Source organism: Asterias rubens, chromosome 10 (genome assembly GCF_902459465.1).
Source record: "Asterias rubens chromosome 10, eAstRub1.3, whole genome shotgun sequence".
NCBI classification, from domain to species: domain Eukaryota; kingdom Metazoa; phylum Echinodermata; class Asteroidea; order Forcipulatida; family Asteriidae; genus Asterias; species Asterias rubens.
In genome coordinates this window covers 18231954-18369805 of record NC_047071.1, presented here as the reverse complement: position 1 = coordinate 18369805, position 137852 = coordinate 18231954, and the positions used below count along the sequence as shown (strand labels likewise).

Here is a 137852-nt window from a genome sequence, read left to right as displayed (position 1 = left end):
CTCTACAGTACGATGTATTATCCTCCATGTGTCTCTAGACGCGACGATATCAATCCATTAGCTTATTACAAGCAACAAATCTACCGTCCATAGAATTGCAATTCAACTAATAGGAAATTGGAAAATGCGTTTCCGAATCAGAACTTGGTGTCGGGAGAAATCCAAATTGATTGTGCACAACAATTGATTTTTTTCTTCAAAACTTGACAATTTCCTCAAGACGATGATATAAGGTTTTTTTTCTTCTTCTATCTAAGGAATGCTGATTCAAAGAGTAAATTTATTCAATCATTTTGTCAGGTTTTTCCCCCACACATCGTAGCACTCAGCTTAAAAAAAATCATAAAAAAATCAATCATTTGTCATTTTTTTGTCCACACACATCGTAGCACTCAGCTTAAAATAAAATAATATAAAAAAATATAAAAAAATTATGAAATGAAGTGGACACTTTTACGGTTCCTGAACACTGCAAAAACTTGGGTGTTAGAACTTACACCTGTGTCATTGAAGATACCGACAAGAGGTTCAAAGATTACACCACTGGGTGTTAAAACAGCACCAGTTTTATGTACAGTCTGGCACAAGTATCCTGCTTACTTATGCTAAGTAAAACATTTTGATCACTTTTTTGCTGAAGTGGCTCTATATGCAATTGGGTTTTGGTAACTGCACCTCGGCGTTGGCCAGCTGTTTGGTGTTGTGTTATGTGTGCACAAGCAGGGAGCCAACGGTCGAGCAGCGTTTGTTATGTTTTGTTATAGTGGTTCAGTGTGTACTGATGTTCTTTACTGTGACACAAGTACATTTGGCATCATGCATTCATCAGGTTTTGTTCAAAATCGTATGTACTCGGTATGAGGATTATTTTCAATTATAATAAACCAATGAATAATAATTTTAAAGCAAAGATTATTTATGCTATCTATGTTTGTTTCAATCGTACTTAAGTTGCTCGGCTTTTTCGAGACGACAACAGAAAGTCGCATCAATGACCTAATTATTGAGTCGTGAACTAATAAGAAATGCACACAACTTCAAGTGCACGCATCAATATAAGCAGTGAACTGGAAATATATGAATAGAGAGATAGAAAGCACACAAAAACGGCAAGAGGTAAACAATGAACAGGGAGACCAAAAAAACTCTATTGAGACAGTGTATTTAACTTATCGGGTAGCTTTTATAATAGTTCTTCTGTCCTTTTGCTCACGTGACTTAAGAGTCCATATCCCTCCTCCCGGCTGGCATTTGGGGCATCCGCAGTCGTCAACAATTGGGTTGACGCAGAGATTGGTGTATTTACACGGCCTGTTGACAGCGCAAACAACGTGGCCGGTCCTACCGAAGAGAGACGCGTAGCATCGGCACTGTTTCTTGCAAGAGTTGATGTCTGGTACCACTTGATTGGAATCGTAAGTCTTCCCGTCGACAGTGCATGTATGCCCTGCAGAAGGAAGTAAATAACAAGAATATGACATCGATAGCCTTCTAGCGCCAATACATCTTATGAAGTGCTATACTTGTATTGATGTCGGCAGCACGTTGCATGGGCGTTCGGGGTGGGGGATCATCCCTACCAGGCCCGATACTTCAGGGAGGCAACGAAGGCGGTTGCCTCCGTGCCCCCTGGTCATTGCCTTGGTGCCCTTGAAATGCCCAGAATTGAAATTTACAGTTAATTCATGCAGGTTGCCCTTTATCAATGCGAACAAGCCTTTGAGCCCTTGCCCTTTCCAAAACGAAGCATCCGGGCCTGATGTAGCCTGACGAAGTCACCTGATCTTAGTCACCTGATCATAGTCACCTGACCTCACTACTCTCAGTCACCTGATCTCAATTCGTATGGCCAGTATCTGCATCTTTACAGTTTGATAACAAAGAGTGCAATATTTCGTCAAGTGTAGATTCGTATCAAATCGAGAGGTACATGAGTACTTTGTCCTCGGGGCCTATTGTTTTAGGTCAACCTCTTTCAGCAACACATGTTTATTTCGGAAGTGAAACAGCTCAAGTTGAAAACAGACTGAACAACAAAACTTTTTCAAATTAATGGTTATTAATGGAGAAAATGTCTGTCTGAAATTGGGAAAAGGATGGCAAAATGTTTTTGCAGTTTGCAAAATGCAATGGACATGGAGGAAAATACGACAGCATGCATTATTGAACTCTCGTGGTGATTTCTTAAAATGATATTACAAGTAGAGCCTTGTCACATGAGGCAACTTTTACTGTCAACTTGGGAGGTAATCAACTGCATACAGTGCACGCTACCGGATCCGTTCGGCAGCACATTAGTTTGTCAAACAGTGTGACTGTCTTAATGATCCCGCGTTTGCTTTATTGTTACAATCTAAACTTATTTCGGATTAAAGCAATCGAACGGTTCCCAAAAAACAAAATGTATTACGATCCATTTAATGAAACACACAATTTTGACATAATCAGTTTTTGAAGGTATAAACTGTCAACTTGGGAGGTAATCAACTGCATACAGTGCACGCTACCGGATCCGTTCGGCAGCACATTAGTTTGTCAAACAGTGTGACTGTCTTAATGATCCCGCGTTTGTTTTATTGTTACAATCTAAACTTATTTAGGATTAAAGCAATCGAACGGTTCCCAAAAAACAAAATGTATCACGATCCATTTAATGAAACACACAACTTTGACATAATCAGTTTTTGAAGGTATAAACCCTCCAGTTTAAACAGACATGTGATTGATTTTTCCAAGTGGTTGTACCTTCAAAATATCTTTTATATCAACAACTAGGCCTACACTATTATTACATTTGTTCTCAACGATTCGTGGTTGATGGTGAGACGACAAAGACAATGTTATTTGAGTTTGGCTATATTAGGATTACCATAAAAAACTAAAAAACAAAGAAACACGTTTTCTTTAAAGGCATCGGACACTTTTAGAAATTACTCAACATATTTGTCAGCATAAAAACTTACTTGGCATGAGCATTGGAGAGTTGTTGATAGTATAAAACATTGTGATAAACGGCTCCCTTTGAATTAACAAAGTTTTTGAGAAAGAGGTTGTTTCCCACACAATACTAAAATACTCGTGGCCTGGGGCCTTGTCAGGCATCTGAAAGCACACAACTTCGATGACCAATTGAGTCCAACTGTTCACACATTTGTTATTTTATACTATGTTGGGATACACCAAGATAGAACAACAGTGTCCAGTTCCTTTAACTCTCGTAGCAGGATCAGTGATGTATTCGTTACGCATCAATTGCTGTGTTATTAAACCCAAAGTATCTTTTCATCCGCAAGGAAGTAGCAACTTTATAATTGAAGATATTAATCTCGAACCAAAAGTCCGTGCTACTTCGAGGGGAGCAATAAATTAAGTTGTCAAGGCCCCAGTTCTCTGAAAGTGAATCAGAAGTGGTTTTGTGGAGGCGATTCTTCGGATAAAAGACAAGTAGCTCCCAATTAAATAAATCCATCCTTGTCAAGCGCTGCGAAACCTTATCTCAAAATGGTCTAGTCTTGTGTGATTGTAATCAGTTCAGATGGAATGTCTTTAGGTTTTGGTTTGCAAAACTCACTGGTGGCCTTGAAGGTGAGAATTCAGTCTGCTCATGTGAAAGCTAAAGTGGTAATAAAACACTGCTCTTTAATACAAATAATATTAATATTAATATTGTCTTCATACGGTTGAGAAGTAGAAAGATACAATTTCTGTAAACACTCAACGTTTTAAAATAAAAAATAATGAGAAGTAACTATATTGTTTAAATGATATTGACGCATAATCTTTTGCAAAGCGAAGTGTAGTGTTATTATTCCAAGTGCCAGTGTCCTAGAGAAATTTGTCTCGGAAATTCTGTCTCAAATATTATGGGGAAATAACATGGGCTGGAGGAGGCGGATTCAAAAGAGGGCGCTATCAGAAGAAGTTTTTAGTTCGTCATAATATCGGCAGAATCTCCTGACATAACATAGGTATGGTTCTTGAACTTAGTCCGGCCCATATATATAAAGCAGTATTTCAACATAAGGTTTGGCAACACTTTTTTTTTCTCACTTTGTGATACTCTTTTAGAAATTGTCTTTGATTTAAGGTGGTCCCCGTTTCTGGAAACGCTGATGATTATCGACAAAGTGATTAAAGGGGGAAAGCGCCCTCTTTGGTTTAACTGCAAGTTACCCTCATTAAAGAGGAAGGGAAATTACCACTGCAGCTTGTGATGTACTCATTTTTCAACAGTCCTCATGTTAGTGGGAAAAGAATTACCCAATATCTCAGAACGATGTCATCAGATGTTTCGGTTGTGAAGAATGATGCATTTCTACAATTTTATTATTACATATTGTTCACAGTGAGTAGTCATGGCCATAACAAAAAGGTATCAAAACCCAACACAGGATATGACGCTTCTTCCAAGAATCGATGGTGTAATGGAAATCATCCGATCGGTACACATCATGAATACTATGTATTTGATTCGGTTGATTGATTTAATGTGAGGCCTACATACTTCAGCATAATCAGCTCCATGGAAAATGATTTGTTTTCCCTTTTTTTCTTTTTCTTCATGACTCCTGTTTTTTAGGGGGGGGGGAGTAGCCTTGTCCAAGGCTCTTTTACGGCCCGCTCTGACTTCACGAAATGCATAGATACTATACCGCACGGCACCTAACAGTACTTGATACCGCGGGGTCGAAGCATGGCTTTTTGAGGTATCAACGAGGTTACAAAACGAGGCCGGATGTATTAAACCAAGGAAAGGGACAAACTTGCAAGGTAAATTAAATCTCTAGGATGTTTATAGAACGAACAGTCACATCGCTTGATTGTGACTGTAGAGTTTTCGAAGCTGCGACCTAGACTGCATGAGTCAACTGTACCTGTAAAGGATGATGTTTAATACTTTATATCGGTAGAGTTGGGGGCCTACCGGACAGCTTGTAACTAGAACGCAAATTATATTTCCTCCGAACTAGTTCCTGTTTTTAACGTTGTTTCATTAGGGGCGTGTGTGTGCCGTCATTCACTCGGCCCCTTTCAATAACACTAGCAGCAGTCTGCGAAACAAGCTACCTAAACACCGCATTGGCGGCACCCTATCTACTGCACAAATCTGCAAGATTTGGGGGGACGATACGAATGTGTTTGTCACCTAAGAAAAAAACACGAAAGAAAAAACTGGACCTTATAGGAAAGCTATACGTTTGGTGATCACTCTTAGAAACAGTTTAGATAAACATTGTGTTTCTAATATTCATGGATCCCATTAAGTTACGCGTTCTCCACAGGGGCCCCTGCATTTTGCTAAAGGTTTTCCCAAAAATTACATGATTTGAATTTATAAAATAAATCTAGAAACAGACAAAGACAAGAAATGCAAACCATTCCTAAAATGCATATCTGTAAAGCGTGCCTCGCGCCAAATTGTCTAGTCCCGAAGCTACATGCTTTTTGCTTTAATGCAAGCACCTCTTAACCCAAGTTCAATCATATTCTCTTGACTCTTGAGGGGAATAAAATAAATTAATACAAAACTATTTCTCTCGGTGAGCTAGGGGGAGATGTGTAAGTCAACATAATGTTACCAAAAAACAACAAGAACAAGATCACGTCTTTAAAGGAACACGTTGCCTTGGATCGGTCGAGTTGGTCTTTTAAAAGCGTTTGGAACCATTTGTTATGAAATGCGTATGGTTAGAAAGATATTTTAAAAGTAGAATATAATGATCCACACAAGTAGCACTCGAAATTGCGTGGTATTCCTTTTACCTCGTCGACTAACACGTCGGCCATTTATGGGAGTCAAATAAACGGCCGACCGTGTTATTTCGTAGGTAAAAGGAAAACCACGCTATTTTGAGGCAAATTTGTGTGTGGATTGTATTCTATTTTGAAAACCTCTGTCTATTAAACCATAACGCATTTTATAAGACCAACTCGACCGATCTAAGGCAACGTGTTCCTTTAAATTGTGAGCAGACGCTGTACGCATCATTGGTTGTCTACATTTATATGAGACGAGACAAGATCATGAAAGAGTGTTTGTTGATACGAGACTTCCGAGCTAGAACAATAACACTGAAGTCAAATTAAGGACATTGAATAAAGGTGAAGGCACAGTGACAAAATATTCTGTTTTTTTGTAAGATATTCATAGTTGTTGTTGTTGTTGATGTTTGTGTTGTGTTTGTTTGAGTAAGATTTGAAGCTTTGCATGGTGTGGAGTATAACCAAGCGAGGTTTGTGGTAACACCATGTGAATCTCTTTGTTAGACGTGTTCGATCGGGGTACATTACAGAAAAACAACAGGGAGATTAGCTTTGCTGGGAAATCCCAAAGAATTCCACAGTCACCGTTATGAAAGTTTTTTTTTCTCCATAATTAACCAGTTCAATCAAATTAAATTTAGTTTAGTTTGTTCTACCATGAAGGAAACTTTCCTTGCATGCATGCAATACACAAAACAATTACACACAAACAAAATTATATTGTAAATAGATTATCAGTTATATCAATCTAAGCAAGGTCACGTTTTTAGCATTGTTAAAAAAAAAGGGAAAAACACCTCTAAATGACTTCCCCAAATTACAGTAAATATCTTACCCTACCTTTAAAAGGTAATTACTAGCTAGGCATGTGTGTAATGCGATATAGCGGTTTGTATAAAATGAACAGACTACTTGGCTGTAATGCTACAGGGGGTAGTGAGTGCTTTGGATAAACTGACTGTAATATAGTTCACTTGAAAGAAAGTCTCACTTGAAAGTTCGTGAAAGAAAGTCTGACAAACTCAAAATTAAAGACAAACAGTAAAGATTTGCGGTAACACCATTTATTGTTAGTCTCTCAACGAGTTAGGGTGGTTCTGAAAGTATGAAAAACATACTTGAAGTTAATTAAATTAAAACGTTTTCAATCAAAATTGAGTTGACATGAGATTAAACAAATTTTTATTGTGTAAAATAACATTACCTTTTTCGGGTGCTTTTCAGAAATACTCGCAAAAAGCCATCTTACGCGATTATGATATTTTTAGCTCCGTTTTTGTTACCCGATAGGGCATGCATTTAAAGACACGGGACACTGTTGGTAATTGTCAAAGACCAGTCTTCTTATTGGTGGTCGAAGTTGCGAGATAATAATGGAAGAAAAGACACCATTGTCACACGAAGTTGTGCTATTTCAGACGCTTGATTTCGGGACCTCAAAATCTAATTCTGAGGTCTCGAAATCAAATTCAATTATTTTAGTAGAAAATTAGTTCTTTAACTGCGTTACTTCAGAGGGAGCCGTTTCTCACAATGTTTTATTCTATCATCAACTCTCCATTGCTTGTTACCAAGCATTAAATTTTTAGGCTAACAATTATTTTGAGTAATTACTAAGAGTGTCAAGTGCCTTTAAGTCATAAGGCGGTGAAAAGGGAGCGGCTCGTTATAATGTGTACAGTCCTATTACAGATTGAAATAGGTCACCAGCTGACGGCCCACTTCTATAACTGCATAAATGTCACGTTCGTCGGGAAATTAACACTTGTCAAATGGAATTCCATCTCTTGCTGTGTGAATTCACTAACGAGTATATAGACAAGTAGGCCTTTCATATTAATTTTAGTAATACAAAAAGACATTTTGTAAAACGCCTAATGCAAAAGCCTCTAGGCGCATGAGGGAACAATGAAATAATTCAATGAGAGAACATTTGAACGCAATTGGTCGTCGAAGTTGCGAGATGATAATGTAAGAACAAACACCCTTGTCACACGAAGTTATGTTGTTTCAGATGTTTGATTTCGTACCTCAAAGTCTAATTCTGAGGTCTTGAATTCAAATTCAAATATTTTAGTGGAAAATAACTTTTTTCTCGAAAACTACGTTACTTCAGAGGGAGCCGTTTCTCACACTGTTTTATACTATATCAACAACTCTTAATTGCTTGCTACCGAGTAAGTTATTATGCCTATGTGAACAGTTAGCTTGAGTATTTACCAATGGTGTCCAGGGGGTGGATTTCACAAAGAGATAGGACTAGTCTTATCTCGAGTTAGGACCAGTGACTCGTCCTATCTTAGGACTATCCATGCAATTTGTATATCTCCTGTAGGACTAGTCCTATACTCTTTGTGAAATTGACCCCTGAGTCGTTAATGTAAAAATGCTAACTAGGTTGTATCGCTATCTGACTCTTTTGCTTCGAACAGACATACGCGGTATGAATCCTGACAGACGTACAATCAGACAACAGCTTGACATGGAATTGATATCCGGGAAACTTTTCAGAGCAGAAAATGTTTCTGGTTTAGATTCAAGGATATTTTTTTTTTTTATTAAAGCAAAAACTCCACTGAATCGCAATATGGTATTTATTGAGGGATTGTTCTACACCAAAGTTGTACCATTGAATTTCACTTTAGAAAAAGGAAGCCTCTTCACTGAATGGATGGTTGATGTGTAAATACTATATCATTGGTTTAAAGTAGTTCCACTGAATCACAGACATATTCCATTGGGATTTAAGAGAAAGGTTATTCACTGTGACTATTTTTACGTCGATTTCTATAAATGATACCGCAAACTTCCTTGTTGTAGGCCTAAGCATCCCCCCGTGGTCACAAAGCCTAACCACCCACAAAATGAGAAAAGGAAAAAAAGAGGGAAAAAAGTGTAGCGGGAGGATTGGCTCAAATACATTTATTTACTTGATTTCCCAAACCACCCTATTATGTCCATTTTCCTGATTCTGAATGCAATTTTCCCGAAGGCTTTAAAACCCCTTTCAAAATGAGACCTTTAGTTACCGGTAATTCAACCCAGAGAAACTAATCAATTGTAAGAGCAGATACACACTTAAGACTTTACCAAATACAACTGAATCTTTTTATACGGTAGCTTTATGTAAATAAGCTAATAGAATGCATACAATTTACCTGAAATTTCACCTCTTCGGTGTCGGCTCATAGATGCAGTTCCCGTTACGCACTGGCTTGAGAAAACCAACACCATCACGACGAGATATACACAGCGATATACGAACTCAAATAACATTGTCTTTGCGGTGTCGTTTCAGCATCAACCACGAATCGTTCAGATACAAGAACAAAATAGCCAAGTATTTTTTGAAATTCAGTTGTTTTTATAGAAAACATGTTGAAGGTTAAACCACTTGGACATATCAATCACGTCCGGTGATTCTGAAGGGTTAATTTATAATACTTAATAATCTATGTCTGTTTTTTATATTAGGGAGCTGTTAAATCTTAATCTATGATAATTAAAGCTGTGTTAAATGAATTGTTTTTAATTAAACAGTCGGTACTCCGTCAATTGCTGTTGTTTCAAAAATCGAAGCAAATTCAAAGTTCCTGTAATACACCTAAAGCTATAGATGGCATGTACAGCTATAAGCTCAATGGTATGTCATTTGTCGTGTTACTAGCGCAATTTGTTTTTTATTTATCAAACAAAATCCATGACCAGCTCGCGTGGAATTTCCATTGTAGCCTACAGAAAGGATCGTGGCCTCTGTTGGTTGAATCGTGGAGGAACCATGAGGTTTCTTGAAGGCTTCGTCTTTATACTGGTACAATGGCTGAAAGCAGTGCCCTTGCTGTTTATTTGGGTATCTTGGTTGGGGGTGCATGGTGTTGCAAGTAAAAACCAGAGCATGGAGGTGCACCGGAGCTCACGCTAATTTATAAATGGATTGTGGAAAACTGTCATAATGTATAAGTATGTGCATTGGGTGTCAATTAAAGTTGCACCTACTATAGTGGGTTCATATACAATTTGTCTTTTGTTGTTGCTTTAATTACTTTTATTTAGGTCCCAAATGAGTCTATAGCTAATTATTTGGGCCACAAAATGTATATCACGCTAAATATCAACACTAACATCTGAAAGTGCACGATGTCCGAGTGTTAATATACTGCAATTATGTCAGGCAGGCAGGTGTCTTTCGTTCTGCATTCGTCGTCTGCAATTCTTTCTACAATCACATCTTTTCTCGTCTGGTTCGTGAGTAGGAATCGTGTCTCGACGGCAAGGTGACCCTAACGTGCCCATCACTTGGAACTTCAATTGGTCCGAAACCAGATGGACTACTAATCGAGGTGCACAAGTGCATTCCGTGCGCTCTACGCCTTTTTGCGTTGTGCCATATGCCCACTTGAAATCAGTCTGAATGGTGATAAAATGAGATTGGTGAAACACGTTATGCACACTTCAAAACAACCAACATTATTAATCTCATTTATCGTATAGGAATAACCTAGTTCAGTTGATGCTGTATTTGTCTCATGTTCTGTTTATTTGTCTATTGTCTGTTGGTGGCCATATGTATTGTTATGTTATTCAACATCCAACAGCGCAAGCGCCAATTACAGGACGGATAGCAATATATTTAAAAACAGTATAAAAACATTAAAAGTGTAACAATGAATTAAGGATGTAAACAAAACATAAAAACACACACATGGCAAGAGGGGAAAACCCCTAAAAGAACAGACAGAAAAAATGAGAATACAACTGATTGACAAAAATATTCACATTTAATTTAATGCTTTATTTAATACGTTTAATAATACCTTTTAAGTATAACAAGATAAGACCGAATATCGGTATAGTAGAATATATAGCAGGACAATTTCTCAAAAGAACACAATCTACCAAACCATATGCTACGCCTCAAATCTGGTTGCAGGATCGTGTCAGTTCTAGTTTCCAACAATATTTCCTTCAGCGTTGTTTGTTTGTTCATTTGTTTGGTATGTTTTATTCTATTTTTCGTATCTCGATTCTTTAACTTGGACTATCGAAATACGCATAATTTCGAGTGAGTAAAACGTTTTGCTTTTAACACTTCCCAGAAAAAAATTGCCGTTATATATCAAGAGAGTGGATTCCAATAATATGTTATACTAAAAAAATATCAACAAACCTTCCACTATAATTTCGCCCGGCCTATATATATTTTCTGTGGTGAACTAAAAACATGCGCTGGTACGTGGACAACAATTTCCCCCACTTATCCCTTGATACAAACTTGAAAATGCCCTTTTGAATAAAAGTAGTTCGCCCGAAATCCTTGCACTTCAAAGTGCAAATAATAATCTGAGCTTCTGCTGCGAATCGTGTCTCGCTTGCTCCTTCCGCATCACAACTTCAAATAATAGGTTTGTTGTTAAGTCTATCTAATTCGAAATAAAACAAAGTGCACTGCAAACAACAAGAGTGTTCCATCCCAGCTTGTTGCTTTTAAAATAGATCAAGAGTTGTTTATACCATCGACATTTCAATGGAACAGGTCTTTGTGGTACATGGAGAACTTAATGCCATATTTTCATGAGGTTTGAAGTGCTTATGTTTTTATATAACATGGAAACCTGCGGCTGTTTTGATTCTTATAAACAATCTTAAGGCAATGACACAAAGAAAAAGATTCTCCAGTGACATCCGAAATGGCAATCCATCACGGTGCCTCATTGTTAGCGTGGAGAGAAAAATCCTTGTTAGAAAGCAATTAACCGTTCCTGTGTTTTATTCAAAGAATAATGTGTAAGTAGGGCACACTCGTTGAAGTCACTGTGCTCTGGTTCTCCGTATCTTTACATCAAGGAATTTAACTATCTCTGTGCTTTTATTTTCGTCCTGGAAAGCAAACAAGCACTTAACACTGCCTGAATAAGTTCCGCACTTCGGTTATCTGGTTTTAAAGGCTGTGGACACTATTGGTAATTACTCAAAATAATTATTAGCACACAACCTTTCTTGGTGACGAGTAATGGGGAGAGGTTGATGGTATGAAACATTGTGAGAAACGGCTCCCTCTGAAGTGCCATAGTTTTCGAGAAAGAAGTAATTTTCCACGAATTTTATTTCGAGACCTTTGAGGTCTCGAAAACAACCATCTAAACGCACACAACTTCGTGTGACAAGAGTATTTTTTCTTTCATTATTATCTCGCATGTTCGATGACCGATTGAGCTCAAATTTTCACGGGTTTGTTATTTTATACATATGTTGAGATACACCAAGTGAGAAGACTGGTATTTGACAATTACCAATAGTTTCCACTGCCTTTAAAGGCAAATACACAACAACATGCAATGTAATCGGCAATCACTGTTCAACTAGTTTTCTTGAGATTAACTGATTTGTTTAATTGTTCTACCTCTAATATGTTTGGTATATGAACTTCAATGGTTCTTAAAAATATTTTTTTAAGATTTATCCAACAACGTACACCTTCTTTGTAATGGCAACTCGTTCGATCGTCAAAGGCAGTAAAAACAGTTCCTTATTATAAAAAACAATATCATAACTAGCACGATTTTTGTATTTCTCATGAAGCTTATTACATGTTAAAGAAACTCATCAGGGAAAAAACGGTGGTCGTCCCTTAAAGACACTGGACACTACTGGTAATTGTCAAAGACCAGTCTTCTCACCTGGTGTATCTCAAATATTATACATAAAATAGCAAATCTGTGGAAATTTGAGCTGGATTGATCATCGAATTGCGAGATAATAATGAAAGAAAAAACACCCGTGTCACATGTAGTTGTGTACATGCTTTCAGATGCTTGATTATGAGGTTTCGAAATCAAATTCGCGGAAAATTAGTTCTTTCTCGAAAACTACGCTACTTCTCATAATGTTTTATACTATCAACAGCTCTCCATTACTCGTTATCAAGTAAGGTTTTTACGCTAATAATTATTTTGAGTAATTACCATAGTGTCCAGGGCCTTTAAGTCCTCGAAGTAAAACTGCACGTACTATTGCCATATTATTATTAACTATTCCCGTATCATGGCCTGATATAGATTGAAATCAAGGTGTGCAGTAGCAATCTTTACGTCAATCAAGAAGCATTTATCGGCTCGTTTGCTGCTCGGGAAAAACAACCGATTTGGGCAAAATAAATTATCATGCATAATTCACTATCCCTCGTGGAGCTACAGCAGATTAACAGGTAGTGAGAACGGTATACATCGTCGGCGAGTAGGAAACAACAACATATAGTATTGTCTATTGAAGCAATTGGACCGTTTCGGTAAACATGATTGTCCAAAGGCCCACACTTCGTGTATCACAACTATGATACATAAAATAACAAACCTGTGAAAAATTTAGGCTCAATCGGTCATCGGAGTCGGGAGAAAATAACGGAAAAACCCACCCTTGTTTCCGCACGTTTCGCCGTGTCATGACATGTGTTTAAAATAAATCCGTAATTCTTGATATCGAGAATTGATAATTGTTTTAAAGTTTTCTCAAAAGTAAAGCATTTCATGGAATAATATTTCGAGGGAAGTCTTTCACCATTACTTTCTGTAAACCCTATAAGTAATTTTGTTCCGAAAGTGTCCAATGGCTTTAAAATTATTTTTATTATTACTGGGTTTTTGTAAAAACATCTGCTTGTCGCAGTCCAGAGACTGAATTAAAATACAGAGACTGAATTAAAAAGAAGAATATTTGTATAACGGCTTGTAAACTTAGATCTATGGAGAGAGTTTCAAATTCAGCAATCCACTTCGATCAATCACTTCGTTTTAATTTAAAAGATAAAGATTAGGAAACTACTTGCTCATCACCGGGTATGAAAAGATGCGCTTTTTCTTACACTCTATAATTGTACATGCGCTGTGATTGGTTGGTTCAAATGATATAACTGCTTAACACAAGCACTGGATGGGAGCTCTGTGATAAGCAACGCCATGAAACTGAGTTTTAGTTGTAAGAAATGCAAGCAAGTAAGATTGCATTTTGTTTCGCTTGCGGGTAAACTAGGTCGGTATAATAACCTCCCGTTTTGCTTGTAGTTAGAGATGATACCAATCTTGAGGTCAATAAATCGATCCAGAATACTATTACCACTGATTAATACCATTCCCTTTAAAGGCACTTGACACTTTTGTTAAATGTTAATATAAAAGCTTACTCGGTAACGAGCAATGGAAAGCTGGTGACAGAACAACACATTTTGAAAGAAGGCTCCCTCTGAATTAACGTAGTTTTTAAAAAAGAGGTAATTTCTTACTCAAATATTAGAAGACTTTTTAGGCATCTGAAAGCACACACAGTTGTGCAACAAGTGTGTTTTTTCCTTTCATAAATCTTTGATAACCAAATGTATTCAAATTTTCACAGATTTGCTATTCATGGCATTTGTTCGGATAGACCAAGTGAGAATACTGGTCCTTGAAAATTCACAAAGGTGTCCAGTGCCTTTAAGCCCAAACATCAAGATACGGAAGTCGAATTAGAACTGCGATAAATCCTTCAAGCGAAATGATTTCCATTCTACGCAATGCTCTGGTAATCTTATCACCACACGTTATATATTGTATGGATTTATTGTCAGTTCCCCTTTTACATATGTTTCCGTTTTACAAACTTGACCTACATGTGACTGTTTTTAACCATCTTTTAGGTCAGATATTGTGTAATTGCTTTTGGTGACGTCATTGTTAGATAAATGACGTGTTTGGATCAGTGAGCACAGACAATTTACACATTTACAGTAGCCAGGGTTATTATTAAAGTCGACTCATCATTTAGTTTTCTGTTATTTCCTGAGAGTAAACATATCTCCACAATCTGCAAAGGATTAAACTGTTCAACAATTCTGTTTGCTACTTTTTGATAAACGTTTTTCAGCTGTACTTCTATATTTTGATTCATCAATTTGTTTTATACATTGTTAATATTTGTCTCTCCTTAACCAATTATTTCTTAAATTTGTCATAGTGTGATTTTTTTTTCAAATTTTTAATCTCTGTGTATTTTCATATATTTTGACCTCCGGTCACCATGGGTATTTATTTTTGTAAAGAATAAACCAATAATGAATGAATAATGAACCAATATATTTGATGTGGGAAAAGCACCTCTACTGTGCTATTGTGTCAACACCTTTATTTAGGGTGCATACTTGACGCAGGCTCCTTATTTTTCTACTACAGGTGTACCCCCCCCCCCCCAATCATCTAACGAATTCCTGAGATTCCCCGAACACAATAAAGATCCGATAGATCAAATAAAGATACAAAGATACAATAAAGAAACAATATAAGGGGAAACGGTACACTATGCCAAGCCGAACATCAAGCACCAAAACGGTCTCAATCGTCAGACGGTTGTACTGACATTACCACCGCTGTATTTCATCATCACGCCAATAGAGACCAGTCTTCACCCGACTAAAGCACTAATCTCCTTCTAGTAGTGACAAGTTGATATCACTTAGTGCAGTACCATCATGTTGGCTGATGTAAGGTTTATACGATAGCAGATGACACCCGATCGGGAACAAATACAACAGTTTTCTCAGCATCAACGGATCACTTTACTTGTTGGATGGTATTAAGTGAGTTATTTGAGTCATCCGAAGTCCCATAAGTATCTAAAGTACGATTTGTAAGATCGAGTATAATTTAATTTGTAGTAGATATTGTATCCGATGGCTTGTAGTCTGAGCAGTTATAAGTACAAGTTAAGACTGTTTTCCTTGAAACGAGCAAGCAGATGATGTGATTTTTAGAGTTGTATTCCAATGTAGATATCAAAGGTATCTCAACATAATTTGAAAATAAGAAACCTGTGGAGTGTTTGACTCAAGAGAATAATGGAAGAAAAAACCCATTGTCGCACAAGTTGTGTGCATTCGTGACCTCAGCTGAGGTCTCTTATTAAAGTCAAACATTCTGGCGAGAAATTACTTCCTTCTCGAAAAAAACTACTTTACTTCAGAGGAAGCCGTTTCTCAAAATGTTTTATATTAACAATGTTTTATACTACAAACATAAGTTTGTATGCTAACAATTATTTTGAGTATTTACCAAAAAGTGTCCAGTGCCTTTAAAGCCCATGGCTGTATAACTAATTGTATTATTTGATAACGAGGCACTAGGTATGAGCAAGCTTGCTATAATGTCAATGTACTGGATATGTTTATTGAATCATGAACAATTAACATTTAAAAGCAGTGGACACTATTGGTAAATATTCAAAATAGTTATTAGCATAAAACCTTACTTGGTAACGAGGTTGGTAACACAAAATATTGTGAGAAACGGCTCCCTCTTAAGTGACGTAGTTTTCCGCGAATTTGATTCCGAAACCTCAGATTTAGAATTTGAGGTCTCGAAATCGAGCGCCTGAAATCATAGGGTCATATCTTTGGATTCCGTGACCATTTTTTTGCTACCTTTTTTTCTCGATGGATTTGACTTCAGGAACCATTTAAAAGGAAAATTAGCTCCTATGAACCTCTGAAATGTGATAGGAACTTTTTTTATTGCGCAATATTCAAAATGGCCGCCGACGCCATCTTGAAAAACATAAATTGTAATAGCTCTGGCACCAGATGACCTAGATGGACAAAGGAGATGTCCTTTTCCACTATATCTGACATGACAAATACACTGGAGTGGTAATTATAAGGTTTGGGGCCATCTTGACCTCTAAATCCAATATGGCCGCCGACGCCATCTTGAAAAACATAAATTGTAATAGCTCTGGCATCAGATGACATAGATGGACAAAGGAGATATCCTTTTCCACTATATCTGGCATGGCAAATACACTGGAGTGGTAATTATAAGGGACCATCTTGACCTCGAAATCCAATATGGCCGCCGAACGCCATCCTGAAAATTTGAAATGTGAAAGCTGTGGCACAAGAAGAGCTATTAGAACAAATAGTGTGTAATTTCCCACTATTTCTGGCATTACAAATTAATTTTAAAATGTTTTTTTTATAGTTCTGGAACCATCCTTACCTCTAAATTCAAGATTCACATCATAGCAGCTTCACTATCACAACCTATCTCACTTTTCACTGACGCTGCCGCTATCACTGTTGTCATGTGTCTGCGGGTTTGTTGGTAGGGACATGGATCAGGGAATGAGGGGCTTAGTATAACGGATTGGCAGACACAAGACATTTGCAAGATGCAACCCATGGCTTATTGGTGAGGGGGTGACTTCTTAACTTAGTTAATATGCACGCTCCAAGTGTGGACAGAGACTGTCCAAGTCAGGCACAAGCCAAATAGTGCTCTTTTTCCTGCACTCTTCACTTGGCAGCTCGGACTTCTCCCAGGGTCTTGCTTTTACAATCGCCATACACGTATGACAAATTGCTCCAAATTGCTGATAATCTCTTGTGTCACAGGGAGCTGTTTTATACTGCTAGCAGGTCTTGTGCCTCTTTGGACTTTTCAACCCAATTGATCCATAGAAACCAGAGTTATTGTCACACCCAAAGAACATAAAGTGGTATGATGGAAGTGGCCATTGCCACATCTCACTAACACCGGGCACCGATTAGCTGATGTTTGCGTTATACACACACATGAGCCCTGATGTATTCTGAGAAACATATGCCACTTGTACAAAGTTGTCAGTGTTCTCAGTATCAAAAATGACTGCTTCTGAGTAGCCTTCAGAACAAAGTACAATGTAGATGGTGAATATGGCAGTGTCTGCCTCTGCATGGGCACAATATTAAGCTCTGGCACCAGACTGCCTGCGAGATTCTTAGCAGTGCTGCCTACTACACGTAGAAGATCTCAATACTGGTTGACTCTGCTGTTTTTAGGAAAGCTTCTTGGAGGAAAACTTAAAGGCGGATCTTGCCTTGTTCTCAAGTGTGCTCAGGAGAGCATGGAAATTATCTGATTTCATAAAAACATCGCTGATTGGCAGTTTGTCTTCAGTGGTAGGAATGGTCAAGCGCCATATGAGGCCCATATCGATGATCTATGTGTATACATCAGGAGCTGGAATGGCAGTCGAAGTAAGATTTTTGCTGGAGCTTGCTTTTCTGTGTCTTACGCATGGTTCCATTGACGTTGAAGATTGCAAGGCACAACACGATGCTGCAGGATGTCTTCAAGATTGGGCACCACTCGTTTCGACCAGCCAGAGAACAGAGGACAAAGCTTTACACTCCATTTCCTCCATCCTTACTGCAATTCTCGAATTGAAAAGTTCTGATGCTTGCTATTTCGAGTGTCTGAAAGGAGTTGCTTTTCATTGTTTGGAATTGCCAGTCATCCAGGTTTCAGCTTAGAGCCCTTATTCATTTTTGGCTCTATCCAAATGTCATGGGCGACACATGAATATGGTTTTCCAATCATTGAGTGCGCAACATACCATATTCCTTGATTGCAGCCTGGTCTTCAGGAAGGGTATCAAGTACTGCCGTAAAATCGGGAGGATGCCGACCATACGTGTCATTGTCATAGATTCACATCCATGGAAGCATGAGGTTGAGTGAAGACTTGAACTCTGTCCAGTTGCTCGTTCTGATGACATGGGTACTTTGAGTCTGAATCTCCACCATTTCCATGAAGGAAATCCAGTATTCTGCTTGTTGGGAACCCTCAAAGTCCTTGAAGAGAGTGTCAACTACAATCATGTAGGTCAATCAGATCAGAATTGTAGGCCTACTTAAGTTCATCATGTGAATTTGAAAGTTCTTGAGCACTAATTGAAAGTCGGAGCTTGGCAAGTAAAGCCTCAATAGCAAATACGCTTCAAGTCATGTGTTTTTGTCCTGGCATGACGGAACAGTCTCGTAGTAGAGTTATACAGGCATCGAACCCGCTCTTTTCCCACGAAGGGCCGAATACAAAACCATCTGCAATGACACCCGCTGCAACCAAAACATCTAAGATGCCAGATCCCTTTAAACCTCTTGAATATAGCGTAGATGAGTGACATATTGATGTGGAAAGGTCCCGTGAAAGGTATGATTTTGTGGAAAGTTTACAGGATGGTCACCAACAATTATTGCGAAAAGCATTTTTATCTCTTTGATTGGCTTTACAAGTTTACACATCACATCAAATAAATCGTCTTATCAAGTGGGTTGGGGTATGTCGTATGAAATTGCTCGATTTTCTTCTGGTTTTGACATGTTGGCTGAAGCCCTGAAAACCCTGGCACAGTATGTTCTTCTGGTTTAGGTCTCACTTGGTCATCTTGACCCTGAGCCAATGCAAGGATTACACAGCGAGTTCTTTGCCCGTATGTATCGAGAGTGCTTGAATCAGTTAGAATCAGTTGTAATGCCAGAAATAGTTGAAAATTACACCATATTTGTTTGTACAGCTCTTCTTGTGCCTGAGCTATTACAATTCATAATTTGTAAGATGGCGACAGCGGCCATCTCGGATTTGGGGTTTAGGATGATCCCCACACTCTACAATAACCGTTCCAGTAGACTTGTAATGCCAAATTTAGTGGAAAATTACATATCTTTTGTCTGTCTATAGGTCATCTGGTGCGATAGAAACTTTACCCTTTCAGCGAATCAATCACCCTTTACATCTATAGGTACAGTTGCAAACAAGCACAATACACGAGTGCCCAATTTATGGCTATCTTTACCGTAAACAACCAGCGGAAGCAGGGAATCCTGTGCTCACTTCAACCATACATTTTTCACAAGTTATCTGAGAAATTTTGTATTGCGCACGCAGAATCATGTTACTAAGACATTCTAACAGCTAGCGTAGAAATTCAGCGCTTGCCCTGAGATGAATATGGTGATCGTAAGCGCAGATTTCGGCGGTAAGCAGAGCCATGGAAATGGGCACTGCAAGCAGACAATGTCATATTATGACAACATGTATAATGAATTAATAATAATGTAGTGGGTGAGTCGTCGTGTTTGTTGATCCGATTTATTGAAGGGTTCCTTGTCCTGTAGTAATGTCCTGAGAGCGGCTTCGTCTGGTAATGAAATCAGTAACGTACACCATCAGTAACTCGTAATTACTCACACTGTACGTGGATGTACTTGGTATCTAAGATCTGCATTACATGTTCCGTCTTCACAACGACGTCACAATCACTGTAATTCTCTCGTTTTGTTTCGTTTCGTAGATATTGCAAAGACGTCGGATTGAAGGCTTTGTTTTTTGTTTCGTTATCCAAAAAAGAGTCAACTTTATAAACAAGCAACATCGCAACGACATCTACGGTACGGTACGTTTGTATGGTTTTATTTCTACATAAAGGAAGTGGACACTATTGGTAATTGTCAAAGACTAGCCTCCACAGTTGGTGTATCTCAACATATGCATAAAATAACAAACCTGTGAAAATTTGCGCTCAATCGGTCATCAAAGTTGCGAGATAATAATGAAAGAAGAAAACGACCTAGTCACACGAAGTTGTGTGCGTTAAGATGGTTGATTTCGAGACCTCAAATTTTAAATCTGAGGTCTCGAAATCAAATTCGTTGAAAACTGCTTCATTCTCAAAAACTATGGCACTTCAGAGGGAGCCGTTTCTCACAATGTTGTATACCATCAACCTCTCCCCATTACTCGTCACCAATATAGGTTTTAAGCGAATAATTATTTTGAGTAATTACCAATAGTGTCCACTGCCTTTAATCTGAAATGGATATTTTATTACATTTTTCTTTATCCTATCAAGGGACGATTATGGTAAAAGATAATGTGTGCTCGAATTTATGGTTATTCAAAGCCCCATAGCCAAATCACACCACAAGTGGAGATTGTTTCCCAAAACCGTTTTTACCATTTCAACATATCCCGTTGTCGAGAAACTTAAATTGTTTTCCAGTATGGACATCCGTTAATTGTCTTTGTCTATAGCCAAGACAAGCCTCAAGTCTTAAGGGAAGAATTTTCACGCAAGGGGAAAAATCTTCTAGGTTTTTTGCTGGTCTACCATTGTTTTCAAAATGCAGTTTAAATCAACAACATCACCCATGGTCGGGAATTGCCAATTGAATTTCCGAGGGTGGAAAGTGTAGATTGAAATCTGTTGTTGAGTGTTTTTTTAATGAGACAATGTTTGTGTGTAAAGCGCATTGATCATCTTTTTGGAATTGCGCTATAAGAGCTGTTTTTTTATATTGTTTTTTAATTTGTATTATGCATAGTTATAATGTGTGATATAATGCACTGGAATACATTATAGCAACACCTCCACACAAGGGAGCTTATTAAGTTAACACATGTTTGCATATTTCATATCGTCATCATAATATCCACGTATGTCATCTTCAATTAACGTACATACTCGTTACGCGTCGTGTGCTGTGGCGACCTGCAATAATATGTGTGGCATACTAACAAGCTCACTGACAACAACGTCTGCTCTGCTACAGAAGTCGAACTTGCGCATGGGTAACATTTCTGGCTTGTCACATTGATCACGTGACGTCTCCACCTGGCTTAGCCAGAAAAACGGCACAATACAATCAGTAACACGTTTTCCTTATGCGGCATTCTACGTAAAATTGACTTTGACTGTGGACTTATAATGCAATAGTGGATAGGAGAGACTTCCATAATACGCAGTCAAGTGGTGTGTGTCCGAGATGGGGGAAGTCTAACCGGCGTCGCGTCTTTTATCACTTTACTCCATGGTAGAGCAACCGTGTATACGTGCTCGTGCTACTAGCAACAGCCACTGTAAAGGGTTGCTGGATCAATGTTGATTTCACAAAAAGTCTGGTCAACGATACTTTTCGTGCTTTGTGCTCCACATTCATCTTATGAACTTCAAACATACAGTCTCCACAATCAAACATGCTTTTGACTTTTAGGACATTTCTAGTGGTATACTTAAGGTAAGTTGGTTTTGTTTTTTCTTTGGTTAAGGGGTGGTCCATCTTCAATTGAATTAAAAACGGGTAGAAATACTTGCTACCTTGATTTGGTTTTAATCTGAAAAATAATTTAAATAGTTACTCGTGTCTAGGGGAAAGTTGTGTATGTGAGACTAACATCTTTTCGCCTAATGGGTCAGTTAAAAGGCCTCTGCATGGGTTGGACACGTTTTCTTGGTCGTAGAGCGAAGTTATCAGTGTTGTTATCAGTGTTTCTGTGGCGTTCGGGGTAAAACAAATTCATCAGAACATTTCTCTTTAATTTCACAAATCTTTCATTGTGGTCCAGCAGTTACTTCAAAATAAGTCTCGAAGAGAACGTCAAATTATCCAAGTGTATTATCTTTCTTCTTAAAGGAAGTTAAAATTTGCATCAATCGATATTAGACATTACTCCATAATTGACCCCATCCATCAAACTCGTAGACTTAGAAGTCGGACGGAAAGCGCATTGAACTTTCTTCTTTGTCTCCCCTTTCAGTCGTCTGTAGATTGCTTTACAAACAAACAAAAGCTACTAGACAAATCTTTACGAATACGTCAGAGAACTGCAAGGAACACCAAGCAATCAGACTGATATGCCCCAAGCGATGGAACCTCCATCGATAGTCAATGTCTATGTTTCTTGACGTTTGTGTCTGTTTTATCGTATTCGTTATATACCCAAGTTGGTTTAAAGTTTAGGAGAGTTTGTTCAACTCACACGTTATACTCTTGTGTAACAGACCTGGGCCAAATTTCATAAAGCTGTTAAATCGTAGAAAATACTGCCGAGCACAAAATGAATTGGGCACCAGTCGCAACAGTGCAAACTTTATGGAATATTGGCTGGTGACCTGTTTTTGCCAAGCACGATCTTCCTGTGCTTAGATGGTTTTTTTTGTGCTTACATGCTTTATGAAAATGAGACAAGCACATAGTCAGTCTCGCTGTGCAAGTTTGACTTTGCATGAAGTGATAAGTGACAAGATAAACAGGGGAAGGACATTTTGTGTAAATCTGGTTTGTGCTTGCCCCTATATACAACATCTATATTTTCTATCTGTACCAATATTATGCACACATGCTGACCAACAGAGAGGCATAGACATGAATTCCTGAAAAATATGAGCATGATTAGAAGTAAAAACGAAGACTTTGATTAAATAAAAACGGCGCCATGCGGATAGAGTTTTGACTGAAAAACAAGAAAACAATTCGATTCTGGGTCTTACTGAAAGCAGAGCTCATCCACTGATCATGCCGTAATTGGATCACTAGTCTTGGTGCAAGACGCTCTCTTGTTGAGTTGGTCAGCCTCTATTTTGGTAATACCAAGGGCCCCATACACTCAGTGTCTTGCACTAAGACTATTGGATCAACTGACGAATCAATATTTTCAATCAGCCATTTCTAAAACACAATGCTGTTTTGTCAGCTTCAATTATGCGTGAGAGTCCACCAACCTGAGCTTGTAAATGTAATCTACATGCACTTTATAATTAAATGAGAGAAGTGCGTTTGGAAATCACTCTTAAAATGAATGGCAAGCAATGGAAACCTTTGGTCAGAAGCCCACAAGAAGGTGTAAAAGCTTTTGTTTTTACAGAATGTCAGTGTGTAAACTAATTATTTGCCCGCAGTCAACTTAGAACAACAAGAACTGCGCATAACAAATAGCGCATCTGCCTCCCGGGACCTCCATAATTGCATCAGAGAATTCATATTTGACGCATAAAGCATCAAGTCCAAATGTGTTTTTCCCGCCCAGGAACACCGAAACGAATTTGTCAAAATCTAATCATGTCTCGTGGCAGATGGAATTAGAGATTTAAATAGGGAGGTACGTCAGACGTTTTTTAACGACGTCCCTGGTTTTCAGATACGCGGACACGTTGCCTTGAATCGGTCGAGTTGGTCTTTGTAAAGCGTTTGTTAACGTTTTTAATAAAATGCATGGGTGGAAAGATGTTGTAAAAGTAGAATACAATGATCCACACAAACATGCCTCGAAATTGCACGGTTTTCCCTTTTACCTCGTCGACTAACACGGTCGGCCATTTATGGGAGTCAAGTTTTTCACTCCCATAAATGGCCGACCGTGTTAGTTCGCAAAGTAAAAGGAAAACCACGCAATGTTGAGGCAAATTTGTGTGAATCATTGTATTCTACTTTTACAACATCTTTCAAACCATGTATTTTATTAAAAACGGTTATTAACGCTTTTTATAGACCAACTCGTCCGATCCAAGGCAACGTGTTCCTTTAATTCAAAGAGCTTTGATGCTTGAGAAAGCCGACACTGGTTGCTCTCTCGGGTCCACTTTTTGTAACGGCTTGTCAGCCTTTAATTATTACCAAGATTCGATTTTTTTATGACGCATGTTTCCTTTGCCGCATCGTTACACAGGCATTTCATGCAAAACAATGGGTCAACCTCGGACAAATTGCAACAGAAAGTCTGTAAACTGTTTCATACCCAGAATCTTTTCCTCTCTAAAATATCAAAACTCTTAAGCAATCCGAGTGGGGGAAAGTGTATGGCGGCCATTTTGAAAAATGGCCGCCGTTAGCCCGATAATTCCCAATATATCCGCTTCTAAATGACTTAGAGCTTAAATGTTCAGTGCTAAACATACATTTTCACTGACAAGGAATCAAATGAAACGCATTTCGTAACACTAAACCTGGCCAAAAAGCAAAATATGAACGCCAATTTCTCAAAATGGCCGCCATTTTCCAAAATGGGAGCCATAAAACAGACGAGTTTGTTACAGATGCAAAGTATACGTTTGGCTGTTAAATTCTTGGGACTGTTTCATTCCTAAGTGCAGTGTAAGTTAGAATATGTAAAATAAAAGTTACTTTTGAAAACTTCATTTTAAAAGGTGGATGTTGTTTTGAGATGTCGTTGAAAAATGTGGAGCGGTGTGAGGTCAATGCAGGAAGAATAATCTGTCATTGGGAAACATTACCTGAGAAACTTTTTATCCAGAAACGTTTCTCAGGTTAAGGAGAAACTATACATAAATAGTAAAACTGCGGGTACAACCATGTGTAAATCTCTTAGGGTGAATGTTGGCTCTGAAAAGAGCCGGTTGGGTCTCGATGTTTCGAACAGTATACTCTGTTCGTCTGTAGGTTTCTCGGGTTGACAAGTGTTATGAATCACTCTCTCTTAAGCCACATTCCTATGGAGGGAATTCTTTCTCAAAATGTTTATGTTAAACGCCGCATCAGTGCTTCTCACTCAGAAAGTTTTGATGACCATTTATTTTTGGAGTAATTACCAAAGGCATATCCCCCTTTAAGGTATGGTGTGAAATACCCCAACTTTGTTTCTAACACAATTGATGTGTAATCTTCAGTTCTGATTTAAAGAGATGTCACTTGGAGATTATTATGTTATTAGTTTGCCCCGGTGTTTCCTAATCAAATAAATCGACGAGTTTGAGGAACTTCCAAAGACAGCTAATTTGATCATAGTTCGGACACTTACTCTTTAAGTCAATCGACAGTGTCAATTTAGTTCCGGAAACCAGTTTAAGTCGATGACATTGGCATAAGCATATAGTTAAACTTCTTCGGGGGCAAAAGGGGCTCACTTATTTTTTTAGATGGTATATCTGGCAAAGTTTCCGTTTGCCTTTTTCTTAAAAATACTTATCAGCGCTTTTTTTTTTCACGTAATTTACTATTTCTTATTGAATTATCAGGCATGAGGTGTAATCCAAATAGGCCTTACATTGCCTGTGTGTAATGGAGACATCACAATTATCTTATTCAAACTCTTGACATTTCCAAATCAAAAAGTCCCTTTTTTAAGGGGGGGGTGGCGCCGGAGGAGGGGCATTATGTGGTTCAGGTTAGGGGGTTATGTATTGTCTATAGTGGGTTTGGGGATTATGTATAGTGGGTTAGGGGATAATGTATATCAATGGCAGATTTAGGGAATTTGTGCAGTTAGCGAGCGCAAACTTTAAGCTTGCTTTCTTCACATTCACTTTATATAAAGATCACCAGATACATTCTAGATTATGATCGAGTTCACTAGCCTAGGCGAATCAGATTATCTTTCTTGCATTGTACAGCACGGAGGAACAATTCAACTATAGGTCTCCAATCACAGAACAATTCCTGACAAAACACTTAACCTCACTCACATTCTTAGAAACGTGCTCGTCGTCTACAACATCTTTTAGATAAGAGGCCCCTATAAACCATTTTAATTATTATATGCGGTATTAATTGGATTCTGACTGAAACTTCTCTTTGAGAACTCACTGGTGCACTTTATGTAATTTCGTGTTGTATTGGTCAGGCAACTAAAAACCAGTTCTGGCTTGCTTCTGTTAAAGGAACACGTTGCCTTAATGGATCGGTCGAGTTGGTCTTTGAAAAGCGTTAGAAACCGTTTGTTATAAAGTGCATTTGTTTAAAAAGTTATTTTAAAAGTGGAATATAATGACCCACACAAGTATCACTCTAAAACACGGTCGGCCATTTATGGGAGTCAACATAAATGGCCGACCGTTCGCAAAGTAAAAGGAAAACCATAAATTTCGAGGCAAATTTGTGTGGATCATTGTGTTCTACTTTTAAATTATCTGTCTAACCATAGTATGCAGTTTATAACAAAGGGTTACAAACGCTTTTCAAAGACCAACTCGACCGATCCAAGGCAACGTGTCCCTTTAATGTTTCCCATATTGTATTGCTCTGTATCCATTACGTTATAATATTTTCATTTCATTTTGATTTTTGTTTTACCAGTTCTTGACTTGTTTGTTTTTTAGGCTTTAGTACTATATGGTATACAACTGAGATATCCTAGATTTTGTGTAAATCACCTTTTACAATATCTTGACCTTACCTGTGCAAGGGTATGTACACGTTTGGTAGTTACTCAAAACAGACATTAACGTAAAAACTGACTGCGTAACGAGCGTTGGAGAGCTGTTGATATTATAAAACATTGTGGGAAACGACTCTCTCTGAAGCAACATAGTTTTTGAGAAAGGGATTATTCCTATCTGAAAGCACACCAATTCGCCCAAAAAGGGTGTTTTTCTTTAATCATTTTCTCGCAACTTCGGTGACCAATTGAGCCAAAATTTTCACAGGCTTGTTACGGTATTGTTATGATGGGATACACGAAGTGAGAACACTGGTCATTTACAATATGCCAAACGTGTACGGTGCTTTTAAAGATAACATTGTCAACAACTCCTCAAACGGCATTCGATTTGACAAATTTATTCATTAAAATGGGATCCCTGAAAAGGGTAAGTGAAACTTCAAGCAATGGAACTTGGCAAACAACAATCGATGAATTAATTAGAACTTCTCGAGGAAGTTTTAGTACCTAGTCAAAGAAGGGGTTGAGCCCAGCCATAGTTGTTTGCCGATTCTGTTTAACCCTCACGAAATGTTAAAAAAAATTGCTCCTAACTAATAAACATTTATGTTGTGAAACTGAAGATAGTTTTTAAAAGCTCGTTTGGCATGATCAAGATCTCTAGTGATAACAATCTAATATTAATATTATTTTTTTTCTTCAATAAATTGAACCCTTTTAAAACATTTCAATATCACCTCATACAAACCCACTCTGGTCAAAGCATTAGACTGGGCTCTAGGAAATTGTTGGTCGTGCCTTTTGAAAAACTTGGATTTATAAGCATTTTATCAGATCCAATGTCAGACACCTATTCATCAACATTGTGACAAAGGTGCTCGCCTACTTATAAACAATCAACCCATGACGCGATTTCTAAAGTGAGTTTCAATAAGGCATAGATTCAATCTATATGAAATTTCCAATTCAATATGATTCAAACATGATAAATCACTTCCTATTTGAGTGCAAGGTTGCGAAGAAAAGCAAAAAGATGTCCACGCAGGCGGCAACACCAAAGGCAATACCGTTCATGATAATTTACAACTGAATCAATTCAAACTTGAACTATGTACTCGAATTCTTCTGATTCTACATTTTCTAAACTACGTTGTCGCACTGAAGTATTTTTTGTTTCCTCTTTTTTTTTTTATATCCACGGAAGAGGAGTTAAGTTTGCTATCTAAAAAAAATTGCTTGAAGTTGAGACATTGAAAGTAATAAATGTAGCACTCAATGGTCGGACTTTCAATTAAAGCTACACAGGTTGCATTCCACAGTTGCCGGTTATTGTAAGGTAATTGTAAGCCATGAGAGCAACACCAAGCCATGAGCAGGTCATCTATTATTCACAAGGGGCAATATTTCTCATTGGTTGTGTATTCCGACTGGGCAGTTTGTCTGTGTTTAGAAATAAACTATAAAATAAATAGTAAACTTGCGGGTACTACCATTGTGTGAAGTTCTTAAGAAGTGTCGGATCTGAACAGCTTTCGTCTGTTAGCGAGACTAACGAGCTCAACCCCTTTATAACTGTTGGTCAATTAAATAAAATTGTGACTGCTCTTCTTCAGCAATCGATTGCTGCATCCAAAAATGTCCAATCGGAAATGATAATCAGATTGGGGGAATAACTTGTTTGGTCAACAGTCGTTAGAATACTATCGTTTTAAAGGCATTGTACACCTATGGTATTGTTCACCGTTAATCTCACCAGGGGTATCCCAACATTTACATCCATAACAAAACTGTGAAATTTTGGGTTAAGTTGGTCACCGAATTCGCAAGAGAATTTTGAAAGAGAACACACCATTGTTGCCTAATTCAGGTGCGTATTATAACAAAAAGGCTTCAGTTGAAGTCTTTTATTATTTGAGTGAGAAATTACCTCTTTCTCAAAATTCAGAGGGAGCCATTTCTCACAGTGTTTTATCAACAGCTCTCCGTTACTTGCTATAACAATTCTTCTGAGTACTTACCAATAGTGTCCAGTGCATTTACAGGGACAAACAAGTTGATTAACGCTTACTATTTTTATGTCACTATTTTCATTTATTTGTTTTTAAGTCTTTGATTCGGACTAGAGTTTGCGTCAATGCATATCAAATCCTGAGGGTCACTTTGTTTGTTCTTCAAACAGAAAGTGTCAATAACCAGGTACATAGCATCTTGTGGAGCTTCAAACGAGTCACAAAACGGACAACCCCTTGAGAGTAAACGACGCGAGATCAAAAGAAAATTGACTTTAGGATTTTAGGATTTCTACTCGAGTGTACGTAAACACTGTATTGAAATTCAATGGCTTTGTACCAAGCGTGACTTGTAACTGTTGTACATGGTGGTTAATTACATCGCTTCTGTGCAACGAGTCGGAAGACGATGACCTAAAGGTAATGTTATAAAACATATCACCCTTTATACGTGCTTGAACCCATTGTTTTAAGGTCTGATTTGTTTGTGTACACGTGGGGTGTTCGTTTGTGTTTTGTTTGTTGTTGTTTTAAGTATTACCTTTATTTTTACAGACTATTTATAATACTGTTTTAAAACGCAGTTTGAGCACAACAACAGCTGTGACCAGTTACGAGTATCATGATTTCGGAAAAGACTAACATGTCTATGTTAGGGCGGGTTTTTTTCATGTATTGTCATTTTTGATGGAAATATTCTTTATTTTATAACAATTATACTGGAGTATAGACATAATATGTTTCAAAATGTACCAACCATTGCTATCAAACAAAATGCATTACTTTTTTCCCGGTATTGTACAAGTCAATGTCGTGGGGTTTTTTTTATTTATTTTTTTATTCATGCAATATCCTCAATTAGAAGTATGTCCAGCCTACCTCTGGATGAACTGTGTTGGTATACGAACTTCGGGACGTTGATGCTGCGGTTGTTGTTGGTGTTGCTGTTTTTGTTTTGGGGTTTGTGGCTTTTGTTGTTGTTTTGGGGTTGCTCTTGCTGATGCTGTGACAAAGAATGTAGTCATTTTTGTTCTGTTATTTTTTTTTCGATGACATGTTATTGTCTTTAACTTATCGAAATTTCAGATAGCTAACATTTGTGAATCCATGAGAATATTCATCTTTGACATTTCGATATTTGTTTTCATTATCTCACGGCAGTAATAAGGATTGTCCTTAGAAACGATCTACTGGGTGTCGTTACACATGCATATTGTACTTACATAATTACATTTCCAGTCACGCTTCAGCGAGTAGACAATTTGGAAAGTAGTTTCCAAAACATCTGATGCGGAATAAGTTTGTTTTTTCCAGACTCTACTGCAGACTTTACATGAGGAATCGATTTGACCATAGTTGGCGATCAAAGACATGTTCCCTCAGTGGAAGGGTTGCTACTAATAACACATAATTTCAATACAAATACAGACTAATATCTTTCACATGTTGCATGGATTCAATCAGTTATGCCATGTTTTGTAGTGACGATAACAACTGGTTTGTGAAATTATCAAACTGGACGAGCCCAACGCCAACTGAACGACCCACAAAATGTAATCGTTATTTATGTTGCTTAACTGTTTTTCTTTTCTCTTTTTTTGGTCGAGATGTAGAAAACACTGTTTATATATCGTAAAGAGTCGATAGTGCAAGACTTTTATTTAAAACACTTACAAGTTTTATAATCGACTGGGTTTTGGGGGGTTTTTTTTGTGTGTGTTTTTTTGATGAACGGATTTTCGTGTGTATTTTTTTGTTTATTGTGAATATTTTTCAATCGACAGGGTTTATCACTAAACGTTTCTTGCCACAAATAACTTGTCCGTCCGTCTGTGTCTTAGCGCATTTTATTTCATCTGTTATGCATCTTCTGTTGAATGAGAAACTAATAAATTCCATTAAACCTATCTGATACAACAGGTGTTCCTTGTGTTATAGTACTCTTTTAAAGCTGTGTTTAAATGCGTACAATTCTTGGCCCGCACAAGACGTCCTCTCTAAGAAATTGATTTTTTTTTTCAAGCTGAATAATAACATGCCCTCGACCCTTTCTAATCTTTATTAATAAGTGTTCTTACTATACAATGTGGGAAACTGTACTATAGCAGATGATTATTCACCAGGATTTCACCTAATGCTGTTAGTGTACTTCCAACCCCCACTTTCCGGGGCATTAGCATTGAAACTTTAGACCGGTCGTAAACAAAAAACAACATGCTATGAACAACCCGCCCCACTTCTAGTATTATTCATTTCTTGAATTACGTTTCAATCTTCTGTTCATAATATTACCGGTTGCCCGAGCTGTGTTTGATTGTTTTACTTAAATGAAAATCCCACGTGGGAAAAAAGGGAGAGCCGTATAAAAGCCTTTTCCTATTCCCTTCGAGAACGCTTTCGATTTGATCAGTACGACCGCCCACTTCAGCAAGCGAAGACTTCTGGGAGGAAAATGGCAAGCTGACGTTATAGTAGCCACTCTTAAAATCGAATGGCAATACAAACTTACTTGGTTGAAGTACACCAACTTTCGATCGCGTAAAAAGCATTTTTGTGAATCATTTTACTTTTGAGGCAATGTGGTCATAAAACAAAATAGCAGTTTCTATGCCTATAATTATGTCCTCACGGATTGTGAAGGGTGTACCCGGTTTAAGCCCCCGGAGTAGGTGGCAACATACGCGTGGTAGGCCTATACCACTTGTTATTCAGTTGTAGCCCTGACACTGAACTGGACGTTCGGCCTTGTGAATTTTATTCAATGTTATAACAGTTACTCTTTGATCCTAAATATTGTGCTCTATTTTCAAGTTTATTTTCCTCGAGTGGTTTTCTTCTTCTTTTAACGCAATTTTCCGCATGACTTCCCCGAACCGTTCAAAACACTTCCTCTGTTGTTGCGGGCGCTAAATATTTCAGCATTTGGGGCAATATCATGACTCATGTTTCCCATAATACGGGTCAAAACCCCTTAGGGTAATTGACCGAGACAATACACTCAGTACTTGAAACAATCGTTTGAGTTGAGGCTGATAGATTCATGATTGAGGTGACTTTTAATTGTGGTTTGCACGATCTATATCATACAATTACACAAAGCCTGTAAGCACAAACAAATTGCTTGGCATGGAATTTCTTCCTTGATAAAAACAGGACTGCCAATCAAATTTTGAATTGTTGCATATTGCTTGCTTCTGGCATTCAGCTGATGTTGTTTGCTTGTCCTAAAACGTGGAAATTTTGTTGTAATTATGTTGTTAGTAAGGAAGAAATTTCATGCTAAGCAAATTTGTGTGCTTACAGGCTTTTTAAAATTGGGCCCAGGTGGGTGTAGTATAAAGGCTACATACATGTCGGTCGAAAATTTCAGGTATGAAATAATTTTCAGTGTTGTGACCGAATTGTATCTAAATTACCAACACAGATGAACTTTCACGATAACATGTACATGTAATGTGATTGTTCCATGAGTAAAGATCATAATGCCCACTACTGTCTTTGTTGAGTTTAACTGGATAATTGTGGCTTGATTAAACCCTTGTTATAATGCTGTGCCTAAAGACCTGTTCACACAGTATGTTTTATCCTTGTGGAACAGCCCCGGGGAGGGCACAGGGACTTTGTTTTACTCCAAGGATACCCCCGGTACACTTTAGCACTGCGTCCCTATTCCGAGGGGTTCCGGTTGCATGCTCAAAAATGTCCCGGGTTTGTATTGCTTACCCCTACACTCTAGAGCAGGGGTGGTTGTTCCCCGGGTTATGACAATTTGCAGACCGGTGGGTAAAGCGATCATAGTATTGTAAAAGGCCGGCAAATAATCCCCTGGGGGCAACCCCGGGAATAGAGTAGTGGGTTGGTTGCAAAACAGGATATGACACAATTTCATAACCAAATACTTATACTTCGCAACATTCGCCGTGTTTTCGTAAGCGTGTCTTCGAAGACGGTCATTCGCCTCGACATTCGTTAGCATTGGTAAGCCATTGTTAACGTCTGTAAAGCATGCGTAAGTTGTGGCGACGTTCGTAAAGGCACTCGTAAGGCGTTTGTAACCTTCGCCGGTTCCCTTTCTTACAAAATGTGGTGTTGCTATTTCAAACGAACAAGTGACCAGAGCGAGATTCGCCCGGTATTAATAGCAATCGCGGAAATTAGTCAGAAAATGGCAAGACATTGGCAGCGATGGTAAGACATTCGTAACGTTCCGAAGTGCATTATTAACGTTTGTAAGCCCTTCCGTAAGCATTCGGAAGCATTCGTAACATTCGCTAGCAATCGCTTCATTTGTTTGAAACTGTTGGTAAGCTCAGTCGCGACGTGCGCAACGTTCGTTGCCTATTTGTAAGGCATTGGCTAGCATGGTCAAGCGCTGGTAATCATTCGTCATATATTGTTAAGGAGAGGTCGAGGGACGACCGAGGGGTGACCAAGATGAAAATTAATATTCATATAACATCCAAGCATTTGCATTTTTCTGTGATATTCACCATCCAATCGCAATTGTTTGGCGAATTCACCGCGAATGTTAACGCTTTTATTCGCAAGAATTTGATCATAATCGCAAGAATATTCGCCACATTTTGATTGAGTGATCTTCGAAAAGAGGTGGAGAATGACTAGTGAACGTTCCGAAATTGTCACCAACGCTTACGAAACAATGCGAATGTTGCGAAGTTTGAGCGACTGTCAAATAATTCCATTCGTAAGCCCATTCGCTAGCATAATTTCCTTAGTGTGAGAGTAGCATCAAGAAGTAGATTATGCAGGTGGTTTAAAATTACACTCTAATTAACTCCCGGGTCAAAATGTTGACCCTGATTCTGGGTACCTGTGGGCCTGACCCATTTCTTGGTCAGTTTGAACCTGTTTCGGGTCAGGCTGACCTGAATGTTTGCTTTATTTTAAGCATTTTAGTTGGGATTCTACGGGGTTTTGATATCCTTGGGGTTTTGGGGAACAACGATTCCGTTATTTTGACCCAGAAATAGTTCAGGCCCACGGGACCTTGATCCGGGTCAATTCTGAAATGTAAACGGGCCCTCTCTCCCGTTACGTAGGGAGCCAGAGAGTATGTGTGTTCCCGCAACATTTTTAAAACTTAATCACCCGTAGTCTTTTCTGCTATTGTGAATTTATAAACCAGGTTTGATAGATTACAACATTTTGTAGAATACGATGCGTATTGGGAAAACGGGAAATGGATAACAGGTGAACAATTAACTGGAACGTGAGCAGTGCAGAATGTTTTTAATTCATTTTCTGGTAATGTGTCTTGAATTTGTGGCGGAAATTTTGAGCATCGGAAACGAGAATACCGGTGGAGTCCGTGCCGTTTCGAATAATATTAAGCTGGATTTCAGAGATAGCGGCTGAGAGAAGCGTGTCCTTAAAGGCACTGAACACACGTTTACATAAATTTTAATTTGTAACGAACAATGGGGGGCCGGTGACATTGTAAACATTATGAGAAACATAGTTTTTTGAGAAAGAGGTAATTTCTCATTTAAACATTCAAAGACGAGTAGCCCGTCTCGAGTAGTCCTCGAGATAAAACTAGTCTGAACTCTTTGTAAAGGCCACCACTGGGCATTCAAATTAACGTTTTATAACACTTTAAATTATGAAAAAAAATGTTGAACATTTTGGACGCCGGCCTCCTTCAACGAGCTCTTCCAAAGGGTGATATTTCCACTTCCGACAACAGATTCATTGTATTTAAAAACAAATTTGACATTCAAATCGTATGTTTGAGTACATGAATGAGTGCATTGGTATTTCGTGTATAGCCCTTGAAGTGTTTTCGTTTTGCATTACACTGCCAATCGGAAACTGAAGAGTAAGACTTGATTTTATTATAGCCTTACTGTCACAAAAACGATAAGTGCAATTTGTACTGAGTGTTTCGCATCAATGACGTTTCAAAAAGGGTTTTTGTTTCTTTCTTTCTTTCTTTTTGTTTGAAATTCATAGTTGGATCTGAACAAAATTTAAGTTAGGTCAAAACCTCCTTTTTACAAGATGACATTATGCTCTTCATCAGCTTAAAGGCACTAGACTCTATTGGTTATTACTCAAAGTAAATGTTAGGATAAATACGCACTTGGTAACGAGTATTGGAGAGCTGCTGGTAGTATAAAACATTGTGAGAAAAGGCTCCCTCTGAAGTAACGTAGTTTTCGAGAAAGTAATTTTCCACGAATTTGATTTCGAGACCTCAGAATTAGATTGTGAGGTCTCAAAATCAAATATCTGAAAGCACACATTTTTTTTTTTTTTTTTTCATTATTATCTCGCAACTTTGACGACCAATATTGAGCTCACATTTTCACAGGTTTGTTATTTTATGCGTTTGTTGAGGTACACCAAGTGAGAAGACTGGTCTTTGCATTTACCAATAGTGTTCAGTGTGTTTAAGTGCTTCGTGCATTTCCCGAAAACACCATAATTTAATTTATATGCAGTCACATATTCTGCTTGCACTGCCTGTTCACAATTCGGTGTCATGTGCCTAAATGAAATACAGTTTCATCGTGATCGTTTTTAAATGAATTTACTCCTTGAATCAATTTGCCAAAGTGATCTGACTGATCTATTTCGGGTTAAACAAATTATGCATAATGTTAAGATACACCAACTGTGAAGACTAGTCTTTGACAATTACCAATAGTGTCCAGTGTCTTTAAAGCCATTATACACTTTCGGTAAACAGTAGTGTCCAAGTCCCACACTTCGTGTATCACAACTATGATACATAAAATAACAAACCTGTGAAAAATTTAGGCTCAATCGGTCATCGGAGTCGGGTGAAAATAACGGAAAAACCCACCCTTGTTTCCGCACGTTTCGCCGTGTCATGACATGTGTTTAAAATAAATCCGTAATTCTTGATATCGAGAATTGATAATTGTTTTACTGTTTTCTCAAAAAGTAAAGCATTTCATGGAGTAATATTTCAAGAGAAGTCTTTCACCGTTACCTTCTGTAAACCCTGTAAATTATTTGTAAATCTGTGATTTTTTTTTTCTGTACCGAAAGGGTCCAATGGCTTTAATGAGAAACACATGTTGTTTGGTAATTGTCAAAGACTAGTCTTCACAGTTGGTGTATCTCAACTTATGCATAAAATAACAAACCTGTGAAAATTTGAGCTCAATCGGTCGTCGAAGTTGCGAGATAATAATGAAAGAAACAACACCCTTGTCGCACGAAGTTGTGAGCTTTCAGATGCTTGATTCGAAACCTCACATTCTAAATCTGAGGTCTCGAAATCAAATTCGTGGAAAATCAAGAAATCTTTGAAATGCGGTTCTGTAACCTTCTTGTTACACTCATTCCCGATCCTCGGGACTGCGTGTCAAATCATTTTTTTAAACAAGAAACTTCCACAATGTTTCAAAATAGATAGAGAAAAAAAACGTCTTCAAGTGGACGTCTTCCACTGGCACGCCATCGTATCGCTATACTTTGGACTCATTAACCGCCCCCCCCCCCCACATTTTGTTATGATTTATTTGTTTGCTAAAAGATCTGTGCATGAAATGTGTATGATTTAAAATCCAACTCTTAAACCTCTGGAAGACAGCAGTTTAATACGAGTTGGGGAGGCAGTTTTTGTTCACTACTACGAAAATTGCCACCGTTTTAGTGCTTTCCAAAAGGGAAATTTGTTTTGAGGATGCAGTTCTGCAGTGCAGGGGAAAAACATGCGTTGGGGTGGGGGTAACTTTGTTCACATCCTTTGAAATAAATTGTCTCCGTTTCTTAATAAAATAAACTGTCTTTGCTTCTTTCAGGACTTGCGTTGGCTAGAGGTTAAAGATCAGTGATCATGAAGTTACTTCTCATAACGGTTCTGCTTTTGCTTCTCAAGAAGTCAATTGGGATAGATTACTGCTACAACGCACTACGTAAAGTATATCCTTGATTTGAAAATAGTTGCCTAAATGACTCACGGGTCAGAATTGGGCCGGTGTGACAGGAGATTCTGCCCCGCAAATTCTATCCCGTCATACGGCGAACTGTGTACAAACGTATTTCGATAGCGCCCTCTTTTGGACCATTCTCCTTCAGCTCATGTTAATATGAGGACAGATTTCCATAGGACACCAGTTCAGCCGTTGATCAGCCGTTGATTTCACCAAGCTCTTCCTAACTTAGGATTAATCTAAGGACTCAGGACGAGTTCAGTTCCGTATTCGAAAACTTAAGGACGTATTGAACCCATCCAAAGTAAGGACGGGTTACTCGTCCTATTGAACTCGAGATCGGCTGCTGACCCAGTTTCTGTGTCAGCGTGACTTGGAATCTGTTACCCATGAAGGGGGTCAGACTGACGCAGAATCTGAGCTGAGGTCCCATTTTGAAACCAGTTTCCCGGGGTCATAGGTCAGGCCCCCAAGACCCGGGATTTTAGTCAGATCTGAGCAGAGAATTTGTAGAGTTTTAATAATATCTCTGGTTATTACTTCATTATGAACGCATACTGGTTACTTTACTTTCCATAATTTCATCATTATTCGCCCAGTACAGTCTCTTTCCTAAAATAATTTATATTGATATCAAGTACGATCTTTTAAGATCTTACTGGACTACTTAAAAGTAGTCAAATTATAAAGTGTTCTACAAACAATACGTCCGGCCCATTATTTAGGATTATTGTTTGTAACAGTTGTTAATTTTGCTGTTTATACCAATAACGTCTCAGACTCAATCTTTATTGAAAACGACCTTTTATTTAGCTGTGTTTCTTAGAAAATACATTTAATAAGTTGATATTTTACCAGCCTGATGAACTTCTTTCATGACCTTTTTATAATTTCCCTTTTTTCAGCCGAAATGGAATATCGTGTCATGTTTCACACACATCAAGTCAACGAGAGCTGGTGGGCGCTTAGCGGTAATCTAACGTGGAATTTTCACACGTCAGGTAACAAGAATGAACAACAGATAAATTGGATGCGAGGCGTTGCATTGTGAGATGATATCAGGAAATATTACGTTAGAAGTCCCCTCGACACTTTGTCCCATTGGACACTTTCGGTAAACAGTATTGTCCAAAGGCCCACACTTTCATGTATCACAACTTAATATAAAATAACAAACCTGTGAAAATTTAGGCTCAATCAGTCATCGGAGTCAGGAGAAAAGAACGGGAAAACCCACCCTTGCTTTCCGCACGTTACGCCGTGTCATGACGTGTGTTTAAAATAAATCCGTAAATCTCGAAATCGAGAATTGATCATTGTTTTAATGTTTTCTCAAAAATTAAAGCATTTCATGGAATAATATTTCAAGAGAAGTGGGTCACCATTACCTTCTGTAAACCCTATAAGTAATTTTTTTTCTCCTCTGAAAGTGTATAATGGCTTTAAGTGAAGTAGTCCCGACCAATATCCAATCTTCCACACCGTTCGTTAAAAAGCAAAAAGCAAGACAGTTCTTTGCAGAACTGAGATTTCTCCCGAATTCCAAAAGAATATCTCTGTGGTAGTACAATACAAAGCAAGACAAGTTCTGAAAAGAACGAAACCTAGTAGTCCCACCCACACAGCCGGTGTTACATCGATTCAAAGCAAAACATGAAGATAACGCTCACTGAGTGATAAATTAGGGTTTTTTTCCCATCAGAGTGATATTTCAGACGGAAACATTTCAATAGATGTTCCCTACTATCATCATCATAAGACCGTGTAAGTTTTATGTAAATCTGTGATCTTAGACGAGTTTTTTTTCTTCTAACCAATTCTGTAATGTTTCTTTAAGGAATTGACGGGTATACAGTGAGGTTATTCAGAAGGGAGAATGTAGATATACAGCCAGAAGCTCTTCCTATTACCAAATGCTCTTTGTCTGGACTGCACACCACGGTATTTATATCGAAATTTATATTTATTTCTCGGTTTGACAAAATAGTACAATAATGCACATTAATTATGTATAAACATTAAAAATACAGCAATGAACAGTTGAAATGCAGAGGAAGGAAAAAGAAACAGCTGGAGCCAGAATAATTTCTAACAGAAACACAGTCCCTGTCTAGAAGCTCTCCTCTCAATCTCAGCTTAAAGAAAAACAACAATAAATTGAACTAAAAGTATACATATAAATATAGAAACAACACTGTTATTATCACAATAACAAAACAAAAACTTGTTGTTCTATCACTTGTGCAACATTCAATCGCATGATGTGTTTTGTTTTGAATAGAGCTCCGGTGTAGTATTCTCCTTGCAATGCCAACAAGGGGGTGTTAAAGTTGCCATCATGATTTACCTCTTACCTATCCCGTCGTCTTCTGACTGTGGGGGCACCCCTTGGATGAAGACCTGTCAGTCAGTTTCCTCCATCCTTTTCGAGCCTCAGACTTTCTCAAGGAGCCATTCAGCGTCAGGCCCGTCCACTCCATGATGTTGTCCTCCCACCTTTTTTCTCTGCCTGCCTCTCTTTCTTCCTCCTGGTACAGTGTCTTGCAGGATCGTCTTAGCAAGTCCTGATGATCTTTAAATACCACCTTGAGTGTTATCACATTCATGTCGAATCCAAATTTACACCATAGTTTTGAAATAGCACTTATTTTGTTACCAACACAACTACATTGGTGTTATTTTAACACTATATAATATAACGATATACTTTTTATTCTCTTTTATCTATAAAATTGACAACATATTGTTACAATTGCAGCGTACTAAACATGGAACGGGAAATTTGTTTTGCCAATTCATCTATACGTTTAAGAAAAAGGTTAAGAAATAATTTTAATAACATACTCTTAGTTCACAAATAATGTGTTCACCTTTTGACGTCTTTTCTTTTTACAGTTGAGACCATTTTATGACTTCGAAAGTCTTCAGTATGGATACAAATACGTGTTTGGAGTAAGTTGGACCTTGAGACAACAATATCGTATGGAACGAGGATTTGAGCAAAAACTTATAAACCTTTGCCAAAGCTCTTTGTCATAAAAGAACTTGCTAAACTAACACAATCCGCCATTTTGTTGAATCATTTTGTTGACTCCATGCAATTTTGAGGCAGAAAATCTTGTGTGGAATATTATTCACTTTTAAAACATCTTCCAACCTCATTCATTTCAGAACGATGCTTTTTTATAGCCAAAAGCTCCCAAATCTCTTTAAAATGCTATATAGCGATGTGCCGTTAGCGATATATCGCGTCCCGTTATCGTATTAAATTTGTTTTGCACGTTTATTTTAGTTTAGTTTTCAACATATTTGGTTGGGTTATGTTAAAAACAAAGCTCCTACAGTGTGCTGACCCCAAAGCTAAGAGAAAAACTGTTTGGTATTACCATCTTAGAAAAGGTGCTTATTATTCAGTGGAATACATAATTACTTGGGCTAATCAAATTACTCTGTTTAGATTTCGACCTTCAATCGGACAACTAACAAGCGACTCACGAGTGAGAAAATGAAAGAATTCACGACGCCTGGTAAGTTCTTCTTTCTCTTGTTTTGTAAGGTGGTGTTGCTATAATAATTATATTCATTTATTTCCCTCGAGGACCTTCATACTTTTAGAAAGCTTGAATTTTCTGATTTTTAAATTTGACGTAACTTAACACTACAGGTTGCCAGTTGTTATAGTTTACTGACGCAGTGTCTTTTGAATACAAATGTTCCAGTATTAATTGTTTCGCCTTAATTATTTACTGTCACTGCTGTTGTTTTGTTGGAGCATTTTTTAAGATATTTCTTTCTAAGTCACCAAAGGGACAAAATGCCTTGGATTTGGCATAGGAAATTTGCAGGAAAGATTTTACTTCGTGAAATAACACGGTTCTACATTTTTGACAACGTAACATGGCGAGTCGAGTTAGTTCAAGAAGTAAAATAATAAAAACAATCGATGCTTATTTGTGTGGATCGTTATACTCGACTTTGAAAGCATCTAAACTGACCTAAAGTCAACTAGTCTTTAATGTGGAATTCATCTCTCTTTTATGAATATTTTGTTTCAGACTGTTATCTCGAAACTGGTGACGAAGAATTCTGCAGAACACAAAGTAAATGCGTAACGTTCTCTATAACATTTATTATTCAAACATCGGAGGTCATAGAGTAAAATACCGCGACCTTTTCATTGTCAACATTAATTCGATCAATATAAAGTTTCATGATTGTTTGTTTTGTTGATGTTGTGGGTTGTTTTGGGTGTTTTAGTCTTATTATTTTTTGCAGGGATTGGTGAATGTCTATTTAAATGTTTCTCGTAATTTTTTTATTTTCATCCTCTTCTTTTTTCACTTTGAACTTTGAACTTTGAACTTTTATTTTGATCAGGTTTCGGCATTACAGGCGTTCCGGTAGACTTTCACCTCGACTGTGCAGTGACGGTAGATGGCAGTGAGAATCAGTCAATGACGTATTCAGTGGTCTTGTCCTGGACTCCACCTGTACAAGTTCGTTGGGGTGTCATCGGCTATGACCTCAAATACGGCTTTGCGCATTTGGACCCGACTACCTTTAAGTCGTTGGAACGAACAGTGGCTGATAATGTAGGTGTAAAAGAAAGATTTAATTGATTATTTAAAGGCACTGGACACTACTCAAAGTATAAGTATAAAAACGTTCTTGATAAAAAACAAAACAATGGAGAGCTGTTATGGTAGTGTAAAACATTGTGAGAAACGGCTCCCTCTGAAGGAGCGTATAGTTTTTGAGAAAGAGGTAACTTCTCACTCAATTATTAAAAGACTTCAGGCGTGAAACTTTTTGTATCATCTGAAATCGCACAAATGTGTGCAACAATGGTGCCTTTTATCTACATTATATCCTCTTGCAACTTCGATCTCCAATTGAGTCCAAAGTTTTACAGGTTTGTTATTTTATGCATATGTTGAGATACACCATGTTAGATTACTGGTTTTTGACATTTAACAAAGGTGTCCAGTGCCTTTAAGATTCTAAGATGTGCTAAGTATAGATACAGTGAATAAAGCTACTTCAGCAATTGATATGTTGTACCGATTATAGCCGTTAGCTGTATACAAAGCTGCCAAGTCAAACAAGGCCCACAAGTTAGTAGCAAATGACATTTTCAATGTCAAAAATACTTTGTGTCAAGAAGAATTAACTTCAATAGAGTTTGTATTAATCTCGATTTTCTGAAATCTAAAATTCAGTCTGCTGCTTTTCCCATGAATTAATTAAATTGTTATTTGGCGGTTCGAATGTCATGGGCTCACTGCAATGCATTATTCGCAGATAGCGTGAAGACCCCCAATGAATCCGCTCATAAAGTGAATTACATCGGGGCAAAAAACATCCACACTCCACAGTGAGCTGACAAGATAACAAGGTCACAATATTATTCATAAATCAATTCTGGCGGTATTCGACAGATTCATTATTAAAACGAAACTGAGCTGAGATGTAACAGAATTAATTAAGAGGAGAAAACCTGGCATAAATGCAGTGAGAGAAACCCCTCCTCGCACGTCTCGCTCTAGAAAAATAACCAGGGTACTCTTGCTATGATTGAAGACAAAAAATGAAATACCAAAGGGTAGAACTTCATTTGAAGGTTTCATGTGTTTAGATATTCAGAAGTGGGAGTATATTTTAAAGTGTCTGTAGCCCCCTCAACAACTCTCTTGCAACTTCGATGTGCAACTGAGTCATCATTTTCACCGATTTGTTATTTTATGTATTACGATGGGACACACTACGGAGTGCGAATACTGGTCTTTGACAATTACCGAAGGTGTCCAGCCGTCGATTTCACCAAACTCTTTCCAACTTAGGATTATTCTTAGGAATTGGGACTAGTTAAGTTCCGTATCCTTATATACGTTTGGTCACATTAAACCCATCCTAAGTTCCTAACTCGAGACACGATTCATCCTATAACTTTAGGCGAAATCGTCTGCAGTGCGTTTAAAAATATCATTAGCATATTTTGCTTAATGTTCGGTAGATGAATTACCCCAAAGCACTTCATTTGTGTTTAACTTTATCGACCTTTTGTTCATTCCTTCTCTTCTCTACCTCGTTCCCCCTTTAGGAAACAGTGGTTTATACAACACAGATATATGATTTGCAGACGAATAACAATTACACCGCGTTGGTAAGTGTATTAACGAAAGTGTTACAAATATTAAACATACTTAAGCCCTGTTCATACTTCCTTCGAATCCGAAGCAAATTTGTACGTCAAAGTTCTATTTTCGACCGTTCCGCAGGTTAATGAGCAAGACATTTTTTTCAGAACTGTCAATTCCCACGACTTACAAATATCTGCTCAGCGGTAGTAGAAAATAAAGCACTCTCTATATGCAAAGGAGTGACAAAGCACTCTTTGAAGAGCCATATGAGGGACAACTCTTTTTCGAGTTTTATATTGAATATTGCATCTTTTTGAGTGATCTTTCACTCTGTCCTGGAGTGAAACCCCTCTAAAAGAGTGAACTAACCACCACTCTTGTTAAAGAGCCATACGAGGGCAACTCGAAATGTAAACAGTATACAATTGTTGCACGCTGTGACGGGGTCCATGGCGTTTTGTACACCCGAGGGGGAAATGGAACCCGAGGCGAAGCCGAGGGTGCCATTTTCCGTCGAGGGTGTACAAAACCCATGGACCCCAGTCACAACGTGCAACAATTGTTTTGTTATACCTTTGTATAATTGTTATTCCTCTTCTCGGAGTTCTGTTGTCATCTTCAAACATAATTACGGCGGACTATTCATTGTTTAATAAGCAGACGAACGAGAAACAACTTCCTCGAACCCGCGGTTGTTTCGTACACAGCGCGAAATCAACCAACGCTGGGAACGATCAAGGTGATGTACACCCGGTGTACATCACTTTTCATGTTACCCGGCGCGTCGCGAGCCATGTAACATGCGTTTTTGTTGCGCGTCACATGATTGGTTCTCGACCAATCAAACTTCACAATTTGCACAGAGGTATAACAATGGTGTTTTTCAATCTTCTACAAGCAAGAGCAGACAGTTTCTCAAACTAACACACAATACACCCACCAAGATACACACATGGTGCTCCGCAAACCAATTGATACCTCACTATGCAATGCCTCAAATCCCAAATATTGACAACCGGATTCATGTTTCATTTTATTTTTTAGCTGAAAGCATTTACTGATGGAGGAACCCACAGTGCATTCACGTCATTAAACTTCAGCACATCCAGCGAGGTTACAAACTTTACCCTCCCGAGTAAGTTTATATTTTGTTCGTTGTAACTGGACAATTAGACACAGTGTCTTACCACATTAAAGACAGTGGACACTATTGGTAACTACTCAAAATAATGATTAGCATCAAACCTTACTTGGTAACGAGTAATGGAGGGCTGTTGGTAGTATAAAACCTTGTTACAAACGGCTCCCTCTGAAGTGATGTAGTTTTCGAGAATGAAGTAATTTTCCACGAATTTGATTTCGAGACCTCAATAATTGAGAGTTTGAGGTCTCGAAATAAAACATCTGAAAGCACACAACTTTGTGTTACAAGGGTGTTTTTTTCTTTCATTATTATCTCGCAACTTTGACGACCAAAATTAAAATAGATGTTAAATTTGTATCGGGGATAAAGAATATTAATTTTGGTTTTTACCCACACACCGATGTGTGTCAGCACTGTATACTCAACACTTTTTTTTCACAGGACTCGGGAAAGTGCCGAGTATACAGTAGTGCTGACACACATCGGTGTATGGGTAAAAACCAAAATTAAGACCAAAAATAAGCTCAAATTTTAAAAGGTTTGTTATTTTATGCATATGTTGAGATACACCAAGTGAGAAGACTCGTCTTCGACAATTACCAATAGTGTCCACTGTCTTTAATCACGCATGCCATCATTTCGCAGATCCCAAATGTGTGAAGTTGCTACCACCGCCCTATGACATGACAACCGACCGGACGCCGCGAATGAAACCAACATCTAAGACGGCTGCATTTGTCATCGGGTTGCTCCTTCCAGCAGCTACCGTTTTCATTGTCGTTCTGGTCGTATACTACATCAAGAAACGAAGGGGATTGGCCGACTCGAAGGAGGCCATATTCGTCCGGTATCCGGGGAACAGCAGTTGCAGAAAAAGCTCATATTTAAGTAAAGGTTTGTTTGTTCTTTTGGCCGTTTGTCTTGTCCTTTTGCAGTTGGTGGCGTTTTCTTTATTTGTATCCTGTTTTTGGTGGGTTTGGGGTTTTTGTGATAACTTTTTGTCTTCCTGTTCTCTTTTTCTATTTTCTTTCCTGGTTGGAGGGAAAGTGCTCCTGTATATGGAGCCATTCATTTGGGTATTTGGGACGAGGACAACAAAGCTCATTTTGTAGTATTTAACAAATGTAACAAGTAGAATAATTCACATCCGGGTACTTGTAATTTATTGATACTCACCTTTTCAAATTCACCGGTTAGCGCGCCCTCATCGACGTCAGAGGGTCACTCTTTCCTTTGACGTCGAAGACATAACATCATTTCTATTTCTCCGTCTTTAAACACAGGTAATTACCATTCTATCTCCCATTTATTCTCCCCTAGATTTCACGTTAATTCCTCATGTATAAATTACTTGTTGAGTTTAGATTGCTGTTCTCATATGATCAAGCTAACAAAACTTCACAACACGCAAAAGCCAAACAGAAACGAATCTACGACAAGAAAACCCAAGAAGCACCACTCCGAGCAGGTGATCGAGTCCTCGTACAGGTTAAACACTTCGAAGGAACACACAAATTAGCAGACAGATGGGAACCAAACCCCTACACTGTAGTCACAAAACATTAAAACATCCCCGTCTACAAGGTACGCTCACTAGGTGATGGAAAGGAGAGAACCGTACACAGAAATCTCCTAACCCCGTGTATGTTCTCTTCCCCATGTCTCCGTCAGACAACTCTCCTTCAGATAAATCTCCGTCAGATAACTCTCCTTCAGATAAATCTCCGTCAGACAACTCCCCTTCAGATGAATCTCCTTCAGACAACTCTCCTTCAGATAAATCTCCGTCAGACAACTCTCCTTCAGATAAATCTCCGTCAGAAACGTCTCCTTCAACATACACGTACGAAGAGAAACTGGAGAGAGGGAGGCAGTTGTTGGCAGCATGGAAGAGTCACCAGATGACTAGAACAAAGTAGACAATTTGCCAGAAATTGTAACCTGTATATTTCCCCCGAGTACTTAACAAGTTTTGTGTGTATTTCTAATTTCAGCCATAGTTCACCAGATAGTCATTTTTTACCCGTTAGTTTACATCAGATGACTATTGGTAATGATGGTATAGATTGATTTTGCATTGTTTTATGTTCACCAAGGACAAAGGTAACAGTGATGCTCTCTAAAAGTAAATGAGGATTTGTAGAGTAAGAAACAATTTGCCTACTTTTCCCCCATTTGATGTGTATAAATATCAAATAAATGTATTTGCAAGCTTTAGTAGAGTTACTAGACTATTGCGAGTGTATAAATTGTTGTCACTGCATAATTAATTTGTAAGTCACTATGTCGAGGACGACATTTTTTAAAGAACGGGAGGATGTGACAAGTAGAATAATTCACATCCGGGTACTTGGAATTTATTCATACTCACCTTTTCAAATACACCGGTTAGCGCGCCCTCATCGGCCGCAAGACGTCAGAGGGTCACTCTTTCCTTTGACGTCGAAGACATAACATCAATTATATTTCTCCGTCTTTAAACACAGGTAATTACTATTCTATTTCCCATTTATTCTCCCCTAGATTTCACATTAATTCCTCTTGTATAAATTACTTGTTGAGTTTAGTTTACTTTATGATATGTTTCTTTTTGACAAGAGAACGGTTTTCTATAGTTAATTTACTTAGTTTTGAGTCGGGAAAGGAAACTCCCGTTATAGATATATTTATTTTTGATTTGAATTCTCTCAAGTCTCCTCTCTTAGATTTTGTTTCTAGTTTTGCATTACTAGATTTCTAAAGTAATGCCGTACTTGTTTTATGAATTAATGTTGTAAATATTGCTGATTTTGCGGAGTTATCCTCTAATTGTATATACCAAGATTGGCACAATACCAAAATGGCGGACGCCATTAAACTTTTGGCGGGAACTTTAATTAGATCATTTAGTTTGGTTTTTATTATGCTTTTCTGTTTGCCATCCATTTCCAATCTTTGGCAAATCGTTTATTATAGATAGTTCACGGATTATTTAATTGATGGGTTTATTCTAAAATACTTAATTTCTAGGCTGTATTTGTGACTCTGTATTTGTTTATTTAACTACAATTACACTATTTCCTTTGACGTCGAAGATATAACATCATTTATAATTCTCCGTCTTTAAACACAGATGTCAATAAAAGTATGCAGTTACAACAGAAGTAAACAGTGAAAATTGTGTCCCGCAGGGTCCTTTATTAAAGCCGGTCACACAAACATTGAGAAATTTTCTCCAGTAATGTCGGGTTTTTGTTTACGTCGTGTGAAAAGGTCAAAATAGATTTTATTCTTTTGATTTGTTTTGTTTGGTTTTAAATAGATTGTTGATATGCTATTTGTCTCATAAACGTGCATTGTTATCATTGTAAACTGTTTGCTATAATTGTTGGTTTACTACCGATGTTTTTGACTCATTTAAACATTGTAAAGCGTTCAGTGACTGGTTCATTGATGGGCGCAGTATTATTAATATTATAATTAATATAATTATTAATATTTAATACTCTTGATTTATCCACTATATCACCCTAGATCCGTCTGATGAGCCATTAGACGATTTCACTGAGCCAGACGCGGATTTCCAGTGGAAGGAAATAGATCGCTCCCTGCTGAAGATCAATGAGAAACTCGGCAACGGGCAGTTTGGTATCGTTTATCAAGGGACTCTATCTCCGAAGGATTGCCAGCTGAAGAAGTTTGCTCCAAAACAAGTTGCAGTTAAGAGCCTTAAATGTAAGTCAACATTTTGGTCAGATGGGCACTCTCACCTCTCTGTTGAATTTGGTTATGTCGTTTGAGAAAACTTGCTAGCTTCAGCGTCGCGCTGATCTAGCCGTAGCTGTAGCCGAATTTGCCGTTTCGGGCTAGCTATTAAGTACCTTCTTTGATTCAATGAATTGTGTTGATATTCAATCAAAACGGCGTTGTTGGTGAGCTTTTTATTGGCCCAAAACTCCTCTTTGGAATTTACATACCAATTAATTTCTTCTTGATGTCCGTTGACGACTATTTTAATTTCGCATCAAAAATAACATAGAATCTATGGAGAAGTATTCTTAGTCAGTCGAGTAATTTAATTACGAAATGTAAAAGTTGGGTTGACTGATGCATAGTGTATAATCTGATTGACTTGATAACTTTTAAATGTGTTATGCCTTATTATTATTATTATTATTAATTATTATTATTATTATTATTATTATTATTATTATTGTTGTTGTTGTTGTTGTTGTTGCTGTCGCTGTCGCTGTCGCTGTCGCTGTCGCTGTCGCTGTCGCTGTCCCTGTCCCTGTCCCTGTCCCTGTCCCTGTCGCTGTCGCTGTCGCTGTCGCTGTCGCTGTCGCTGTCGCTGTTGCTGTTGTTGTTTAACCTCAACAAATTCAAGTATGCCTGCATCAAAAAGCACAGCAAAAGTGAAACGATAACACAACGAACCAATCAAGCCTCTTCAATATTCTTCTATTCACCATCATATTTATCTTTTTTTAATTTCAAAGTATATGTTTTTATGTTTATTGCTATTTCTTCTTTGTTCCTGTTTTAATTGTAGACCATGAGTAATTCAGCTTTTGGCTGTGATTCCTGTTTTTTTATTTTACCATTTTGAAATGAAATGAAATAAAATAACCTCCTTGTTTTGGTATCCACAGTAAACGCTACACGTGCGATGAAAGAGGACTTTCTGGATGAAATCAAGCTTATTATAGACATCGGAACCCACCCTAATATCTTATGTGTCCTTGGCTGCTGTACGGTGGACGAGCCGTTCTACCTCATCACAGAGTTCATGAAGTATGGCGATCTCCTACATTTCCTATGGAAATGCAGAGACGTAAGTTTTGTATAAACCTAAACCGAAGTTCTTTTGCATACTGTTTGTATAAAAAGGGAAATCCAGTTTCCTCACTTGTTGTATCCCAATATTTGTATGAAGTAACAAACCTGTGTAAATGTTGGCTCAATTTTCCCTCGAAGTTGAATAACCAAAGGAAATCACCCTTGTTGCACAAAGGGCTTTAGGTCTGAAGTATTTTATCAGACTTAAATATTTGAGTGAGAAATTTCCTCTTTCCAAAAAACTACGTTTCTTCAGATGGAGATTTTAGAAACGGGTCCGTCTGAAGTAGCCTGAAGTCCTTTTTAGGCATCTGAACGCACACAAATTTGTGCAAATTTGTTCAAGAATGGTGCTTCCCTTTCATTATTCTCTTGCAACTTCGATGACCAATTCGGGATAAAATTTCACATGTTAGGTTTCACCAAGTGACAATACTACTATCTGACAATTACCGAATAAGTCCAGTGATCCAGCCTGCAGCCATCAGAACTTGAGTATTTAGAGAACACTGCTGGTACTGTTCAAAGAATACCGATGACCATGTCCAAACTGATCGCAGCAATTTCAGACTGGCTTCTTACAAGGGAATGTGAACAATCAATTAATTCTTCCTAACTTTTGAGTACAGCATAAGTGCTCTGTCTCTCAGTGAATCTCCAAATTCTCCCAGGCTTGCCTAAAATAGTTACAATCAATTGCCTTTTAATTTAGTTGTTGTTTTGTATTCCTTCTGTTGTGTTGTCACATTGTACATTTTCCCATGGTATGCCTTTTGTGAGAAAAGCTTTTCGGAAGGAAACAGTTGTCTGTCTGACAACTGCATTTCACGGAGGATTATATATGGTTGCATTCTGTCAAAGATCATTTTACATAACTTAGTTTAAGTCGAGCTTTCTGGAAAGTCATTTTGTCCATGCACTATACCGCATATGTAAACCAGTAAATTTTAAGAAGTAAGGGGCCATTCAAAATTTTCAATGTTTTATAATTTCGATTTCTTTTCGAATTAGTGGTTGGGTGAGTCAAAAGCCTTTTTTTTCAAAAAGTTATAAATCGAAATCCACTTTTCATAAAAAAAAAAATAAAAAAATAAAATCTGCACAGTTTGGTATTTAGCCTATTTTTTTTTCTTTCCCGGAGCAAGTTTTTTTACGGCAAGAATTCCTCTAATTTCGGAGTAAAACAAAAAGTTTGTTAGGGGGTTGAAACGGATAGCTGACCTCTGAACTTGGCACCGATCTTCACGAGTTTTGGTAACAACAAAAAACACGATGAAAGTTTTAGCCCGTGGCTAAAATAACTGGGCCTGCGGTCCGCTGCATAACAAATCAATGTTTTTATAATCGAAATTAGGGGTGGTCGGATGGGTCCTAAATAAGCATCACAGTTAGATAAAGTAATTGTTTACATTCGTATAATACTTTTGTATGAGTCCGAGGGTTTAAATAATTACAAAATTCACCCTGCTGACAATATTTTTATAAAAAAGGGACATAAACATAAATCCCAGCAATACATGTTCATAGAGTGTTAGGCTTACTATTGTTTATTTGAACTTTATTAAACATAATCATAGATATCGACGTAGTGAAACAAAGCTGGCTTTTATTAATAATCAATCACTCAATCACTTAAACATTGGCTGAAAATACATTTTTGAAGCTGATGTCAATAATAACTCCATTTTTTGTTTTTAGGAGAAGTACCAAGCCGAAGACAGCACCCACTGCCTGACGGAGACCGGTCAGCTGCAGATAGCTCGGCAGATTGCTCGTGGTATGGTGAGTACTAGTTAAGTGGCTTTGAAAATACTGCCCATTGCTCGTACTTACTGAGGCTTGACAACACCAGCCATGTTAGTACTCTTGTTCTGACTGGAAATGTTATATAGGCTGGGTCTTAATTAGCATATAAAGCTACGGCTACGGCTAGACCAAATATTATAGAGCCCCAAAGGCACAAGATGCGGAATCGGCTGAAATGTGAAATCCAACTGGACGCCATTTCGGCAAGTAACTATTTTAATACAACAGTACATCAGGTAAGGGCCCAATTTCATAGAGCTGCTAAGCACAACAATTTGCTGAGCATGACATTTTTGCTTTGATAATCCTCTCACCAAATTTCCACATGATTTTCAGGGTAAGCAAACAACAGCTCAGTACAAGTAACAAGCAATATGCAACAAATGGAAAATTTCATTGGTAATCCCTTTTTATTAAGGAAGAAATTTCATGCGAAGCAACATTTTTTGCTCAGCAGCTCTAAGAAATTGGGCCCTGATCAGTTTAGACAATGACCATTCCTATCAATTGGAAACAAAACATTAACTTGCTGAAATGGCGCTCATGCGTATTTCAAGTTTCAACAATAGATATTAAAAGCTTCAGTTCGGCATCTTGCGCCTTCGGCGCACTATAATCTTTGGGCTGGACTTCCGCGACATCGTGTGTTGAAATGAAACTTCAAACCGTCGTCTTGTTATTCAGAAATTGTCTCTGGAAGTCATGTTTTCGTTTCAAACAGAGGAAAAGTGTCCATTGGATAACTTAATAATATATTATGCAATTTCCCGTGAAAACAAATGTCTAATATACCTACTCGAAGTTACATTCTGTTATTCTACTTTTTCCGGATATAGGAATACCTTTCCAATACTCGATATTACCACGGTGACCTAGCAGCCAGGAATATTCTCATTGGTGAAGGTCTAGTGGTCAAGATATCCGACTTCGGCATGGCGGCTGATATCTACCAGAGGGGGTATCAACGGCTCGGTCAGGACAAAAAGAGACCTTTAAAATGGGTCAGTTTGGAAACCAACATCAAAGGCACATGCTCCATCAAAAGCGATGTGTGAGTATTGAGTTAAGGGGGTTGAAGTTAGGACTAAGTTGTCCCTGTTTTTAGTGTGTGTTTCAATGTGTTACTGTAGGCGAACATTTGAATTTACCCTTTTGGGATCTAACAAAAAGGTTGGTTGAATTAAGTTTAATCGAATTGAATTAAATTGAAGTTGCTCCTTTTTTTTTAATCGGTCCACCGGGGAATCTGTGCTCCATAAGAGGAAATAACATGGGCTGGATGAGGAGGATTCAAAAGAGGGCGCTATCGGAAGAATATTGCATACACAGTTCGCCGTGTGGGGGGGGGGGGGCAGAATCCTCTGCGACACGCAAAGTTACTGCACAGTTTGGCCGTACATTGCGCTGTTCCGTTCGGAAAAAGGTGAACAAACGACTTGGTCGATCTAGTCCCTGAAGTTAAAAAATGAATACAATATTATTTGGAACTACTAGAAGATATATTGGTTAAGCGAAACGCACTCAACCTCTGGTGTGATACCTTAAGGGGATACCAGGGCAACAGAACTTCAACCACAAAACTGTGCCAAAAAATGTCCTCCTGAAAAACTTATTCCGATATTATATTTGTTTCGCTTTTCCACCAGGTGGTCGTTTGGCATCGTATTGTACGAGATTTATACCCTTGGCGGCGTGCCATACCCTGGTTTGGATGGTTTTGAAGTCGTCCGTAAGCTGGAAGACGGGTATCGAATGGAGCAGCCTGACGAATGCCCAGACGGAATGTAAGTATTTGTTAGCTTTCTAGGCCTGTGCAGTATGAAGTCTGTATTGTTGCAAGAGAGTAGTTTGGGAGAAATAAGCAACAACAGAGGGCGCACTATACACCACTGAATACAATGGGTGCGTTCGGTTAGCTTCCCTGGGTCGACCCCGGTGTGTGGCGGGGTTTTTTGTCCAGGACAAACGTGGGTAATTATCTGTACACGTTCGTCCTGGGAAAAAAACACATCACACAACGGGGATGACCCAGGGAAGCTAAACGAACGCACCCAATGATTCTAACATAGGGTGCGTTCGTTTAGCTCCCCTGGGTCGACCCCGGTGTGTGACGTGGTTTTTTTGCAGGACAAACGTGTGCAGATAATTACCCACGTTCGTCCTAGAAATAACGCCACACACCGGGGTTGACCCAGGGAAGCTAAACGAACGCACCCTAATATTTTTATCTTGGCGCCCTCTTACAAAATAAAACGATTAATGACCATCGCTATGAAAACAAGATACTTATATAAAAACATGTTACTTATGTGTTTTCTTGAAGATACCCCGTCATGCTGGAATGCTGGCACGAGAAGCCTGATCTTCGGCCCACCTTCACTGATCTCTTCAACAAACTAGACAACATGCTGGGCGAGATGAGTTCGGATTACTTCAATGAGCTTGACTTCGACCCCGACCCCGACAACGTCTCCCACACTACGGATACCACTACGACCTACGCTTACGAGAACCAAAACTTGGATACCAGACCTCTACCGTGCAGCGCTGGGGACGAGGATGCTCCGTATGATTCACTACAGATTCATGGATGGAAACAAGTGCCTCGTGTGACGGTGGAGTGTGTAGATAGCGGTCAGGTAACACGATGAGTACGTATAGCAAGTTAAACAATAAGCATAGTTTTGATCGAAGTTGTTGCATTCCATTGAAGTGTTGGTGACCTTTTTTTTCCTAGAAAAATCTGTCCTCAAGAGACTCTGTCGCTAGACTGTACCCAAAGACAGGTCCCTGCCGCTAGATCCAGTGATTCCATTGGATACAATAATATGATAAACGTGCAGTGACATAGTTGCCCAGAATTTGACTGCGTATCTCTATGTGAAATGACTGAGGTCAAAGGTGAATCTGCACGCCGGTTTTTGGAAGCAGATCTCTGACGTTATTCTAGACTTGTGGACAAGTCGTTAAATCGGCCCACGCGCTGAGATAGTGCTCTCGCGAGGAGTCGAAATCGGGGAGCCATCAGTTCGCGCGAGAGCAGTGATCTCGCGCCAGCACTATCTCAGCGCGTGGGGCCGATTTAACGAAGAATGACGTCAGACGGTGAGGCTACTCTGTCCCCTATTGAGGGAAATTAACAAGGGCTGGAGGTAGAGGGCGCTATCCGAAAAGAATTGTACACTGTGCTGGTGTGTACCGGTGTGGCAGATTATTGTCCCTGGTAGATTCTGTGTCACCTCAAACGGCGAACTGTATCCAGCCCTTTTTTTAATCCTCCTCGCCCAGCCTATGTTAATTTTCGTATGTTAATTATAAGGGGGACAGAATCTGTTTATGCTTCTTCCTTTGACGCCAGTGAGGGCTCTGATTTGGTCTGTGATATTTGTATTGGGGTCTATTAAATCATGGTTTCCTAAACACATGCAAGTATTGTCAATTTCTAACACTCATGCTAGCCAGCTTTTACGGAATCCAGCAATAAGTAATGTATTATAAGCCAAAAACATAACACTTGTGAATTACTTCATCTCTTTGCAGATTGGCTCATTGGCATCAAAGGACTATGTGGAGTAGCAGTTAGACTGTCAGTTCGGATTGGTGCTCCTTTCATGTATATATTGGGCTACCATTTGAGGTATCCTTCTTTTAAAGTACTTCAAGTGCACTTCTTTGTTGTATCGGAATGATACGATTCTTTACATCGAGAGAATGTCAACATGCTGCTAGACGGTTTACTTAGGAAGTTATTTGAGCTACCGTGGTTTGAGGAATACATTTAATGAGCACCAATCATTTACTGTGCTAGTCACAGACGGAGTTGGGTGTCAAAACCTTCATGGGTGATATTGAGCCGTAAGGCGGGTGAGCCACTGGACGGATGATCTTGATGAACAAACTGTTGATGGCCGAGCCGAATCAACTAAACTGTCCATGTTTTAAATTTTGTAAAGATCGTGTAGTAAGCTTTTCCACAGAACTTGCTTCGCAGTTCCTTATATTGAGACATGTAGTGCGTTCTACTCAACCAGCCAGGCTCCTAGTGGACGATACCTTTGCCTGCATCATTACGGACTGTGAAGGGGGAAAACCCTGCTGCAGCCCCAGGAGTAGGTGGCAACTTGTCCCTGGTGGGAGTTGATTTGAGTCGCTAGCCCAAATCAGTTAAATGTAGCTTTCACCGTGGGGTGGCCGTCCCCCTTGTGATGTTCGAAGATTTCTCACACATAAAGTATTTAAAATGCCAACGAAAGCTAACACTTAACTGGCTATATTCATTTGTCCAGTATAATACGATGTTATAATGTTCTACTTACTTAAGTCGATCCATATGTTATGTGTACATAATCTGAAAGTGTATTGGAATGGTGATTTTAAAAGCTGTCAAAGTGGTAAACTATTTCATGGGAGATACAGAAGGATCTTCTTCTTTTTATATTGAAAACTACATAAATGCATGTATTAAGTGCAACTCTATCAGTTCACGTATTAACTTTGTAAAAGTGGAAACTTAAATGGGGCCTTTTAAATGCACACAGCTTGTACAGATCATAACACGTTTGACTGTGTGAACCCCGCCGCATGCAGTAGCCGTACCAAGGACGCGCTTGACCTAAACATCTGACGTCACACTTCGAGGCTCGTGACTAACGCCAGAGAGTGCCTACTAGGGTAGGGAAATCCCCGCCCATCTTCACCTTTAACCTAGATCCAAATCCAGACGACCGCCAAGTGCAACTTCTCCTTGGACCAATAAAAACACAGATATCAATAAGCTTACGTCACTGCACGTTTATCCAATGAAATGATTGTAGCCACTGAAATCACTGGTTCTGAGAAGCAAGTAACTGTCTTTTTCCTTGCGTATAAACAGGGGACCAGTCTAGAACGCGCACAGCCGGCCGGGACACGGACTCCTTCACATTTATTTGAAGGACCGTCACTGCATTCAACCAATGCCGTGACAGCACGTCCTTGTTTGATTGAATCTCTGATTGAGAGAAACTGAATAGCAGACTTGAACAAACCTTCATCACTCGATGCATTGCCTTGTTTTATACACAGTGACTAAGAGCAGGACAGTTCTTTTCAGAACTAAACATTCTCCCGAATTGTGAAAATTACTTAGCGGTAGTAAAATAATAATCGTTGATTGCTATATAGCGCGCATAATCCGTCACTCAGTGACGCCCAAGGCGCTTTGACATGCATTCTCATGAAAGGTAAGTGGGACTAGATTTGAAGTATGAGACCTACTCGTTTGACATAGCACCATGTAATGGTCTACAAGGTTCTGTGGCGCACTATGCTACCTCTCAAACCAGGAACACCGGGGCTAACCCCGCCTCTTTCCTAAGTGCACTGGGTTATTTTAAGCGCGTTACGCAACACACGGGACCTACGGCTTTACGTCCCATCCGAATGGCAAAGCAATGACTGTTTTGCTTAAGGGTGTCGCGACTTGGACTCAAACCCACACTCTGCTGATCGGAAGCACAGTTCGGTGCTCTTAACCGCTTGACCATGACACTTCAACGATAATAGCAAGACAAGTTCTCAAAGAACAAAATCTACACAGCAAAGTACGTAGATATTATATAATATGGTGTTTCGCAAACTGAAAATTGATACCTCACCATGCAATGCCTCAAAGACCACGTCTGTCACTTGGTTTGCACTTGATGTTACGGTATTACTCGAACAGGGAATTGTAAAGTTTAGGTCAATAAGAGCAAAAATTTTGCCGAAGAATGTTAGGTAAATTTTTATAAATAAATAAGACGTATTTTTGCTGCATTCCTTACAACTTGAATATACGTTTGTTAACATTTTTAGAGTTGCAGCTGTGTACATTTATATGTATGAATATTTTGTGTTGAAACTGTTGCTTAGCTTATCCTACTGCATAACGGTATTACTCATGAATATATTGATATAACGTTACAGGGTATTCGCACATACATAAAGCATTTGTGTAACTCTATAGAAACTGCCTCAAACTTTTCATGGAAAATGTGATTAACCTTCTTGTAAATCTTATAATTCTCATGTTCTCTTCCGTAGGCATATACTATGTATTTTCTTCATACAAGTATGGAATCTCTACGTGGTTAAAAATTCCGGCATCCTTTGTATAATATTTATGAAGCACTGTGCTTGACGAAGATATTCAACAATTGTAAAACTAATGTCAAACTTGTTACCACCATAGACATGTTACATGTATTCAATTATCCCCGATGCAAATTTAACATATCTTATTTTTGTTACACGTCATTTTCCATTTTTGCTCAGGTTGGTTTAAGTTTTGTATCTAAAAAACGAGTGAGACTTCAGTTCTTTGATGATGTTATAAAGTAAAGGAATAACATTTAAAAACTTAGGCGGTATGCGAATTGGCGGTACGGCTACGACTGTTGCAAAGGGTTTTGCAAAGGACGTCCCATTACTTCATTGCATGATGAGGCAGCGATCAAGGCGAAGCCGCCTGTTCACACACGGCCTTATTTGATTAAGTTTGTAACTACTAAGTTTGTTAAGTTTGTAATGATCAATTAATGTAACCTTTGGTGTGGTTTATTTCAGTGACGAGATGAAACAATTTTACACCACTTGGATTGAAAGAGAGATTTGTATACGCAATAGCGATAGTTTAATTCCTTCTTAAAGCTATTATAAAATAAAACAACAAAACACCTGTCGTTCGTATTTTTGCGAACGTATTAAGATATTGCAACACCAATTTAATGTAGGTCTCGCAGGCGATATTGTAATAACTTTAGCCCCTTTCTCACGAAAACAAATTTATCAAGGGTCCCTTGCTGATTTGTAGAATGGTTGTAAAATTTGTGAAGGTCTTGACTTAGAAAATATACTAACGGAAAGCTAACAATGAGAGCAAAATTCACATGTTGAATTTTTCCTGTACATTTGTAACATAAGTATCAAATCAATGCATTTTCGGTATTCATAAAGTCTGTGTGTTATCGTCTGTGCATATAATATTATTATCATTCTTAAACATATTCTTAAACATGTTTCTAAAATAATTGCAAATTATACATGTAGCTTTTTATATCGAGTCACAGTGATAATTAAATACTAAAAACCTTAATCGATTCGAGTGCATTAATTGCATGGCTCCCTGTGATATTGTACTGTCGAAATGTACACGAAAAACGTTTCAATCAGTTTATGCAACTGATCTAAACATTGAGTCGATAACCACCGATTCTTTTTAGAACCAACACTACTCAAAAGAGATATCCACATGGTGTTACCACAAACTCTATTATTCTTCCACCATGCTCAGTTTCAAATCCTACCTAAAAAAAAATGTAACGGTATTCTCGTAAAAGACGCAAACCAAAAATTGTTTGATGAGGTGGAAGCGGGTATCTCCAGGAACCAAAGTATGACCCTAGCTAAAACCGACGGCCCCGCACCTAATGACCTCGCAGACGCCCCACCCTAATCCATCTTCCTCGTCCATAGCAACGACTGACTTGTGGATGGCATCATTTTCAAGAAACTGCCTCAAGCTTTTCATGAAAATGTGAATAATCTTGTAATTCTCATGTTCACTTCCGTAGGCCTACAATTATTTACTTTCTTTATCCAAGTCTGTAATCTCTACGTGGTTTTAAATGTCAGTATCATTCGTCTTATATTTATGAAGCACTGTGATTTTGGAAAGAAAGTTAACAATCGTAAAACTAAATGTCAAAATGTTATCACTATAGTGACATTTCACTCCGTTCGACACCCTTGTGAAGTATAAGGCATGAAACTTCGGTTCTCTGGATGAAGTATGACCCTACCTATAGCCGGAGGCCCCCCCCCCCCTAATGACCTCTCAGAAGCTCCACCCTCATCCATCTTCTTCTTCCATAGCAACACTTGACTTGTGGATGAAATCTTTTTAATTCATAAACGGAAGGTCACTATAGGCCATTATCTTCGTATGATTTGTACTGAGTGTTTCGATCTATTAAGAGCCACATACGGGCGAATGATTTTGACCTATTTAGAGCAAACACACATTAGCACTGTAGCGAAGTAATGAGGTTTCAATGCCATTGGAAACATCACATACATATCTGTCTGGGACTAGACCGAGTTAAAATATGGCATCTCATTTAACTCAAAGAACATTGTTCTTATGACACTAGCATAAAATACAAAATGGGGACTGTTTACAATAACGTAATTTTGCAGCTGATGTATATACTATTTAAATTGACCCTACTCCTGGAGGTTCTTCCACATACTTTACCTTGAAAAAAAATTGAAAATGCTGTTACCATGCAGGGTAATACATTTGTTCATTACTAAGAAGTAACTTCGGGTTTTGTTGAGAATATTGAAGTTGAAGACCTGTACCATCGTGCTCACTTGTTTTGATTGCTGCAAAAAAAGGGGGATGCAAAACAGGGCAATCTAAAAATTGACACTAAAGGTTGGTTGCAACGGATGTGTTTGCTAACAATTTGAGGATAACCTAAATGTACCCTAACGTTGACGTTGATAATGTATATCTGAAATTTACATCATTTTCATTTGTTTGCTACGAGTTTTGAATGTGAGGAAAATGCTTTACATTTTCGTTTCTTTTTTTTTTTCCTTTTTTTTTTTTTTTTTTTTTTTGCACTTAGTTTGAATACACAAAGGGATCTATCATCAAGAAAACTGGGAGCAAATACTCCATTGAAGGTCGAGATGGCTTGATAGATTAAACTCTTGAACAACCCGTGGGTAGAGTGGATAATTGTTCTAATGGATTGCGTGAAACCGCTGAACATCCAAAAATAAAAAACCCAAGGTAAATGTTATTACAAACTCTTAAGGACATCAACAACGGACGATATCCAGTTGATTAGACTCGACTTGGCTGTCTCTGTAGCCAGTAATCTACTCCTGCTGCTAAGGTCTATGGACAATCACATAATGTCGTATGATGTAGTAGACTTGTGGAAAAGTCGTTAATGGTCTGCCGCGGTGAGATAGTCGAGTTGTGACGGTGGTCCCGCGATAGCACTGCTCTCGAGCGAACTGCTGGTTGCCGACGTTAAATGGGACCGCAGTCGTGAGAGCAGTAGTCTCGCGGGGCCAGCAGTCTCGCGAGAATACCGCGGGAATCGTGGGGAGATTCGGCATCAAGCAGGAACACTGTCACCGCGACAGACATTTAACGACTTGTTCACAAGTCTAATGATGTAGCCATATCAAGGTGCACCGCCAGTACGTGCAGCACTCATCTGTCGTTTATCCAAAGCCTATTATTGAATGAAGCCCATGATCTAAATGTACCTTCAACCTCGTACCTATGCTTAACTCAACTGAGGGACCTGTGCCCAGCTTTGCGGAGCTGCATAATCAGACAAAGATGCCTTAGGTCGCCACATCTTGAAGCATTGCAGGTATTATTGGGGCCATAAATACCTTTTAGGTAGACAATGATTGGGGCTACATTTACATTGGCTTATGCTAGCTTGAGATAATTCATTCACAAGGTCTCCCTTTATGTTTAATAAGAGCAACATATAGGAGAGCAACCACATTAAGAATAGGTGCATTTAATTATATGCTCATTGCCATACACAAACCAATGAAAAAGACAATCATAAAGCGACTGAGACTCTCCGGGAAACATATATCTCTTTAGTCTTTCTTGAGTGGGAAAGATATTTGCCGGGAGTCAGAGTCAAACAGCTAGACAATCGACAAACAAACAGAATATATTATTTACGGACTACTGGATCCATAGTGCAACCAGTGGAGGAATATTCCGAACCGTCAGCTTAAGTCTTACCAGAGATCAAGACAAAAGTTCCTTTCCATCATGTTTCAGGAAGGACTGTAATTGTACCCCAGAAAGGCAATCAATGGAGCCGTTTTATCCGCTACGGTATACAGACATTGGGTTAACTTGATACATAGTATACAAGACGTGACTGGCTTCTTGTAAACCATCCCGTCGATATCTTGGAATGAAGTATTAAAGGGGTATTTCTTCTCTTCTTAAAGACACTGGACACTATTAGTAATTGTCAAAGACCAGTCTTCTCACTTGCTGTATCTCATCGTATGCATGAAATAACAAACCTGTGACAATTTGAGCTCAATCGGTCATCGAAATTGCGATATAATAATAACAGAAATAAATACCCTTATCACACGAAGTTGTGTGCTTTCAGATGCTTGATTTTGAGACCTCAATTTCTAAATCTGAGGTCTCGAAATCAATGTCGTGGAAAATTACTTCTTTCTCGAAAACCAAACTTACATTACTTCAGAGGGAGCCGTTTCTCACAATGTTTTATACTAACAACGGCTCTCCATTACTTTTTACCAAGTAATTGCTTGTGATTTTCGTGAGTTTGGCTTTTCTGTTGGGGCGTATCAGTCTGTGCGATTTAAATTTAAATTTCGTAAAATTATCCCATACATAACTATAAGTTGGAAGGACAAAATTGAATTGAAATACAAATAAATGTGTTTGAAGACAATAGCAGAAGCTAATGGACATAATAAGAGAGAAAAACTTCCCAAAATCTGATTTGATTTTAGAGGACACATTCTCCATTTGTTTATCAGGCTGCGGGTAATTAGCCATACTCCATTAAAGCGCAATCAATACTTTCTGATATGTATGATCGAAGCGCCAGGAATATGGGACAGTCGATTAGAGACAAAACCAGTGGATCATAGGTCTGAACCGTAACCAAGGAGGGAGCACTCAGAGTAATTTCAAACTGTCTCAAGTTACCCAGGAGAAGAAATTGTTGAGTAGGGGGTGAGGTTATTCAAAATGTATCATAACGAAAATACTGCGTACATAATTATAGTTTCGCTATGAGCATTTGTCATGCGTGGGGCAGCATGCTTCCGAGCAACAGTAATTTGGTTTACTTTTGTTACCCCTGACCCGCATGATTTGTCTTTGTTTTTTATCCCCTCTGGTTGTCGTTCCCATTTGGTTCTGTTTTCCTCCTGCATGCTCCGCCCTCAGCCGCCCTCTTATTGTGTTTGTTTTTTATTTTTCAAATAATTTATTTAAGTTAATTTAATTTAACCTTCCTTATTCCTTTATTTAATTCTGTATTTATTTTCCTTACTTCTTGCTTTTTTATAATTGTTTTTTTTTTCCCCGTTAATGTTCTGTCTTGTGCTATTGTAACTTGTTTGTTGTACCTGTATTGGTCAAATAAATAATAATAAAAATAATAATAATTTTTCCACGATAGTCTGCGTGATAAAGTAATTATGAATTAACTGAATTTTCTCAAATATGAAATATTTTTAAAATGGTCCGTTGTTGTTATTGGTTTTCAGCCACCTGACACTATTGGTAATTGTTAAAGGCCACTCTTCTCACTTGGTGTATCTCAACATATGATTAAAATAACAAACCTGTGAACATTTGAGCTCAATCGGTCGTCGAAGTTGCGAGATATTATTGAAAGAAAAAAGACCCTTGTCGCACCATGGTCACACGAAGTTGTGTGCTTTCAGATGCTTGATTTCAAGACCTCAAATTCTTAATCTGAAGTCTTGAAATCAAATACGTAGAAAATTACTTCTTTCTCGAAAACTACGTCACTTCAGAGGGAGCTGTTTCTCACAATTTTGTGTATCAACCCCCATTACTCGTAATCAAGGTTTCATGATAATAATTGTTTTGAGTAATTACCAATAGTGTTCACTGCCATTAAAGATTTAAACGAAAACATATTTTTCTAGAGCAACAATACAATCAAAGCATAGTAAAGAAGTTTACACTCTGGGTTTAAAGATGCTATGTCAGTTTTTTGGCCGATTTGACCCACAAATTTTGATTTAAAATTCAATAGGTATTTTGATGGGGGTCGAGAAAGTTACAAGCTTTCATTTGAGCCATTGCTCGAAAAAGTCCGCCAATTATTAGTAGCAGTGAAATAAAATGCTCAAAATTACTTTTTGTCGGGATCCCGACAATATATCACGTGACTAATTCTTATGTGTTTTAATGTTTGGGGCCAAAAATCTGATATAGCATCTTTATCGGTTGACAGGCCTTTTTAATGAGTTGAACAAACTGATGGACAATAAAGGAAAACCGCCAGCATAGATAGCTCAGTTGGTAGAGCACCGGCACTTTTCTACGGAGGTTGCAGGTTCCCATCACGGTTTTTTTTCTCTTTTTTTTCTTTCTTTTTTTTCTTTTTTTTTCAACCAAAGAAAAAGCAAATTAAGCCAGAGCTGTTTTTCGGATATTGTTTGTCTTTTCAATCTGCGTAACTGTAATAATTTTTATTAGTTAATTCGAAACTGATAATGTTCAGTTACTTTCATATACAATTTTAAGGTAAAACTAATTTTAGTAAAAGCATAGGTTTCGTCTGCTTTAGACTGATTTGGCACAAATACATTTAGCTGTTAGTGGAACGGGGGAAAACAATACCTCGATATGATACAACACTGATTGTATTCTGGCCATTACAATATTTTTCATGAAGCGTTGAGATCAGGTTTCTCCCAATACATCAAAGTCTGGGTAAACGGACACTTGTTAATTTCTCCAAGGGAATTCTGTAAGGAAGGGTGCTAAACGTTCAAACTATCTGCTGTTTTTACTTGTTGCTGTTTTCTTGTTTTACTTCCCTTGCGGTTTGACATTTTGTTCGCATAAATCTTACACACTGTTCAGCGTCATGATATGAAAGCATTTTCGGCGCTAAAACTGCTCAATCATCCAAGCCTCTACTCCAAAATATTCATACTGGTGCCCCCCCCCCCCTCCCCCAGCACCACCCATCCCACCCCCACATACAAAATCAGCTCGCCTACAATTTTGAGAATATCGCACGAAGCACGGTGATTGGACGACCACGTTTTCCCTCATTTGCATTAATGACGCGCCTCTGGCTGTGTGATAGACACAAACCAGGGAGCGCCAGCACAATCGGGTAATACATCGTGATTTCCACAGCTTTCAGAGCTTGAACTTCTCCAAATAATTCGTAAGGAATGTTGCTGTCTTAAAGGAATCAGCTGTGGGAGATGTGACTGGAATAAAGTTAACAAACTAACCCTTTGTCACGCCATGCGTCGACTGCACAGGTGGTATGTGGCGTTGGCGACAATCTTCACCATTTTCAGATATGTTGAATGTGGCACTCCAAACTGCTACGGCCTACGTAAGTAAAATCTTTCCTCTTCATTTTAGTGTATAATGTTAGTTTAAGAGTTTTTAAGAAAAGACTCACTGGATAGAACAGTTCTTACTAAAGGGTGTGGTGGGGGTGTGGTGGGGCTTCCCGACTGGTCATCATTTTTAGGAAATGGTTTATTCGTTTATTTTGCGGGTGTTTTAATTTTGCGAAAGACTGAAACATGAGACCTGACACAGAAACAAAATCTAAAACATCTCCATTAGCAGCAATCATCTATTGTACAGGTTGAATTAACTGAAACACAACTAAACAATGTTGTTGTTTTAAAAGAAATCTCCAAGACCAATATGATTGTCTTAAAATGTTTATGAATAGCGGACAATCTCACAGTGGGTTCCTTTTCTGTATATTATGTGTACGTGTTTGTCCGTCACTGCGTCAATCTATTTGTATGCCCTTGTTACGCTCTTCGGTTTGTTGATCTAACAATGCGCATGTACATCTGCCGATCAATATGTGAACTAGTTGACGTTGGACTGTTTGCCTATAATAGCTTCTTCTGAAATACCCAAGTTCTTATATGGAGATAAAATAAATAATCATCGAACTGAAACTCGCCTAAAATGCACTCAAAGCGCTTATAGTTATTTTAACCCAATGTCTGGGGTAATGGTGTATGATATTTTCCCCGTGGTTGTCTGTTATACTGTCTGTTTTATTTGCTTTTTTTTAATAAGTTTCTAAACTCCAATTTATTATTCAATTAAAGCCATTGGACCATTTCGGTACAGGAAAAAAAAAATTCACAGATTTACAAATAACTTACAGGGTTTACAGAAGCTAATGGTGAAATACTTCTCTTGAAATATTATTCCATGAAATGCTTTACTTTTTGAGAAAACAGTAAAACAATATCAAGTCTCGTTAACGAGAATTACGGATTTATTTTAAACACATGTCATGACACGGCGAAACGCGCGGATACAAGAGTGGGTTTTCCCGTTATTTTCTCCCGACTCCGATGACCGATTAAGCCCAAATTTTCACAGGTTTGTTATTTGATATAGAAGTTGTGATACACGAAGTGTGGGCCTTGGACAATACTGTATACCGAAAGGGTCCAATGGCTTTAATAACCTGTTACCAATGACATAATATGTATCATTACCCCAAATACGAAATAAATGTTGCAAATGGAACATACTTCAACCCTTGCTCGAGCTTCTAGACTAGCAACTTAAGGATTGTTTAGTAGCAGTTTGATACTGGAAGTAACACATGTTTATAGCTTGCATGTCAACCACACCTGATCCTGAAGACAATCAGAGCATACTGAGCGAAACGTTGAGTTATACCGCAAGCTTTGTCAAGTTGTTGTTTTAAATCTACCGGGCAATCTCGGTTGTCTAATAATAATAAATAATAACATGCATTTATATAACGCTTAATACAAGGTTTCTAAACGCTGAACAGGAAGTGAAAGATAACAAAAATTACAATCAAAAGTGGGATGAAATAGCAGAAACTGAATAGACGAGGTGGATTTAAATAAGTGTGTTTTACAGCGGTTTTAAATGAGTCCAGTGTAGTGGAGGCACGGATGTGAACGGGAAGATTGTTCCAAAGAGTGGGAGTGGCGATTGAGAAGGAGCTTTTTCCATAGCGAGTGCGGGGGATAGGACCAGAGTTGAATTCCAGGTGGGCGGTAGAAGATGATCGGAGAACACGAGTTGTAGGTTGCTTTTCGGGAACAAGTAATTCAGAGATATATTTAGGGGCTAGTTATTAAGACAATGCTCTGGAATCGCAAAGGCCGTGGGTTCGAATCCCAACCGTGCAGTATGCCCGTGGTGTTCACGGATCTCGGGAAAGCACACGGTGAGTATACAGTGCTAACACCTATCGGTGCGTTTTGGTAAAACCAAAATTAATATTCTTTATCCCCAGTGCAAATTTGCATCGTTTAAATTGTTGTTGTTTTTTATTCAGAGAGAGAAATAGCCTTGGGTGGTTTTTACTATTTTTCACTTTCTAGAACCACCAACAGATATCCATCTGACCTTTGACACCCGGATCGAAGACGACGCCAGTGACCAAGGAGCGAAGTGGACGCTTATTGCTGTAGGTTCGTGGCAAAGACCCGCGGGTAAGAGGCTACCGTCAATAGGAGACTTTCCAACGCTAGGTGGCAGCAGACATACCGGGTAAATGTCCATTGTTTACGTAGTTCTGAACATGCGCATAATTCTGAGAACAATGGATTTACCCGGTAAGTCTGCTGCCCTCTATCGTCCCAGAAAGTCTCCCATTCAGGCAAAGTGTACCTTTTATTTATTTATTTCTAAAGAGACATTAAAGATAGCACTTAAAAGCTCACTTAATAGTAGACAAATGCGAATCTTCGACAACCAAATGAGTTCAATTTTTCACAGGTTTGTTATTTTGTGCATATGTTGAGATACTCCAAGTGAAAAGACTGGTCTTTGACAGCTACAAATAGTGTCCAGTGTCCTTAAACACACAATAAAAAACTAACATCGGAACATTTCATTTCAAATGGTGGTCGCGTTTTTGTGAAATTTTGCAGAGAAACCGGAGTGAATGTCAATATGCAGGAAGAATGATACACAATCTCTGCGTAACGTTTCTCAGATTCAAGTTTTGGGGCATAACATCTTTTTATATTTTTTACATAACCACACTACTGTTAAAGTGAAATGTTTCTCGTAAATGCTTTATACTATCAACCGTTCTTTAGGCTTCCTGCTGAAGGTTTTTTTATCGCCATAATTTTTGAGAGTGATACGTATTACGTTTTATCCAACATGAATGTATACCGGATGTCTTTAACAAACAGTATCTTCCCAACCAATGTCCCATAAGAGTAAAAACGTCTTTAACTTATATCCCCTCTGATTTTGAGGTGATACAGTTTGATCATTGTGTTTTTAGATCAATTTAACTTTATTCTAACTCGCAGTTGACAGTTTTCAAGGGAGTATACTACTCGAGCCGTCTAAAACACTGAATGCGTAATGAAAGATGAATGCAATGTAACAATTATCTTGTAAAACATTGATACCAGTTAGTAGTTAACTTTATTTGATTGAATGTTCTGACTTCGTGATTGACAAATGGATGTAATGAAAACCACTTGTATTTTTCCAGAAATATGAGTGAATTAATCAATGTTATAAATTGCAAAGGATGTAGTAATATGAGGACAAGTTCGTTTTGAATGACAATCTTAATGATTACTCACTGACTGCTAATGTCACCATAAATCGACGGCAGTTGTATGGTGCCTCCAACAGAAACATATCCCATCAATCGTGGAAAAGGCTTCTTCGCTCCACTCATGAAACAGTCGAAGCCTTTCCAGATCATGTACTTTGATTGAGTGAAATAATGCAACCCAATAAAGAAGATCCTCCCTGAAAGGAGGAAGATTTCCGGTACAAAGTTGCTTCCGTTTTGGTATCAGCTTAAGGAGTCGATAAACTAGATGATTTTATTGGCCAGGTTTCTAAATAAAATGTTTTAAAATACTTTAAAATGTTCCGTATTTTAACAATGTATTAATCAACATCCAATATCAATGTACACAGTAATACCTATGTGACGAGGCTCCGACTTTATTTAAGTCGCTCTGTGTCAGTCTTTATCCGGATTCTGGTCCCCTGGGGTCTGACCCGTTCCAGGGTCAGACCCAAACCCCAAAAGTTACTAACATCCTAGTTCCCGGGTCAACCTGACCCAAAATGGATCAGAACCCGGGTCTGACCCGGGAATTTAAGTGATTTGACTACATCTAGGTACCGCAAACTGGTGTTGTTAATCATAAATCGATAGTTTCACGTGTGTCACTTATTTCCTACAGGGGGTGGTGACTTCACAGGATATGGGGTCAAACTACAGAAATCACCACATAGTGATGGACAGTCAACAGGGGGACAATTACTTAACTGTCTTGTAGATGTTTCTTATACAGTCACGGTAAGTAAAATGCATGTTTATGGACAACCTATAATTTCCGCGTGTATTTCTGTTACACTCCTTTTCGCTGTGTGGTCCATCTTGTTCCGTGCAAGTAATGAAATTTATTTTCAAATAATAATTGTTTGTACTTAAAATTGGTGTATTCTTTTGTCGTGACTAACTTAAAGTTACAGGGTGGGAATTACAACAGCTGTGGGCAGTCTACTTTGAGAAAGATTGACAGCAACGTTTCTCTAAGAATAAAAATTAGAAGAGCTTTAAAAATTAAAATGTTCTTTGACTAGTTTTATTGTATATCTACATATATTAAGAATTGGAACTAACAGTGATTTCCTCCTATACCAAACGTATCCAATCTCTTTTACTTACATTTCGCTGTTAAAAAATATTTCTGTAGCACCGATTTTGTTTTCTTCTTCTTTTTCTTCAAAGGGCGTTTCCTTATTCATCTCGTTTTTACACGTTCCACTTTGGTAGCCATAACATTAACAATAAGAAAAATGTTTGGACGAAATTATTGTTTTCTTATAGTTCGGCCTCATCCCAATCCTCGGTCTTTCTTTCATATAATAACCACCCGCTACTGCTGACATTAAGTATTTCCAACTACCTTCTTAATTACTCGACGATCCTTAATTCTTCCACTTATCTGTAAGATTGTTATTCTAAAGATTATACTCCCATCAACTAAATTGGTTCAGACGTTTAACCAAAACCTTCGCTAATGCAAGCAGCCACTTGGTCAGAGTTTACTGAATTTGTCTTCATCCCTGACCGTGGATAATCGATAGTCAGCAGCGGGGAAAAACAGACACAAGGTCCCGGGTGATTCGCTTAGATTGACTGCCTCCCTCTTCCCGGGGTCTCGTGGGGAGGGGATAAGGGCCCATATTCCCCCTTGAAAGCCCCTGAAACTGCTACTCTGTGCAGCTAGCAACTTGAATTACACCGAAATGTCACTGATGAAAAGAGGGCAGATGATCTATGGGGAGTTTGGTGGTTAAGGTGTGATTGTCTCATATAACACACGTATTTGTCTTACCTTTGATATTGTGTATTCATTTAATGGGATTTGTGAATATTAATGGTTAACGGTGACCTTTTGGTGCACTTGAGAAAGTGCAAGAAATTCGACGGTACAGGTTCTAAGAAATCTAAGATTATTTCATACAAAACACTGTAAATTGCAGTACACTATCTGAATAAAACAGTTTACATTCAAAGTATAAGGGACACAAAGACATTTGTTTAAAGAAAACAATTGAAGAATGCATCTGACAAAGAGGTATTCATAAATACCTCAGACAGTTTCGCTATTCCTGTTAGGTGGAAAGCGCGTCACGTGGGTGTGTATAAACCTTTGTTTATGACCAGTAAAAAGTGTTTGTGGGCGTGGCACGCGACCTTGCACCTGTTCTTTTAAGACAGTTTCTTCATTCATATTGGTCGAGAGCAACGGCTGAAACAGTTGTGCCACATCATGCGATACGCGCGACGCGCACAGCATTCCCTTATAAGGAGTTGTTTACCCGAGGGCGGCGGAAGAGGGCTTTACCATTTCATAGCTGGAGGGGTGTTGTGTTGAAAGAAATCATTGAACAATTTTTATTATAATTTTTGCATTTATTTTACTTTTTTACTAAAAAGTGTTGATGTTTTTGACCGAAAAGGTATCTATGAATGGGATCAAAGTGTGTTGAATCGGTTTTCATTTAGTGGTCTAAACCCGCCGAGGCCTGGCTCTTGATAATTACCTCGACTTCGTCTCGGTAAAATTATCAAGAACCAGGCCTCGTTGGGATTAAACCATTATCTCTTCACCACACATTGATTCCCTCATTTAAAACATACAATGCATAACAAATGTTACAGCGTAATAAAGCAAACTCATTTGGGGAACTGAGAACTGATTATATTTAGAGCAGTTTTACATGAAACTTCATAAAATATGTTTTTATTAATTTAAGATTCATAAATGAAACCCTTTTCGATTTGTCAAACCATTTGTCACATTTATTTGAGTTCCAGACTTGTATGCAAAAAAACATTACAAAGGCGTGATTCCTCTTACATACAAAGGTTTCAGACCCAAGGTAGGAAGTGCTTGGTCTTGGTGAATACAGGCCTATCCGTTCCTGCGAGCCGTTTTTCTTTGTGGATTTTATTTGGTTGAAAAAAATGAGATACAAACGAATGTCACAAAGGAGCTACATATTCTACAGTGGTTCTGATTAAAACCTCTATTCACACATTCGCTATTAAAGGCAGTGGACACTATTGGTAATTACTCAAAATAATTATCAGCATAAAACCTCACTTTGTAACGAGTAATGGGGATAGGTTGATGGTATAAAACATTGTGAGAAACGGCTCTCTCTGAAGTGACGTAGTTTTCGAGAAAGAAGTCATTTTCTACGAATTTGATTTCGAGACCTCAAGTTTAGAATTTGAGGTCTCGAAATCAACCATCTGAAAGCACACAACTTTGTGTGACAAGGGTGTTTTTTTTCTTTCATAGTTATCTCGCAACTCCGACGACCAATCGAGCTCAAATTTTCACAGGTTTGTTATTTTATGCATATGTTGAGATACACCAAGTGAGAAGACTGGTCTTAGACAATTACCAATAGTGTCCAATGTCTTTAAGTCCATCATTACTAAGTCAGACCACTCTACCTCAACATATAAAGTTTCAGATTGGCTTTATTAACTATGTCTATGTGCATATCCCATTTCAAATTAAGCTGGAAGACGATACCGTTTAATTTAACACTGTGAACCTGTTGAAATTGGACAAAATAGTATAGCAAACTTAGCAACAGGGGGAGGGGGGCTAGGGGGCGCCCTCCTCCAAATGGTTTCGATGTTATTCAAGATCACTCTTACACAGATGATTCAAAAAATATACGCGGTACTTTGCGGAGAAACATAATTGTGTTTATTTGTTATCCCCCATGCAAAATTAGACATCTATGAAGTATAAATCATGAACGTAAAGAAATCAAATTCGACTCTCCCCGGTGATAACTATTTCAAAATATTTCTCCATGTCGTCCCCTCACTTCTATTCCTTGTCTTTCCTAATGTATCTTCCCTAGTTTGCATATAATGTATGAAAACAATGTGTTATACGTACAAATACGAAGTAGATCCGTGGTAAAACAAAATCTCTGTTTGAGTGCCTGCATTCAGTGATTCATATTGCATTTTTACCTAGTCGCCTCCCTATATAGTGTCTTTGAGGGGACTGCTGACTATTTGTGTGGCCAGCTGTCTGTGGTCCGTCTGGGGGTGTTAAGGGTACTCCAGAGGTCCCGTAGCATTCGATCGCTTCAAGAGCACCGGTATCCATCTGGCCACTTAAGAACTTAAGAACAAGTCTCGAATAACGCGGTAGTAAATTGCGTTTGGGAACACCTTGCTCCGGCTCTGTGGGAAGAGGGAGCGATTAATGTTGGAAACTTAAAAGTGGTTGTTAAAGGGGAAGGTCCAATAACAACCAAAAGTCCTAAGCTGATAATGTTCTCATTGCTACGAATATAATAAGAAAGGGTGACTTTAAGCCTCTATTCATTCACCAAACCCATGCGTTAGGGGAGAAACGTAGTCAATTGAAAGACAATGATTTCAGTGGAATCACAGTCGTACTCATACACGTCTCAATCCTCATGCGTAAAAAAAAAATAGCACCAAATGCATCGGAACAATGTTACCGAAAAGTTTTGTTTCTTGTTGTAATTCTACCAAAACAGTTATGTTAGTATGCATGAAACAGAACAGGCCTGAAATTACATATCTTTCTTTACATACGGACAGACAAAGTCACATTTTCAAAACATATTTTTTCCGTATTTATTTGCAAATCTTTTCTAGATTTAGTTAAACCAATTATTGTATACGATTTCTTTTTTTGATTTGCAGTTCCATGTCGGCCATGTATTATGACGTGCCTTTTCCCCGTCGATTTTTTTACCGAAAATAATCATAACAGCATTATCATTGATTCCACGTTGGGTAATTACATGCCACTCCAAATACCATCCGAAGGTTGTATCGAATACGAGAGAACATGATGGAGCCGGCGGGGTAATCGCTCCCGTGTCTACGGGGGGATTGTGGACACGCGCTCGGGAGAACCATGGACCGCGGGGCACGCTAAACAAACAATTCATTCTCGGTCAACAATTTGATTTCTCGTGAGCAGAAACTCGGTTCGTCGGAAGGATTACAGATTGCCTTTTCAAAAATATTGTTCTGTGACACAAACTTCTTTATTAAAGTGACATTAATTTATAATTATCATTTACACCAAACATAATGTGACAGCAATAAGTTGCAGTAAATTGCTTAAATATTAATTTGTAGCGTAGCGTGTGTTTAATGCACTCGCGATTGTTTAAAAGATGCAGTTTTCATTGCATTTAAAGTAGAGGTAGACTTAATGGCTCAAAACACGCTTTTAAATACATCGGTTTTATATAATATAACAGAACGCAAACCAACACAAAGAAAGAGGCATTGTGAGGTAAAATATTCTGAATTCTAGGGAAAAATTTTGTAATTGATGCTCAATGATTTCAATCTGGTATTTCTCCCATAGTCTGAGAATACAATGACCTTTTCTGACGTCGAGTACGGGTTCCACTACCGGTTGACCGTAAGTTATCTTTATTTCATTCTTTAATATTCTGCGTCTATTCACATAACCAATACTTCGCTTGCCATTGGTTAACTTCAAAATCACAGAAATTGAGCTATACTATGTGATAGTGCACTTATTGGATTAAATCGATTCCGATTGAAAGCATCGGTATGCCAATTATCGAACCATCACTTTATCGTTGAACATTTTGAAGTATCAAACCCGCCTAGGCCTTCCATAATACTTGGAAAACTAAGGCTGGCGTCGATTGTATTATTGGACAATGAAATGTTTTGAGGGTGACTTTTCTATATTCTTGTGTTCCGACAACCCTGTGTTCCGATATAGACCCTCGTGATTTACACGATAGGTTTAGATTATGATTGTGTTAGGGCTAGGAAACTGTTAATCGATACACTTGGAGTATCGGAACAAGGGTGTGTCAAAACATAAGGGTCCTAACTATTATTTTTTCAATTGTATGCAGGTCCGCACCATTGACGGAACTATGATGCAGATCAATTCAGGATTTTCCTCTGTAGACGAATTCTCACCAGGTAAGAAACGTTTACTGAAACGAATATTATGTTTAACATTGCGTCAGTGTCGACATCGAGGCACGACGAGAGCCAAGAACAATTCTAAAAACCAAAATTAATTTTCATTATCCCCGATACATCTCTTATAATCGTTGCGGTACCCGCTGCCAAAACATAGCATTCGAACTGCCTCTAGCTACCGGGCAGTTTCGGTAGTCTAGTTGGTAAGACACTGCTCTAGAATTGCAAGGGTCGAGGGTTCGAATCCCACCCGAGTTACATGCCTGTGATATTTGTTTCACAGGACTCGGGAAAGTACTGAGTATACAGTGCTAACACACATCGGTGTATGGATATAAACCAAAACTAATATTTCTAATTATTTTTTAGCGTTCATTCTGTTCAGTCACCTATACGTGTAAACACCAAATAAAACTAATGATTGCATTGATTTATATTCTGTAGATTGTTACGAAGAGACGGGCAGCGTGGAGTTTTGCAGCAGTCGGGGTAATGAAACAATCATTTTAAATTCACTTTACTGTACTCCTAAACAAAACGTCTTTTTGATTTGGAGGCTCTGTTCCTAACGTTCATATGGTCTTGTTAGTCATTATATGGCGGTAAACTCATATACAAAGCGATGTTAAGAAATAAGAAATAAGGAGCATTGGGGCCTTTTTTTTTTTTTTTTTTTTCATGAAACAAAGGTGTTCTGTTCGGGGGTTTTTTTTTCTTCTTTTTTTTTATACATGAATACGTCAGTTACAGACCGTTGAGTCTGGCAAGAATTGTGTTCTACGATTGCGCTTAACTAACCAACCATCCAATTATAAAGTTCGACCGATTGACCTAACACGAAACATTTTAGCATTCGATCTGTAGACATGACAAGAGGTCTGTTTTTTTTTTTTGTTTTTTTTTTGTCTTTTTTTTTTTACTTTTCATTTCAATTCAATTCAATAACACGTCTATTCCATACTCTGGAAAAAGAGTACAATATGAGAATTGAACAAAATCAAAAGCGCATATTAAAGTTTTCAAAATTAATACAATGTTAAAGCAAATAAAAAATGTAGAACTAACTATGTACAAGAGAGGAGCGAGCATGAGACCGTTACAGTACATTCATTATTGCGAAAACTATTTGTTACAGAGGTGGAGACATCTGGCAAACCGGTCAATCTAAGCATCTTCGAGATGAAGGAGCAAGCCACTGGTCTAGTTGATGTTACAGTGTCCTGGAACAGACCTATAACGTCCACAGGCACAGTTGTGGTGATGTATAGGGCAATGTGGGGTCGACCAGACGAAACAGGTGGTAACCAGGGGGGCGAGGGTGTCATCCCTGCCACTAAGGTATATTGAAAAGTCACTAATATGTGTGTTTGTTTTATCATTGGAATTTTTGCCAAAGTTTCAATAAATGTTTAGATTTTTTAAGAAAAGCTCAAAGGCACTGGACACGTTTAGTAATTGTCAAAGACCTGTATTCTCACTTGGCCAACAGAATGCTTACAAAAACAAATCTGTTTAAAATTTTGACTCAATGGTCCTCGAAGTTGCAAGAGAATAACGAAAGAAAAAACTGCTTTGTTGCACGTACCCTGTGTGTGTTTTCAGATGTTTAAAAAAGGCTTCAGGCTTGAAGTCTTTTGTATAGTGAGAAATTACCTCTTTCTCAAAAGCTAATTTACTTCAGAGGGAGCCGTTTCTCCCAAGTTTGTGTACTATCGACAAGTCTCCATTACTCGTTATCAAGTATGTTTTTATGCTATCGATTATTTTGAATAATTGGCAATAGTGTTTGGTGCCTTTAAATAAAGTTTCCAAGAACATTTCGATATTTAAAGATGATACCAAAAGCTTGAACAAAGAATTGGTAAAGCATTGACTTTCATAGGTAAACGCTATTCAATAGAAAAGCAATAATGAAGTAGACCTTCTCGGATTGACTCCAATCTATATCAACTGTTTGAGAATAAAGGAAACAATGTTGGGATTATTAAATGTTGATGTGTTTCCCTTGTCTTGTTTTGCAGGAGAATGACACTCTGAATTCTGCTTACGAGTTTAGCGTCGAAGGTCTAGACGATCAAAAGGAATATCAGTTTAACGTAGGTACTCTCCATGGACTTTCTTGTTATAAGGGCCTCATAAGTGGTCGTTTTCATTTAAAATATTTTCAAAGGTGTATTTGTATAACTAAGACATGCCATTTTGTAATTACTTTAGGTGACTCCAATGGTGTTAACCTCGAGTCGTCCGGAACTGCAACCTGGTTACAAAGCATCACTTACTTTTATTGCAACAGCACCAGCCCCTGCTGTAGGAAGTTTATCCGGTAATGATTAATGAAGTCAATTCAGAAATTACACATTAACGTGTTTTAACAAGTTCAGTTTATAAGGGCCACTAGAATGGAATATAAATGCATTAAAATCAGTTCTTCATATCTGCTCATGCACATCTAAGCAATAGCCATAGCCATTCTCCGAAGTAAATCTACTTAGCCCTTTAAAGTAGACTTGACGTTATGGCAAACCCTGAAACTGTGCATGGGGGTTTTATTAATAAATGGACATAACTATGATGAGTTGAGGAACATGTTATTTTTTCCTATACCAAAAACAGTACCGCAAATGGCTGACTCGGAGGTTATCCCGAGGAATGTAGACACATTTCCACGACGTAAGCCTGAAACTACTTTTGAACCAACAACTGCGCAGGCAACCCAAGCGTCGTTCACTGGAGATCCGATTACCCCTAGCCCGCCCTCCAGCGACAATCTGCTGCTCACAGCGTCTGTGGCAGTAGGCGTGGCTTTGGTGTTTGTGATCGCAATGTCGATCACTACTTGGTGTTGCTTCAAGAGAAAGAAGAAAGAGGATGAATTGAAGAAAGCTGTGTTTATCAGAACCAGAGAGGAAGAGATTAGTATGTATCATCATAAAGGAAGTATACAGAAGAACGGTACGTACCACACACTTATTGGAGACTTTTGAACGCTAGGTGGCAGCAGACTTACCAGAGAAAATTCCCATTGTTTACGTAGTTCTGAGCATGCGCACATTACCGAGAACAATGGATTTGACCTGGTAAGTCTGCTGCCACCTATCGTCCCAGAAAGTCTCCTATTGGTTTTGCTGTTGCTTAAAAATGCTTGATGATACCATCGTACGGTTTTGAACAGTCTGTTTGTAAAGCGTACTCGACAAAATAAAATCGGTCAAAAAGAAAATAAATAAAAAACATAAAAGTTCGCTTTCGAGACCCTGCAAAATAGCATGGAAACTGTCAAATTACCCCTGAGTGTTCCTTCGCATTAACAAAACATCAACCATTGACCGCCCCTGCATTAGTAATGTAAACGAACGTTGTATCATTGTGCTAATATTATTCACTACTGGCTGAATTCACTCATATCTTTGACAAAATGACTTTCCCATGGTTTGAAGGGTTGAAATTAATTTTATTTGGTGGGTTCAATCACTTTAATCAGATTTTTACACTATCAAACAATGACACCCTATTATCAAACTTACTGTTAGAAACCACTACGATGGAGTGAGCATATGCAAAATTTATTCCCGATGGTAACGCCCACGGTTGTTATGTTTTGCTATAAGGAGTAATTACCACAAAAATTAGTGTGCATTTAGACAAATAAGAATTAACACAGTTTTGAGGTGATACTTTGCAATTGCAATTTTTGTTCTCAAATACCCACGTTTTTGAACGGATGTTTTTTTTTCTAAAATGAGTCACGTCAGTATACGGATAAATTTGTTTGAAATTTTCAATTTATTATTTTGGTACTTTTTATTATAAAAATATTACTTTGTCAACACTTTTTAGAGACAGAATGCAGGGAGTGCCTTCCTGAGTTTGAAGTCAAGGAACTAGACCGCACCTTGCTGAAGTTGGAGAAGGAGTTAGGGAGTGGCCAGTTCGGAGTGGTATACAAAGGCTACGTGCTTGGTGTATACAGCAAGGAAGAATACTCCCCGGTTGCTGTCAAGAGTTTGAAGTGTAACTAAACTATGTCTTGAGATTTTGATATTATAATTATGTTTAATGCAAGAATTGCAAAGGGTCGTGGGTTCGAATCCCACCCGAGTAACATGCCTGTGATATTTTTTTCATTGGACTCGGGAAAGTACTGAGTATACAGTGCTCACACACATCGGTGTATGGGTACAAACCAAGATTAATATATGTTTATTGTTTAGGGAATTTAGTGAGGAAGTTGCTTATCCTCTAGCTACCGGGCAGTCTCGGTGGACAAGTTGGTAAGACACTGCTCTAGAATTACAACGGTCTTAGGTTCGAATCCCAGCCGAGTGGTATTTTATGCACAAAATAAGCTCGGGAAAGTACTACAGTGCTTACACACATATTGGTGTATATGGGTAAGACTAAAATTAACGTAACAAAAATCGTTTTGTTTTTGATGTAACAAAGTGGGTTTTTTTCTACGTTAAACCTTGAAGAAACAAAATAGTAAGTTGACCACATACAAACATTCATTGATTACTTTTTCAGGACCATCAGTTTGTCTTTAGAGAGTTGTTGTCTAAATACCCTAAACAAACGAAAGGGAACCTATGTGAATCCTGTTTAAAAACAGCGGTGTTTTAGAGTTGCTCTCAGGCTGACACATACGTCTGTTGTGCTCACACGCAAGATCAAAACTGAAATCCATGGAACCTTAAAACTTCACCTCAATGTGCGTAAAATTTCCAGTCCTCTGCGATCCATTCTGAATACGAGCAATGTTTTTTTTTCATAATTCTCTGCATCTAGGTAACGCCAGTCAGTCCATGAAGGAGGACTTTCTTGATGAGATCAAACTGATCATCGAGATCGGGACCCATCCAAATATCCTACCCGTCCTGGGTTGCTGTACGGTGGACGAGCCGTACTATCTCATCACAGAGTACATGAAGTATGGCGATCTCCTTCACTTCTTGTGGAAATGTAGAGAGGTAAGAGTAATTTGTGTTCGTGCAAAGGTACCACGGAGCTGAATGCCTGTGTGTAGAAACTGCTTCAGAAATAGATTTTCGGCAAAGTCCATCTGATGTAGGCCTACTCTGGTATCCTGCTATCTCTTGTTAAAGGCAGTGGACACTATTGGTAATTACTCAAAATAATTATTGGCATAAAACCTTTCTTGGTGACGAGTAATGGGGAGAGGTTGATGGTATAAATAATTGTGAGAAACGGCTCCCTCTGAAGTAATTTTCCACGAAGTTGATTTCGAGACCTCTGGTTTAGAACTTGAGGTCTCGAAATCAACCATCTAAACGTACACAACTTCGTGTGACAAGGGTTATTTTTCTTTCATTATTATCTCGCAACTTCGATGGCCGATTGAGCTAAACTATTCACAGGTTTATTATTTTATGCATATGTTGAGATACACCAAGTGTGAAGGCTAGTCTTTGACAATTACCAATAGTGTCCACTGTCTTTAACCAAATTATTGTGTAAAGCGAGAATTACCGCTCGTCAAACGACACAAAAACTGAACTCCTGCTATTTCGAATGTATCATGGACAAATAATTATGTAACCCCAACATGTGACTTTTTCTCCTCGGTTCTTTCCATTGATAAAATTATGTCTATAACTCTCGTATTCTCAGTCCTGATATTAGTAAAACGACTAATGCATACAACTAAATACTTTATTATGTAGAAGCGTCAGCCACGAAGATATAAAAGTGCAGGCAAGAATCGTGTATCTACCATTAACAACCACGAAGATGATAACTATTGCATCGTCATAATAGTAGGAAGGTTGACTAGCTGTGTTCTTTGTAGAATGATTTATTCCTACATGGTTTACGAAGACAGCGTGGCAAAAAACAACATCATTCGAAACCACAGTAAATTGTACAGAATGATCACCATGTAGGAGAATATCAACAGCAGGAGTTAATGTGGTTCAAATTAAACTAAACAGCTTCACAATGTACTTCTCGCTTGCAGACTAAACACAACGTTTGCTAATTGAGGGGACTTTGTATGCGACCGATGGTGGCAGTGACGCATACGCGTATGTGCGTCTACCTAGTGCATAATGAAGTCAGCCAATTAAATGGACGCATTGGTGAATTTGGTTAGCATATCAAAGGCTACTTGTTTGAGTAAAATTGTTTTATAATGTACAACTTATGTCTACACAGGAAAACCGGCCAGATGATGATCACGTTTACATCATGACGGAGACGAACAAGATCCAGATAGCTCGACAGATTGCAAGAGGAATGGTGAGTGAGTCCTTTTGTAAATTTTTGGGGAAACAATGTTGTTTTGGAACAAGTTTCACGTAGAACCCTCGAGTTTATCAAACGCATGGAAATCGAGCATTGCCGCTACCTAAAAATGTATTTTAACGAAAACAAAGGCTTATCTGCGAGAGTCTGACTCGTTGCATCTGCGGGACAGGTGTCGCATGCAATTATGTCCTCTATGCAAAACTATCCGGAGGACATTGTTGCATATGCAATAATGTTCGCCGGACGGTTTTGCATATGCAATAGTGTCCACCCGGACGCTGTTGCATAATGCAATTGTGTCCACCCGGACACATTTGCATATGCAGTTGTGTGCAAAACCGTCCTTGCAGTAAATTTAACGCCCTTGGTCGACGGAACACGTTCGCCATTTTTTGTTTACAAGCTAAGTGCATGTCATGCCATGAATGACATGGGAAATGTTCGGCCGTTGGGTATTCGCTGCAATCATAAAATACGTGAATATTCATGCTGCATATACGTAGGTTAAGTGCACATACATGTACAGTCATGTACATGTCCAACGGAGGGTTTTTGAATAGCCCCGGACATGATTGCATATACAAAAGTGTCCGGAGCGGACAGTATTGCATGGCGGACACAATTGCATCTGACAGGTTCTTATTAGCAGTTAGCTTACACGAACAATCGTAACGTCATTTTACATGTTTCGGCAATTTCTAACATAAACTTTTCTGTCAGTTACAAAAAAAAATTCTATAACCATTTTTATACTCCAAATGTAATCTCTGGTGAAGCTACTAGTGTAAAGTAATTTACTATTTTATTCACCATAAAGGAATATCTGTCCAACACTCGCTACTACCACGGAGATCTGGCCGCACGTAACGTCCTAGTGGGTGAAGACCTAGTGGTGAAGATATCTGACTTTGGTTTGGCAGATGATATCTACCAGAATGGATACAAACGTTTGGCGCCACACAGAAAGCGTCCCGTGAAATGGGTCAGTCTGGAGACCAACCTGGAAGGAAAATGTACCATACAGAGCGATGTGTAAGTATGATGTGTATTAGACTGGTCCCCTGTCTTTATCCGCAAAGATACAGACAGGTACTTGCTTTTCAGAACTAGTGATTTCATTCGATACAATGATGTCATTGGATAACGTGAGTGACGTAAGCTTTTCATGTCTGTGTTGTGATGGTCCGAGGTCCGTGACGTTTGGCAGCTGAACTTTCTCTATGTAAAATGAATGAAGGTGAAAGGTGATTGTGCACGGGGATCGACCTAGGCTCGAGGCCACTCTCTGATTGCGTAATTCAAGATCCTCGAAGTGTGACGTCAGCTTTTCCGGCTAGACGTGTACTGACCACAACTGAGTGACAACATACTGCCACTGGGTGGCGCTGTGTACGGTCACTGTCTCCTGAGTGACGTTGTCACAAGCCTTCTCGCAAAAATTAGTCTGTATGAAAATCATCAACGAGCTTGTTCTCATAGTTATGACTTGCATTTTGTAAAGATTGCATCCAAACTTGGAAATGGAAAGATTTTATATTTTATATTTTTGTTGGTTGTTTTATATGTTTTAGTTTCTTTATCATTTGCTTGACAGGTGGTCATTCGGCATCGTGTTGTATGAGATCTACACTCTTGGCAGTATGCCATACCCTGGTCTCGATGGCAGGGAGGTGGTACGCCGACTGCAGACTAGCTACCGCATGGATAAACCGGACAACTGCCCTGATGAAATGTGAGTTAAAAATATTATAAGCTTTCGTGTGTGGTGGGCAATTGTGTCCCCCAGAGATTCTGTTCTCCGTGCCCCCTCCCCTAATGGTGAAACCCATATGACGAACTGTGTACAAACGTCTTCTGAAAATGACCTCTTTTTTAATCATCCTCCTTCAGTGCATGTTGATTTCCCATTATGGGGGGACAGAATCTCCGATGAAGAGATTTCTCTATGACACCTCGTTGCGTCGAAGAATCAGAACTGACATATCAGTACTGATACTAAACTTCAATTTTCAGAATGTCTATGACTTTGTTTGCAAATCATTCAAAACTCGGATTAGTTATCAGCAGGTGCCCAAAGAGATACATGGTAGGCATACGCATCCTTCGTTGTGTATATCCAAATGATATCAAAATAAACTGTCGAACTCGAAGAAAAAAAAACTTAATGGTGAATGTTACATTTCTATGATATTATTTCTGTTTTATAAATATAACAATCAAATAAGCATGATGCATTATTCATTGTACAGCAATGACATCATGAGGCAGTGTTGGCGGGAGAAACCAACCGAGCGACCTACATTCACCAGTCTCTTCAACACCTTCGACAGGATGTTGGTGGAACAGAGTGACTACATGCTGCCTCTTGATGGCGCTGTTTATGATCACTGTCTCCTGGGTGGTGGTGGCAGCGGCGGACAGGCAGCGAAGACCGGAAGCGACGAAGAAGTTGCGAGTACTTCCTTGGTTGCGAAACTGATGCTGGAGGATCTACCGAAGAGTGAGACTGAGCAGAGTGATACCGTCAGGCTCTTTCCCAAGGAATAATTTAATAAATGGTTATGGTTGGCAAATTGCTGGTTATAATGAGCGCTCGGGTCGATTTCACAATGAGCTTGGGACTAGTCCTATATAACTTAAAGGAATATTACAGAATTGGTTTTGCTAGCAAAAAAGTTGCTGGCAGTGTAAGCACTTTATGTAATCCACCATTTACATAAACTGATGACACACATGTAGAAGTTCGAGATCGATCGGCCATCTGGGTCACGAGAGAATAGTGAAAAACCGATTACAATTTTTGCATTGCATCGATGCCAAACAAAAATGAATAAAACGCTCACTGAGCGATAAACTCAAAACGCGAAATTATTTTCTTTATTTCTCATCAAATGAAATTTCAGACAGAAATATTTAAAGGGATGTTTTCTACTATCATCGCCATTAGACCGTGTAAGTTTTATGTTAATCTGTGATCTTCACGATTTGTGTTTCTTACCAATTCTGTAACCTTCCTTTAAGACTCCTACACTAGTCCCTAAAGTGGACGATTATAACTCGTCCTAACTAGAGATAAGACTAGCCTTAACTTTTTGTGATATCCATCCCAAGACGGTCATTCTTTTGGGAAAGAAAGTAGAGATTAATGTAATGATGACGTCAAGCGTTCGGTTGACGTGTCTGGACTAGTTTTCACTTGCGTGCAAACCCAGTTGTTTAGCTGTACATAAGCCAGTAAAGAGACATAAAGATGGATTGCGCATGACGTCGTTGACCGCCATCTTTGATGTGGAACAATTGAAAAGTGCCCGAGTGAACGCACTGTAGACAGCCTCGCCAAATAACAGCCTTTAACGCGTGCACGTTTCATCAAAGATGGCGACACAGGACCAAACATTGCCCTCGCATGGGGAACACGAGAAAGTTATTTGACTAAGAATAAAGAATAGTATTTGACTTTTAAAGTAAATTATAATCATCTCTTACAAATTAAAAGTATATTTGTGAATATAAATTACTCCAGGTTGTGATTTATGGACAGGTGAAAATATACAAATAAAATCTCACTTGTTGAAAGCGCTGAATTGTAAAAAAAGAAATGTTAATTTTCAGCATAAACAAAACTGTGGAAATAAAATTATTTGGTGTGTAAATATCGCTTCATACCCACGAAGAAAAACGATAATCAGTACCATAATATTGTGATTAATCATCAATAGAGGCTCTACAATATCATTCTAAGGGTGGAATTTAAGGCATCTCTAGTTTCTCTGAGTGTGTATTTAGGAGTAGGCCTAATGCTTTACTCTAAACAAAATCTTAACTTTTAATCAACGTGATTTTTAACGTATCAATTAGTCCAAAGGAAAGTAGGTGTTTTGAATTGATGATGTTTGTAAATAGCTATTAATAACTATGTAAAGTAAGTGTAATTACTTTTGATTAGATGTTTACCCTTGCAAATGGCTAGACTCGAGGCGTTGCTCCAATACACTCTTGATAAAATTACCGCTTGTTGAGAACCGACGATTGTGTGTTGTTTTTAGATAAACCTCATAAATTCGAGAGATATAGGTAGCTCAAAAAATGAAGTATCTGTAGCACTCATATTATATATAAGTGCAAACTGTCTTAATTGCATCGAGTTTCTACTATTATAGAAATAAACTTAGGATATACAAGACGTTTAAAAGGAATTTCGAGATAGAGCATACCTAAGTTAATTGTACAATCACGAGAGTTGGTGAAAAGTTGGGAACCACTGGCTTCCACTGTATCTTCATGCACTGGATTTACTCGCGCCACACGGTGATGTGCAAATATTCATGTATAGTTTACATGATTAAATTTAATATAGGCCTAACTTAAAGACCCTGGACACTATTGGTAATTGTCAAAGACCAGTCTTCTCACTTGGTGTAACTCAATATTTGCATAAAATAACAAAACTGTGAAAATTTGAGCTCAATCGGTCATGGAAGTTGCGAGAAAAAGATGAAAGAAAAAACCCCTTCTTGGACGAATGTGTGTGCTTTCAGATAGGAATAAAAGACTATTATTTTAGTGAGAAATTGCCTATTTCTCAAAAACTACGTTACTTCAGAGGGAGTCGTTTCCTACAATGTTTTATACAATCAAATTTTAACAGGTTTTGTTATTTTGAGCATAATTTATGTTGAGATACAGCAAGTGAGAAGACTGGTCGTGGACAATTACCAATAGTGGCCAGTGTCTTTAAGTCATCTTGGGGGTTTTCGGACAAGGATTCTCGAAGAATAGGGGTGTCGAAATATAGAGCGGTCACTCAATGTACCTCATTGTAAAGAATAGTACAATTATATTGAAGTAAATAAATGCTTTCGTACACGTACGTGCTTGTACATAACGAACTTGTAATCTGATTTGTGTGTCCATGCATACCGCAAATTCCCTGCATTCTTAAAACCAACACCACCAAACTGTTACAAATCCCTTTGTTATGCGAATACAAATGAGTCCGCTTTTCATTCATCTGAATGCAATGCTCTTTATAAGACGAAAGTGGTCGAAATACCTGCTTTGGTTTACAAGGTGGACATTGCTTTACACTTGCTCGTCTAAAAACAACAACATTCAAGCAACTTAGACACCTATGAAAACGTCAACACTGTTACATCAATATCAGTGATTTGAGGCTGTTGTTTAGTAGAAGTGATTCCAGTTTTAGTGAGAATTGCTTCGTGATTTCTACATGGAGTTAGGAATTGTACTGCCGATATTGATGTTGAGCTCGAGAGCAGAGGCCTAGCTTTTTCTGCACGACGCGGCTGCAAAAAATACCTCCACACTGGGCTTATTTTTCTGTTGAGCTTTTCAGGTTTTTTTTAGTACTGTTCAATGGGCCATATTTTTGACCGCGTGAGGGCGCTCTCAATCACTTCCGGGGGTATATTCATTCATACGCAAAACAGTTTTTAAAGATTGGAACACATTATAACCACAGACATCTAATCCATCACAGACAATAAGACTTTAAAAGGAGCCGTTATAATCCACCTCTAAAGCAAATTGAAACTACGGCGCAACAAAAGTGACAGAACGCCTATTAATTTGTGCAGGGCGAATCGCGTGTACCCCCGGAAGTGATCAAAATACTATTTATAGCGCCCCCGCGCGGTCAAAAATAAGGGGCATTAGAGTAGGCTCCACGAAAAATGATTGGCGAAGACGGTACGGGACATTGCGGGACCAGAGCCGCGAAACACGGCCAAGCAAGGATGTCCACTAACGCTTGGTGTCAATTAAGTCCACGAGCATTAAAGGTAAACTTATTTTTATTTATTTTGTGCAAACTCTGTGGTCATAATTTAATTGTTTATTTTTTTATAAGCCAGCGAGAAACAAACTAGGGTAACAGTTCATGATTTGTTGTGTGTGATGGGAAACAAACATTACTGGTTTTTGATGCGAAAACTTCGAAGTTGATACCTAATAAATTATATTACTAGAGAAACCAATGGCTGCGGTATCGTTATCGTTTTTGAAATATCAATTCTTGGAATGAACTTGGTATTCATGTAGAATGGAATACTATGGAAAATTAACAATAATAAACAATTCTCTCCTCTGATCACAAACCAAATCACAAACATTGCTTTAAATCAAATGAACAGTTCTAGCCCTTTAAGTGAATCATTTCCTATACAAGATACATGCATGTTAACCAATCTCCCCTCCTGTTTCATCACATGTAACATGTATTGTATTCATCTCAAACATCCAGAGTCTCCCACCGATTACACTCATGTGTTCCCTGCTCATGTTTCTAAAGTCTCGTGCCAACTGCAGAGATTGTTAGTGGATGACTTAATCTGCTTACTAAATGAGTTTGACAGTTCTAAGAAGTGCATTCTTTTTAGTACAAGAAGCTGCAGAAGTGCCGCATTCAGTAGCCATGTTTATTTTTAGTGGTATCGGAAGTACGTGGTTTTAACATAAGGAATCAGATTTCTAAAGGAAGACCCCGATCAAACGTGAACCTTTTGAGTTCTCTATTTCATCTGTTTATGTCAAATATTATGTCCACTTGAAAACGCATATCATAATATGATAATCTCATATTTTTCAAAAATGACCGATAGAGCCTTCCGGATGCAATAGGTCAATAACTAGAAGTTGTAGAACGAAGTGGTATCAGTGAGGATTGCTGCTGTATTTTATAGCAGGAGGGCCTGCGAGCGAACTTGATATTTTGGGGGAATGCTAATTAACTGGGAACCAAAGAAAAAGACAATAATTGTCAACTAAAACTTAACTTTACTTTGAACAAAAATAATAAGTTTAAATAATGATTGGGTAAACATCATGTGTTAGTAACGGTTTGGAAGATATTATAACTCGTTTATTGTAGTTGTTTAGGTCTACCCTTTCAAATTTAAGAGTAAATTTGGGCTACTTTTACGTGCAAAGAACCTCATTCATGTATTATCATTAATGTGTCATCTTTTAATGACCCATGGTACAGTGATCCTTTCATACAGATGTGAACATCATCAAGTAAAAAGCATGCTGTGCGTCATGCCTGGTGCGACGGTTGTTTCGGAGTCAGCTGTTTTATAGAATGATAGCCCACCGGGACCATCGCTGCGCTAGACGGCGTAGTCTGGCTGAGAAGAAGCGATACCACATTGTTTCTTTTACAATACGGTAGTGGTCTCAGAAATTTCAATAAATTGCCCTGAGATGATTTTGCAATGAAAATGTTTCTTAAAATGCTTCACTGACAGTCAACTTTTTTGTTTGATCTTCTGTCCATGATGAATAAAATCATAAATTTTCCACATTTGTAAATGATGACATAAATCTTCAATGTAATTTGGGTCGAACTTATTGGAATAATGAGGAACATCTAAATTAATACAACTTCAGACATAGCGGCATTGTTGTATTTTGGAAAGACCGATAACGTTCCCCCTTCTGCAATCCGGCTTCGTTCCAATCATGACGGTTGCTTGAAGTAGTAGTGCGCCCTCTGTCGGTAACCATGCCACAAATGATACTTAGGCCAAGAGCCGTTTCTGTTATCAACATTAGGCCTTTTTAAAAAAAAATCATAGTTTTAGTAAAAAAAAATTCTGTATTAATGTACACTAATTACCATTGTCTTAGTTGTTTTAGAATTAAACCCTAGGGCAGTAGCTAGACACTAAAAAATGTTAATTTGATTGTTGGGGATAATCACGGTTTGTTTTAAAGCGGTTGCAATGTCTGTGCAGGATTATGCACAAAGGCACTGTGTACACTGTTTAAATCAAATGGACCAATAATTTCTAAAATGATACATTTTTATATAATACAATTAATCTTTACGTAAAAAAATACCACAATATTTTACAGAGTGAAAGTTGACTTTTCAGTCTTCCTGTCCTCTTGACAAACCAATTCATAATGGCGTATTGCTGCTCTCCTCTCAATAAAAAATCACACAGAAATGTGACCCAAACCGGAGGTGACGTCACACAAGCAGAGCGTAAACCGGAACCCGGACACACATCCGCAGCCAGCGAGCGAGCCAGCTGCCTTCTTCGCGACCACACAGCCTGAAATAGTTCGCATTCAAGACGCTGTATTACCCACTGACCGCCAGCCATAACTCCAATCACTGCTGGATGCCACGCATTTTTCCATAATCACCCACGGGCAATATTTATGTCGTTCAACCAATAAAAAAATAGAGAGAAAAAATGGGTGAGGAAGGGACCCTGTAAGTTGTCAATCGAAATACCATAAAAATGGTATCGACAATATAATTGAAAATACGAACTATTGTGCAAACATAATACAAGCCTCTAGCGTATTATAACCTGTAATAGACAGTGCCAGTACACAGAGTATAGCGGGCATAATAAAACTACATGCTTAACATTTCGTATTATCTGATGTGAGATCATTGTACAAATGAATTGGTTCATGAGTTTGCCGAGTTAAGTAACTATTCAGACATGTTATAGACTAGCATGTAATGTTACATTTATATTAACCCACAAAGCTTAAATGAAATGTGCGATGGAAAACTAATCCCGAATCTAATCACTGAGTGAGACGCCGCTCGAAATTTAAAGATAGAATAAAAGCTGCTCTTCGGCAGGTGCAAGCATTGGCTGCTTGTGCCCAGGGCTTCATAGGACAAGACGAAATAAGGGAGTTTCGTACTGCCGATGGACACTAAGAACAATATTGCAGAGAGTGAATAGAAGGGCTTGGACATTGAAAACAGCATTAATTACAACTGGAAAGTATTGTTGAATTTGTGTCATGGTTATGTTAATCTAACTTGCATGCCATGTTTTAATTTCCCTTTCACAAACAATGTTTTTGTCCGGGCGAGTATGGCGAGAAATTTTCAGGGGAAGGGGTTAACCCTGAAAATTTCAAGCTTTTGGAAATTTCAAACAGCAACAAGGAACAGCATGTTAATTTTACAACTTTATTTGTTTCGAAGGCTCTACTGTATCAAGGAGTATGTGTTTTTAAATACAGGTGTATGTAAGCAGTGTCTGTATACTAAGTACTTTCCCGAGTTCCGTTAAAAAATCACAGGCGTTTTATTCGGTGGGATTCGAACCCACGACCCTTGTCATTCCCCAGAATAATGTATTACCAAAGACCACCGAGACTTCCCGGTATCAAGGGCAGATCAAATCATAAGTACTGAGCAAAACAGTGCTTCCACAGATCGGTGATAAAGGTAAGACCAAATAATAATCTTAAAAAACCCCGATGCAAATTTAACATCTATTAGCTACGTGTTCAATGTAGGATATCATCTTGTTCCCCTCCACACCAATTTACTCAAGGTTCACCCAGCCCGGCTACACACACGAAGCTTATAGTATCTACAAACCGACTTGCTGGAAACTTAATTAATTGATTAGGTTTGTAATTATACACGGATATGAACTGAAGACGCTAATTGGAAATGATGAAGCTTAATTGGGAGTTCCAATCAGAGAGTGGACAGAAGATTATCTCAGTGGTATTTACAAGTGACACAAACGTGTCGTGTTCAGATATAACACAAAATAATACAATTCGCAAAGAATACACGCTTACTTTCCCCGAGTTATGTGAAGAAAATCACAGGCATTTTACTTGGGAGGGACCTATGACCATTCTCTAGAATGATGTCTTACCGACTAGACCACTGAGACTGTTCGAATCCTATATTTAAAAAAATATATATATATAACTCACAAAGTAAATACGTGGAAAATGTCTATAATTTATACATTGTATGTTTGTTTTTGCCTTTTTTCTTTGACGATTAAATGCCTTTCAATTTTCAAGATCAAAGCAAATGATATCCAATTGTTTATAACATCGTCAATGTTTTCAAGGTTATGTTAATGAGGCAATTGAATATTCAGATAAGTCCATCTCCTTGTGTCATGAACCCCCTTCACTGTTTATACAGCCTCGCCTCACCCGAACTCACAGCCTTTGATTTTTCGCTCGCTGGAAGCCTCAAGTTCAAGGTTTATTCAAATGGATTTTTTCCCTCGTTCGACGTCATAGGGTTCTATATATAGCATCGTCGATGTATAATTGCCGGGGATATTTTCGTAATAGGAAGCATAACACACATTCTTAAACTCGTAATCTCTGGTGAATTGAATTATTTAAGATTGTTTGATTTGCTCAAAGCAGTTCTCCCGGAGATTTCATTTCCTACTGAAAGATAACGAGATTTACAAAGGGGTGTTCCAGATAGAAAGAATATTCTTCTCGTTTTAGGAGGTTGTATATTCTAGCCCAATAAACTAGGTATGCCTACTCAATATGAAGTTGTTTCATGTTTTTATCATCCGAGTTTAAATAATGGTGGCCTCATTAAGGCACCCGATGACGAGCTGTAGCAATAATGGAGAATAATCTGATAATATTGTGGGGTGAAAATGTGAGTCTCAAAAATGTCTCATGTTTTGATCGTTCCTCACGAGAAACGCGGCGAGTTTCCTTTAGTTGCTTGATGTTGAAGCATAGAAAACCATTAGCATTGTACTCCCAGACCAGTAGCTGTTTCAAGATGATTCGGAGGGCGAGTAATCGTTAATTGGAGGATCTAAAATGAATCTTTGCTTTATGGGAAACCAGAGTTTACGCTGAGTTTTGCCCAGTGGAAGAGTTTGTTCCTCGTTGTACCAGTTTTGGTCTTTGGCTTTTGTGACACTACTCATGTCTCTGAAAGACGTACATGCTTGAATCAGCTTGGTTTGAAGCACCTGCGTTATTTATTACTTTTTGGGGGCCTAAGTTTGTTTCATTATATAATTTTGAATCAAAAGGGAGTTTGATTTGACTTAGTGACACAGGAAATAATTAACAGTTAACAAATTGCACATTTAATTAAAAAACTACAGTCCGGCATCCCTTCACATTTGGTCACCTGTACCTATATGTGGGGACTTCCAACCCTTTAGCTATAATAAAGTCTCATGCTATACTTTCTTGGCTAGACTCTAGACAATCGCAAATTGGAAAATTTGCAATTGATGATGAAACTTGAGTCTCTGGTCATGCTCTGTCCTAGTGCGGGGGAATGGCTCTAGCTTGAATGGGGGAGCATGCTTAAAGCAACTGTTGGGTGTAAAGTTACAGGCCCGGTGGGTGCCCTGACAGAAAGTCTCATGCGGTTAGAGCCTTGGTTAGATCTTCAATGCAGCCAATCGTGAAAGACAAGTTTGTGAATTTAGGGCTCTTTTCGAATCCACGGCTTCGGCTTTGGATTCGGTTTCAGGCTCCGTTCTCTCGTCTGAAGCCCTGAGCGCGTACGCAAAGCATGCGCAACTGTCAAAACAACCGCGGGGCCTAGCTAGCCTGAGCCGAATCTGGAGTCGAAACCGTGGTTTCGAAAAGGGCCTAAGTCTTCGAGATTCGCAGAGTTCACCTATGCTCTGTTTGACCATGGAGGATCTTCCTCCATGGTTTGACAATGGTTTGACTGTCGATAAAAAGTGGTGCATCCATCAGTTAGCGGGACATGATGGTGTATGTATAACATCAAAACAAAGTGTGTTCGTCGTATCACATGGTGGGACACTTCAAATCTTTATAGTTAGACTGATATCATGATCTGAGAGGACCGTCATATGGAGCACATGGTATCGTCGTCCTGATGTTGGATTGTGTCCTTGCGAAGTAGCATTATCTGTATGTGTTATTCTCATTAACTCTTCAAACAACAAATACTTTGCGGGATGTTTTTTCTTCTTGTGGATGATTTTAAACATTTGTTTTTGAATGTTGCAATTAGGTGAGATCAAAGACAAGGATAAATAGAAAGCAGCTTAAAGGCAGTGGACACTATTGGTAATTACTCAAAATAATTATTGCCATAAAACCTTTCTTGGTGACGAGTAATGGAGAGAGGTTAATGGTATACTAACATTGTGAGAAACAGCTCCCTCTGAAGTGCCATAGTTTTCGAGAAAGAAGTAATTTTCCACGAATTTGATTTCGAGACCTCAGATTTAGAACTTGAGGTCTCGAAATCAACCATCTAAACGCACACAACTTCGTGTGACAAGGGTTATTTTTCTTTCATTATTATCTCGCAACTTCTATGACCGATTGAGCTCAAATTTTCACATGTTTGTTATTTCATGCATATGTTGAGATACACCAACTGTGAAGGCTAGTCTTTGACAATTACCAATAGTGTCCACTGCCTTTAAGGGAAGGTAATACGTGTGGTGATCACTCTTGAAATTTATGCCAATAAAAACTTACTTGGTTATTAGTATTAAAGCTGCAAAGTCATGCGGTTATGAAAAAAAAGATATCAGCTGTTATGTCCTGAAATTTTAATATGAGAAGCATTTCTTTGAGGTAGATTTCTCAGATTGTGTTACCAATTACGGATCATTCTTCATGCAATATCTCAAAAACGCTACCATCTTTTGAAATAAAATGTTCACAGGATAGTTGTATTGTAATATCTAGATTTATATATGATTAGAACAATTGAACGGTTAAAAAATTTAAATGCATCCTTGGCATTTAAAAAAGGATTATAATGAGTTATTAAAAACAAATATTGGTAGTAGGTTTTTACACCGGTATTCATTCAAAATAATTCTGCTCTAGGCTGCGTAATGAATGGTGTCATCAGGACAGTTGTTAAAAGTAAATAATAATTTAAGAAAATAATATCGCAGAGTTCGGTGACACGCGACCAAGAGGCAGCAGCACCAGCGAAAAAAATATGGAGTCGATAAACGGTAGCGTTGTAGCATTCCTTCTGGCAAGTAATACACATAACCAACCCCGAAGTGCCGGCAACCAGCGAAGAAGAAAGTCGATAGCGAGTAAATTAAATTTGCTCGCCGTGTGTAATGACGCTACTAACCGACTGTCATGCCATTTGTGCGGCTATCTCCTGCTGTAGCCATCCCTATCCGCAGTCCGGAGGGACAGCACACACACACAACGTACATCACAACACTCTCTGCTGAACGGAGTGCTATTTTGTTCATCGTCTGAAAAACATCGAAACGGGGAGCTCCGCCATTCCAAAGCATCCTCAGTCTGCCCAGTTGACATGGAGATAACCGAGTTAGAATTCTAATTGTTTTGGGGGTCCTTTCCTGTACGTCACCGGGTAATATTTGTTTACGACAAGGGACGATATTATGTCAAGCGCGGCTGATTGAATTCGCGCACTGAAGTAAAAGGTAAGCGTAGATTAATCAGCAGCAGCTGCCTATGTGCAGACACTAGGGCCATAGCCACTCTATTGATGTTCAAATGGTTCAGTTATTTTCACAAATTTAAAATAATAATCATTGTATTCATAACGTGTATGATTCCATAAGCTTTTTAAAGTCTTAAAATGAATGATGATGCACCCATAACAATGGGGAATTGATAATTTCGAGATGACTTTGTATGATCTAAACGTGAATTTGGCTTGCCCTTAACTATATACATGCGTGCATTACTGTATTTCATCGGCTACTAACTGTATCATTGTATCATATTATATGAACTGTGCACAGTGTTCATATTGCCTATAGGAATCGTCAATATGCATTCATTGCAGATTATATATCATGGTTGAGGAATGCTTATTCAGTGGCACGGACTACACATAGCTATGCATGGATTATAGCATCAAAATTGAGATGTAAGGCGTTGGCTTATTGAAATGCTCTGCCAAGTAACATAATATAAGAGCGTAGGAAACACTACGATGGGTATCAGGTATATAGTAATGGTATCAGATATCCTTAGGAGGTATTTCTCTATAAAATAGAGCTATAATTTATATCAGGAAACACTATGATGGGTGTCAGGTGGAAATAGCAATGGTATCAGATATCCTGAGAGGTTATTCCTATAACACTAAACTATAACGTGTATGAGGAAACACTATGGTGGTATCGTGTAGAAATAGTAATGGTATCAGATATCCTTTGGAGATATTTCTCTAACACAGAGCTATAATTTTATAACACGAAACACTATAATGGGTATCAGGTATAAATAGTATTAATGGTATCACATTTCCTAAGGAGTTATTTATGGTATATTCACTGAGCTATGGTATAAGGAAATACTTGAGATGGGTATCCTGTAGAAATAGTGATGGTATCAGTTAGCCTAAGGAGTTATTACACATGGTATATTCACAGATATGGTACAAGAGAGTAGGAGACACTTTGATGGATATCGGGTAATGGTTTCGGATATCATGGAGATATTCATGTTGGTATATTCTTGGGGTACATTTTATACTTTATAGTATATAGTTATATGTTATAAAGTATTGAGAATATAAAAATAAGATGTGGAGCTGTATAACATTAACGATATATCAAATTGAATTTGATTGTGATAGAATAGAGCTCGATTTCCATTTAATAAAATGATACAATTCCAATTGCAAACTGGAGGGGTTATACACACTGGTTTTAATTTATACTGCTGATATTATTTAGGATTATGTTTTCTTTATTAGTGTACACAGTGTAAACCCTTCATAACAAACTCAAGACACCATAGTCACTGTACAGAATGATAATTATTTATACAACCTCGTGAAGGACTTTCCTAATTATGGCGAGAATAAACAAACACACATGTGATGGGGAGGTTGGGCGAAGGTCATGTGTATGTATCTCAGTCTTCTGGTGTCTGCTGGTCTTTAATTGAACTGTTGGAACGTCAAGACATATTCGTTACGAAATATACTCTGAACAAATATATACAAATACATTGATGCTCCTATCGTCGCAATGGCAGACCGGCTACATGACAATGAGTGGCAGGTACAGCAAAATGTAGAATCACGTTGGAAATCAAGAACATTACTATAAAACTCTACTCAATTTAAACTACAGTTATTCCCACTGTCGTAGTTATATATCATGCTGTGTCTAGTCGGTTTATGACTCGAGCACACCGTGCTCATAACGGGTAAACCATCACCTTTAAACTTCATAGTTGTTTTACACTAATAACGTTAGAACCTAAAAAGCCGTATAAGGCGGAAGAACACTCGGCCATCACTTGACAGATGCAGCACACCCCACCCCCCGCCCTTCCCCCTTCTCTCCCATTCTCGCTCACATCTTTCTCTTACTTTAATCTTGAAGGAAATGTCCAGATCAGACTTGTTCACGCACATGATTCTCTCGTCCCATGTTTGGGTATTTCACTTCTAAGGTGATCAGGCACCATACCAATTATTGTACTTTCAATTGACAAAAATGTGAAAGAGGAAAACTACGGGCATCAGTAATTTCATATAAATATTAACATTTCCTTCGGTTGTGATGTTTCTTCGTGTGGCTTTCGTTTCTTTGGTTTAACCTTTCCACAGAGAGAGAGAGAGAGAAGTCTATTGTCTAACTGTCCTTGGTTATTTGGTTACTCCATCTGCTACTGTCTGTCACAAGGAGTCTGATGAGATCATGATATGTACACTCATCTTCCTTATCAATCAGATTCCGTTTCTACAACGTCTTTTTTTGTTTCACCGTGTCTGAAATGATCCTAGACCTTTCCCTCGGTGTCAAGTTGATAAGTGTAAATGGGTTTTGTTTAAAGACATCTTCGTGACCGACAAGAGGCTCACGCTGAGATGGGGGTAGACGTTCATGTAATAGTTTTCAGCAGTGTTCATGTGGGGAGTATATTTGAATACATTGTTTTGTGTTTATGTTGTATTTTGTTGTATCAAACAGAAACAAATACATTTGATTAAACAATAAATATCTTCTTAACGTCAAACAATTCTATACATTAAGAATGATGAATATATCATAATTATTAAGAATAATTGTTGTAACAAAAGAGTGGCCCTATATAGCGTTTATAGATAAATTACAACAGCATCATAATATAAAGAAAACCACGGCGTGAATTTCGCTTATAGTGAGCAATAAAGGAAAAAAATTAATAAATTAAAAAATTGTAAGTCCTATACAAGACCGTAATCACATTCACTTTTTTATAAGTATTATTGTGAAATGACCTGAACACAAAAATAACCTCCAGTGTGCTTTCCAGACTGAGATTGCCTTCCATTGAAGACATTCTTTTAGGGTAGACCAAACCACAGCTCGATGGTGAGATTATATCGCTATGTGTTTCACACCGACCCGAAGGCCCAATTCATAAATCTTTTATGCAAAGAACATGTGCTCACTATAGAAATATTATTTAAAAGAGAATAAGCTTCAGGTTATCAGTTAACATTATTTGTAAGGGTGGAGAGTGGTTTCATCAAAAACATGGACTACTTCTGCTCAAACTACTTGATGAAAGTATGCCCTGATTGTTGAATACTTCATGATTGTTGTTTAATTTGTAATTTACCTACAGCCAGCTCGTATGTGGGGCATATCGAACAAAGAGGAAACGATCGGATACCATTGTTGTCATTGTGTAAAAACATCCTCATTGAATTTATGTATTGGGGCTATAATACGTACAGGAAATCTGGCAAAGATGTCACTAATGAAAGATTCATTTGGGACAATAGGTGGCAGCAGACTCACTAGATAAATACGTTCGTCTCAGTGAAATGTGCACATCTCGGTTGGTATTTGTTCAGTGGCACCAAATGAAAGAGAGTATTTAGAATTGTCTTTGGGGTGTTTCTTCTTCCTTTTCTTTGGTTAATTTGTCTCTTTGTTTTTGGAGGGTTTTTTGTAGTTTTTCGGTCAGCGTCACGTGATAAATTGTCACACTTAGACACTTAAATGTTTTACACGCCGGATCTTATAGTATGGTTTCCGATTGCTGCTTTTCAGCCGACTTCCTTGTTCCTGTGCTTTTCAGCTTTCCCATCGGCAATTTAGAGTCATGACAAAGTTGTTCTATGCCGGGTTTGTCTATCCTGTCCCCTCATTAGACAACCTGTTGTTGCCTGTAGATATAACAGCAATACATCTGACTACTCATGTTTTATCTAAATCGATGTATTTATAAATATTACAATGAACGTGATTCTGACACCTTTCATTAGGCTTAGACGTTAGAGTAAAAGTTCTTTAAGGACCCCCCCCCCCCCCCCCCCTGCCTCTACCATGCAGGAATACATAAACATAATTATAATTAATGACAATTAACATCAAACCTGGAAGCACGCGAAGACACTTTATACAAGCTGCCGAATTCATTTCATGTTCATGGTTGGGTTGAGCCATGTAGTGATGTCGACATGTATGTATTGCCCTTAATGGCTTTTGAGACGAATACAATCAAGTCTTATGATTTGGATAAAGCCAATCTGGGGGAAATTGCAAAGAACTGAGTTGTCACGGATTCGGAGTATTGTACGCAAGTAAAATTTTAGGATGACTTAGAATTGGAAAATTGAAACAAGGTGTTGCGGCCACATTTCTGGACATTTTGTTAAAACGATGTTTCATGAAGGCCTACTACACATTTCTGAGGAAACAAAACACTGTACTGCGATCAGGTTTTTGTTAAAAGAATAAGCTCTTATATTTAAATGATTTCATTTGCATATATATATAATTCAGTCTTGTCATGTTATTATTTCTACTTGAGTCTTATCTCCCAGTATGTTGTCAACTGGTGAAGTAACATGCAAAGTCTATTAAACCCTACATTGTGTATAAATGTACTAGAAGGTCAACCTGTGTACGCAATTAAATCTTCCCACTTTTTTTCGAACAGTCCAAGGGACAAACATCATGCTCGTTATTTAAACATCTTATTTTGTTGTAGTATTACAAACACAATTACCATACTCTTAATGTGACTCACAACGCAAAGATCCATCCTAAATGCTAACTGACCGTCTTGGCTAATTATGCTAAAGTTATTAAGCGACTAAATGCACAGTCATACAACCCGATCACAAGACTCTAATAGGATAAATGCATACCCAGTGTTGCAATATTTTTAGAATGCAATTTAATAAAGGTCTCATTTTTTTTTTACTTGAAGATTTCTCTCTCCCATCTCCCTATGTACCTCCGATAGGAATAATTTTATGTAAGCAGCATAGTTATATAACTTAATTATTGGCCAAATTTGATTCACTTAAATTGTTACCGGCATGTTTCACTTTGAGTTGATTCCCCCTAAACTCACTTAATTAAATTTGCCAATTGAAAGTTTGCGGGCATATTTTTGTTGATGGAAGTGTGTCGAAAACAGTCAGACCCAGTCGATTAACACAAATCAGGTCAGGGGTATATTTCCGGAATGAATAATATAGCCTTCGGAAATAATTGTTATAATTTTGAATCTTCTTTTTTGTCTTTTCTTCTTTTCATTGTTTCTAACAAATCTATATAAACCACAAATCTATGTTACATTTTAGACAAATTCCACGAACAAACACAATTCATGTCCCCTTTCCTTTAAAAGCAATTTGAAAAACATCAACAAAATAAATCAATTTCTTGTTCAGCTCTTGTTACAGTCGTTTCTTCAATTTATTGTTCTGGTTTTCTCCCCATAAAGAAAAGTAATTCAACATGTCAAAGCTACTCCACTACCGTCTGTGGACAAAATAAAGCACTAACCAACTGCCTCGGCCTAGATAACCGTTGATTGGTCTGGAGCCAAACGTCATTATCTTTTTACTTGTTTTTGCCACTCAGGAAACAGTGCAGTAACTCAAATTTATATCACAAAATCTATAAGCATAAAGACATAACAAAATCCAAGAACTGACAACCCAATCAAAGCGATCATGTAACATTTCTGCAGTTGGTGCGATGAACAGACGCTCCTATAAAACCCTGAGCAAACGCTGAAACTCGTATCCTGCGTGGCGATAGACGACAAGTGATCCGTTTGCCATTCACTCAGCACGACATCATCTGTAACTCCTCAGTGAGTAAATTACCCATCTGCCTGTCGGTGTCACAGATCCCGACTCCAAATGTTACCTGTGCATGTTCTATCAAAGTGAAACAAGACAAGTCACAGAAAGAAAATCTGTCTACGTGCTTTTTGTTTTTTGGAGTCAGTGGATACAGTCACAGCCGCTTTGTGATTCCCACTGTGAGGAAGTTCCTCCTTGCACGCAACTTAGTACTGTTCTCTCTTTCTTAAAGAAGCAACTTTGAATAATTATGAGAAATGTCATGTTGAAGCTTACCAAATTAAATAAGAGGCTTTTGTTAAAGAAGCAACTTTGAAAATGAGAAACGTTTTCGTAATTATACGAAGCTGACAAATATGATAATGCTTTTGAGAAGCAATTTTAAATAATGAGAAATGTTTTCGTAATGTTGAGGCTGACAAAATTAAAACCTTACTTGGTACTATAGGCTACTATAGGCTTCGTGTTAAACAGTGTATAATTCGCTTCATAAAACTAAAATGTCTATGTATAGTCTAACCGTAATTGCAGAAGGACGGGACAAATTGTGGCATAGTTATGTTTAAAGACACTGGACATTATTGGTATTTATCAAAGACAAGTCTCCTCACTTTGTGTATCTCAACATATGCTTAAAAAAAAAAAACCTGATTGCAAGACCTCAAATTCTAAACTTGAGGTCTCAAAATCAAATTCGTGGAAAATTACTTCCTTCTCGAAAACTATACGTCACTTCAGAGGGAGCCGTTTCTCACAATGTTTTACTCTATCAACAGCTCTCCATTACTCTTTACCAAGTAAGGTTTTATGCTAACAATTATTTTGAGTAATTACCAATAATGTTCACTGCCTTAAAAGTTCGTTTCATAATTGTGAAAGAACACAGTAGATTGTTGCAAATAAAACAAAACTTAATTCACATAATGACAGGTGTAGTTTTAGTTATACAAATTTCTTTTGAGGATAATTGGAAATCTTACTTATTTCTCTTCACTAATTCGCTCTTCAAAATAACAAAATGTTCAATGCACTTCCTCCTTTGTTTGGAAGATTGTTCCGGGTATTTATTGTAGTGGCTGTTTCATTTATGGGAACTAATTAATTCCTGGCTCCTTAATGAGATTACGCGTCCCGCATGCGCGTCCCGTACTTGGCACAGTTTAAGCCGTGAAGACAACGTGCCGGGATGCGCCATTTCCTTTATTGTAAAGGTATATAGTAAAGAGGAAGCCACGTTTGAAAATATTTCTTCCAAGTTGCTATGTTGCTTCTGCTGTTTGCTGCTGCTGCTGCTGCTGCTGCTGCGGTTGCGGCTGCTTTGTGATCAACCATATACATGAGGTAAACATGCATGTGAAAATTTGGGCTAAAAGCCGCTGCGTGAGTCAGGAGAAACTAGTGAAAAATCATGCACAACTTTCAGCATTAAACCCATTGTCAATCATTTTGGCTGTATGTTTGTTGAGCAGAGGTTAGAGATACAGTTTTCTCAAACTATATTACTTCATTTCAAAGGAGAAGTATTTCACAAAAGAAATTGTTCTTTAGTATGAATTTCATAATCAGTAGGGACGATACGGTGATGTTCTTGCCACGTTTTAGGAGATTGAAAACGCATCACTTTATGACACGTTGGATTGCTCGTTGAACCCTCACCGTCCACAGTGAAACAATGCTGTGCCCTTAATATAAATTACAGATTGTGAGTTGTGCAAGATTTGACATCTATGATCAAGGGCTGTTTTAATAACACAACGGTTTGTCTACATCAATCATCCGGGGGGGGAACACACCGTGTAGAGATATCTTGGGCATTATAAATCCTAAAATAATTGTGGAGAAACCCAACATGCTGTAGTTCTCCTCACTTGTTTAAAACTTGCTGATAATTCATTTATTTAACTCCAAATATACTTCGCTTGTAACATGTCTTGAGTATTCATTATATGTCTATGCATTCTATATTTCTTTGTTGTTGCTTATGTTTTTGTTTTGTGTGTGTTGGGCTCGGAATACGGTCTTGTACACTAAATAGATGGCAAATTATAATTATGCATTGTTATTGTTATGATATTACTAACAAAACCGAGCGTAGCTTGCGGTTTGGGGTCGATGACGTTTTTAATTGGGTCAAATAACCACGATGGTCAATTGAGATTTGTCCCCCTATTTTTAATATTATTCGTGTTGCCCACAAGCTTTTTAGTGTGCACTCGTATTTAAGTAAGTAGTGTTCCATTTAATTGAATCACATAATTAATGGCGTGTATGCCGTAGGTCAAGAGGAGGTCAGTAAATCCACTCAGTGACTGGTGATAAAACCAATTTAAACCTTTTATAAGGTCTCAGTGGATATTTTTGGTAGGAATTAATTCACCGCATAATGTATGTTGTACAAGCGGATTGGCTATACTTCCACAATGTTTACAGTATTTACTTGAGTAATACATGTACCCATAAGACGGTTCTGCACGGTGGGATGAGAGTTTTTTTTCTTACTTAATATTCATCTTGAAGGACACGAACCATGGATAATGAAAAGGGTATCCGATGGGTGTCTTCAAGTGTAAGATAAATAGGCATAAGAGAGCCAAGACTAATGCATATATACTGTTCAATTTGAACCATAGATACAGAGATTATGCTGAATGGCGAGAGGGTTTATCGAGTTATCTGAATGTTTCAGTACAGTACAGTGGTTAATGGATGCTGTTACCAGATTTGTAAACTCGTGGATTTTCTCATACAGCATTCACATTGTATTATAGCTTTAGAGCCTCTGTTATCATCACTAGGTACCTTGCTGGCGCCTGTGCAGCGAGTTGTAATAGATTTATGTAGAAGAATTGGTGTATTTAGTCTCTAGAAATACTTATTATTAAGCCTCCTGTTTGTTTGAAAGAGATCAGATTTGATTTAGAAACGATTTATAAATGTCAACAGTTGATACACTCTTTATGTTGATTTAAAGGGCACATTGTCATTGCGTTTGGGCGCTTTTGGGCTATACAAAGCGGTTGAGTAAACCATGTACTTCTTCATAATGGTGGCGGACTGTGATAGCAAATGGAAGAATCACACAATTTCGAGGGACAGTTATGTGAATCATTAGATTCGACTTTTAAAACATCTTTCCAATCATAATTATTTCTCATTTTTTTTCTGTGATAATGTATCATTGATTAAAGAGAATAAGATGTTATCCCCTGACAAAAAAAATACATTAATTTTATGACAAGCGTTTTAATGTCCAAAGCGCCCAATCAGAAAGGCAACGTTTCCCTTTAAAATCAGAAACGGCTATCCTGGAATACAATACCTTTAAGAAAATCAAATTTCGCATATTTATTCTTCGTATGCTTTACTTCCCTTAATGCGCAACAGTGCATAGACCATACACAAACCGACCCTTGATTAGGCGTCGACCCTAATCTAATATTCATATTTTTATTCTGACAAGCTTACATTACACCATTTGCAAAATATAAGTGCGCACTACGCTTAGCTCCTCTCCTGTGCCCCGAGGTGATGACAAATAAACCGACACTGCAATTACACAGCAATCCAAATTATGCATCACAGACGAGTATTGCATTTTATTATATTCCTTTCCTTTTTTTTTTAAGTTTCAAATCAATGATGACTCCCACTTATTGACATTGTCATGACTGCCAAGTTGATTTTTTCTCATAATGTAACGATGGCTCATTCGATTAAGTTACTAGCGTGTGTACGTGCATTGTTCACCTGAGTCCACTTAGTGTATGAGTTGGGAATCGAAATTCACTCCGGGCGTGACCTCTGCTGTCTCTTTTAAACAACGGGATGATTCAACTTTATAGATTTATACTTCTGCCTAGAACAAATATTGTTCGGAGTTTGGATGACTTCTCATTATAACTAGTACTACGTTAGTGACCAGAAGAGGGGCCTATTTCCCGAGGCCGAACTTGGGGTCAATATCTGTTATACGAAGCCCTGGTAGGTGAAACACAAACAAACTGACAAACAAACACCCCAGCAATTAATATAGGTGCTAATGTATTCTAACAATATTAGCTATTAGTCTGTTCGAACAATCATTAATCTGTTTGAACAATCATTAATCTGTTTCAACTATTACTGATCTGTTCGAACGTTAACTAATCCGTTTGAACGGTTTTACTGATCCCTTGGAATGGTTTACAAATCTGTTCGAATGGTTAAGTAATATACGTTCCAGCTAATTTGATACTTGGGAACGCTAGGTGGCAGCAGACTTACTAGTAAATTTTCCGATTTTGAGCATGCGTGAATTTATAGAAAGTAAACTAAAACGTTTGCCATTGTTGATACTGCCACTTTTGTGTTGATGTATAGTTCTTGTCAATGTATGTATATGCTATATACTAAACACCATTTGCCCTCACCACTTTACTCATATTGGTTCACAGCCACCAATTGTTTCTGAAAAACTTGTATTGGTTATTATTTTCCCGCTTCTTTCTATATCCTTCCCTTAATCCCCTCTCTTTTTCTATAAATGGATATGTATTTGTTTGTACTTGTTTTATGCCTGTGAAAAAGGTCCGGTTTGGATCGAAAGCTAAGGCCATCTACCCTACTCATTATATAAATGTATATATATTTTTTCGCTTTTACTAGTTTAATTACTTTGTTGGTTAATTTGAGTTACCCTATATCATTTAATATCAAGGGGCCCCCAAAAAATATCAAATAATTCAACAACATTAATTTTAAAAACTACCGGTTTATAATCGTAGTATATTGGTTAGGGTAATCTGTTGTTGTCTTCTTTTAAAACAACAAAAAGGTGCAGCTGTAAGAGATGGCACGAATTACAATAACAATGACAGTATAACATAAATCGTTTATTCATCCAACTCCAAAGAAAAACCAATAGAATTGTATTTCAATTAGTAACAACAAAAATACTCCAGAGTGGTATAGTTGGATGATTATTATTAGCTCCATCAATACAAGTTCTGCCCCTTAAACTTGCTTGGCTTGATGAGCTCCTGATAATGACGAGATCGAACCCCGGCTGCGTCTCCCGAGACAAACCAGTTGGTGTTCCGTGTAAAAAACCAATGCGATTAAATGACTCACTAGACGGCCATTACGCATTCAGAAGGGAAACCGATACTAAACAAACATATCAATAAAATAGTCTCTTGGTGATGAGGTTCACCGGCTTGAAAACATAGCAACTCTTGGCCAATTAGCGTCTCACCGTCAGTTAATGACAAGCTCTGTTTGTGTGTGTTTCGTAATAAACCATGGGCTCGGTAAACATTGAACCTTAATTAATGCATCGCGTCTCTGTGTTTTAACAAAACTGAAAACTGTTAAAAAAACAAAATTTGCGTGGAGAACTGAAACTGGGGAAGCAGTGCAGTTTAGACATTCATTAAATAACAAATTTGCATCGAGGATAAAGAATATTCATTCTGGTTTTATCCATGTGCACCGATGTGTGGTAGCACTGTATACTCGGTACTTTCCTGAGCTCTGTGAAAAAAATCAGGACAAATTACTCTGGTGGGATTCGATCCCACGACCTTTGCAATTCCAGAGCAGTGTCTTTAGACATTGCTTGACAAGTGTGCATGTTTTAATGTTTAAAACCCTGCCGGCACTATGTGGAAGAGCACCAATACAAAAGTGAATATTCATGATTTGTTTTCACCTACCACAAAGTCCGAAGTCACCTTCAGATAAAAAAAGCCTTTATTGCCTTCAAACTAGTATGCTATCTTTATAGGCTCAGAAAGTTTGTACTCTAAACTGGGAACAAATTTGGTTATTTTTTCTTTGCAAGTTCGCCCCAGCAAGGCTAAAAGCAACTCTAGGTAAGGGGTTAAAAGATTAACAATGGTTAAATATTAAGAAGAAAACACTAGATTGAGGATGGAGGGGAACATGCACCAGGCATTGAGTTCCAAAATGAAGAGTAGGTGGAATAAAACTGTTGGAAAGGCTCCTTGTTCTACATCTCAGCAAAACAAAAGTGTATGGGTGAGAAGAAGCAGACAGTCTTGTTTTAAGCTCAAACATTGTCGAACTAGGTTGGACCAACAGACAGACACACTGGTGGCACTCGTTTACCCAAAAAATACCCTGTAGCAAAGACATAGGCTGGCTATGCAGACCTACTACGGTGGGAAAGAGGTTGTAACGATCCCAAAGATTGAGAATTGGACGTTGAGTGACACCCAATCCCCCATAAATAACACCAGCTCTTGTATGGTCTAACTAGCGGATACACACTATAAATTGCCACTTCGTTAGATGTTTAGCTTTTAAGGACTTCATTCTCTATACCCATTGTGCACATTCTAAAAAAAAAACGAAACTGTCTTCAGAATATCATGGTTTGTCGAGTTATTTACTTCTCTGATTGCTGATGGGAGAAAGCTTTGGATTATTCAGTCCACGTGGGGTCGATGTATTGTTAGGGGTTGTTGATGCTGACCATCATGTAACAAAGGACAGTTCCAAAACCCCCTCTCACATACCTGGACGGATTTATACCAGCATTGTTCACCTTCAAAACACATGGGCTCCTTGGGGGCATATACCTTAAGGATTAAGGCTGAAAATCTTTTCTAGAGACCCACCAAAATGGATACCTTACCTTGGAGGGGATCGGCCAAGAAACTTTTTTAACTATTCGGTCAAAACAGTCAATGTATATAGTTGATATACTCTTACCATTGAGCATAATATAGGTAAATTGTTGTAAATTGTCAAGTTGTATTTTGTGGAAATCCGAATTCGAGCAACTTATAAATGAAACAAAAAAATTTAAACCGTAATGTTTTGCAATCACTTTGAAATTTGCTGGAATTTCACTTTATTTATTTTGTATTATTCTGTTTTAAAATCATCTGTATTGAATAACATAAAGCTAGGCATATAAAGTTTGCAATTTGTGAAGAAGCTGTAAATACAAGCTGTATTTGCGTTGTTTAAGACACTGACACGGTCGGTATTACCCCAAAATTGTTTGCATAGAACCTTACTTTCTAATATAACGTAAGAGAGCTATTGACAGTAAAACATTGTAAGAAACGGCTCCCTCTGAAGTAACGTAGTTTTTGAGAAAGAGGTTATTTCTCACTGAAGGCCTTAAGCCTTTTTACGGCATTTTTGTGAAGGACAAATTTGTGCCACAAAACGTGTTTTTCTGTCATTATTTTCTTGCTACTTCGATGACCAAACTAAGTACACATTTTCAGAGATTTGTTATGTTGTGCACATTTTAGTATAGACCAAGTGAGAATACTGGTCTTTGACATTTACCAAAGGTGGCCAGTGTCTTTAAAGGACTACGTCCACAGTCGAGTGTCATCTTCAAGACAGAGCTTTCATAAAATAAGCAGCAAGACCCAGCCCTGATTAATTACAAGCCCGATGTCAGAAAACCGCATCGGCTAAAACTAATTTGCTCCAAGCATTAATATCTTGAGTGTAGCACCCTCAGCTGTTGGAATAATGAGCCTGACGCTGACAAAAATATACACAACCCATATAGTGATATTGCCTTTATGATCTCCTTGTTCAAACTCAGTGAAGATTATGTTGGTCAATCTTGTCAAGACTCATGGGGCAAAAAGGGTCTGTAAAACAAAAAACAATCATTACTTTAAAATAATATATATAAAACAAAATATCTGTCATCTTTTGATACGAGGCTGTAACATATCCATACACAGTTGTAAGGATTTGTCAGTAAATTTAAACCGTGTTTTTTTATATTTTTTTATTGGGAGTGCAGTGTTTTGTTTTTGTCCATGTTAATTTTGCTCGCTATTTGTGTCTTTGTTTTAAGTTTTTTATCTTCCAAGTCAAATGTTACATAAAATATAACATGTCAAGCGCCAAACAAAATTGGCAGATCAGCTGTTTAATATTAAGCCATTAATAATAGCAATGTGTGTTATTTGTGTCTTTTTATAAAATCAAATTTAAGACTATGTCAAAGAGTGGCTGACGGACATTCATTTTACGTACCTTGCTTTTTATTTTTAAGGACGTGTGACCATTGTGTTTTAATGACATTAAACTTTTTTTTAAATGTAGAGCACTTGGTTTTTAAAAGCTAGTAAAACCTCCTTCTTTTTGGAAATATCTATGGTGCCTGAACATTCCAAAGGAAAGTGTACACATGCAGGTGGTACACTAGTCTTGGATTCAAGACGCTCCAGTTGTGTGTGTAGTCACGAAACACATAATCGCTGTATACCTCTACCACCCCAAGAACAACTCGCCACTACGAATCAAGACTAGAAGCACCAAGGACGTATAGCATTGTTTATTTACCTAGTACAGTTATGTATCACTATGACCACGGTGTCTTTGAATCACGCGCTTAGCCAAACTGTCACCGTTATGACGGAGTAAATCCAACATTTAAATCACAATGGCACCTCTTGCACAATAACCACTGTACGCCCAGCTCAGTCTAATTAGATACGAATTGGATTCCTTTGTGTGTGTTGAACTAGCATCTGGCAGTGTCCATGTTATATTAACAGCTTGTGGTACGTAACTGCAAACATAAAGGGTTAACGGTAATTTGCAAAGGTGCGACGAATTGTTATACACGGTTTCATTGATATATATCTGAGCTTCCAGCATGAACTTGTAAGTACCTATTTCTATAGTTTATGACTTACAAACAAACTCAACAACTAGAAGGTATTTATTTTGATAATTGGTTGCAGTTTTGAATGTGTATATATTATAAATAACGGTTGCCTTTTGTCATGTTATTGGTTTGAAATTATTCAGTGTGGATTTACATTGTTTATATTACCCCGGACACGTGTGAGCTTGCCTATAGCAAATCGTTATCATAACATTTTAACGTGTGCATTTGACATGATTCAATGAAATTATCGGCTAGTCTGACTATGTATGAAAACATAATTTATATTTTAATATTTATGTGATCTTGATGGCAACATAAATCAAGTAAGGCGTTCTGTCAACAATTTATTTTAGCTGGGGGCTGTTGGTTATGTAAGTCACTGGACACTATTGGTAATTACTCAAAATAATTGTCTGCAAAAAACCTACTTTGTAATTAGCAATGGAGAGATATGTGATAGTAAAACGTTGTGATAACTGGCTCCCTCTGAAGTGTCATAGCTTTTGATGGGTAATTCCTCCCTCAAATAATAAAATACTTCAGCTGAAGCCTATGCATCTGAAATCACACAAAGTTGTGCAACAAGGGAGTATTTCTTTCGTCATTCTCTTGCAACCGCGATGACCAATCGAGTCAAAATTTTCACAAACTTGTTAAAGGCATATGCATAAGACTTGGGATACGCCAAGTGAGAACACTGGTATTACACAATTACACAAGGTGTCAAATGCCTTCAATGTCCATTTGAGTATAATGACACAATAACCGTGGCCATTTTCTCTGTGATATCGATACAACGTAAAAGGCAACATGAATTCCAAGCCATTTCGTCTCGTCCTTTACTAAGTTAGTACATGTACAATGACTGGTTTTCCTGGAGAATTATTTCCACCAATCTGGTTTTCATTTTCGGAATGACCGGTAAGGAGTTCCAGTTCAGCGAACATTTTTGCCGTTTTCTATTTCGCAACTTTACGCCATAAGGCTGTATCCCTCATCAAGTTGGGAAGGTCCACAATTTCAAAATCTTTGGTAATTATTCACGACAGTCATTCTTAACCGAGTATAACAGAAGTGACCAGTAATATACCGAAATGTTGATTCGCAGGCAATCTTGACCATTACAGCAAAAATGATTCTTAATGAAAACTTCGTCTGGCAAATCAACGTTTATAATCAACCATTGCCAATTGATTATTGTATTGGTTGCGTGCCGACGACACCAATGGTAACACCAATGAAGGACACGTGCATTAACTGCATTCCCAAATTGCTCAGCGCAGGTTTTTTTTTTCCCCTGCTAAAACAAAAATCATCCTCAAGGAGAAGACAAAAATTACATGTCAATTTTAGAGAGCGAATCGGAAACCCTATTTAATGACCTTTATTATTTCTGGTTTAACCTCGTGCCCAGAGGCTCCTATGAGAACATCTGCAACTCCTGTGGTATTAGTGTGTGTATTAGGATTTAAAGCTGACTGCCTAAATCGTGTGTGCATTGGTTTGAGCGATGTACTATACCCAGCTGGTATTGATTGATCACAACCAACTCCGGGGACGCTTTGCATGTTTTTTCTTTTTTTTCGTGAAATGTGTAAACGGTCTATGGGTATGGCGTCGCTGTAGCCCTGTGTGTGTGTGATACTTTGTTTCATGGATGGGACAAGGACATCTTTCTCTATGTATAGGCCTATGCATTCGGTTGAAAAAGTGCATTCATTTGTATTAAACATTAGGACATTACACAGTCTTTCACTTGATGTAATTTCTATCACTGTATAAATGTTATGTGTTGAGTTGCGTACATACAATTCCTGTTCAACATACCCAATAGCTGTTTACCTTTGACGTAAATCCATGTAGAAAATATTTAACAAGTATAATAACTGCACCTTTTTATATTCGTTTATAAAAGTGTCATTGGGAAATGAGGCAGTTAAAACAATGCCCTTTAAAATGGTGTGGTTGCCTTTGCTGTTGAGGTTTTTCCATGAACTATTGTGTACGTTAATTGTCTGCAATATTATTTTCACACTTATCATTAAAAGTTAACATAGTCTCAACTTTTAGTCTGAATTGTTTGACGTGGAGTTGGGTAAAAGCCAAATGTTTTTATGCCTAACTGTGACACAAGCCGAGTTGAGGATACATTGCCGTCCCACTTGATAACCCATATTCATTCGCTCTTTGATGGTTGAAGAAAAGATGTTTTCCTCAGCTTGCCAATCGATATCCGAATCGATTATCGTGTAACGGGCGCTGGTCCCACATTACGGACTTCCTGCACTTTTCTCCTCTCTATCCCTGGCTCCCCGCGCTGCCTTCCCTGTGTCTACCTCTGAAAGCAAACCGATTTACATCACGTCAGTGCACGGGGGAGCAGAAAGCAAGTCACTTATTCACTAACCCCGTGCTCCCGCCGCACGTTAATATTCTGTCATTATTCACATTCTTGACGGGTATCTCACGAAAGGTCTCTTCCCGTTTCATCCTCTTTCTCTCCCTGTCGCAGATTCTTGGGTCTGCTTTGTGCGCTGAGGTCAGATGTGTGAGAAGGTATATCACCATATGATTGAATGCCAGTACTTCGCTAAGAAGAGGTGACTGACGCTGTATTGGATATTAACATGGATGCTATATCATTTTGTGCTGCACTGGTTGTGTTGTTGCCGGTCTTTCTCTCTATCTTTGGGCAAGGTAAGTTACCATTAAATACATTCACTTCAATTATTAGTAGGGTACATGAAAAGGTCAGCCCACAGTAAACCCCACGCCTCCCATATAAACATGTGTAAGGCTTATACACCTCTAACCTATGAACTTTACACATTGAGATATAATAATACCCATATACCCTTTCCAACACCCAATGTCAGTGCTAAGTAACATGTGCTTGCCGCAGAATATCCACAGGCATTGGATCAATGGTCTATGCTGTTATAAATATTGCATTTACACATTTCCTATTATGCATAGTGTTTGCTTTGTTATGTCGAAGCTCAACGCAATTGTATTACGAAAAATTACATTCAGTCGTGTTTGAAAAATAACATTTGAGAGCGGAAGAATTGTCTTTAAATTAAATTTGTCCATGTCGATGTCTTGAATGTGTACACAATATTTATTAAACGCAGCGTATTCAACCGAAACACTCACGCAGGTGATGTAAAAAGCACTGGGCAGAGTCAATATGTTTTCATTAGTTTAAAGGTACACTACAATATTATTATGCTGAATGGATCTAAGATTTGTTGCAGATATGACAAGAGCCCAATAGGCACGCACAGACCCGACGTATGTTATTAAAGGTACAGGACACTATTGGTAAATACTCAAAATAATGGTTAGCGTAAGAACTTGCTTGGTAACGAGCAATGGAGAGCTGTTGGTAGTATAAAACTTTGTGAGAAACGGCTCCCTCTGAAGTAACGTAGTTTTTTCAAAAGATGTAATTTCTCACTCAAGACTTAAGCTGAAGCCTTTTATTATGCATCTGAAAGCATACAAAGTAATGCAACAAGGGTGTTTTTCTTTCACTATTCTCTTGCAAATTAGATGACCAATTGAGCCCAAATTCTCACAGGTTTGTTATTTTATGCATTTGTTGGGATACACCAAGTGAGAATATGGTATTTGACAAATACCTTACGTGTCCAGTGCCTTATACAATTTCAAAGACAGAGAACTGACAAGGACTGCGTGTGTATTATTGTTTCTGCCTGGTCTCTAAGTGGCGTTACCGCACGAACAAGCGACATTGCCTCCATGTCATTACAACACACAACCGCACGCAATTGACTTGTGGATTAAATTAAATAAAAATCAAATTTCACTTAAGATAATTAATATTAGCCAAGCTGGTTCCGTCTGATCTTCAGCGACCAGAGCCACGGCGCGCGGATTAATTAACATACCAATCAGGAGTTGCTTAATTATCATAATATACAAGTATTATAGATTGAACTACGGTTGAGAGCCTTTTAACGTTATGCCCTTTGTAAAAATGACCCTATAAATGACATTCAACATGCATGTCAGATCATGCGATAGGATTTCATCATGACATGTCATCAAAACACAGTTGAAAACGAGTTGTGGAATATAATATTGTTACTGGTTGCTGCACCACCAATACAGTTTCCTCTTTTTGTACAATGAGGTAGATATATGTTTGGTAATCACTCTTAAATTTTATGGAAATAAAAACTGTTGGTAAACAGCCTACAGCAGCTTTCGATGAGATCAAGCATTTTGAGAAAAATGATTTCACTTTAATGTGGTTATGTAAAAGGGGATCAGTTGTTATCCCCCCAAATTATGAATCTGAGAAACTTTACGTTCATTAATTTCGTAGTTTGGGGTATTATATTGTGGTATCATCTTTATTTTGATGAAATATTCTTGAGTATTTTTTACAGTTGACTTTTACGTTTGTCAACGAAATCTTATTCAAATAAAATCAAAGTAAGTTGTAAATATCCATTCATCAAACATTTACTAGAACTGTACCAGATGGGTTGAGGCCATCGTGCATTTTCTTTACCGGTCATAATAATTTGACCAGTTGATAAAAGCGATCATCAGTCAGGAACAAGCAATAAAACTTCGATTCCTCGCTGAAATATTTGTTATTTCCCAGTGGAGAAATAAAGACACTAGAGGAGTTTCAGCTCAGATGGAAGTGAGAATGGCAATTATTTGAAACATCCTGTGGTTTTCTTGGAGAGCGGGAGGGGCAGGAAAGGAAGGGTTTTTTTGTAGGAGAAACGAAAGTATCTTGTGGTTAGATGTATGGATTCAATTTATGCATCGGGAGGTTTTGCCATCAAGTTTCGCCAGAGGAATGTTGGCAATGTAAGAATCCGAAGACATGATATTAATATTAATGTCCTTGAACTTATGGAATGAGTCAGCATTGTGTATGAGTGTCTCCCTGACACCATGTTTACATTTATTTTGGAGCACTGTTTTCTCGTTCAAGCACATGAGCAATTGTTGGAACTGCTCACATTTTTGCCTCTCTCGAATTTTCTATAGCAACATAGAGCACTCTAATTCAAAGTCTGGGCTTTAATACACTGTTCATTCATTTCAAATAAAGGTTTGGGAAACTGTCAAATCTGCAGCAATTCTGCTTTCTTTGACTCAAGATTCACACGTACAAATCTATTCAGTGACATTAGTTGAACATGCCAAGTGAGTTACTCAATTAATTGAAAAGCCACCCGAAATACTGTTTTTCCGTAATGCAATCATAGTATACGTTTTGCATGGTTTTGTTGTACCCAGTACATTAAATTATCTTAGGGTTTGTTTTACTATTAGTGAACTCTGACTACGTACTTTGTGGTGAATTCTCATTAGTCATAGAACTGTGTCAACTGCAAAAGGTGACACATGTCATCATTGATTACTTGACTTACAGTGTTGGGCGTCTCTCGAATTACTCACTTCGTAGAGAGCAGACCAACCCGTGCAACTTGTATCGTTATATGAATTAAAGACTAGAAGTTTATGGAAGGCCCATTTTGACTGGTGTTGTATACATGTTAACGTTTGTAGATGATTATTATCGGCATTATACCAGCGGTAAAGGAATCCATTGCATTACTTTAGAAATTAGTGACTGCTTGATGAGATTAGCAGTATCCCAGAAATGTGTTGGCATGTCAATCAGCAACACGGCAGCCATTTTGCTTATATAGACCCTTAACACCCAACAGCCGTCGATGACCATTATGGGAAGAAAGGAATCCGAGGTTTTACCAAGTTCACGATGACAGCTGGTTAGTTTGTCGTGGGGAGTTCACCACGATTAGGGGGAGAGGCAGTTATTTCCCGCGCGTACACTGCAAGACCAATCAACCACGATCAATCGTAAACGTGTACTTTCTCAGAACTAAAGGAGAATTCTTTGACAGGATGCTCTCATCGCCGCTACGGTTTGTAGCTTTGTATGCACCATCGATGTTACAATGGTACGCTAGTTACGCTACACCGAGACTAAACGATGACTTTTCCTTACGTTGGCCATTTTGTTCTCTTCCTCTCGCGCCTGACTTGTCAGAGAGGATTATAATTGAAACGCGCAACCGCGGAACCTTTGGCCTTTACGCAACCTCTCGCTGTCAGACCTTTCCTGTCACGTGATTGTTGTCATCACCTGTGTGGGATGTGTACATGGGAGAAATTATTACCGGTACGTGTGGCTGAAGTGTGACACCACACAATATTACAGTCACATATTCATTAAAAATTAAACCGTCCATTAGCTTGGTCAATAACATGCGGCTGTATTTGTCATAATGATACAGTGATGTGAATATTACCTCTGGAAAACCCGAATACGTGGCAAATATTCAGTCCAAAGAAATTGTCAAATGCTTGTTGTCGTGGATGACGTCACTTTTCTGAAAAAGACCACTAAACTAAATGAATTTTATAAGGAAGAACAATTGTTTGCCTCATCATTGAAAACATTTATTGAGAAAAAAATGTGTCTACACAAAGGGTTAAACTCTCCAAATTTCCATTTGATGTAAAACATAGAAAAGGTACAAAAAATTAGTTTTTAGGTTTTTTTCGAAGCTCGCTGGCAGCGGCCATATTGATTATGTAACATACGCAAGAAATCACAGCAGGTCAAATATCCACGTGTTCAAAAATAATAATTGTGAAGACATTACGATGACATGCCAAAGGCTGTTGAACTGATCCTACCATTAAACAAAATTCAGATCTCACAATTGGTGCTCTTAAAAACAAGGAATAGGCTGATGTGTACTCAATGATAGCTGAAACGAATTAAATGACTACAGATAGGCATAAGCCCCCAACACAAGATAATGCATAGACTTGAGAAGTTCAAAGAGACCGCAGATAATTTCATTTATTTCGCCTCATTTTTTTATAACTTCTTATTAAAATCACATCCCAAGGCAAAGTAACACTAACAGTTCAATTTACAAGGTAGAGACATGGCATCACACAATATAACAACTATAGGCACAGAATGGGCGAAACTGTTACTCCATTCACGTATACAAACGTACATAAATTGCAAATATCCTCTTCAAACACGTTGCCTTGGATCGGTCGAGTTGGTCTTTGAAAAGCGTTTGAAACCGTTTGTTATAAAGTGCATATGGTTTGATAGATAATTTAAAAGTAGAATATAATGATCCACACAAACATGCCTCGAAACTGCAAGGTTTTCCTTTTACGTTGCGAAGATACACGGTCGGCCATTTATAATGGGAGTCAAAAATTTGACTCCCATAAATGGCCGACCGTATTTGCAATTTCGAGTGATACTTGTGTGGATCATTATATTCTACTTTTAAAATATTTTTCTAACCATATGCATTTTATAACAAACGGCTTCAAACGCTTTTCAAAGACCAACTCGACCGATCCAAGGCAACGTGTTCCTTAAACATGTCCGACTTTAATATGACATCCAGGCTACCGGGTCACAGCCTCCCGTAAACCCGAGGTGCGCATTTGGGATGTAGTACCGGTAGTAGATAGCAATGGGTGTAATCAGCACACAGGGTTCACCAGCGAGTGCTTTATAGTTCATAATACACAATTCAAAACCTACTCTTTTAAACATCCAGACAAGAGTTGCCGCTGCTGCATATAGTTGTGTTACTTGTGCTGTTTCTTGCCCATGGCGGGCTACCCTGATAAGGGTGTATGATCAATATATCGCTATTTGTTATCTCGATCCTATAAACATGTTGGAAAATAGTATACATGTAGCTCTCTGAGTAGTAGTGAATTAAAGAGTAGTACAACATGAATTGTGTGTATGTTATAAACAAATACTAATTTATATAGTAATATAGTTACAAATGAAATAATTATAAGCAAACAATATAATATATTAAAATATTTTCTTAAATAGAAACTTTGATTGGCTGGTATTTTCCCGCTTCTTTCTGGATCCTTCCCTTAATCCCTTAATCAATATTTATTCTGCTCTTAAAGGGTATATGTACTTTTTCTTATCAAAAAACACAATGTCCACAGATTTACATTAAACTTACACAGTTTGAAGATTATGGTAGTAGAAAGCTTCCCTTGAAATATTACTTACTGAGGTGATGTGGTTTTTGAGAAATGGGTAAAAGTGATAATTTTCGTCCCAGTTTTAGCATGTAAAATCGTATTAACCAGTTATGCTTATGGGATTTTACATACTAAAATAACTTTGGTCTCATGAGACCAACATTATTTTGTGACTTGTTTTACTCATTTCTCAATTACTACACAACCTTAGTTAGCATTATTTGAAGGGAAGTTTCCACTATCATTATCTTCAAACCCTGTAAGTTAAATGTAAATCTGTGGACATTTTGAAAAAGTACCCGAATCCTTAAACATTCCCCCTTTTGGTGACGTCACACGATTGCACTAAATTGTTAATGAATTGTGCCTGAATTAGTACATTCACTTTCGAAACCTTTATAAACATTCCCAGCTTGTATACTATGACAAACCAATCGTTTATCTCATCTTTGTTTTTAGTGTGTAGGGATGATTGTTTCCTTCTGATAGTTTCTGTTGTGCTGATTTAAAAAAAAAAAATTATTAGCCTACATTTAATAATTGAATAATATGTCAATAATAATTTCTCCAACTGTGACAAGTTTTCGTTCAATGAGCTCCAAGAATCTTTTGCAACGTATGTGTAATAAGTGTTCAAGTTTTCGATATATTTTATCAGTAGTTTTTTTCAAAGGGTTACGATTGATCCTGCTAAGCACACAAAGTTGCTAAGCATGAAAATTCTTCCTTGATAAAAACAGGATTACCGAACAAATTCCCGTTGTTGCAATTATGCAAATATTGCTTGTTACTGGTTTTCAGCTGTTGTTTGCTTATCTCGAAAATCACTTTGAAATTTGGTTGGTAACCCTGTTTTTGTCAAGGAAGAAATATCATGCTAAGCAAATTTCTGTGCTTAGCAGCTCTATGAAATTGGGCCCAGATTGCTGAGCACGGCATGATGTCATAATACAAATCAAGACAATGTAATATTGACAACTCATCTTAAGATGGCTCTTAGTACTTCGTGAAATCAACCCCTGATTTACAAATCAAGTAATAATTTGTTTCAATTATAAATTCAGTATTATAATTGTATCAGAATATCATGAAATGAAGAACAAGAAGTGCCACCTATACCCATCAAACGAAAACCCACCAAAAGAAAACCCCCCACTTACAATGTAGGCCTACGTGTCTCTATGCTAAACGCTAATACATGTACTTCTAAGATTTAACCATCCCTATACCGTCCTAATGCATCCTCCAAGCTATAAAATCCCAACCCCAGTCTAATAAACCAGAAGAGACGGTAAGCTGTCATTTCAAATTAATCTACAGTGGTTAAATAAAGCCAGCGAAAGCCTCCAGCAACAAAAAAAGAAAACCATTGCAGCATTTCATCGTTCAAGGGAACTGTGCATTGGAATCCGAAACATTCAGCGCAGTGATTTTTTTTTCTCTCCTTTTTTTTTTTTACAAAACATCTCTAATCGAAAAAATGTTCAAGGCATCATAAAATTCTTACTGAGTTTTAAGGAAGTGACTTTGTTTATTTGGAATTGAACTGACAGCCCGTTAATACGCATTAACGCCACTGGATGACACTACAGGTATCACCTTTGTGGATGTACGATGTCTACCTTTTTCTTCACGTTCAGCAATTAAAAAAAGAAGACGACACATCTGTGCGAGCATATCTGCATACATTAACCTTCACGTGCTCCCCTAGTGACATGCATTTAGTGTCAAGTGTACACGTTTCAAGAAATTGCACATTAATAATGTTAATGTTAAGTAGTGTACCAATTTGTTTTAAGTACACAAATCTACTGGTGTATAGCAAGCTGGTTTGTCCTTTCTTTTGATTGAATGCACCACTATTGGTAATTGCTCAAAATAATTATCATCACAATAACTTACTTGGTAACGAGCAATGGAGCGCTGTTGATAGCAGACCGTTGTGAGAAACGGCTCCCTCTGAAGTAACGTGGTTTTTGAGAAAGAAGTAATATCTCAATAAAATATTTGAATTGAATTCGATACCTCAGCTGAGGTCTCGAATTCAAGCTTCTGAAAGCTTTTTTTCTTTCATTATTCTCTCGCAACTTCAACGACCAATTGAGCTCAAATTTTGACAGGTTTGTTATTTTATGCATATGTTGAGACACACCAAAGAAGACAATCATCAAACGTGTCCAGTTTCTTTAAGTGCACAATAGTAGTGTATGGCACACTGTGTTGCTTTGCTATGTGATTATCATGCATTTAGGTGTACTTAGTTGAAACAACTGAATCCGTAACGACGAGGTTCTGGGAAACCGCATTTAACTTAAAAACAAGTGAGTTAATTAGAATTTAAATTGCAAACGTGATGCATTGACTTCAGATGTAATTAAGTATGAACTCTTTAGTGCTGTTGGCTGGTACGCGGTGCTTCTTGCGTTTGACTCCCTATAGACAATCTCCCACGTTGTTATTCGCAGGATTGGGCCCATTCGCTTCGTTGAGTTTCTAGTGCACCTGTTTTCTAGTGAGCTGAGTGGGGAAATAATCAAGCAGAGCTTCTGGTGTTGTTTTTTGCGTAAAATTGCATTTACGAATTTACATTGATTGAATTATTGTGGACACTCGTGTCAGAAACACGGGTGCGAGTGAAACATTTTATGCTTGGTACAATTTCTGTACAGAGGAGATGAGCTAGCTTACATGCTTCTAATCAATTACTGAAAATTTACAATCTGCAATTTCTGAAATTACATTTTGTTGAGCTATCTTTGTAACCCCGCGCGTGTGAATGGTGTATAGATGTGAATTGGATAACACATCACTGGTACGTGTAGGTGTAGAAAGATATCACGTCCACTAACACGATGTGATTGCGGTTCGGTGATAAGTTACACATGGCTTAGGGCCTAATCCGCGCCGATCGATTCTACGTATGGCAAACAATTACCATCCACACACAACTCAAGGTTGAAATTAGACCTTAAACAATGGTTAAAGAGCTGTGGTTCAATCATTATTAGCACGGTCTTTAATGGATTCGCTTACCTCAAAACACGAAAGGGCAAGATCATTATACACGCGTAAGTATTTATAATGGTTTATACCGTGTTTATAGTAAATCAGAATGGGCTGTTGCGCGTGAGTGTAACTGTATAAAAATAATATGCACTTTCACATTGTACTGATTTCTAAATGCGGATTTCATTTTTTTTTTTAAGAAGTTTTTTAGTAAGTTGGCGGACTGTGTGTTGGTGTTGGATCATATTTGGATCATTTTAGCTGTATCGTTTACATACATAATGTTAAGTATTTACATTGATTATAATACGCACATATTCCAGAGCTCTCGTGGTAAGCTTCTTTAAGAATAGGGCAAGTGTTACCAAGATTGACAATACTGTGTTTCTGGAAGACATCATATTCCGAAATTGTTTTTATTATACCGGTAGGAAACCCTTACTTCCTTACGGGTAATAATAATTGTACACGTTTAGAGCTTATCGATCGAGCACACTTTATCTTCAGATTTTCGTACAAAATATTTCAGTCGTAAATTCTCCAACCTTCAAAATCAATACCACATTCATTTGGTCATTCATTTTCCTCGCCTTGCATGAAATATGAACATGTTTTGAAACAAAAACTTGCAGTGTTTTGTTTTAACCCTATAATGATTGTCAAATGTCCATATTGTGTATTTCATTAACTTATATATAAATAACTAATATATTAACTATGAGTTTTGTTTCTTATTAAATGGCTTAAATTTAAACATGGGTCACCACTTAGATTCAGTAAAAGGTCAAACTTGTCAGTGAAAACACAAAAAGGTGGACTTATATAAACATCAAGGGCATCATAATGTTGTTTATGTTGCGTGTCTTTTACTCTACATTAGAACACGTATACTTGTATTTAGGATATTCAAGTAGGATATTCTTTAAGATTTTTTAGCCATTCCCTGACGAATCTGCTTGGAGTTATTTCCATTTGTTCCGTGCTCCTCCACGCCGCGGATTAACTGTTATAAATATGCCTTTCGGGTAAGAAAGAAGCAAATCCGCTTTAGGAGTGTTTGCAATCAATGCAGTAGTCTGCGACACTCTCAAAATCAAATGCATCTCCTGTATGTGTATAACACGCCTTCGTTGATTTAAGACGGCGAATGGACATCTTGATTAAAAGATGGAGATTTCTCCACGTCCCAAAAATGTGCCATCGCCATTTGCGGTAAATATTTGCTGGAAACTGACACTCAAACAATGATGCATTGGTGAAGACCCGGGATTGGTCTTAAAGTCTTCATTGCCCCCCTTTAATTTAGGAAAAATACCGAGTCCTAAATTTCAGCGACGACCCTCAGTGGAAGAGGGAAGTAGACAAAACGAAGTAGATCAACCCTTCAGTGTTTTGGGCGCGTACAAATTACACGAAAAAATGGTCAAACAGATATATAGGCATGTGATTCGGTAATTAAATTTCTGCCAAAGCATTGGGTCGAGGAGTGCAATTATAGCGCTGTGGCCATGTCACGCGGGCATGTAAGCAAGTGAACGACAGGTTGCGACTATTAAGGACTTGATTAAGAAACATGTCCGAAATGAAACTAATCATGTAATCCCTGCATGTACTTTCCAGCTACGTTTTTTTATATAATGTATTCACTGTGAAACATATTTGGATAAATGAGCTACATATTAAATTTGTGGCAGGTTTTTTTGTCGGGGGCTGGTTGCACGTTAAAAGCACATTACGGGTAAACGCTTAATTCATTTTTCATTGCAGATTACTGAAGTCGCAATAGTGCAAGTATGTGATGCATACTGAGTGCTTGCTGAGGTGCTGTTGACAATCACAGTTGAAATATTAAAACAATTACCAACGATATTTTAAAACCTCTCAGTAGGCCTACATCTGTAGGGTAAAATACAAAACGCGTCTCTAGCATATAATTAATGCTAACAAGAAACAATGCGAGAAACTGACAAATGAAACAGACACAAAATATGAAAATAATGTTTAAAATGAACTTGGATTGTGGAAGGGTTGACCAAATGGGCTGGAAAAGTCAATTCCAAGTTGCCCAACAATCGCGTGTTTATTTTTTAATATTATCATTATTTATAAAAGAAAAAACAAAAGTCTGTAATTATATGGAGAGAGCAAACCATGTTTTAAGAATGAATCATGTTTTTTTATTTATTTATGCTTATACTTTTCAAATTTAACTATGATTCTATTCCAATGCAAGGCGTAACATCCTAAAACCTTCATTTTACGTGATGTTCGATCCTTTCATGAAAATCTCGCTTTATTATTATATATATATTTTTTTATGATACCCAGGTTTGAGTGAATGTAACTTTTACAATTCAATATTTTACACTCCCTTAAACATTCAGCATACGGATGGATTTAATTTAGTAATGATTAAGGTTAATTCTATGATTACTTATATCAAAAGATTATGATTCAAAGTAACACCATATGCAACATTGGTACATATACATATGATTTGTATGCACAAATTAATGTGTCTTTTACAATATTGCGTGTTCAATTTGAAACATAATTACATCGGCCAATTTCCAATATAATTTAATGGTAGCCACATGTGTGTACCAATTGATGTGCAGTGAAATTTGTTGGCACACATGCATTGCCTGAAATGTTGGTTAGTATGTGCCTTAGTCTACATACAAAAAATGATGGACGAAATATGTAGTGATCACCATATTTTTGAAATTGTTGACAGAACCATTAAAGCTATGAAGTCATACACACTGCATGTAACAACTATATATTAATTTGAATTTGATCGGGTAAAAATGAGCATAGGTTTGAGGGGCTTGGGGCAACCATCCCTGTAGGCCTCTGTATATGTACGTGTGTGTTACGCCAGACATGATATTATTCTTATTTTAGCCTGATTTCCGATTTTTGTTTGCTCTTTGAAACATCTGAACAAATTGTGATCAAGTAACCTGAAAGGTATATTAAAGCCTTGACCATGTGTTCACATGTAGGTAAGCCATTGTACTTGACAATGTTAATATTTGTTTGCCAAAGACCAATATCATACCTGGTTTACGCACACAAAAAAAGGATGAACGTAAATGACGAAGTTACAACATTTTGATTCAGATTTTATGATGCTACAGATCCTAAGCTAATCATAAACACTTAGTAAATAACATTGAAGAAGAAAGTAAAAGGAGATGCGAAAAACAAGAAGATATTTTTTGCCAATATGAATATGATTGGGGGAAATACGAGCCGATATTTGTAGGCTCGGAGCAGCCATGGTACTGGTATGTCTACAATGTCGCCTGCCCGCCGCCTGCACGCTATACGATACTACCGCGCCATGTACTCAACCATCTTCACATGATATCGCCATGCCTGTACAGCTTCATCATTAAAGACTGAATAATGCAGGCTCGTTTGTTGTGTATAGTCTTTTACTCCCAGCGAAACATGATAACCGTGCTTCGAGCAGAGTTGTTTCAGTAGAATAAACTGCATTGGTTTTCTTATAGGCTGTGGCAAATTTACGAAATTTCAACTCGATTAGTATGCTGTTGGCATAACGACTGCATCGCCCACGTTGTGTTCACGTATCTTGCGCTCACGCAGTATACATGAAGTAAATTATTGTATCAGAAGTTAAAGAATCACAAAAGACTCCTGTAATTCACGTCGGCTTTCAATGGATTGGTAGAGTGGAGATTGCCAAAAGCATTAAGGAAGTCATCACTTTAGTCAGCCTCCCACACATTCGCAAACGTTTACGTCACAATTGTGTAGATTTATGTACTGAATAATATTTGCATTGATGTGTCTCTTGGATAGAAAAGGGCGTGAAAAGCTAGACTTGTAATAGTTGCTACGCAGCATCTTTAATCTTATACACATCCTAAAAGGAGAACCTATATGATCAAAGCGTACACGAGTTAACGCCCAATTATGTGCAAGTCAAGTAAATTGTTAACAAGGTGCCTTGTTGGATACACGCAGTCGAGTTGAAAGAAGATATGCCCGTCGTCTTCTCCTAGTAGTGGATCTGACCATCAGACAACCAGCTTAAAGATCACGACGTTTAAAGTACATTCAAAGACCAAGGTCGACTTGGAAGAGTCTATATTACTAAACTTGTCATAGCAGTCGGTTTAAAGCTCACATACTTTTTGTTTTCATCTGAGTATGTGAGGAAAATCTTAAAGGTCACGACGTTTAAAGTGCAATTAAAGAGCAAGGTCGACTTGGAAGAGTCTATAATACTAGACTTGTCATATATATTAGCACTCGGTTCCAAGCTCCAAAGACCTTTTTTCTGTTTCCTTCGGGTTGAAACCATTCAGCTGAACCTTATGGGGAAAATGTTAAAGATCACGACGTTTAGATTGCAATTAAAGAGCAAGGTCGACTTGAAAGTGTCTATAATACACTAGACTTGTCATATATCATAGCAGTCGGTTCCAAGCTCCAATAACCCTTTTCTGTTTCCTTCGGGTTGAAACCATTCATTTGAACCTGATGGGGAACTCTTAAAGATCATGACGTTTAAAGTGCAATTAAAGAGCAAGGTCGACTTGAAAGAGTCTATAATATACTAGACTTGTCATATCTCATAGCAGTCGGTTCCAAGCTCCAAATAACCTTTTTCTGTTGCCTTCGGGTTAAAACCATTCAGCTGAACCTGATGGGGAAAATCTTAAATATCACGAAGTTTAAAGTGCAATTAAAGAGCAAGGTCGACTTGGAAGAGTCTATATAGACTTGTCATACATCATAGCAGTCGGTTCGCAGCCCACAGACGTATTTTCGGGTTGAAATCATTCATCTAAATCTGATGGAGAAAATCTGGTTTGATTCAGTGAATTATAGAATATCAAGGTTCGGCTAGGTTCAGATCGATAAACCTTTGTGAACATTCCTCCATTACGGATTGTTGCCTACCGTCGTTTGAAATTGAAACAAACTGCATGCATTGTACAGGCTAAACTGCACATGTGCAGGTATGTACACATTAGTCATTATTGACAGTGTTTTTGTTTATTCAGCTTCTATTTACCCCCACAAGAATTGGTTTAATTTCAATGAACGGTTTTGAGGGGCTCTTTGGAACAATGTAGGATAGAGAGATTGTGTTCGTTCTTTAGTTGTCTTGGATAAATGAAACGAGAAGTATACTGAAGTATACCTTTATCAAATTCGGTGGCGAATTTTGCAAACGCCAATACGTATAGTTTGATTCAGTTCGTGTTAGTTAGTGCTGCATATATATACCATTTTACGCTTATAGTGTAGTAATGTTACTGATATCCCCTCATGTCAAACCTATTGCGGCATACTGATCAATTTCTAAATACATGTAACTGGTATCTGTACATAATGTATATACACCATGCTATTTGATCTGATCGTACACCCTTATGTCTGCTCTGATATAATCAAGTCAAATGTTGATGTTGTTTTTCATAGATTTAAAGTTCATGTTTTTATCATGCAAACCATCTGAAGGTGGATCTTGTAAAATATTAACATCGCAAACAATTTCTATATACTTTACAGTCCAGTACATAGACCTTATCGCAAATACCAATGCGCAAGCGCAGACTGTTGAATGGGGTGCACTGTTGGATTTATATGGATCAAATTTGGATACCAGCAAGACCACAATGCACCTAATTCCAAGCTTTACGCGCGCGCCCCGGTATTTGCGAAAAGGTCTATGTGGCATAGATAAACCAACCCTGGATACATTGTATGCAATAATCAGATACTCTTACTGAAAGAAAAGCTGTTGTTAACACACAATGCATTTATATTTCATTCGGCTAGCCGAGCACCAAGTAATTGATTTTAATATTTGGTTTTGTATCTATAACCATGCGCTCTAAGAATTACTGCCACACAATCTGTTTCCTGACCATGTGAATCCTCATGGTCACCACACAGTCGGACACCAAGGACAGACTAAATGGTGCCTCAGAGATTCCAATATATATATATATTAATCAGTTCATTGTGACGTTTGTTGAAAAAAAAATGTTGATATGTAGATAGATAATATTGTTGGATAGTTTTGTTTAGGCCTTGGTCCAGTGTACATGACCCGTTTCGGATTGTCTGTTGAGTGTTTATCGAGCTCTGATTGTTAGCAAGCTGCTATTTATTTTAATTCTTCGGACACAAAAAGCAAAACAATAAAACAAGCACAGGCCGTCCAAGGAAGGGCAAAAGTTTAAAAAAATGTCATAAAAAAAGATATGCCCTCCCAGACCTAGCTCATAAAAATACACATTATACATATACATGATATCCTTATAATCAAACAGTCCTCTAGGCAGCCCTCTATTGACCAAACAGGTTTAGCGTTTTCCTGCTGTTTCCCCCAAACTTGTGTGTTTTTGGTCAATTTATGAATCATAGCCCATACAGAACTTTTGTCACATTCCAAATATAATATAATGCTATCTTTGGAAGAGAAATTTAAAGAAATAAATAAATGACGACAAATGCACAGTCTTTAATGTCAATGTCAAGACTGATCTCGTTCGGAAATGATCAGTTTTCCCTCAACGGTTGAAACACAACAAAATCTTCCCGTAATTAAGAGAGATCGCCAGCGAAGTAGCCTCTCCCACTCGCGTGTATCTTTAATATATGAATGTTGAGCAGACGTTTCTAGTTAAGATGCCCGGAGATCCTTTCACAATCTACGGAGGACCTCAACTTGCTCCTGAAATGTCAAAATTAGCATGTTGTTCTGTGAGGTCAGACTTTTCCTCGTGGACTGTTTTGGAGTCTACTGGCCTGTTTACCCGATATGTACTACATGACGTGATAAACTGTGTTCACTGTATCGTCTACCTGAAACTGTATCTAAAGGACAACTCTTGTGATTTCTAAATTACCATTTTGTCGTGACATTACACTGCGTAAAGGACTATACGTTTTCAATGTGACATGGTAGAGGTCAGTAAAGGTGGAGCAATAAGTTTTGCATGAAGAGTTTCAAGTGAACATATATTTTATTAAGTGTTGCTGACATACTTTAGTTTAAAGTTATGGTAAAGTATATGGTACGACATTCGTCATGTGAAGGAATGTTTTCATCTGTCTTCTTTAGTAAATGTATCTGTTCCCATGTCTGCAAGCTGCTCCTAAATATTGCCAGATATCTACTATGTTGCCCGGGGCCTAAATGAAGCACAGGGCCTAAATGCAGCACATGGCCCAATAGCCACCCTGGACCTAATAGCCACCCGGATGCAAATGGCCCGAGACCTAAAATGTAGCCCTGGCTCAGGTGTAAACAGGGGCCTAAATGTAAACAGGGGCCTAAAATAATGTAAACAGGGGCCTAAATGTTAACTGGACTAAATGTAAACCGAGCCTAAATGCAGCATGATACCTAAATGCAACCGGACCTTGCTCAGCACCACTGCAAATTGAAGGCCTCATCATGATATCTCCAAATGTCTTTGTTTTCTTGATACCAGTTAACTGTCCCACACTGTTGTTGCATCTCGTCTCTCCATCTTTTTCCCTGGTTCCCTGTATTCCGTTTGGTCCCATATGGCGTCCATTAGCTGCTTAGCTGCAATGGTTTGTGCGGCTTGATGTCCTGCCCAGCTTCATGTTCTGTTTTTTTCTGTTTCTAAAGATGTCGGGCACTTTGGTCCCTTATCCATTTATTTGTATGTCCTTGTACGTACGTGATCTTTAGGCTACTTCAAAACAAAATAGTTAAAGGCCTGACGTTTCGACCCTAACGGAGCCTTTCTCGAAGGCTAGCATGATTTGTATTACTACATGGTGTTACCACAAACCTTATAACTAGGTTGTATCCCATCTGTGCAAAGTTTAACCTACTCATTGGAAAAGACCTAACAGTATACGAATGTAGATTATTTTTAATAAGTGCAAATAAAATGAAGTACTCGGTCAAGATTCAACTACCCTCCATAAAGTCGTATTCCATTTTTGAAAATTATCCCTGGCAATCTGTTTTTCTCACGCCACTACGGTCGGTAAGAGTCACAAGCTCATCCAGCGATTTCTAATGATCATTAAACAACGGTAGAGTTTGTTGTTGTGGCTTTAGGCTTGGTTTTAAGTGGACACTCCTCGCCTCTGAGCCACTGGCTAGCTTTCTTCTGATCAAACAATATTACAGATGTTGGCTCGGTGGTGGGGGGGGGGGCGCGCATCCGATTATCCACAAACGGGGATTATTTGATATGAGATAAGGAATCAACTTGCAAAGATTGCAAATACCGAAGGTATACGGATGGGTTGGAATGGCGGCAACTGACATGCAGAAACAAACTGATGAATTAAATGCATTCATAGACGTGATCGTAAGTTTTGAATTGTTTGAACTTTGAAATTAAATAGGACAAATATTTGGAGCAGCCTCCAGCTCCAGATAAGGGGATTCAGACAAGCGTGTTGAAGTTTGAGGTAGTTGAACATGCACAATGTTAATGGTATTGTCATTTTATATTATACGACCGACTTTATTTCATTATTATAGTTAGATAATTTATAGAAATGTTGTTGTGATTATAAAAAAACATAAAAGTAGTTTGCCAATGTTTTCCCATGGTAGATAACACAAACTTTAGATACATAATGTAAGAAAAACTAGTTTTTAAAATCATATGTTTCAGATCGTGTTGTCCACAACGACTCTCACCCCTTTACTCTAGATCTTTTCTAGACCTTAATCACGCTGTCACCATCATGGGCATGTCCATAACAGTAATGCATGCTAACATTCATTGCGCAAACATGGCACCAGACTATTATTTCGTCCTGCCTCAGTTTGGTTGCAATGAGATGGAATGGAGTAAAATTAAGATGGCCACAGCGTGATAAAGGTCTATCAATAAGCAGGATGGAATAGAAATATCAAAATAAAACCCTGTGTATACAAAGGCTTTGTTTAGTCACATAGGGTGCAACACCCCTTGATAGATCTTCCAATTCTGACCTTGTCTACCCTCAGACATCCCCAGTGTTTAGTCCCAAACACATTTTTCAACGTCGTCCCCTCAACCTCATCCTCGACTCTTTTTCCCTTGATCTCTTTTCCTTGACACGGAATGCTCGGTGGCTGCAATTTCTAATGAATACCTTGTCTGTGTGGAATCGCAATGTAAGACCTAGGGGCCATCGGATTGGAGTTTGATGACATACATTCCATGTCATCTGAATATTGAAAAGTCTTCCCAGAAATTAAAGGGTAGACTGACACTTTTGTTCATTACACATGAACAACATTGACTATTAAATGCAGAAAATGTTAAGGTATAACCGATTATGTCGAATATTTTGAGTGGTTTTATTTTCCTGTTTGTTTTGACACATTTATCTTTTGTTAATCGCTTTTGCTTGAAAAATTTGCAAATCCTCCATCACAGTAATAAGCCTTGATGGATTTCAGAGCAAATTTCACTTCAGTGGCTACATTTTGATAATGAAAGACGCGTAAATCGTCTAGCAGTCCCATCCCAAGTTGTTTCATTAAGGTTGCCAAATCATAGGGCATCTTCTGTTACATTTCCCATAGCACTAGTATACAAGACCTTGTCTATTGTGTATCGAGGCGCCCTAATACGGCAACCCAATCACATCAATTCACTGTCCGAACGAAACCAAACAAGAAAATCGATGGAATTTGGTCCGGGCCAAATGTCACATTTCACCTTTAATTTAGCACTGCTGCGAGAGGTGATGGACAAGTCCGCAAGATGAGACTAGTATTAAGGAGGTGGACGAGATTTATGCATACGTGGCGGTACATATAGTGAGTGTATATAACTATACCATGTACTGGTACTTGGTGACGCCATCATAGCTTGGTTTTCGCCCATAGGCACCTCCTCGTACCCAATAATATACCGTGCATTTGCGATTCTCTATCCCGAGTACTCTGCCCTCTGGGCTAGCCACTCGATAACGGCATTCATTAACGTAATCAAATCCGTGAACGAGGTGGCAATAGACGGGTGCCTGACTGTACCCTGCGGCACCGCACATTCAAATCCAACGCGAGGGCAAGTCCGGTACCCCGTACTTTAAGAAAACAACACAATATCAATGTTATTTCGCGCACGAACCTGATCTGGTTGGCAACGCTGGACTTGAAAGATTTTTCCTGAAATTAAAGCACTTTGCCTCGTCTGTAACTATTGCAAAACGGTTTTTTTTAAACGTCACATGATCATGTTTCTTGAAGCGAACTATTGATTTCAAATTAACGGAATGAAATGTAAACATTACGCCGAAACCTGATGCGATTTTTAAAGCATTTCAGAGACATTAAATTTGTATTAAACTTGCGGCTACACATGAGCCATTGTAAATGTACCTATAGTATACATTTGTAGTTTAGACGACTAGCTATGTTCATTTGTAAAAATTCTTGCCTTTTAGGGTTCTCCTCCGATCCGGTATTTGTATGTGTTTAGTTGTTCACGTGTGTTGTGGCGGTCGGTTAATCATTTCCTTTTTATAGACGGATTGCGATGCGCGTCGTTGGCCGCCATCTTTGATGTAAACAATGAAAAAAGCAAGTGTGTACGCGCTACGCATGACTCTCAGCCAGTGATAGTAACGAGTTTGTACATGTAGCCCAAAACATGCAGACATGTATCAATGTACCTGTCTCCGGTAGCGAGTTTTTTTTAAATTAATATTCTATATGATTACTCGTTACTCAGCCATTCACACTATACAGTACACCTTTTCGTACAGTAACGAGTTTTACCTAAGCCCATCCTGACTACTCATCTCGCAGAAATGTAGGCCTATACGTTATACCATGTACCTTTCTTGTACAGTACAAGTAGTCTAGTAGTCTACACGACTACTCATTACGCAGTCGTGTACATGTCTCGTACACTGATGGGTTTTCATTAGTTGTCACTATCAGCCTCTGTTCAAACAACTTTTTCGAGTTGTCATTAAGATTAATGGTAGCCATATCAGACTCTGACAGCTGCAGTAGATGATGGTACGTAAAGTAAGAAAATATTACACTGGCTAAGCCGATGTGAAGACAGCCGCATTTGGTTAGATAAGATATGGGTCTTCTTTAAAGGCTGTTTATGCCTCCAGGGGATTCGCCTTTTGTTTATGCAAGAACTCTCATAGATATTATGCAGAACTTTAACGTAAAGTGGTTGTGAAAAGAAGCTAACTGGATACCCACATTCATAATGCGCTGATATGGATTTCCGTTCTCTCTTGATGCCGGGCCTGCTCGGGGACTTACACGCACTGGACACGTTTGGTAATATTGTCAAAGACCAGTGTTCTCACTTGGTGTATCTCAACACATGCATAAAATAACCTAAAAAAAAAGAATTTTTGAATCAATGATCACCGAATTTACAAGAGAATAATAAAAGAAAAACACCTTGCTGCACAAATTTGTGTGCTTTCAGCAAATGCATAATTAAAGGGTTTCAGGCCTGAAGTATTTTAATATTGAGTGCAAAATTAAACTTTCTCAAAAACTATGTGACTTCAAAGGAGCCGTTTCTCACAATGTTGTATACTATCAACAGCTCTCCATTGCTCGGTACCAAGTAAGATGTTGTATTGCTAAAATTATTTTGAGTAATAATTACCAATAGCGTCCAGCGCCTAATAAGAGACGAAAATCACCTTGGGGTCGAATGTCACGGGGCATGTGCTCTAAGCACCAATCAAAATCGAAAGCAAAATTCACAACGCAAACCACATTTATTTTCAAACACAAAGCATCCTCTGGACGGACACAAAGACGACCTTTTGCAACCTTTTTTGGACGAAAATATTTTCCAATCAGTAACGGCAATTCCTTTAGGTGCCGCTTGTCAATATCACCAAGTGAAGGCCAGCAACAAAACTGACAAATGCCACAGCTATTTCCCCCATTTGAAAATGAACAGTTTACAGCCAAATCTGATTATGTTCTGTGATGAGTAGAACATACAAACGAAAAGCACGAGTTTGCTTATACCTGTTTTGCTTTTCAATTTCAGTTTCAAGAAAATGTTGAAACTCTGCCCAGTTTCCCAAGGAACTCTGTTACTTGGCATGTTCATTCATTTAATATGTTGCAATAACCAGCGGAACTCTGTTACTTGGCACGCTAATATTTTTATGCTAATGCAATAATCAGCGTGTCAACTTCAAAGTGAGCAAGAGATTGTGGTGATATCTTTACACACTTTTTGCCACCTACTCTCTCAATGTAGAAGGGTGAAGGAAAAAAACCGTTTAGTTCGCCACCACTCTTGCAAAGAGCCATATGGCAGACAACTCTTTTTAGAGTGAAAGACGGGTACTTTCAACTCGATTGAGAGTGAGGTCCAATCCAATTTCACTCATAAAGAGTGACACAGATTGACTTTCAATCTCAAAAGAATGAAACTGACACCACTCGGACAAGGGAAGGAAATTTTCACTCTTTTTAACATAAAGAGAGTAGAGTAATGAAGAAATGTATTTAAAACATGCTGATGGAAATTTGTTTTCACGTGTCTTGGGTCAAATTGTGTTTAACAAAGTAACATATGTCATATTTAACTCATTTATTTGTATTTAAATTTATTTTATTTATTTGTTTTTTTTTTCTTATAGGAGGTCTTGCATCAGAGGCCGAGGAGAGGCTTTTCAATGATCTTTTCAATGGTTATAACCGCCTTATCCGTCCAGTGGAAAACAACACAGAGAGATTATCGGTCGAGTTTGGCCTTACAATGTCACAGCTTATTGATGTGGTGAGTTTTAATTCATAATTACAGGTGCAGTAAATCCAGTTTTGTTATGCGTTTTTGTAACATTTGTATTGAACTTTATAACATTTTTATAAATTTCCCTTTCTTTAACCACATTGTGAACCTTGTATTTCTATGTCTTTGTGATACCTTTTCCAAGATTTTGTACATTTTCATAGTTGTCTTTTTTTAACCACATTGTAAATCTTGAATTACTTTGTCATTGTGATACTTTGTCCACAGTTTTATACATTTTTTCATGTCCCTTGTTTAACCACAATGTGAGTTTTGTAATTTTTTGTCATCGTGATCCCTTTCCAGAATTTTATTAATTTTTATAAATGTTCCTTTAACCAGATTGTGAATCCTGTATTTCTTTTCATCCCGATATTTGTTTCCAGGATTTTAAACATTGTTATGAATGACCCTTCTTTAATCACATTGTGTATCTTGTATTTCTTTGTTATTGTGATATTTTTTCCAGAGTTGTGTACATTTTTATAAATGTCTGTATTGAGCCACGTTGAGACTATTGTATTTCTTTGTTATTGCGATACTTTTCCAGAGTTGCGTACATTTTTATAAATGTTACTTCTTTAACCACATCAAGAATTTTGTTTTCTTTGTCTTCGTAATACTTTTTCCATGATTGTATACATTTTTACAAATGTATGTATTGAACTACATCATGTATCTTGTATTTCTTTGTCATCGTGGTAATCTTAAATTTTTATAACCAGTTCAAACTTTGTCCAATTGTATCGACACTTATATCTTGTTGTGTTTTTCTCCGTAATAACTTATACTCTTGCTGGTTTTTAATTTTTATTTGAGTAATGTTTGGTTAATTTATTGTATCTCGCAGTGCCGTTGTGGCAGGAGATTCTGCCCCCCCCCGAGTTTATACCCCCCCCCCCCTAAAAGGCGAAATGTGTACAGACTTATTCTGATAGCGCCCTCTTTTGAATTATTTTCCTCCAGCCCATGTTAATATCTGTGTAAAAGAATAATCTGTAGGCCTACTTTCTATTATAAATGATTTATTTATTTATTTTATACTTAGACACTAAAGCCTTATCAGTATTACAGCTGCCTTCCCTTAAGGCCCTTTGTACAAATAATAACAAGTAAAATAGTTTTTGATAATGATATATTTTTCTGACCTAAATTATCTCAAGTTAATTCAATTGTTGTACCATTTTCTTGCAGGATGAGAAAAATCAAATCATGACAACGAACGTTTGGTTAAAACAGGTAAGTCTTTGTTAAATTTATTTGATTTTAGTACTAATATTAATAAAGTGTTTTTCGGACCCAGAAAGAATCCATTTCATTCCAACAAAAGATGACACAAACTAAAAACACATCTTTGGGGTATTAATCTGAAGGGGTCACTGGTCTAATTTTCAGATTCAAAGCTATGGTTAGTTTTTTTTAATGAAGATAACGTAATGGGTAAAAATTTGAAGCTGGATGTAAAAATTGACACCATGGGTGTGTCACATATCGAAAAAAGGAATCAAAAATAAATCATACGGTGTTAGAATAACACAATTGTAAATGTTTTTGGAGGAAGTAATGTTATTTTAAACCTTATGATGTAAATTTCTATTCTTTGTTGGTATCTACGTGTCAATTTTAACACCGAACTTTTGCAGTGTAGTGTCTAAAATTGAAGACACTGTAAAGGGTGTGTCTAAAGTAAACGAATCTATGAATTATTGTAGGGGTTGAGTATTAATGTTAAAGAAGAGGCAAAAACAATTGTCAAGTAACCGAAACAAAGCAAACGAAAGCAATATCTTTCTTAGGATTGCACAAAAAGAGCAGGAGTTAAGTTGGTATTTACTTTCATTATAAGTCATTTAGCTGTCATAGTTTATTGCATTTTTTCTGGTTTGTTATGTGTTAATATTTATGGGTTTTGTTTCCTTGTGATTTCCTTTCATTTCTAGCAATGGGTCGATTACAAATTAAGTTGGAATCCTGATGAATATGACGGCATCAAGATTCTTAGAGTTCCTGCTGGGATGATCTGGCTTCCTGATATTGTTCTTTACAATAAGTAAGTATTGGAGTAACACATTTAAACGCAAAGTATACCTTTGGTTTTTGGAACTGTTCGATTGTTTTAATCATTATTGTAGATATTTACAATAAACATGTCTGTTACTGCTGTCAACGGATTTTGTCTATCTCCCATAACCTTTTGACAATACCAGGACGTGCGCCGCTGACATTCCGGAGTGGCTTATTCCAATTACTATGAAGTGCGATTACCAAACGTTTTCCCTTTAATAAGTCCCATGTGGTGCAAACAACTGAAATGAAGAGTTTTCTTAACAACGACCAACACCTCTTGTCGTGCAGTCCTTTGTGGTGTAAGTTCGGTCATTCCAACGAGAAAGGGAAAAGTTTCTGATGGCATTCATGAGGCGAAATAAAAACATTCCCTTAGAGGAAAATTACTCATTGTTAGGAATCTTTTTTGAATTATTTTCTTTAAAGCCAGTGGACACTGTTGGTAATTGTCAAAGACTAGCCTTCACGGTTGGTGTATTTCAACATATGCATATAATAACAAACCTGTGAAAATTTAAGCTCAATCGGTTGTAGAATTTGCGAGATAAAAATGAAAGAATAAATACCCTTGTCACATGAAGTTGTGTGCTTTCTGATGCTTGATTTCGAGACCTCAAATTCTAAACTTGAGGTCTCGAAATCAAATTCGTGGAAAGTTACTTCTTTCTCGAAAACTACGTCACTTCAGACGGAGCTGTTTCTCGGATGTTTTATACCATCAACCTCTCCCCATTACTCGTTATCAAGAAAGGTTTTATGATGATAATTATTTTGAGTAATTACCAATAGTGTCCACTGCCTTTAAAATAAGAGATCCTTAAAGGAAAGGTACACGTTTGGTAATTGTCAAAGACCAGTCTTCTCATTTGGTGTATCCCAACATAAGCATAAAATAACAAGCCTGTGGAATTTTGAGCTAAATTGGGAATCGAAGTTGCGAGAAAATGATGAAAGAAAAACACCCTTGTGGACGAATTTGACTGCTTTCAGATAGGAATAAAAGACTTCTAGATATAAGTATTTTATTATTTTAGTGAGAATTTACCACTTTCTCAAAATCTATGCTACTTCAGAGGGAGCCGTTTCTCACAATGTTTTATACTATCAACAGCACTCCAATGCTCGTTACCAAGTCAGTTTTCAAGTTAATATTTGTTTTGAGTAATTACCAAACGTGTACCTTCCCTCTAATTAAATGACCATTCAATCTTGAACTCAATTTGATTGTATGTTTACTCAACAGTGCGGATGGCAAATACGAGGTGACTTTAATGACGAAAGCACTGGTCTACGACAGTGGCGTCATCTACTGGCTACCTCCAGCCATCTACAAGAGCTCATGTAAAATAGATGTCCAGTATTTCCCTTTCGACCAGCAGGAATGTATCATGAAGTTTGGTTCCTGGACTTACGATGGTTTACTCATAGACTTGATGCCTCTCGGTGGGCCTGACGTAGATCTTGAAGACTACTGGCAGAGTGGTGAATGGTATATCATCGGTACCCCTGGTACCAAACACACAGTCAAATACCCATGCTGTGATGAGATCTACACTGATATCACATTCAATATGATCATCAGGAGAAAGCCATTGTTCTACACGGTCAACCTCATTCTTCCTTGCGTCCTCATCTCATTTCTTACAGTGCTGGTATTCTACTTGCCGTCTGACTCTGGTGAGAAAATCACCCTTTGTATCTCGGTGCTCCTAGCTCTGACTGTGTTCCTCTTGCTGATTGCTGAGATCATTCCCCCTACCTCTCTACTCATACCGCTCATCGGTAGATACCTGCTCTTCACAATGGTACTCGTGACGCTCTCGATTGTAATCACAGTAATCGTGCTGAATATCCACTACCGAGCACCGAGTACGCATATCATGCAGCCGTGGGTGCGACGAGTCTTTCTGGAAATCCTGCCGCCATTGCTCTACATGAAACGTCCTCAGCAGTACCTCACCAAAGTACAAAAGGGCAACCAGAGAGATCCCAATTATTTCGAGTTGAAGGAGGTTATCCACAAGGACGGGGACTCAACAAGGAGTAACGGCAGGGACATTTATGATAATCACCACTCTGGATTCAAACTCAGGACTCTGTCTGACGAGGTAGCTGGAAGCGACGGAGAATCATCCAAGTCGTCTGGTGGTAATCGTTTTTCGAAGGAGTTTAAACAAGCAGTGGACGGCGTACGGTTCATCGCGACGCACCTCAAAACCGAAGAGGATTACAATAGGGTATGTCAAATAACTTATCCTATCACAACCATGTCAGCCTCCACAAGATTTCAGGGACTGCTCATCTACATATGTACATCAATACATATAAATGTTTGCTGTAAATTAATGAGGCAATTTTTTGACAAGAGCATTTTTGTATGAACGGGTTTGTGTTCTAAATCTAGGGCCATTTCATTGAGCTGGCTGAAGCAGAAAATGTTTCTCAACGCGGTTTTCTGCTAGGCAAATACAAATGCTGGATACCAGTAAAATGTATATATGTTACGTGGAATTTGGGCTGATAAACTTCATCTGGTAAGTATAATGTTGCTATGCTTAAGTAGCTCTATGAAATCGGGCCCAGGTTAAGAAAATCGGCACTCAAGATGAATATGACCTTTACAGTGACCTTGTTAAACGGATGAGTGAAATGTTTTCATAATCATCCTTTTGGTTCATTCTCTCTTGATTACGCAGATGACAGAAGATTGGAAATACGTAGCCACAGTGATTGATCGGATCTTCCTATGGGTGTTCCTCATCTGTGTGATCTGTGGTACCAGCGGAATCATCCTATCAGCTCCTCTTATATTCTTGCCAGTAAAAGAACAAGACGACAGTACGTTGGATGGGGCAGTTTAAACTGGATTTTGAAAACCGTTTACGTTTGTTAAACGTTTAAAATGTCACCTCCAAACGACGAAGGTTTGATTCGCGGTGAATCGGGGGGTTGGTCTCGCGCGTGCCAATATTGAAGACACTGCCAGGGTGAGCCGGCGATATTACTTCGCAGTTGGTGACATAGGGTTGACTTAGGGTTGACTTGTCATCGGGTTACCGGAGAGTGGTTATTGGACGCATACAGTGGTTGGACAATGCATCATCATGGTGAATGGTTACTGTGCGTCAACCATACAGCCAGTAATCTCCAGTGCAGTAAACCTCGCAATGGATGGACATACTTGTATCTGGTGTCGATGACGAATTGCCAGCAGAGGAGCCGCATTAAATTGTGTATATAAAATTACAATTGACTTGGTGCTTATACCACACAGTTGTTAAAGTTTTGCAGGGGACAACAAGTTAACAACTTATTTTTCTTCCAACGGTTATTTCAACCGTCAACGAGTTCGTATTATAAACGAAAACAAACAAAAACGTGTTGTTGGAATAATTATTATTAGCGTTTAGTAAGCGAGTAGTTTCAGTTCTTGTGAGGTATAACAAAAGAATGTAATACACACGATGACGTCATCTGAGCATGCAGGGCGCCCTCCCTCGGCTAGAGGTCAAAATGAAATTGCTTATTGGATGATTCTGTGCGCCGCGCGTACATTGTCGTTTTACCTCTAAAGATGGCGGGGTGATGACGTCATTGCATAAGGTCCATCAGTAGAATCTCAGCGCGGGACAATGAGTCACATTTTGTGCAACGAGTTTCACATGATAAACAAAGCTCACTGTTTCATTGACCGTTTCTTTGGAAAGCAGTTTTGATTTGTTTTGTGAAAATGAGAAGCTTCATTCGAAGCTGCATGGGGAACTGAAGTTCTGTCCACGAAGATAAATATATTTCTAAGAGTAAGAGAACTGTTAAGCTCAATGCCTCAACTCATTCAACGAAGTTGAGTTGCGTTCTTCTGCCTTGTTTTGTTTCAAAATGTTCTGATATGTACATTGTCTCAAAAGCAAACTAGTGCTACAATGATACCGTACACACATAGCAAGATATCAATGAAGCCCTGGTGTATCATCGCAAGAATTATCAAGCCAATTAATTAATAAATTGGCGTTGGTGTTAACACGTTACATTTACAGTTCCAATTGTGTTCGATGAGGTTAAATTAAGCCACAGATCGCTCACACTTTTGAAACGAAAAATGTAACATGTCGGACTTATCACATAAAATACTCGAATGGGTGGTACATAACTAAGATCACAATGGAACAAATATCACAAGCCCAATTTAATGCTTTCTACCGAGGATAAAATAATCGAAACAGAGGGCAACATGTATCATAAAAAGGTTTTACATAAGGTAATGCCTGCTTGTATAGTCCAGTATCATTACCATTTTAACATTCTTGTACATTACCCTATATAAAACAACTACTGTAATTACATGGTTTTTTAATGTATAAGAATAAAATTTGCACTATGAGTGAATATTTACGTGGCAGGACCCACTATAAATTTTTGTAGCATTAAAAAAAAGTGTGTTATTATTGCGGGGACAGTGTGGCATCCAGTTGTAAACACAAGTTTGGCCATTTGGTATTTTATTTACCTTTATTATAGCTTTAAAATAAAGTATCCTTGAAGCGCTGGATATTGCGCATGACTTTTTAAACGTATAATTACTTCATATATGATTTTGTGGAGCTTTTTTTTCTAGGGGATGGTGCAACATTGGTCACCATTTGAAAGTCTAATTTCCTGAGTTTTGTTTTGGCACGTTACTACGAATGATGATTCCACCCACAGGTTACGTATATATTAGAAATTGGTTTCTTGACAACAATTTCCGCAAAAGGAACTTGGTTTTGTAAACCTTCAGCTTTAGGAAACAGGTAATGGCTATAGGTAAACGGTGTACTCAATAATAATTTGGGCGAGGTTTTTGCAGGTTGGCGTTTCGGGTTCAAAGTATTGGATTTTAAATTGACGTCCGTTTACGGTACCACTAACATAATGCCATTCCTTCGTCTTTTGAAAGCATTTTGTCAAACTCTGTAGAAATTGCAAAGGCGTTCGTAATCTACAGAACCGTTTCGTACTTTAGACTGAATTGATGTGTTCGAGGAGCTGCTAAGCACAAAAATTTGCTTAGCATGAAATTTCTTCCTTGATAAAAACAGGATTACCAACCAAGTTTCTATTTGTTGCATATTGCTTATTTCTGGTATTCAGCTGTTGTTTGCTTATCCTGAAAATCACCTGGAAATTTGGTTGGTAATCCTGTGTTTATCAAGGAAGAAATTCCATGCTTAGCAAATTTGTGTGCTTAGCAGCTCTATGAAATTGGGCCCAGTTCGTACCAGTCACAGTTACTGCTTTACGGCATGATCGCATTTCAATGAGCTGTCAACATCCACTAGTTAAACATCAAACAAGTCCCGCCTTATGGCTGAAAATTATATCCATCAAAATAATGTGATGTATATTATTGTTGAAATTGACTCCATGGTTCTTCAGTGCTATACAGTATGTGGAAACTTAAGCTTAAAGGCACTGGAAACCTT

The 137852-nt window shown here is 38.0% G+C and overlaps 3 protein-coding genes across 8 annotated transcripts; all 3 read left to right on the top strand.

The window, feature by feature from the left end:
* Positions 1-21339: 21339 nt before the first annotated feature.
* On the top strand, positions 21340-54017 carry LOC117295654 (fibroblast growth factor receptor 3-like). Of its 4 annotated transcripts, none has more exons than XM_033778364.1 (19): positions 21340-21619; positions 28675-28924; positions 36301-36414; positions 37338-37433; positions 38270-38373; positions 39328-39384; positions 39890-39959; positions 40488-40532; positions 40810-41024; positions 42533-42595; positions 43617-43707; positions 44362-44604; positions 47230-47430; positions 48348-48529; positions 50233-50316; positions 51177-51391; positions 51987-52124; positions 52664-52979; positions 53881-54017. In XM_033778364.1, the coding sequence occupies exons 3-19, from the start codon at positions 36336-36338 to the stop codon at positions 53914-53916; spliced, it is 2235 nt and encodes a 744-aa protein (XP_033634255.1). In that variant the 5' UTR covers positions 21340-21619; positions 28675-28924; positions 36301-36335; the 3' UTR covers positions 53917-54017. The 4 variants fall into 4 exon arrangements, with proteins under 4 accessions (XP_033634255.1, XP_033634253.1, XP_033634256.1 ...); XM_033778362.1 differs by having other exon boundaries at positions 44362-44610; XM_033778365.1 differs by having other exon boundaries at positions 44362-44610; positions 52664-52991; positions 53881-53968.
* A 9232-nt stretch (positions 54018-63249) lies between these two features.
* LOC117296163 (fibroblast growth factor receptor-like) lies at positions 63250-81769 on the top strand. Its single transcript, XM_033779047.1, has 16 exons — positions 63250-63518; positions 65530-65640; positions 67375-67490; positions 72094-72150; positions 72623-72692; positions 73140-73184; positions 73831-74033; positions 74717-74791; positions 74910-75018; positions 75309-75647; positions 76533-76706; positions 77481-77662; positions 78867-78950; positions 79777-79991; positions 80554-80691; positions 81209-81769. The coding sequence occupies exons 1-16, from the start codon at positions 63425-63427 to the stop codon at positions 81504-81506; spliced, it is 2310 nt and encodes a 769-aa protein (XP_033634938.1). The 5' UTR covers positions 63250-63424; the 3' UTR covers positions 81507-81769.
* A 2869-nt stretch (positions 81770-84638) lies between these two features.
* LOC117295456 (neuronal acetylcholine receptor subunit alpha-4-like) lies at positions 84639-137483 on the top strand. Of its 3 annotated transcripts, none has more exons than XM_033778125.1 (7): positions 84639-84760; positions 108978-109162; positions 130172-130311; positions 131518-131562; positions 132264-132373; positions 133634-134627; positions 135087-137483. In XM_033778125.1, exons 2-7 carry the CDS (start codon positions 109093-109095, stop codon positions 135249-135251), a joined length of 1524 nt encoding a protein of 507 aa, XP_033634016.1. In that variant the 5' UTR covers positions 84639-84760; positions 108978-109092; the 3' UTR covers positions 135252-137483. The 3 variants fall into 3 exon arrangements, with proteins under 3 accessions (XP_033634016.1, XP_033634013.1, XP_033634015.1); XM_033778122.1 differs by lacking the exon at positions 84639-84760 and adding an exon at positions 91858-92170; XM_033778124.1 differs by lacking the exon at positions 84639-84760 and adding an exon at positions 106371-106458.
* Positions 137484-137852: the final 369 nt, after the last annotated feature.

Bases quoted from the DNA above. Each gene is read 5' to 3' on its own strand.
- LOC117295654 (XM_033778363.1), top strand. From the start codon at position 36,336: ATGAAGTTACTTCTCATAACGGTTCTGCTTTTGCTTCTCAAGAAGTCA. The intron at 41,025-42,532 runs GTAGGTGTAAAA...TTCCCCCTTTAG, and splicing joins AACGAACAGTGGCTGATAAT to GAAACAGTGGTTTATACAAC. The intron at 43,708-44,361 runs GTAAGTTTATAT...ATCATTTCGCAG, and splicing joins TACAAACTTTACCCTCCCGA to ATCCCAAATGTGTGAAGTTG.
- LOC117296163 (XM_033779047.1), top strand. From the start codon at position 63,425: ATGCGTCGACTGCACAGGTGGTATGTGGCGTTGGCGACAATCTTCACC. The intron at 74,792-74,909 runs GTAGGTACTCTC...TAATTACTTTAG, and splicing joins AAAAGGAATATCAGTTTAAC to GTGACTCCAATGGTGTTAAC. The intron at 80,692-81,208 runs GTGAGTTAAAAA...TTCATTGTACAG, and splicing joins GACAACTGCCCTGATGAAAT to CAATGACATCATGAGGCAGT.
- LOC117295456 (XM_033778125.1), top strand. From the start codon at position 109,093: ATGGATGCTATATCATTTTGTGCTGCACTGGTTGTGTTGTTGCCGGTC. The intron at 109,163-130,171 runs GTAAGTTACCAT...TTTTTCTTATAG, and splicing joins TCTCTCTATCTTTGGGCAAG to GAGGTCTTGCATCAGAGGCC. The intron at 134,628-135,086 runs GTATGTCAAATA...TTGATTACGCAG, and splicing joins CCGAAGAGGATTACAATAGG to ATGACAGAAGATTGGAAATA.